Raw genomic sequence first — 144,179 nt, 5'->3', positions numbered from 1 at the left:
AGATCACTCTCCCTGGACGCTGGGACCTCTGTGAATCCTATCCCTGGTACTACAATCAGCATTAGTTGGACCTGGAACCTGTAGTTCTCCAGGGGTTCCGGTGGTTCCTACTGGGTATAAGGAGTCCCTGTAGACGCGGACCCGGTGTCCGGTATATAAATCGGGGTGAGCTTACTACGCTCCTCTGCCCCCTTAGCTCCACTCTCCTTTTCCTCTCGCCATCGACCACACTCGGGGCCTTCACTACTTGGCAGCTGGCTTGCTGCGTCTTCACCGCTCTCTGAGCATTGGCACGCTCTCTGCTCACTCTGAGCTGTGTTCCTCTCTGAACACTGAACTGAAACTGAACTCTCTGTAGACTCAACTCTCACTGAGCTGCCTAGCTCCACCTTCCCTATATATGTCCCTAACGGGCTCCCTCTGCTGGTCTGAGGTGGAAGGTGGAGGTGTATGAATGTAGTGAGGGCCTCTTGTGGAGAAGTCCATCCATGCACCCTTCTGGGTTCTGTGGCACCAATGCGCAGCAGGGCGCCACAATCATCAGTTCTTCTTGAGACTTGTCACTTAAACACAAATTTTGAAGAAACTCAGCAGGAGGTTGTTCCAAACATCTTGGAGAACTGACCTCAGATCTTCTGTGTATGAGATTTGTGCAGATCCTGCTGTCTCTTGATGTAATCCCAGACTGGATAATATGAGACCACCAACTATGTCCTTATGGACCTCGTGCACTGGGCACAGTCATGGGGAACAGAAAAGGGCCTTTCCCAAACTGTTCCCACAAAGTTGGAAGCTACAATTGTCCACAATGTCTTGTGCTGAAGAATTTAGATTTCCCTTCACTGGAACTAATGGGCCAAGGCCTGATAACAGCTGATAGCATTATCCTCCTCCATCAAACTGTACAATGCATATCCTCCTGGAATCATCAAACCCAGGCTCCTCCACCATATGCCGCCAAATAGAGAAGTGCGATCCGTCACTGCACAGAACACGTCCTCCAGAGTCAAGGGGTGACAGCTTTACACCACTGCATCTGATGCTCAGCATTGTGCTTGGTGATGTACGGCTGCATACAGTTACTCGGCCATGAAGCTCCTGGCAGGGGCACAGTGTTTGTGCTGATACCAGAGGAGGTCTGGACTCTGCAGTTATAGAGTCAGCAAAGCATTGGTGACTTTCCTGCCGTCTGCTCCTCAGCACTCTCCCCCCCGCTCTGTAACGTTATGGGGCCTCCACTTCATGGCTGAGTTGCGGCGGATCCTTCCACTTATCAATATCATCACTCACAGGTGATGGGGGAAGATTTAGGAGGAAGAAATGTCATGAACGGACTTGTTACCCCGGTGGCTCCTATTACAGGACCGCGCTGGTATCAATGAGCTCAGCAACACCAGCCATTCTGTCACATGGTAGTAAGGGCAGATCTTATATACCGGGGTTGGGGGCTGGATGGTAAACACTGGGGGGTGAGGGCTAGATTTTATACACCGGGGTCAGGCAGCCAGTTGTTATACACTGGGGAGGTGAGGGGCTGGATGTTATACAGTGGGGGGTGAGGGCTGGATGTTATACACTGGGGGTGAGAGCTGGATGTTATACACTGGGGGTGAGGGCTGGATGTTATACACTGGGGGGTGAGGGCTGGATGTTATACACTAGGGGGTGAGGGCTGGATGTTATACAATGGGGGGGTGAGGGCTGGATGTTAAACACCGGGGGTGAAGGCTGGATGTTATACAATGGGGGGGTGAGGGCTGGATGTTAAACACCGGGGGTGAAGGCTGGATGTTATACACCGGGGGTGAAGGCTGGATGTTATACACTGGCGGTGAGGGCTGTATGTTATACACTTGGGGGTGAGAGCTGGATGTTATACACCGGGGGGTGAGAGCTGTATGTTATACACCGGGGGGTGAGGGTGGATGTTATACACTAGGGGGTGAGGGCTGGATGTTATACAGCTGGGGGTGAGGGCTGGATGTTATACACTGGGGGTTAATGGTTGGATGTTATACAATGGGGGGGTGAGGGCTGGATGTTAAACACCGGGGGTGAAGGCTGGATGTTATACACCGGGGGTGAAGGCTGGATGTTATACACTGGCGGTGAGGGCTGTATGTTATACACTGGGGGGTGAGAGCTGGATGTTATACACCGGGGGGTGAGAGCTGTATGTTATACACTGGGGGGTGAGGGCTGGATGTTATACACTGGGGGAGAGGGCTGTATGTTATACACCGAGGGGTGAGGGCTGGATGTTACACACTAGGGGGTGAGGACTGGATGTTATACAGCGGGGAGTGAGGGCTGGATGTGACGCATCCCCTGGGGCCGTGGGGTACTCGGTGTGCTGGGCCGGTCGGTGCTAGGGATGTCACGGTGGCAGTGACCTGGTCCGTGGCCCCGTGCGGTCAAATAATTAAAGAAAAAGTAAAAGGGGAATAAAGTTTTTAGAGAAAATGTTCGTGACGCCACCCGTGGTATGCAGCTATATGGGGCCACCGCTGCGGTGCAGATCCACTGGAGCTGATGATGACGGAGCAGAGTTGGTTCAGCTCTCCACAGGCAGAGTTAAGCTCCAGGGCAGTATATGATGAATTGTGGAAGTAGATGTTGTTGATGTGGTGTAATGCAGGTGATGGCGCAGCAATTATTCAAGGACACAGTGGGGTGCAGTCCTCAGGTTTTACTCACAGTTGTTAAGTTCTTCAGGTTTACAGTCACCGGTGTGAAACCGCCCACGTTGTCCTGTGTCCTCCGGGGTAGTGATCCAGCAAACTCTCAGGTATTTCAGGAGCACTTGGATGGGACCCCGTTCTGTGTACCTTTCCAGGTTGTCTCACTGCGCTGGCTCTCACCCTCCTGCCCCGCGCCTCACACCCAGTGTCCCAAGCCAGTGGCCGCGGGCCTTGTCGGGCGACGTCCTCTGAGTCCCCTGGGTCCTCTATGGCCACCTTTTCGGCGATTAGGTGTGGAGTGTGACTGTAGCACCTGAAATGCTGCAGCCTCCGGTTTGCTAGCTGAGACTTGAAGTACTCTACTAGTTTGCGGCTGGTCCCCTACTGCGGCCTGATCCCTCCACGTCAGCGTAAATTCGGGCACAAGGGTGGCATCCTGCACTCGCCGTGGCCCTGGGATCCCTTCTATCTCTGGAGCCTTTCCCACTGCTCCTGTCTTCCCTCCTTACTCTCCTCCTGGGCCTCTCTCACTAGGCCCGACTCCTCTCTCTCTTTCCTTGCTCTCCTGAGCGGAGCTCCTTCTGAGCTCCCAACTCCCAACTGCTTCTCCTGTGAACAACCACCTCTCAACCGCTTCTTGAAGGTTCCCCTTCTTCTTATACACCTACCCTCTGTGTTCAACTGATCTTCTTCCTCCACCCACCTCCTCTACCTAGTTCCACCCTCCAGCTAGGGACCAGGGACTGTGCTCTCCCTTAGGAGCAATCTCGCCCTTCCCTACTGAAGTGGAGTGTATTGGATGTGGGTGTGTGGGTCCCAGGTAGTACTCCGTCCTTACCTAAGAGTGGGGTACCACACCTCTGGATGAGATGCAGTACCTCTGTGGCAACTGGACCCGCAGGGGCGCCACAGATGTTATACACCCTCTGAGTGAGGGCTGTATGTTATACACTGGGGGGTGAGGGCTGTATGTTATACACTGGGGGGTGAGGGCTGTATGTTATACACTGGGGGGTGACGGCTGGATATTATACACTGGGGCGTGAGGGCTGTATGTTATACACTGGGGGGTGAGGGCTGGATGTTATACACCGGGGGGGTGAGGGCTGGATGTTATACACAGGGGGGGTGAGGGCTGGATATTATACACCGGGGGGTGAGGGCTGGATGTTATACACCGCCGGGGGGTGAGGGCAGGATGTTACACACTAGGGGGTGAGGGCTGGATGTTATACACTGGGGGGTGAGGGCTGGATGTTATACACGGGGGGGTGAGGGCTGGATGTTATACACCGGGGGGTGAGGGCTGGATGTTATACACTGGCGGTGAGGGCTGGATGTTATACACCGGGGGGTGAGGGCTGGATGTTATACACCGCCGGGGGGTGAGGGCTGGATGTTATACACTGGGGGGTGAGGGCTGGATGTTATACACTGGGGGGTGAGGGCTGGATGCTATACACGGGGGGGTGAGGGCTGGATGTTATACACCGGGGGGTGAGGGCTGGATGTTATACACCGGGGGGTGAGGGCTGGATGTTATACACTGGGGGGTGAGGGCTGGATGTTATACACCGAGGGGTGAGGGCTGGATGTTATACACCGGGGGGTGAGGGTGGATGTTATACACTGGGGGCTGAGGGCTGGATGTTACACACTAGGGGGTGAGGGCTGGATGTTATACACTGGGGGATGAGGGCTGTATGTTATACACTGGGGGGTGAGGGCTGGATGTTATACACTGGGGGTGAGGGCTGGATGTTATACACCGGGGTCGGCCGGCCGGATGTTATATGTGGCGCCCCTGCAGGTTCAGTCGCCACAGAGGTACTGCATCTCACCCAGAGGTGTGGTATCCCACTCTCAGGTAAGGATAGAGTGCTGCCCGGGACCCTAACACCTGCATCCAACACATCCACTTCAGCAGGGCAGGGCGAGATTGCTCCTAAGGGAGAGCACAGTCCCTGGTCCCTGGCTGGAGTGGAGGGGAACCAAGTGAGGGGGAACCATGTAGTGGGTGTGGGTGGAGGATGTAGTTCAGGGGAGCACATGAAAGAAGTTGTATAAAAGAGGGAACCATTTTGGAAAGTGAGGAGTGTGAGAGAAGCCAGTCTGAGAGGAGGAGTGGAGGGAGCAGGTTCTCAGCATGAGCTCTGCTCCAGAGCGGGCCTAGCCAGAGAGGCCCAAGACTGGGGAGAGGAAGAAAGAGAGAGGAGCAGGAAGGAAGGCTCCAGGAGGAACGAGGGGATCCTAGGGGTACGGGCAGTGCTGGAGGCCACCCGTACGCCCGAATCTACCAGGTGTGGAAGGATCAAGCCGCAGAGGGGACCGGCCCCTAAACTAGTGGAGAACTACAAGGCTCAGCTAGGAACCAGAGGCTGCTGTACTTGCAAGGTGCAGTGGCCACAACCACAATTACATCGCCGAGAAGGTGGCCACAGGGGGTCCAGGGGACTGCAGGTCGCCCGACAAGATCCGAGGTTACCGGATTGGGACACTGATTGTGAGGTGCAGGGCATGAGGGCGAGAGCCAGTGCAGGAAGACGACTGAGGGAGGCACATAGAAAGGGGTCTGGTCAGGCACTCTTGAACTATCTGAGGGATTGCTGAACCCCTTGCCTGGTGAACACAGCACGACGTGGGAAATTACACCGGTACCTGTAACTTGGACTGCAATAACTATGAGTAAAGACCCTGAAGACTGCACCCCACTGTCTCTTTGATTATTATCTGCGCCATCACCCCTGCACTACAACGCCCAGCATCATCTACCTCAGTACAACATCTCTACACCGCCCTGGAGCTAAGCTCTACCTGTGGAGAGCTAAACCAACTCTGCTGCGTCACCATCCGCTCCAGAGGTTCTGCACAGCAGCGGCGGCTCCACACAGCCGCATACCACAGGTGGCGTCACGAACATTTCATAAAAACTATAAATCCCCTGTAAATATTCCCCTTTTGATTGACCGCCCTGGGTCATGGACCGGGTCACCGCCACTGTGACATCTCCCCTAGCAACGACCGGCCCGGCACCGAGTACCCCACGGCCCAGGGGGCGTGTCATACTTGGCGTCACGAACAGGATATGAACCCACCCATTATCACCGGGTATTGTGCGCCTAGAGACTGTGTTCTATACTGAATGTGGCGCTCGCCCCAGAAGAACGGGCACCATTATATACGTTATCAAGGACAACATAGAACCTCCCATCGTGGGCCGGATCCCGGAATGGCGCCAAAAGCGGAGCACGCCCCAAGCAGCAAGGACCATGTATGTAGATGTGTCCATCAAGATGGGGGGGCTGCCCTCAGGTGTGGCCGACAGCAAGCAGCCATGCGACCGCCCCAGAAAGGGGAGAGGAAAAAATAAGAAAACTGGGAGACAGGGTGTGGTCTTAAGCAGACCAGACAGACCACACCCGGCAGGCAAAATGGAGGGAGGTGAGCCTGGAACTCCAGCCTGCGGCCTGCAGCAAGTCGAGACACCTCTTACCCTGGGAGAGGTGATCTGTAAGCTGTCCCTGGAGGATGCGGAGTTCCTCCACGCCAAGATGTGCGAGCTAAGTCGGCGGGTGGGAGAGGCCCAGCAAACAGCCATCGCCGGCTAGAAGAGAGAGGTGCTGGAGAAGATGAGAACCAGACGGCAGCAAGCACCGGAGTCCACCGGCAGCGCCCCAGCCCCGGCGGAGCCTAACCAGGACCAGGAGGCAGAGAGCTGCACAGGAGCGGCCGTGGGAGAAGGTAGGAAGAGTTTCCCTGTCCCGGGCACAGACCGCGCTGACTTGCTCCTGGGCCCCCTGGCGGCGCCTCCATACCCGGGAGCGCGCGCTCCCGACCTGCCCCAAAGCCCAGAATCTTCTACACTGGGTGCTTGCTCCGCCGAACCGCTCCTCGATCCCCTGGCGGAATCTCTATACCTGGGCGCCTGCTCCGCCGACAAGATCCTTGATCCCCTGGCGGAATCCCCATACCCGGGCGCCTGCTCGGCTGACCTGCTCCTGGGCCCCCTGCCAGAGCCACCTGCTCCCGCACCTGAGTGGGCATATGGAGGCCCCACTTATGACTGGTCTGCCAGTAATGAAGACCAGCAGGGACTCCCTCTGACGCCCACGCCTGTGTGGCGCCCTGCTACGCACAGGTGCCACAGAACCCAGTAGGATGCATGGATGGACTTCTCCACAAGAGGCCCTCGCTACATTCACACACCTCCACCCTACCACCTCAGACCACCAGAGGGAGCCCGTTAGGGATATATATATGGAGGGTGGAGCCAAGCAGCTCAGTTTAGTTTAGTCTGTGAGTTGATAGTGTGCTGGCACTCAGACCAGTGAAGAGGCAGCACGCTGGCTGCTGTGCTTAGGCGAGCCAAGGCCTACAGCACGAGTTGAAGCCTAGTGAGGGCCCCGAGTGTGGCCGAAGGCAGAGGAGAGAGGAGTAGAAGGGGGCAGAGGAGCGTACCAGGCTCACCCCGAACTATACACCGGACACCGGGTCCGCGCCTACAGGGTCCCTTTATACCCAGTAGGGACCACCGGGTACCTGGAGGACTACAAGTCCCAGGTCGACCAACGCTGACTACTGAACCAGGGCTAGGAGTCACGGAGGCCCCAGTGTCCAGGGAGAGTGATCTCTAAGAGAAGGCCCTACCACCAGGTCAGCAGGTGCAAGAGAGAGAGACAGTAATTAAGCCAGGCCTAGCTCCAGGAAGGTCAGAAGCTTAGCAAGTGAAGACAAAGGATCAGGAGGCCCTATACCCGCTCACTGGGGAGAGTCCAGTGTGCACCCTCCGTACCGAGTACCCTGGACCATAACTGCAACTACACCAGTAAAGGTACCGAAGCGAACCCCCGTGTGAGTGTCTGTCATTTCTCCCTGAACCGTCCTGGCGGTCTCTCACCTGTACCACCATCCATTTCCCTACACTGCCTTGGAGCTCTTCTTGTGGAGAGCCACACCATCCCTGCTGCAGTAACATCAGCTTCAGAGGACTGCTCCGCAGCGGCGGCTCCCTTTAGCCGCATTCCACAGGTGGCGTCACGAACTGTACAAATCCCCTATAAATAATTCCCCTTTTTGTTGACCGCCCTGGGCCACGGACCGGGCCAGCCACCATGATATCCCCCACCAGCATCCATAGGCCCGGCTGCCGAGTACCCCAAGGCCCTGGGGGCGCGTCATCTCTGGCGTCACGAAAAGGATTGCGTGCCCGTTGCCACCACCACTTACTGTGGTGAAGGTTTCCCGCCATTATCCGCCATTTTCCTGTCGCCGCGCGGAAAGAAGAGGGGCGTAACCACGGGAACCCAAGAGGCGTGACTGTGAAAGCGCGCGAAGCCCAGGACAAGCCCCACCCTTGACGTCGAACCAGGAAGCGTCAGGTCCTGGAAGGAGGCCAGTGGATGCTCTAACGTCAGATGCGAGCGACGCAAGGTCCTGGAAGAAGACCGTCGCCCGCGGAGATGGGGCCTACCTGATAAAAAGTGAAGAAGGTAGGCTACGGTTTACTAGGGGGGCGCAACCATGGCAGACGACCAGCAAGCCGCCGGAGCACTGGTTAACGCTCCTGATGCCAAACTTGCGCCTGGTGCTGCACAGGCCGGAGTGGCCGCCCCACCAGCAGGGGTTGTGACTCCATTGATACCCTTGGCCCTGCCGTATATCCCTGGAGCGAAATGGCTTCCCCAGTATGATGGCAAACCAGACACCCTGTCTGGGTTCAAGAGAAAAATATGCGGTATACTGGACATGTATTCTATGACTGGTAAGCAGAGAGCCGCTGTTGTACTAGGACAATTGACTGGTGCCGCAGAGCGGGAAGTTGAAACCTGGCCAGCCGCAGACCAGGAATCAATATCCAGTATCTTTAAGAGACTGCAAACTGTGTTTGAAAACCGCACTGAGACAGATCTCCGGATGAGGTTCTACCACTGTGTCCAGAAACCTGAGGACAGTGTCCGGGACTACGCCTGGCGCTTACAGGAAGCCCTGCGGGCCCTGAAACAGGTTAGCCCAGCCAGCATACAAAATGAAAATAAAATGCTGATGGAACAGTTCATCCGGGGGTTGAGGTCCCAGGAGGAGAGCAGAACTGTACGGTGGTGGGCCTTAGATCATCCAGATGCCACTTTTGACACCCTCAAGGACATGGCTATTAAGGGTCTACAGCCCCTGGAAACCTCAGGGACTGCTATCCAGCGTTACCAGGGTGGGGCCACCCCAGTGGCCGCAGCACCCACTGCTCCTTCATTGACAGCTGAAACAAAGACGCAGACAGTGCCCCCTAGCGAGCTGGACAGCCTGGCTCTGAAGTGCGCCAGCTAAGTAAAACCCTGGCCACTGTCCTGAGCACCCTGTAGCTACAGACGGAGCCCGAGCCGGAAGGAAGGATCCTACTCGCCGACAGTCCTGAGGATGTCCCCTGGATGAGGAGAAGAAGGAGGACAACACCACCCCGTGGGAGGACCAACGGCCAACGTCGCCCTCCAGGAGGCTTCATCTGCTACCGTTGCCACAAGACCGGCCACACAGCGCGGAACTGTCCTTTAAACGAGCAAACCCTGGGGCCGAGGGCCGACACCCAGGAGTAGACCAACCAGGCCCATGAAACTGGTACCATCGGTTCGTGGGAGGAAGACCTTTCCTGTCCATTGTGCTGGATGGCATCGCGACACCTGCCCTGCTGGACACTGGATCTCAGGTAACCATCATGCCTGATGTCCTCTACAAAAGGTTCTGGTCCATAGACGAACTTCACCCACCAGATCCAAATCTTTCCGTGTATGCCTCCAATGGCCTCCCCCTTAACCTAGTCGGGGTTAAGGATGTGGCAGTAAAGGTGGGAAGAGTGGAACTGAAGGACCAGGGACTGATTGTAGTAGAGACTAATTCTGGTTATACAGACTTGTACATGGTACTTGGTACTAATGTTGTTGGTAACTGTTTGGGAGAAGTGTTATTCTTGCTCCAACAGATGGCTGACACTGCCAAGCCAGGGCAGAGGACTGAGCTGCAGAAAGAGATCTGAGCCCTTATGTACCAGCAACAGGTAAAGCTATCAGGTAATGAGATTGGTAATGTACGGGTGACAGACCCAATACCCATTGTGATTCCCCCAATGAGTGAAATGCTGATTTGGTGTACAGCAGCAATAGGTCTAAGAGGACAGAACTACCAGGCGGTAGTAGAGCCCATTAGCTCAGAGCACAGACCTACACTCTTAACTGCCAGAGGGGTAGTTGATGTATGCAATGGGAGGGTACCCGTCCGTCTCCTAAATTACGGGGAGGAAGAGGTTAAGCTGCCACGATACGCCACAGTTGCCAGATTGTATACTGTGGATAACAACGCCATACACACAGTAGAGTCCTTAACCTCATCAGACACAGTGGAGGGGTAATGACTCAGAAACCCAGGTGGGGGATTGGTGTCAACAGCTCCATGTTGGGACTGATGCCACTCCTGTCCATCGAAAACAAGGTGTACACCGGGTGGTCCAGGAATACGAACAGGTATTCAGCAAACACCCACTTGAATTTGGGAGGATTAAAGGGGCACAACACCATATACCCACAGGTGACCATCCACCCATCAAAGAACGTTACAGGCCCATACCACCAGCACACTACCAGAAAGCGTAGGAAATGTTGCATGATATGAAGAGAGCAGGGGTAATAAGAGATAGCTGTAGTCCCTGGGCAGCTCCCCTGGTCCTGGTCAGGAAAAAGGATTGAAGCATGAGGATGTGTGTAGATTACAGATAGGTAAATCGCATAACACATAAAGATGCATACCCTTTGCCCCGTATAGAGGAATCCCTGGCTGCACTAAAGTCTGCAAATTACTTCTCTACCCTTGACCTCACTAGAGGGTACTGGCAAGTAGCAGTTGCTGAGGAGGACCGGGAGAAGATGGCCTTCACTACCCCGATGGGACTCTGCAAGTTCAATAGTATGCCGTTCGGACTCTGCAACGCCCCTGGAACGTTCCAGAGATTGATGGAGTGCTGTTTGGGGCACCGTAACTTCGAGACCATGCTGCTATACCTGGATGACGTGATAGTGTACTCCAAGACGTATGAGGACCATTTGAAGCACCTGGCGGAGGTATTTGAGTCATTGCCCCGGTATGGGATGAAATTGAAGCCTTCCAAGTGCCACCTGTTCAAACAGAAGGTTCAGTACCTGGGGCACATCATCAGTCCAAAAGGAGTAGCACCAGACCCGGAGAAGGTCACCGCCATCCAGAAATGGCCGGAACCGAAGAATCTCAAGGAGGTACGTCAGTTCCTGGGACTGGTCGGGTATTACCGGAGATTTGTAAAGGACTACACCAAGAAGGCTGCGCCTTTGCAAGATCTCCTGGTAGGACAGTCCAACAGAGGCAACCCCCCCCCTTCCAGTGGGGTAAAGAACAGGCTGAGTGCTTTGCAGTGATGAAAGAGATCCTGACTGGCGAAGAGATCCTGGCCTACCCTGACTACAGCCAAACTTTCCTGCTGTACACCGATGCCAGCAACGAGGGACTAGGAGCTGTGTTAAGCCAGAAGCAGTATGGCAAAGAGAAGGTGATTGCCTATGCTAGCTGGAAGCTTCGTCCTACCAAGAGGAATCCAGAAAACTATAGCTCCTTCAAGTTGGAGTTCCTGGCCTTGGTCTGGGCCATCACTGAACGATTCAAGCACTACCTGGCCTCCAGTAAGTTCACGGCTTATACTGACAACAACCCCTTGACACATCTAGAGACTGCCAAGTTGGGAGCCATGGAACAGCGTTGGATGGCCCGACTGTCAAACTATCAGTTCACCATCAAGTACCGGGCAGGCCACAAGAACGCCAATGCCGATGCCCTATCCAGAATGCCTCACCAGTCAGATACTGAAGAAGTGGATGACCTGGAGGAGATTGAGCTACCTGCCTTCCATAGAAATGGGATGGTCCACGAGCAGAGTACCTCCAGGAGGTATCGTGTTAAGACACTAAACCCTTTACCTCATCACAGTTGGAAGGAGACTGAGGACAGCGACCCGGTTGTCAGCCGCATCAAAGGACTGATAACCCAGGAAGGTTCCTCCCTGGAGAAGGACGCTCCTCCACAAGCCAAGCAACAGTGGAATGAGAGAAGCCGGCTGTTCATCTATAGAGAGAAGCTGTGCCGAAGGTATGTCAACCCTAGGACCCATGAGATGGTATGGCAGATCGTAGTGCCCAGGACAGACATCCAGATGGTGTTGGAGGCCTACCACGATCAAGCAGGGCACTTTGGCTGGAAGAAGCTGGAAACCCTCCTGAAGAGTCGGTTTTATTGGGTTGGAATGTGGAGTTCCATAGAGAGGTGGTGCCGGGATTGTGGACCCTGTAGTCTCAGAAGAAAAGACTACAGCAGCCAGAAAGCACTCTGGATCACGTCAAGCTGTCACCCAGCAGGTCAGGCTACTCCTATGCCTTGACCATGGTGGATCACTACTCCCGGTTCCTGGTGGTAGCCCCCGTCAAGTATCTGACGGCAGAAACTGCAGCAAGGAGGTTTCAAGCATACTTCTGCAGGCCCCATGGATTCCCGGATAAGGTGCTGACGGATCAAGGCCCTGCCTTCGAAGCCGAGCTGTTCAAAGAGTTTTGCCATCTGTACGGGTGTAAGAAGATTCAGACTACGCCGTACCACCCTCAAACCAATGGTCTATGTGAAAAGATGAACAATATCGTCATAGACCTGCTGAAGACCTTACCTCTAGAGGAAAGGAATCAGTGGCCAGACAAACTACCAATTGTACTCCAGCGTACCTCATGAGAGCAAGACCCGGAAAGTTGCCCATGGACCTGGAGCTTGGAGTAGTAGAGCCAGAAGCAGATATGTCCACTGAAGACTGGGATACGACTCAACAGGAGCAGTACAAGAGAGTACAGGCCTGTGTCGAAGATAGTCTAAATAGGGTGAGAGATAAGCAGGAAGCGCAGTACAACAAGAGTGCACCAGCAGAACCCTTAACACCTGGAGAAGTTGTGCTGAAGCGAAAGAGAAGAAACCACAAGCTTGACGACCAGTGGGAAAGAGAACCTTACACTGTGTTGGATTCCAGGTTGGACAATAGAAAAACCTGTCTAATCAGTAAAGATGGAGGTAAGACAACTGCCACAGTCTCAAGAGACCATTTGAAGTTGTGCCCAGGTCTGTTGAAGCCACAGGAAGAAGTACCTCTTATAGTGACTGAAGAACCCAAAGAAGATGTACTCCATACTGTCTTAGGAGATTTCCCGGCAGATTGGCCTCAACTGGATGGAGCTGTAATAATACCTGTGATCCACTTCTACCAACAGCCAGAAGACCCTCCACTGCAAGTAAGACCTGTAAGTGCCCCAGAAGAGCCTGCTCAGGAAGAATCCCTGGAAGAAGGATCACCGGTAGAAGCAGAGCCAGAAGGCCCAGTAAACAGTGTACTTGCCAGTCCCATAGAGAGGTTAAAACAGTTCTACAATTTGTCCACACGTAGATCTGACAGGGTAGCAGACAGTGCAAACACGGATATCAACAACACCCCAGTACTACGTAGGTCAACACGCAGTACACAAGGCCAGGTCCCTGTCAGGTATAAGGAACAAGTTAGAAATACCTGCAGTGTAAATAGTTACCCAGTTGGGTATTCTCTACTATTGTTTATTATATAAATTGCAAATAATATGTGCCTTTAGTTACCCGTCAGGGTACAGAGACTTGTAGGCTGAGGACTGTGAGCAGCCCAAAAACTGTCCTGTAAATAGTTGCACTCCCTGGAGTGCCCCTTCAGTGACCACAGAACAAAAACCCGCTTGGCGTGGCCGAAGACGTGGTCCTGCACCTGGAGCACTTATGCCCTGCAGCCACGCCCAGGGCCTACGTTGAGGGTTTTCGGATGGGTCCCTCATGCTGCTCATCTTCACCAGTGAGATGGATACCAGTTAATGGATCTCACTGAGACTTTAAGAAGAGTGTTTTGTATAAGAAAATGTATTGATGTTATTATTGTTGTTATTGTTGTTACCTGTTTTGAAGAAAAAAAATGCTTCAGTCCAGGAGTACTGAATTGTACTAGGGGGGAATGTGGTGCCCTTCTACGCACAGGTGCCACAGAACCCAGTAGGGTGCATGGATGGACTTCTCCACAAGAGGCCCTCGCTACATTCACACACCTCCACCCTACCACCTCAGACCACCAGAGGGAGCCCGTTAGGGATATATATATGGAGGGTGGAGCCAGGCAGCTCAGTTTAGTTTAGTCTGTGAGTTGATAGTGTGCTGGCACTCAGACCAGTGAAGAGGCAGCACGCTGGCTGCTGTGCTTAGGCGAGCCAAGGCCTACAGCACGAGTTGAAGCCTAGTGAGGGCCCCGAGTGTGGCCGAAGGCAGAGGAGAGAGGAGTAGAAGGGGGAAGAGCAGCGTACCAGGCTCACCCCGAACTATACACCGGACACCGGGTCCACACCTACAGGGTCCCTTTATACCCAGTAGGGACCACCGGATACCTGGAGGACTACAAGTCTCAGGTCGACCAACGCTGACTACTGTACCAGGGCTAGGAGTCACGGAGGCCCCAGCGTCCAGGGAGACTGATCTCCAAGAGAAGGCCCTACCACCAGGTCAGCAGGTGCAAGAGAGAGAGAGAGACAGTAATTAAGCCAGGCCTAGCTCCAGGCAGGTCAGAAGCTTAGTAAGTGAAGGCAATGGATCAGGAGGACCTATACCCGCTCACTGGGGAGAGTCCAGAAGTGCACCCTCCGTACCGAGTACCCTGGACCATACCTGCAACTACACCAGTAAAGGTACCGAAGGGAACCCCCGTGTGAGTGTCTGTCATTTCTCCCTGAACCGTCCTGCCGTCTCTCACCTGTACCACCATCCATTTCCCTACACTGCCCTGGAGCTGGCTCTTCCTGTGGAGAGCCACACCATCCCTGCTGCAGTAACATCAGCTTCAGAGGACTGCTCCGCAACGGAGGCTCCCTTTAGCCGCATTCCACAGGTGGTGTCACGAACTGTACTAATCCCCTATAAATAATTCCCCTTTTTGTTGACCGCCCTGGGCCACGGACCGGGCCAGCCACCGTGATATCCCCCACCAGCATCCATAGGCCCGGCTGCCGAGTACCCCACGGCCCTGGGGGCGCGTCATCTCCACCCCCGGTTACCTGCCCAGGAGGAGAGGAGTTCCGATGGGATAACCGGGAAGGGGACCTCATGGGGTTCCCGAGGGAGACGCAGGCCCAGGCTCTCCGGAGTGAAGAGCACTGCAAGAGGGAGCTCCTGCAGTTGGAAAAGGAGAGATATAACCGGCAGGTGCGGTGGGAGCACATGGAGGCCCGAAACATGGCGGCCAAGGCCCGGGCCCGCCAGGCAGAGGTCACCACACCCAGTCCCCGCCTGGAGGGGATAGTGGTCAAATTTTACTTGGACGCTGGGTGGGGCTTTGTAAGGGAGCCCCACACTGATAGGGACAAGCTCGTCAACCGGCGGGATGTAGAACCCCACCTCCAACAGGGGCATCCTAGCCGGGACCTATACCCCTGCGACCATGTCACGTTTATGCGACACCCCAGGGGTCTGGTTGCCGCAGTAATAGAGATATTATGTCTGAGAGCAAGTGGGAGGTTTCTCTGGTCAGGATTCCTAAACATGCAACACGGCCCACCCAGACCTGGGAGGGGAGGAATCTGCCCTTATAAACTGGGTCTGGGGCGGGATTAGTGAGTGAAGCTGCAGACAGAGTCAGAGTCTGGAGAGGGAAAGTGAGATCAGGAGCTCTGGAGGAGCAGTAGCTGAAGTCCAGGGGCTGGAGCTGAGCAGAGCTCGCCCTGGACGAAGACACTAAAACCGGACACAGGAGTCCGAGGCTGTGGGGACTGATATACACCCAGCAGCAGAAACCAACCGGCAGGGGATTCCAGGTCCTCTGGCCATAGAAGCCCGGAGGCTCAGTCACAAAGAAGGGACCAGCGCCGCCATCCAGGAGCGGAGGCTAACAGAAGGCCCCAAGTCACCAGCCATACGGGTGAGCACCACACGGTATACTCAGGGACGTGGGCTACTTGTAACCGCTGACAGCAAGGTAGCCAGGAAGAGTGCAGATTAACGGGGAGGCCTACAACTCCACCTGGCCAGGGGAACTCCTGCTTGCTCGCAGACTGACCAGGCCCCTTATACTAGCCAGTACTCCCGGGAGGGTCTGTCCTGTACCATCAGTAAAGACCCTGAACTGCACCTCACGTCTCTGTGATTCCTTGCCGCTCCAGCACCATTAGCACTGGGACCCTCACACCATCACTCCCATCATCTTCCACATTAGCTGCCCTGAGGCAATACTTCTCCCGTGGGGAGTCATCCCATACTCAGCTGCGCAAACAACATCAGCCTCAGCGGTCTGCAGCGCAGCGGCGGTCCCCACTGACCGCAATCCACGGGTGGCGTAGTCGGACACTTATTACAACATTTAGACTGCCACTGGTTTGACCACCCTGGGCACGGACCGGGTCACCGCCACGGAGAACTACAACCCCCAGTGATCCGGTTCCGGGTTCCCCTGCACAGCACAGGCCCAGGGGGCGCGTCAACTTTGGCGTAGTCGGCAGGATTTCGTGCCCGCAACCACCGGGTACTGCGTGCCTGAAAAAGAGACTTTTATACTTACCTGTGGTGAAGTTTCCTGCCGTCCGGAGTCGTTTCCCGCCATCCGGAGCCGATTCCCGCCATCAGACGCCATCTTGGACCGTTTCCCGCCGTCTTCTGCCTTCTTCCCGCCATCCGCAGCTGCTTCCCGCCTTCGGACGCCATCTTCGGGACGCCGCACGGGAAGAAGAGGGGCGTGGACGCCGAAAGCGCGCGAGATCCGAAGCTCCGCCCCACGCTCCGCCCCACGCTCTGACGCTGCGCAAGGTCCTGGAAGGGAGGAAGAGCGACGCTGACATCATCGGAGTGCGACGCCAGGTCCTCAACCCCGACGATCGACTGCGGAGCCGCGGCCTACGGAAGAAGAGCATCGCAAGGTAGGCCACGGTCCACTAGGGGGGAAGAGGATGCCGGATACCGAGGGGAGCTCCACTGCCACAGCCACCGCAACAGTCATGCCATTCACCATGCCCTATATCCCGGGGGCAGCCTGGCTACCCCAGTACTCAGGGGAGTCACATACTCTAAATGACTTTAGAGAAAGACTGGATAGCCTCTTCCAGGTGTACCCCCTCACAGAAGAGCAAAAAGTGAGCATCCTGGTGGCCCAATTAATCGGGGCAGCCCAAAGGGAGGTAAAGCCCTGGCCACCTGGGAGGAAGAGGACTGTCAGAGACATACTAACCCGGCTGAAAGACATTTGACACCCGCACCTCAGCCGAAATAAAGCTCAGATTTTACCGGTGCAAACAGCGAGCACATGAGAGTATAAGAGACTATGCTTTAAACTTACAAGAGGCCCTGAGAGCCATTAAGCAGGCAGACCCTGACAGCGTGGGAAATGAAGATAAGCTGTTGACTGAACAATTTATTGAGGGTCTACTGTGCAATGCCCACCGAACCCAGTTACGGGCAATGGCCTTACAGGACCCTGACCTGGACTTTGCACAGTTCAAGGACAGAGCCATCCGGGTGCTCCGAGAACCGGCACCAGGTGGCGCTGTCACCCACAGGCGCCCTGCTATCACTTACCACCAGGAGACGGCGCCCTTGTCTGCAGGGCCTGTGGGAGCTGATGCGCAGGCTTTGAACAATGACCCGGCAACAGACCTGCACCATCAGGTCCAAGAGCTGACTAAGAGTGTTGCCGCGCTAACCAGAACTGTGCAGTCTTTACAGGTCTCTTCTCCAGGAAAGATCCAGCTGGCATCCGGACCGGAGGACGTCCCGTGGCGCCGACTGAGGAGGACCCCACCGGCCAGAGGAAGACCCAGCGACAGATACAACGAGGACGGACGACCCATCTGCCGCCGCTGCAATCAACCCGGACATGTGGCAAGGTACTGTCATTTAAACGGGCACAACCTGGGGTAGAGGGCCAACCCCCAGGCATAAGACCATCAGGCCCATCAAACTGGCGTGATAAATACGTAGGGGGACGTCCAATCTTGCCTGTGGTACTGGATGGCATTCCTATGAGTGCCCTACTAGACACCGGGTCACAGGTCACCACCATCCCGTACGTGCTCTTCAAGCAGTACTGGAATGACTCGGACATAACCCGCTACCCAGATGACGACCTGAGTATCATCGCCAGCAATGGTCAGCCCGTGCCGCAGGTGGGATTCAAGGAGGTGACCATTAAGATCGGTAAAGTCGAACTGGCGGCACAAGGACTGATTATAGTGGACATAGACCGTCATGAGAGTCACCCTAGAATAACCTTGGGAACTAATGTGATTGAAAATTGTCTTGCAGAGGTGATTCTCATTTTACAGCAGGTTGCCAAGAACGCCAGTTCCGGCCAGCAGCGTGTGCTCCAAAAAGAAATCCGGGCACTGATGAAGCGGCAACAGGTGGAACTATCTGGTGGTGAGATAGGTAGCGTGAGAATGTGTGACCCGTTCCCTATTGCCATGCCCCCAAAAAGTGAGATGATGATTTGGTACCGGGCAGCTATTGGTCTAAGAGGTAGAGACTACCAAGCAATGGTAGAACCCGTCTACTCAGACAGTAGGCCCACCATTTTGACAGCACGGGGGGTGGTCGATGTACGCCATGGGAGGGTGCCCGTTCGCATCATAAATATCGGGGAGAGAGAAGTACACCTGCCCCGGTATGCCACGCTAGCCAAATTGTTCACCATAAACCAGAATTCTGTACAGGCCGTGGAACCCTTGCCTCCATCTCAACCAGAGGAAGGTAACGGCTCTAAGAAACCAATGGAGAACTGGTGTCAGCAACTGCATTTGGGTACTGACTCCACTCCCTCACACCAGAAACAGGGAGTCTATCGGGTGGTTCGAGAGTACGAGAGAGTGTTTAGTAAACACCCGCTAGACTTCGGGCGAGTAAAGGGGGTAGAACACCACATCCCCACGGGAGACCATCCTCCCATAAAGGAGAGATACCGACCCGTACCCCCGGCACACTACCAACACGCCAAGGGGATGCTTAGAGACATGAAGGAGGCTGGGGTAATCAGGGACAGCTGTAGCCCCTGGGCAGCTCCACTAGTCTTGGTGAAAAAGAAAGACAACACCATGAGAATGTGTGTAGACTACAGGAAGGTCAACCGTATCACACACAAAGATGCGTACCCGTTACCAAGGATAGAAGAGTCCTTAGCTGCATTAAAATCTGCTAACTTCTTCTCTACTTTGGATCTCACTAGCGGGTACTGGCAGGTTCCTGTAGCAGAGGCGGACCGGGAGAAGACCGCATTCACCACCCCGATGGGTCTCAGCGAATTTAACTGTATGCCGTTCGGGCTCTGCAACGCACCAGGAACCTTCCAACGGTTGATGGAATGCTGTCTGGGACACCGGAACTTCGAGACGGTCCTGTTATACCTGGACGATGTCATCGTCTATTCCAAGACCTACGAGGACCACCTGAAACACCTGGCAGAAGTGTTTGAAGCTCTGGCAAACTACGGCCTAAAGGTGAAACCCTCCAAGTGTCACCTCCTGAAACCAAAGGTGCAGTACCTGGGACACGTGGTGAGTGCTGACGGAGTGGCTCCCGACCCTGATAAGATCACCGTGATTAAGGACTGGCCAAGACCCTCCAGCATAAAGGAAGTGCGGCAGTTCCTCGGGTTGGTAGGCTACTACCGAAGATTCATTCCCGGTTTCACCAAAATGGCAGCCCCTATGCAGGACCTCCTGATAGGTCAATCTCGGAAAGCCAAAAACCAGAAGCCGCCCTTCAGGTGGGAAAAGCTAGAAGAGGAGTCCTTCTGCCAGCTGAAGATGGCCCTCACGGGGGATGAAATCCTGGCATATCCAGACTACAGCCAGCCCTTTATCCTCCACACGGACGCAAGCAACATCGGGCTAGGAGCCGTACTGTCCCAGATCCAGCAAGGGAAAGAACGGGTGATCGCTTACGCCAGCCGAAAGCTACGGCCCACGGAGAGGAACCCTGAGAATTATAGCTCATTCAAGCTGGAGTTCCTGGCAGTAGTGTGGGCAGTGACCGAACGTTTCAAGCATTACCTTGCCTCCTCCAAATTCACCGTGTACACGGATAACAACCCGTTGACACACCTGGACACTGCAAGGCTCGGTGCCCTGGAACAGAGATGGATGGCCCGCCTGTCCAACTTTGAATTCACCATCAAATACCGGGCAGGGCGCTCGAATGCCAACGCGGATGCCCTGTGGGGGAAGATCCAGAAGATCTGGAAGAAGTTGAGCTCCCTGCGTTCCACCGTCATGGGATTACCCTGTATTCCCACCGTGTGAAGGACCGGCGCTCCGTGACATTCAATCCCTTGCCCCACTACAACTGGGCTGAAACGCAAGACAGTGATCCCGCAGTTCGTCTGGTGAAGGAAATGCTGACCCAAGCCGATGCCAGTCTTTACCCAGACGCTCCGGAGGAGACCAAGCAACTGTGGAAGGAGAAGAGTAAGCTGTTTCTCTACAGGGAGAAGTTGTGCCGGAGAATGGTTAACTCTCGAACACATGAGTTGACCTGGCAGGTAGTGGTCCCAAGACGAGACGCGGCTATGATCCTGGAGGCGTACCACAACGGAGCAGGGCATTTCGGATGGAAGAAGCTGGAGTTCTTGTTGCGTGAACGGTTCTACTGGGTAGGCATGAGAGGAGCCATCGAGAGGTGGTGCAGAGACTGTGGACCGTGCCACCTGAGAAGAAAAGACCGTGCCAGCCAGAAGACTCCCCTGCAGCCCATCATCACCAGGCAGCCACTGGAACTGGTAGCCCTGGACCATGTGAAACTGGCTCCAAGCAGATCTGGGTATGTCTACGCCCTCACAATCGTAGATCATTACTCCCGGTTCCTGGTGGTGGTCCCGGTCAAGGACTTAACGGCTCAAACAGCAGCTAGAGCCTTCCAGCAGCACTTCTGCCGTCCACACGGGTACCCGGACCAAGTGCTGACAGACCAAGGACCAGCCTTTGAAGCGGAGGTCTTCCAGGAGTTCTGCAACCTGTATGGCTGCAAGAAGATAAGAACAACGCCCTATCACCCTCAAACCAATGGACTCTGCGAGAAGATGAACCAGGTGGTGATAGATCTGCTAAAAACATTGCCCCTGGAAGAACGCAGTCTGTGGCCTGAGAAACTGACCGATCTGGTGGACCTGTATAACCACATCCCTGTAGGTTCCACCAACTGTACCCCGGCTTACCTAATGAGAGCAAGACCTGGTAAGCTGCCTATTGACCTGGATATGGGAGTCCTGACGCCTGAGGACACCTCGCCAGAGGCAGACTGGGATACAGAACGGCAGCAGCAGTATCGGAAAGTACAGGAGAGCGTCGAGCGAAGTCTGTCTCAAGCTAGAGAAAGGCAAGAGAAGGCTTATAACCAGTATGCTCCCGCTGTTCCCCTGGTACCTGGAGAGCAGGTCTTGAAGAGGAAGAGGCGGCTCCACAAGTTGGACGACCAGTGGGAGAAGGACCCGTACACCGTACTGCCATCAAGCTATGAGAACCCAAAAATCTGCGTAATCAGTAAGGATGGAGGAGAAACCACAGCCATTGTCTCCAGAGACCACCTGAAGAAGTGTCCCGAGCAGCTGCAAAGCCCTGAAGAAGATCAAGAAAAACCCTCAACCCGCAGAGGAAAGGGAAGAAATGATCAGTACCGTACTCGGAGACTTCCCCCGGTCTTGGACACAAGTAAACGGCGCTGTCGTAGTACCCGTCCTCACCTTTCTCCAGCCAGCCCCGCAAGTGCCTACAGAGGAACCAGTAGAGCTGGAAGAGCAGCCGGCCCAAGAGGCAGAAGAGTCCACACCAGCAGTACAGGAGGATCAACCCTCTGCTAGTAGTGAGCCTGCCGTGCCCCTAGTGAGCCAAAGAGTGCGCAGAAAGCTGCCCAGCTTGCCCATAACACCTCCTACACCCTGTAGTGCAGAACCAGTTAGTGAGCTCCGTAGGTCCACTAGAGTCACTAGAGGTCAGATGCCCGCTCGCTGGAGAATCTAAACCAATGCACTGTAAAGTTGACTGTTTATTGAAAAATGTTTATGGTTTATGTTTGTTGCCTGTTACTAATTATGTTTCTCAGTTACCCTGCAGATTTATTTGGACTAACAGGTTATGGACGCTGGATAACCGGAACAGTTTTGTAGATAGTTGCACCTTGGTGCCTCTTGTGAAGACGGCCGCGGAAGAGAAAACCTGTCTGGCGTGGCCTCCTTGCGGCCCAAAGTAGTTAGTATACCCTTGCAGCCACGCCCAAGGACAACGCAAGGGGTTTGCTTTGGACAGGTCCCCTATTCTGTTTCATAAACTTCACCTTGGGTGATATGGACACCCGGTCACGGAAACGCCGTGACCTCTACAGACTAAAGCTTCTTGTAAATATGTTGTCTTGTTATTGTTATACCTTGTATTTATGTTTCTTTAAAAATGTGTTTAGTCCCGGAGTACTAAAATTTACTAGGGGAGAATGCGACACCCCAGGGGTCTGGTTGCCGCAGTAATAGAGATATTATGTCTGAGAGCAAGTGGGAGGTTTCTCTGGTCAGGATTCCTAAACATGCAACACGGCCCACCCAGACCTGGGAGGGGAGGAATCTGCCCTTATAAACTGGGTCTGGGGCGGGATTAGTGAGTGAAGCTGCAGACAGAGTCAGAGTCTGGAGAGGGAAAGTGAGATCTGCCCTTATAAACTGGGTCTGGGGCGGGATTAGTGAGTGAAGCTGCAGACAGAGTCAGAGTCTGGAGAGGGAAAGTGAGATCAGGAGCTCTGGAGGAGCAGTAGCTGAAGTCCAGGGGCTGGAGCTGAGCAGAGCTCGCCCTGGACGAAGACACTAAAACCGGACACAGGAGTCCGAGGCTGTGGGGACTGATATACACCCAGCAGCAGAAACCAACCGGCAGGGGATTCCAGGTCCTCTGGCCATAGAAGCCCGGAGGCTCAGTCACAAAGAAGGGACCAGCGCCGCCATCCAGGAGCGGAGGCTAACAGAAGGCCCCAAGTCACCAGCCATACGGGTGAGCACCACACGGTATACTCAGGGACGTGGGCTACTTGTAACCGCTGACAGCAAGGTAGCCAGGAAGAGTGCAGATTAACGGGGAGGCCTACAACTCCACCTGGCCAGGGGAACTCCTGCTTGCTCGCAGACTGACCAGGCCCCTTATACTAGCCAGTACTCTCGGGAGGGTCTGTCTTGTACCATCAGTAAAGACCCTGAACTGCACCTCACGTCTCTGTGATTCCTTGCCGCTCCAGCACCATTAGCACTGGGACCCTCACACCATCACTCCCATCATCTTCCACATTAGCTGCCCTGAGGCAATACTTCTCCCGTGGGGAGTCATCCCATACTCAGCTGCGCAAACAACATCAGCCTCAGCGGTCTGCAGCGCAGCGGCGGTCCCCACTGACCGCAATCCACGGGTGGCGTAGTCGGACACTTATTACAACATTTAGACTGCCACTGGTTTGACCACCCTGGGCACGGACCGGGTCACCGCTACGGAGAACTACAACCCCCAGCGATCCGGTTCCGGGTTCCCCTGCACAGCACAGGCCCAGGGGGCGCGTCATTTACACGCCACAAGGGCGAGCGCGTGTGGTATGCCCTCCAGGTGTACCGGGTGGCAAGAAGAAGGGACATGCCCCCACAGCCCCAGGATGAAAACCCGGCTGGGTCAGCCTGTAAAAACCAGGAGTTTCCTCCCCGGAGGGAGCCCCGTTGTTAAACTGTCTCAATCACAGAAACTGTATATAGTTACCCAGTAAGGTACAGAAAGTTTGTGTTCATTTAGTTACCCGGTAAGGGTATAAAGACACTAAGGTTATGGACGGTGAATAACCAAGGAACTTGCCGTTGTAAATAGTTTCACTTCTTAAAGTGTCCCTTATTGGTTTTATATATACAAAGCTGACCTCAGAACAAAAACCCGTTTGGCGTGGCCGAAGACGTGGTCCAACACCTGGATCACCTATGCCCTGCAGCCACGCCCAGGGCCTACGTTGAGCGTTTTCGGGCGGGTCCCTCATGTTCACTGAATAGCACCTTGTTAAAGAGAATGGACACCCGGTTGCTGATCATACTGTAACCTGCTAAAAATGTTTTATGTGAGAAATGTTTTATATGTATGAAGAAAAATGTTCTTTAAAAAGTCTTATAATGTTTTGATAAAAATGTAACCAGTAACGTTCAAAGAAAAGTGCCTCCCATAAAGGGAAGAAATGTTATGTTTATGATCTTATATGTGATGCATCTAAAAATTTGCATGTCTGTAACATACCCTGTTTTTACTCTGTTCCAGCCCGCGGACGTGCTGTGTTTTTCCAAGGGGGAATGTGGCGCCCCTGCGGGTTCAGTCGCCACAGAGGTACTGCATCTCACCCAGAGGTGTGGTATCCCACTCTCAGGTAAGGATAGAGTGCTGCCCGGGACCCTAATACCTGCATCCAACACATCCACTTCAGCAGGGCAGGGCGAGATTGCTCCAAAGGGAGAGCACAGTCCCTGGTCCCTGGCTGGAGTGGAGGGGAACCAAGTGAGGGGGAACCATGTAGTGGGTGTGGGTGGAGGACGTAGTTCAGGGGAGCACATGAAAGAAGTTGTATAAAAGAGGGAACCATTTTGGAAAGTGAGGAGTGTGAGAGAAGCCAGTCTGAGAGGAGGAGTGGCGGGAGCAGGTTCTCTGCATGAGCTCTGCTCCAGAGCGGGCCTAGCCAGAGAGGCCCAAGACTGGGGAGAGGAAGAAAGAGAGAGGAGCAGGAAGGAAGGCTCCAGGAGGAACGAGGGGATCCTAGGGGTACGGGCAGTGCTGGAGGCCACCCGTACACCCGAATCTACCAGGTGTGGAAGGATCAAGCCGCAGAGGGGACCGGCCCCTAAACTAGTGGAGAACTAGAAGGCTCAGCTAGGAACCGGAGGCTGCTGTACTTGCAAGGTGCAGTGGCCACAACCACAATTACATCGCCGAGAAGGTGGCCACAGAGGGTCCAGGGGACTGCAAGTCGCCCGACAAGACCCGAGGTTACCGGATTGCGAGGGTCAGGGCAGGAGGGCGAGAGCCAGCGCAGGAAGACGACTGAGGGAGGCACATAGAAAGGGGTCTGGTCAGGCACTCTTGAACTATCTGAGGGATTGCTGAACCCCTTGCCTGGTGAACACAGCACGACGTGGGAAATTACACCGGTACCTGTAACTTGGACTGCAATAACTATGAGTAAAGACCCTGAAGACTGCACCCCACTGTCTCTGTGATTATTATCTGCGCCATCACCCCTGCACTACAACGCCAAGCATCATCTACCTCACTACAAAATTTCTACACCGCCCTGGAGCTAAGCTCTACCTGTGGAGAGCTAAACCAACTCTGCTGCGTCACCATCCGCTCCAGAGGTTCTGAACAGCAGCGGCGGCTCAACACAGCCGCATACCACAGGTGGCGTCACAAACATTTCATAAAAACTATAAATCCCCTGTAAATATTCCCTTTTTGATTGACCGCCCTGGGTCACTGAAAGGGTCACCGCCACTGTGACATCTCACCTAGCAACGACCGGCCCGGCACGGAGTAGCCCAGGGGGAGCGTCATACTCACCGGCGGGTGAGGACTGGATGTTATACACCGTGGGCAAGACACCGGATTGTTATACATTGGGGGCATGGCACTGGATGTTATACACCGGGGGCGGGGCGAGGGGCCAGAGGTTATACACGTGGGGTGAGGGGCCGGATGTTATACAAAGAGGGTGGCAAGGTGAATTTTATACATGGGGGCATTGGGACTGAATGAGAAACCTGAATTAAATTATTGAGATGTGTGTCACAATACTTTTTTCCTTATAGTGTACTTGTAAAGGGAAGAAGTCCTGTAGATGGAGTGAGAGGTTGTGGTGCTATAACATAATAGGCCGACACATAGAAATGAGCGATTGTGTTTATGGTTAAGCATCCCATTGTGCAAGTGCAGCACGGGAGAAGTCTTTGAGATGGTTGTGACTTTTACAAGCAGTAACTTACGCTTGCTCAGTTATTAATCTTTTAATAATAATAACTTGTTCCCGCAGCGCCGGCGCAGTATGTGCACAGACAATGTTTGTCCTTTGTACTGCCATATGCACTAAGAAATAACAGAAGTTGGTGGTAATGCGAGGAAGATGGAATAGGTTATGTTGAGAAACGCAGGGAGGAGTCTCCTATGAAACATATACATTATATTTTGTGGATCCAGGACCCCGCTGCACTCCAGGTACAGTTATAGATTTGCCTGTTTATGAGACGTGGAATTTCTGGCAGTATCGAATATACTTCAGATATTTGCAGCTAAAAAAAATGTTCATAGATTGAAAAATTTTTTGTCACACAAGACCTACTTCCTCTACAAAACCCACACAGGAAATCTGACGAGCTGAGCAAACCATCAGACACTCCAAACTCAAGAAGTGCAAACCTGGACCACAAGTCAGGGAGCGTCCGAGACAGGAGGGCTGCAATGAGTCTCTAGAAGCCCTGGCACCGACAACGACTGGCAGTCCTGCCAGTTTGGGATGAGCCCGTCATTCAAGTCCAAATGAAGACCAAGAGGTGGTGGTGATGAGGCTGTAGGATTCAGAGGACGAGAGTAGCCTGTGCAGAACCACCATGGGGTCCCGCATTAAGTAAGAAACCGATATTATATCTATAATTCAGGCCATGTTTAGTAACTCATCATCTTCCTCTTTCGTCCATGTCTTTCTAGTAAGAACCCTCAAAAGTCATAATCAACAGGAGCAGTATTTAGTGTCTTTAATCCCAAAGTTCTGTCAAATTCTGAAAAAAAGTCACATGCCAAAGTAACAGCAAATATCATCCATGTGCAAGAATATCACTACTATAATACTTCCCCTATGTACAAGAATATAACTACTATAATACTGCTCCTATGTACAAGAATATAACTACTATAATACTGCCCCCTATGTACAAGAATATAACTACTATAATACCGCTCCTATGTACAAGAATATAACTACTATAATACTGCCTCTATGTACAAGAATATAACTACTATAATACTGCCCCCTATGTACAAGAGTATAACTACTATAATACTGCCCCTATGTACAAGAATATAACTACTATAATACTGCCCACTATGTACAAGAATATAACTACTATAATACTGCTCCTATATACAAGAATATAACTACTATAATACTGCTCCAATGTGCAAGAATATACAGTAACTACTATAATGCTGACCCCTATGTACAAGAATATAACTACTATAATACTGCCCCTATGTGCAAGAATATAACTACTATAATAGTGCCCCTATGTACAAGAATATAACTATTATAATACAGCTCCCTATGTACAATAATATAACTATTATAATGCTGCCCCCTATGTAGAAGAATATAACTACTATAATACTGCCCCTATGTACAATAATATAACTACTATAATACTGCCCCCTATGTACAAGAATATAACTACTATAATACTGCCCCTATGTACAAGAATATAACTACTATAATACAGCCCCCTATGTACAAGAATGTAACTACTATAATACTGCCCCTATGTATAAGAATATAACTACTATAATATTGCTCCTATGTACAAGAATATCACTACTATAATATTGCTCCTATGTACAAGAATATAACTACTATAATACTGCCCCTATGTACAAGAATATAACTACTATAATACTGCTCCTATGTACAAGAATATAACTACTATAATACTGCCCCCTATGTACAAGAATATAACTACTATAATACTGCCCCCTATGTACAAGAATATAACTACTATAATACTGCTATGTACAAGAATATAACTATTATAATACTGCCTCCTATGTACAAGAATATAACTACTATAATACTGCTCCTATGTACAAGAATATAACTACTATAATACTGCCTCCTATGTACAAGAATATAACTACTATAATACTGCCCCCTATGTACATGAATATAACTACTATAATACTGCCCCCTATGTACATGAATATAACTACTATAATACTGCTCCTATGTACAAGAATATAACTACTATAATACTGCTCCTATGTACAAGAATATAACTACTATAATACTGCCCCTATGTACAAGAATATAACTATTATTATACTTCTCCTATGTACAAGAATATAACTACTATAATACTGCTCCAATGTACAAGAATATAACTACTATAATACTGCTCCTATGTACAAGAATATAACTACTATAATACTGCTCCTATGTACAAGAATATAACTATTATTATACTTCTATGTACAAGAATATAACTACTATAATACTGCTCCAATGTACAAGAATATAACTACTATAATACTGCTCCCTATGTACAAGAATATAACTACTATAATACTGCCCCTATGTACAAGAATATAACTATTATTATACTTCTCCTATGTACAAGAATATAACTACTATAATACTGCCCCCTATGTACAAGAGTATAACTACTATAATACTGCCCCTATGTACAAGAATATAACTATTATTATACTTCTCCTATGTACAAGAATATAACTACTATAATACTGCTCCAATGTACAAGAATATAACTACTATAATACTGCTCCCTATGTACAAGAATATAACTACTATAATACTGCTCCTATGTACAAGAATATAACTACTATAATACTGCTCGTATGTACAGTAATATAACTACTATAATACTGCTCCCTATGTAGAAGAATATAACTACTATAATACTGCCTCCTATTTAGAAGAATATAACTACTATAATACTGCCCCTATGTACAAGAATATAACTACTATAATACTGCCCCTATGTACAAGAATATAACTACTATAATACTGCCCCCTATGTACAAGAATACAACTATTATAATGCTGCCCCCTATTTAGAAGAATATGTATCATATTTTCTCTGTGCTCTGATCATGTTATTCATTTCCATGACGTAGGACATGTAATATAGGGATGTTAGAATTAGATTTGATCCACCTTTATGCTGGATGATAACTTCTGTGCATCTTTACACACTTTTGTTTAGCTTTTTGCTGCTCCTCTTTGTAAATTCTTGCATTAAATCTGCTATAACACAGAAATACAATCTGTAACTAGTAAACTCTTGGAGCCAACAGCACGGTGCTGGGTGAGTAGTATATGAGAGGTTGGTTCACCAGATGGCAGCACAGCACATGGAATACACAGACATATGTGAAGCCCAGCTGTGCTTGGTATCACAAATCCTAGAAGGGTATATTGAAGGATTCCTCCACAAGAGGCCCCCATAACCATTCACACATCTCCACCTTCCACCTCAGACCACCAGAGGGAGCCCGTTAGGGATAGATAAATAGGGAAGGTGGAGCTAGGCAGCTGAGTTCCTCTGAAGAGTTCAGCAAGTACAAACCTGAATGCAGAGTCGAGCTCAGTTAGTCTAGACTGGAGTCGACAGAAAGCAAACCTGTTGAGAGAGTTCCTGCAGTGCAAAAGCCTGAGAGAGGTTAGTCTGCGGTGGAGCACAGTCGAGACTCCGTGTAGCTCAGAGAGGTGAGCTTTAGGTGTGCTGGCGCCATAAGATCAGTGAAGCGCGGCAAGCTGCTGTTAGTGTGAGTAGCCTAGAGAGGGCCCGAGTAGGCTGAAGGCGAGTAGAGAGAGTTAGTTCATAGGGGGGCAGAGGAGCTTAACTAGCTCACCCCGAAGAAGCAGTTACCGGACACCGGGTCCGAAGCTTACCGGGATCTCCATGACCCAGTAAAATAAAACCGGAATCCCTGGAGGACTACAAGTCCCAGGATCGCTAAAGTGCTGATACGTATCAGAGCCAGGAGGCACATAGGCCCCGTAAGTCGGGAGCGTGTAATCCAACAGAAGGCCCTACCACAAGGTCAGCCAGCGCAGGACAGAGACAAAGTTAGGTCTAGCTCCAGGCAGGTCCGAAACTTACTACGCAGAGTCAAGAAACAGGAGGCCCAAAACCCGCTCATTGGGGGGATCCGGACATACACCCTTCACCCTACAGTGCTCTGGGGAGTGCCTGAATTTCCATCAGTAAAAGGTACTGAAGTGACTATCGTGTCTGTCCCTGTTCTTGCTCTGACCCGGCGGGGTCTCTTCGCCCTGCTTTCCCCGTTCATACACTGCCCTGAGGCCTAGCTCCACCTGTGGGGAGCGATACCATCCAGCTGCCTTACCACCAGCCTCAGTGGACTGTGCAGCGCTGGTGATCATCACCAGAAGCCACAGGTGGCATCACGAACTCTTTTATAAACTTAACAAATCACCAACCCCTTTTTAAAGGAGAAGCCCAGGGTACGGGCCCGGGAGCCGACCACCGCGACTTCCCTAAAGGCCAGGCTAAAGGCCCGGGTACCGAGTCATCCCCATCTCCCCCTGGGCTAGTCACATACATGTGAGATTCTTTGTGATGGACATGGAGAGGTAGTGATCGGCCTTTTGTTATTGCGCTTCTAGTCTTAGGGTAAAAACATAATAGAAAGCGACACCAGCCCCTGTTATAAGGCTCTGAGGAGATGAGTATAGCAGCCATCAGATCAGTGTCGGCACCGTATGTCCGGTTTTCTGTCTCCTCCTTTCTCCTTATATTGCTTCTCCATCTATGTTTTTCTTCTCTCTATTTTTCCCTCCTGACAATATGGATCCGATATTTATCAATGATTTTCTTTTGCAGAGAAAATCCAGACAGAATATTTGAAGGATTCTTTGAAGTTTTGTGCCCGACAACTCAGGATAAAGGTGAGGAGTAATATAGAAGTTATTAAAGGGGTTGTCCAGACTTTGGGTAGTAGTCTGCTTTATGTGAGTGTAGACCTGTGAATCTTCACAGGGCGCACACTACACACTGTCAGGATTCTCCAGTGCCGGCTCCAGGAGTGGACAGGCGCGTTACCACAAGTATGTGATTTTTAAAAGATGCGGTCACATTCCAACTAGACGTGTGCAGATTGGAAATGTCTAGTCTGAATGCGTCCAGAAGTACGTAAAGCAGAGAATCCTGATAGTGTGCAGTGTGCGCGCTGGTCTGCTGCTTCATAGAGTTACTGCAGACTTGAACCCCAAGCCTGGACAACGCCTTTAATGCCTGTCTTATTTTAATAGACATTCTGTGGCAGCTAGACAGATTCACGCAGGATACAAACTGCAGCTGCCGCAGAAGCTCTTTGAGAAACCTTTATTTTAACCTTTTGGCATCAATGACAAGTTATGTCTTTCTTTATTGTCACATTCAGGAGCCAAAACGTTTCATACATTTGGTGATGTAGTCATAGTAGGGCTTGGTTTCAGGATGAGCTGTATTTCTCATTGGCATCATTTTGGGGGACATGTAACTTATTAACAAAACTTTTATTTACTCTTTATGGGATTTTTTTTACTGTGCAAATAAAGTATAGTCTTCATTAAGTGGGTCATTGGCTGCAGAACCTCATAAGGCACACCTCAGCTGCTGCAGAACCTCATAATACACCTCAGCTGCTGCAGAACCTCATAATACACACATCAGCTGCTGCAGAACCTCATAATACACCTCACCTGCTACTGCAGAACCTCATAATACACCTCACCTGCTACTGCAGAACCTCATAATACACACCTCAGCTGCTGCAGAACCTCATAATACACCTCAGTTGCTCCAGAGCTTCATAACACACCTCAGTTGCTGCAGAGCTTCATAACACACCTCAGCTGCTGCAGAGCTTCATAATACACCTCACCTGCTACTGCAGAACCTCATAATACACCTCACCAGCTACTGCAGAACCTCATAATACACACCTCAGCTGCTGCAGAGCCTCATAATACACCTCAGTTGCTGCAGAGCTTCATAACACACCTCAGCTGCTGCAGAGCATCATAATACACCTCAGCTGCTGCAGAACCTCATAATACACCTCCGCCGCTGCAGAACCTCATAATACACCTTAGCTGCTGCAGAACATCATAATACATCTCAGCTGCTGCTGAACCTCATAATACACCCCAGCTGCTGCAGAGCCTCATAATACACCTCAGCTGCTGCAGAACCTCATAATACACCTCAGCCGCTGCAGAGCCTCATAATACACCTGAGCTGCTGCAGAACATCATAATACATCTCAGCTGCTGCTGAACCTCATAATACACCTCAGCTACTGCTGAGCCTCATAATACACCTCAGCTGCTGCAGAACCTCATAATACACCTCAGCTGCTGCTGAGCCTCATAATACACCTCAGCTGCTGCAGAACTTCATAATACACCTCAGCCGCTGCAGAGCCTCACAATACACCTCAGCTGCTGCAGAACCTCATAATACACCTCAGCCGCTGCAGAGCCTCATAATACACCTGAGCTGCTGCAGAACCTCATAATACACCTCAGCTGCTGCAGAGCCTCATAATACACCTCAGCTGCTGCAGAACCTCATAATACACCTCAGCTACTGCAGAACCGGGTAACACACCTCAGCTGATGCAGAACCTCATAGTACACCTCAGCTGCTGCAGAGCCTCATAATACACCTCAGCAATGCAGAACCTCATAATACGCCTCAGCTGCTGCAGAACCTCATAATACACCTCAGCTGCTGCAGTATCTCATAATATACACCTCAGCTGATGCAGAACCTCATAATACACCTCAGCTGCTGCAGAACCTCATAATACATTTCAGCTGCTGCAGAACCTCATAATACACACCTCAGCTGATACAGAACCTCATAATATACCTCAGCTGTTGCAGAACCTTATAATACACAACTCAGCTGCTGCAGAACCTCATAATACACCTCAGCTGCTGCAGGACCTCATAATACACCTCAGCTGCTGCAGAATCTCATAATACACCTCAGCTGCTGCAGTATCTCATAATACACCTCAGCTGCTGCAGAGCCTGATAATACACTTCAGCTGCTGCAGAACCTCATAATACACACCTCAGCTGATGCAGAACCTCATAATACACCTCAGCTGCTGCAGAACCTCATAATACACACCTCAGCTGATACAGAACCTCATAATATACCTCAGCTGTTGCAGAACCTTATAATACACAACTCAGCTGCTGCAGAACCTCATAATACACCTCAGCTGATGCAGAACCTCATAATACACCTCAGCTGCTGAAGAATCTCATAATACACCTCAGCTGCTGCAGTATCTCATAATACACCTCAGCTGCTGCAGAACCTCATAATACACTTCAGCTGCTGCAGAACCTCATAATACACACCTCAGCTGATGCAGAACCTCATAATACACCTCAGCTGCTGCAGAATCTCATAATACACATCAGCTGCTGCAGAACCTCATAATACACCTCAGCTGCTGCAGAACCTCATAGTACACCTCAGCTGATGCAGAACCTCATAATACACCTCAGCTGCTGCAGAATCTCATAATACACATCAGCTGCTGCAGAACCTCATAATACACCTCAGCTGCTGTAGTATCTCATAATACACCTCAGCTGCTGTAGTATCTCATAATACACCTCAGCTGCTGCAGAACCTCATAATACACCTCAGCTGCTGCAGAACCTCATAATACACGATGTAGAACCTCATAATACACGCCTCAGCTGATGCAGAACCTCATAATACACCTCAGCTGCTGCAGTATCTCATAATACACCTCAGCTGCTGCAGTATCTCATAATACACACCTCAGCTGATGCAGAACCTCATAATACACCTCAGCTGCTGCAGAATCTCATAATACACCTCAGCTGCTGCAGTATCTCATAATACACACCTCAGCTGCTGCAGAACCTCATAATTAGTGTTGAGCCACCCCCGTAGTGTTCGAGTTCGGTTCGGTTCGTCGAACACCCGTGTGTTCGCCGAACTGTTCGTCGAACTGTTCGTCGAACACCTTCGAACACCGTTAAAACCAATGGCAGGCAAACAAAAACACATAGAAACACATAGAAAACACCTTCAAAGGCGTCCAAAAGCTGACAAACTGCTCAGAAGACACAACTAACACATGGAAAAGTGACAAGTACATATAGTCATGCGAAAAGAAAAGAGGTGGAGGAGTAAAAGGAGGGGGAGACACAGATATAGGCATGTCATGCCCTTCTAAAATCCAAAAAGTGAGAAGCCGAGACGGCCAGTCCGCTCCTGCCCGTGCCACCTCCGTGTCGCCGGGTTTGTGCCAGAGCCGCGGTGAACCCTGACGGCCAGCCCCCCTCTCCCAATACTGGTGCCTGTCCGCTGGTGGGTCGAGAGAGCCCCCCTGTGGTGGAGGCAGCTCTAAGCTTTTTAATTTAAATTGTCCCTCTAATTTAAATGAATACACTTTAAATCCATTTACAAGGATCTATTGGAGGGCAAGTCTCATGCCAGCAGCCGCGTAATTCCAGCTCCAGTAGCGTCCACTAAAGCTGCTGCAGTTAAAAAGCTTTTATAAGGATCGAGCTCGGCTGTCCACCGCAAGGCATCCTAGTGCCAGTCCCAGCCCCTATGCCTTGGGGTGCCTCCTGATGCTCTTCACTAAGTATCCCGTGGTCCCGAAGCATTTCCTTTGAAAAAATTAAGTGTCCAAACTACAGGTGGTGTAGCTTGCTTAACAGCCGGGATAATCCGCTGACTAGCAGACACTGCTACTAGGCACAAAGTATTTCCTGGGCTAGATGCAGTTAAAAATTTGTAAGTAGATACTCTCGTTGGATGCTGAGAAAGCATTCCATAGAGTCTCCTGGCACACCATATATGATTCTCTTAAAAAGCTTGGGGTAGGGGTCTAGGGGACCCTTTTATAGCCAAAATCACGGCCCTGTATCACAATACGTCACCTAGGCTGAAGATAAATGGAACTGTAGCACCGAGGGCTCGGTTGCTACAGACGTATTGCACCTCACCCAGAGGTGTGATATCTCACTCTCAGATAAGGATGGAGTGTGGATCAGGACCCGACACCTGCATGCATTACACCACATTGCCGTGGGGCAGGGCGACCAATATGCCCCTGAGATGGGCACGAAAGTCCCTGTCCCTGGCTGGAGTGGGGGGAGGGAACACTGAGGAAGGGGAACCCTGCAGTGCAGGAGCAGGGAGGAAGCAGTTCCTGGGTGCATTGAGAAGGGAGTATAAAAGGTGGGCACCATCTTAGTTCAGTGCAGAGAAGTCTGAGCAGAAGTGGCAGGGAGCAGGGGCTCTGCATGAGCTCTGCTCCGGAGGCGGGCCTAGTAACAGAGGCCCAGGCCTGCAAGAGGGAGAAGGAAGGAAGAGGAGCGGAGAAGGCTCCAGGAACGAGGAATGAAGGGATCCCAGGGGTGCGGACGGGCGAGTCGCCACCGCACGCCCGAATCCACCTGCGTGGAGGGGTCAGGCCAAAGGGGGAGACCGGTCCCCGAACTAGTGGAGGCAGGAAACGACCCTCAGCTAGAAACCGGAGGCTCTGACATTTTATGTGGCGCAGCCCCTTGCTCCACCCGCTAGGAAGGCACCACATAGGGTCAGGGAAACTGGCGCCAAGTTTACCAAGAGGAGGCCCGAGGCAGCCGGACAGAAGTGTTGGTAAGAAAGGCCAGACAAAGGACACACAAAGGGGGTCCTGTGAAGCGCTCCAAAGTTATCTGGGAGTTGTCTGAGCCCCTCACCTGGTGAGCACAGTACGACGTGGGCAGCCGTTACCTGCAGACGTGGTCTGGATAATAAGAACTGTGAGTAAAGGCCCTGAACTGCATCACTGACTCCGTGTCGTTACTGCTGCTGCCCTGCACCATCACCCCCATCCTCCGCATACACTGCCCTGAGGCTATACTCCTCCCGTGGGGAGTTATGCTACGCTCTGCTGCACCCACAACACCAGCCTTAGCGGTCTGCCCTGTAGCGGCGGTTCACTCTGACCGCAATCCACGGGTGGCGTAGTCAGACATTTAAACATCAAAACCACATAAATAGTTCCGCCACTGGTTTGACCGCCCTGAGCCACGGAACCGGATCGCCGCCACGAAGACTACAACCACCAGCATCCACCAAAAAGGGTCCGGCTCCGGGTGTCCCAAGGCCCAGGGGGTGCGTCAGAACATTTTCATCACCTTTCACAATCACCAATGGGACAAGGCAGGGATGTCCTCTGTCCCCTCTCTTATACATCCTAGTGACGGAGCACCTGCTCTCATCAATTCGCCATAACCCCAATATTAGGTGGATTGAGGTGGGAGGCACCGAGTACAAGTGCTCTCTATTTGCTGATGATGTCCTAGTATATATCACTCAATCACATATATCCATCCCTGCTGTTATGGCTGAAATAGATCACTTTGTTACATGGTCAAATTTTAAAATCAATGCAGCGAAGTCTGAGGCCCTCGATGTCTCCCTCCCTAAATCCATATAGGATTCCATCCAGTCCAACTTTCCCTTTGCCTGGCCCTCACAGGGTATCAAATACTTAGGAATTCCTATTCATAGAGACCTCTCCCGTCTATGTTATCTTAATTTTGGGCCCTTTATTGAACAACTCCATACAGACCACGGTTGGCAAGTTAGAACTGTAAGATTCACTACGTGAACCACTGGTGTTTTGTGGAAAAGCACATGTACACCGCGTTCCAAATTATTATGCAAAAAGTGTTTAGGAGTGATAAGGGAAGAATTTGTTTGTTTGTCAGTTAAACTCATTGATGGTGATGTGTGTCAGGGCTCTTTATATCACTGTAAGCAATTGCAGACACCTGTGCTAATTAGTTTGGCAGGTGTGTCCAATGAAAGGCAAGACTACTTAAGAAGGCTCTCTCACATTATTAAGCAGCCTACATTTTCTGCCAAAATGGGAAAGAAAAAGGATGTGTAACATACCTGGCGGCGTCCTTGCATAGTGGTCCATCTCCCACTGTGCAAGAGCGCGCACTTGATCTCCTGTCCAGAATGTCTCTCTGGCTTCCCTCCATGCTGTCTGTTTGTGTCTGTTTCTGCTGCTTAAGGGCGGCGCCCGATCACTTCCTGCTTTTTGTACCTGCTGTGGGTCACACCTCTTGTGCGTCCTCAGCCTATTGCTGTCTGTCACCTGGTATATAGCTCAGCTGCGCCCATCTATCCCTGCCTGAGCATAGTGTTTCTTTCAGTGTGTGCTTGCACTCTGAAGGTGCCAGGTCCCGTTCTGTGTTCTCTTGTCTGCCTATCCTGGAGGCTGTATTTCCAGGCCTGTCTGAACACGCTCCTAGCCTGTTCCTCCTGCCTTCTAGGGGCCGATTACCTAGACCTGTTCCTGTATCTTGTCTGACCTGTCTGAACACGCTCCTAGCCTGTTCCTCCTGCCTTCTAGGGGCCGATTACCTAGACCTGTTCCTGTATCTTGTCTGACCTGTCTGAACACGCTCCTAGCCTGTTCCTCTCGCCTTCTAGGGGCTGATTACCTAGACCCGCTCCTGTATCTTGTCTGTCCTGTCTGAACACGCTCCTTGCCTGTTCGTCCTGCCTCTCTGGGGGCCGTATTCCCAGACCCGCTCCTGTATCCCGCTGCAGTGTCGGTCTCCTCCGTACACTCAGTTCCAGTCTGAACTCTCTCCTATCCTTTACCTGTTTTGCCTCTATGTCCGTTCCCTTCCTTTTTCTGCAGAGTCTGAACTCGTACCTAACTCCTGCTTGTTGTCTCTGTACTCCCGTTTGTGAGTTTGTGGTCCACTCGCTACTTCACTGCAAGTACCCTGTGGGTGTCTGGCTCTGCCTTTCCCTTCCTGTCTGTTCCGTGTGAACAGAGCCCTGTCCCCCCTACTCAGCCTAGCCTGCTCTGACTCCTTTGCTCACCGCTCCGGCGGTTCTAGCCTGCTCTGACTCCTTTGCTCACCGCTCCGGCGGTTCTAGCTTGCTCTGACTCCTTTGCTCACCGCTCCGGCGGTTCTAGTCTGCTCTGACTCCTTTGCTTACCGCTCCGGCGGTTCTAGCCTGCTCTGACGCTTCTGCCCGCTGCTCCGGCAGTCCTGTCCTGCCCTGCTTCTGCCCGCTGCTCCGGCAGTCCTGTCCTGCCCTGCTTCTGCCCGCTGCTCCGGCAGTCCTGTCCTGCCCTGCTTCTGCCCGCTGCTCCGGCAGTCCTGTCCTGCCCTGCTTCTGCCCGCTGCTCCGGCAGTCCTGTCCTGCCCTGCTTCTGCCCGCTGCTCCGGCAGTCCTGTCCTGCCCTGCTTCTGCCCGCTGCTCCGGCAGTCCTGTCCTGCCCTGCTTCTGCCCGCTGCTCCGGCAGTCCTGTCCTGCCCTGCTTCTGCCCGCTGCTCCGGCAGTCCTGTCCTGCCCTGCTTCTGCCCGCTGCTCCGGCAGTCCTGTCCTGCCCTGCTTCTGCCCGCTGCTCCGGCAGTCCTGTCCTGCCCTGCTTGTGCTCGCTGCTCCTGCAGCCCTGTCCTGCTCTGTTCTTGCCCACCGCTTCGGGCGTTCCCTCTCTGCTGTGGTTGTCTACCGCATCTGCGGTTCTGTGACCCAGTCTGTACTGGGTCTTAACCTTTCTGTGCTCCAGCCCGTCCTTTCGGCCAGTACCTCCCTGCCTGCATACTCGCCTGTATCCACCCATCTGCATACCTGCCGTGTTTGCTTATATCCACCAGTCTGTGCCAGCCTAACCTGCCTGTTCCTGAGTCCCAGTGTGTACTGGGTCCTATCCCGCCTGTGTTCCTACCTGCTAGTGCCTCCCTGTCTGCACTCTAGCTGCGCTTGCCTTTACCCGCCTGCCTGCATACCAGTCGTGCCTGCCTATACCCTCCAGTCTGTGCGCCAGCCTAACCAGCCTGATCCAGTAATCCCTGTGTGGGTCAACCCCCGTGTCCGGAGTTTGACCTGGAGTAGCACCTGGTCCCTCTGCCCGGTTTCTCCCTGGTGCACTGGCGTCGTATGCCGTCGTGCCATCTTGGTCGGATCGGCCAGATACTTAGTCACGCCCCTCCAGGCACTCTCCGGTTCATGGTCCAGTGGAATCACTACAATCACACGCACACGCCGCTCAGCCCGGGCGTGTGCATAACAGCATGCTCAGGCCATGGTTCCCGTTGAGCCCCACGGCCTTCGCTCTCTGAGAAGTTTTCTAGCGAATACATGCATTAAAATAAATAAATAAATATTTTTTTTTTCCTTTAGCTGAGTTCCAGGCGAATTACGCACCCGTCCAGATGGATCTATCTGCTCTCGTTCCCGCGGATCCGCTACGTTATTATGGGGATCCTAGACAAAGTCGTGCATTTGTGGAGCAATGCATGCTACACTTCAAGTTCTACCCTCTATGTTTTCCCACCGATCGGGTTAAGGTGGCATTCATTATGTCTTACCTGGCGGGTGATGCCTTGGAATGGATCAACCCCCTATATGAAACACAGGATCCGATCCTCCTGGACCTAATGGCCTTCCTGGTGGCCTTTCTAATGGTCTTCGATGATCCTAACCCGGAGGCTCCTGCTGAAGCTTCACTTCCCAATATCCCGGAGCAGCCCCAATGGGTAATGTGTGTGGGTAGCGCAATAGTCCTCCAGCCCAATGAGACTACTGCCCACCCAGAATCCTCACAGGGTGACTACGCTTTCCGGAATACTTCTCCCAACCTCAAGAGGCAGTCCAGACGTGCTAGACGTAGAGGCAAGCCGTCACGCCAGGGTCTGTCCTCCCTGAGACCTCCTGACCCCAACCTTGAAGTCCCTACTGAAGCTTCATCTCCCTGTATCCCGGAGAAGCCCCAACGGGTAATGTGCGTGGGTAGTGCACCAGTTCTCCTGCCCGAAGAGACTTCTGCCCATCCAGACTCCACACAGGAGAACTTCCTGCACCCGGCATCAGATGCTTCACCCACTTTAACCGGTGTGCATGTCCAAGGATGCTCCAAAGCTGTGGTTACCTCAGAGTCTGTGCACCTCTACTACCTGGCGGAGGACCCCCTGTTGCCTCCTGAATCCTCCGGGATACCACTCGATGACAAATGGAGAGAGAATTCTCTACACCCGGTACTCGATACTTTGTCCGCTTCGTCCTGTGAGCCTGACAATGGGTACCCCAAAGTGGTAGTTACCCCCGAGTCTCTACACCCCTCCGACCAGGCGGAGGACCTCCAGTTGTCTCCTGAACCCTTCGGGGTGCTACCTGGTAGCGAAAGGACAGAGACTCTCCTATACTCTGTACCTGATACCTCGCTCGCTTCGTCCAGTGAGTCCAACCTAGTGTACTCCGAAGCAGAGATTACTCCCGAGTCTCTACACCCCTCCGACCAGGCGGAGGACCTCCAGTTGTCTCCTGAACCCTTCGGGGTGCTACCTGGTAGCGAAAGGACAGAGACTCTCCTATACTCTGTACCTGATACCTCGCTCGCTTCGTCCAGTGAGTCCAACCTAGTGTACTCTGAAGCAGTGGTTACTCCCGAGTCTCTACACTCCTCTGACCAGGCGGAGGACCTCCAGTTGTCTCCAGAACCCTTCGGGGTGCCACCTGGTGGTAAATGGACAGAGACTTTCCTATATCCTGGATCTGATACCTCGCTTGCTTCGTCCAGTGAGTCCGACCTAGTGTACTCTGAAGCAGAGGTTACCCGTGAGTCTCTACACCCCTCTGACCAGGCGGAGGACCGCCAGTTGTCTCCAGAACCCTTCGGGGTGCCACCTGGTGGAGAATGGACAGAGACTTTCCTATACTCGGTACCCGATACCTCGCCTGCTTCGTCCAGTGAGTCCGACCTAGTGTACTCTGAAGCAGATGTTTTCTCTGAGCCTCTGCACTCTTCTGACCCGGCGGAGGACCTCCAGTTGTTTCCTGAATCCTCCGGGGTACCACCAGATAACAAAGAGACAATGACTTTTCCTCATTATGTACCTGATAACCCGTCTATTTCTTCCTGTGAGCTTGACAAGATGTACCTCGAAGCAGAGATTACCCCCAAGTCTCTGTCCCCCTCCAACCCGGTGGAGGACTTCCAGTTGTCTCCTGTACCCTCTGGGGTGCCACCTGAAAATATGTGGCGAGAGACTTCCTTGTGTGCTGTTCCTGGTACTCCACCCGTTTCGTCTGTTGCTAAGGGTGGCTGGATGGGAGGTAGCATCCTAGCTACCCAGAGGAGACCAGTTTTTCCGGTGGACAGTGGAAGTGATCTCTTCGAAGTGAAGAATTGGCCCTCGAATTCCCTGCGGAAGATTCTGGCAGGCCTGAAGAAGAGGGGGCGTAAGGGGGGGGGTACTGTAACATACCTGGCGGCGTCCTTGCATAGTGGTCCATCTCCCACTGTGCAAGAGCGCCCACTTGATCTCCTGTCCAGAATGTCTCTCTGGCTTCCCTCCATGCTGTCTGTTTGTGTCTGTTTCTGCTGCTTAAGGGCGGCGCCCGATCACTTCCTGCTTTTTGTACCTGCTGTGGGTCACACCTCTTGTGCGTCCTCAGCCTATTGCTGTCTGTCACCTGGTATATAGCTCAGCTGCGCCCATCTATCCCTGCCTGAGCATAGTGTTTCTTTCAGTGTGTGCTTGCACTCTGAAGGTGCCAGGTCCCGTTCTGTGTTCTCTTGTCTGCCTATCCTGGAGGCTGTATTTCCAGGCCTGTCTGAACACGCTCCTAGCCTGTTCCTCCTGCCTTCTAGGGGCCGATTACCTAGACCTGTTCCTGTATCTTGTCTGACCTGTCTGAACACGCTCCTAGCCTGTTCCTCCTGCCTTCTAGGGGCCGATTACCTAGACCTGTTCCTGTATCTTGTCTGACCTGTCTGAACACGCTCCTAGCCTGTTCCTCTCGCCTTCTAGGGGCTGATTACCTAGACCCGCTCCTGTATCTTGTCTGTCCTGTCTGAACACGCTCCTTGCCTGTTCGTCCTGCCTCTCTGGGGGCCGTATTCCCAGACCCGCTCCTGTATCCCGCTGCAGTGTCGGTCTCCTCCGTACACTCAGTTCCAGTCTGAACTCTCTCCTATCCTTTACCTGTTTTGCCTCTATGTCCGTTCCCTTCCTTTTTCTGCAGAGTCTGAACTCGTACCTAACTCCTGCTTGTTGTCTCTGTACTCCCGTTTGTGAGTTTGTGGTCCACTCGCTACTTCACTGCAAGTACCCTGTGGGTGTCTGGCTCTGCCTTTCCCTTCCTGTCTGTTCCGTGTGAACAGAGCCCTGTCCCCCCTACTCAGCCTAGCCTGCTCTGACTCCTTTGCTCACCGCTCCGGCGGTTCTAGCCTGCTCTGACTCCTTTGCTCACCGCTCCGGCGGTTCTAGCTTGCTCTGACTCCTTTGCTCACCGCTCCGGCGGTTCTAGTCTGCTCTGACTCCTTTGCTTACCGCTCCGGCGGTTCTAGCCTGCTCTGACGCTTCTGCCCGCTGCTCCGGCAGTCCTGTCCTGCCCTGCTTCTGCCCGCTGCTCCGGCAGTCCTGTCCTGCCCTGCTTCTGCCCGCTGCTCCGGCAGTCCTGTCCTGCCCTGCTTCTGCCCGCTGCTCCGGCAGTCCTGTCCTGCCCTGCTTCTGCCCGCTGCTCCGGCAGTCCTGTCCTGCCCTGCTTCTGCCCGCTGCTCCGGCAGTCCTGTCCTGCCCTGCTTCTGCCCGCTGCTCCGGCAGTCCTGTCCTGCCCTGCTTCTGCCCGCTGCTCCGGCAGTCCTGTCCTGCCCTGCTTCTGCCCGCTGCTCCGGCAGTCCTGTCCTGCCCTGCTTGTGCTCGCTGCTCCTGCAGCCCTGTCCTGCTCTGTTCTTGCCCACCGCTTCGGGCGTTCCCTCTCTGCTGTGGTTGTCTACCGCATCTGCGGTTCTGTGACCCAGTCTGTACTGGGTCTTAACCTTTCTGTGCTCCAGCCCGTCCTTTCGGCCAGTACCTCCCTGCCTGCATACTCGCCTGTATCCACCCATCTGCATACCTGCCGTGTTTGCTTATATCCACCAGTCTGTGCCAGCCTAACCTGCCTGTTCCTGAGTCCCAGTGTGTACTGGGTCCTATCCCGCCTGTGTTCCTACCTGCTAGTGCCTCCCTGTCTGCACTCTAGCTGCGCTTGCCTTTACCCGCCTGCCTGCATACCAGTCGTGCCTGCCTATACCCTCCAGTCTGTGCGCCAGCCTAACCAGCCTGATCCAGTAATCCCTGTGTGGGTCAACCCCCGTGTCCGGAGTTTGACCTGGAGTAGCACCTGGTCCCTCTGCCCGGTTTCTCCCTGGTGCACTGGCGTCGTATGCCGTCGTGCCATCTTGGTCGGATCGGCCAGATACTTAGTCACGCCCCTCCAGGCACTCTCCGGTTCATGGTCCAGTGGAATCACTACAATCACACGCACACGCCGCTCAGCCCGGGCGTGTGCATAACAGGATGTGTCGGCTGCTGAGAAGCAACAAATTGTGGAGTGTTTAGGTCAAGGCATGACTACAATCAACATTGTGCGATGATCAGGATGAAGTGTCTTGGCAATCAAGAAGTATGTAGCTGATTCACAGTACACACGTGTGCGTGCTGATAAGGGCAAATTGAGGACTCTTTCCTACAGGCAATTACGTCAGGTTGAAACAGCAGCGGCAAAAAAGCCTTGTCATAGCAGCAGACAAGTTTTTGAAGCTGCTTGTGCCTCCAACGTCCCCCGAACAACAAGATGCAGGGTCCTTCAGAGGTTTGCAGCTGTGCATATGCCATCCTGTCGACCTCCTCTATCCACTTCACACAAGCAGAAACGGCTCCAGTGGGCCAAACATTACATGAAGACTGATTTCAAAACTGTTTTGTTCACGGATGAGTGCCGTGCAGCGCTCGATGGTCCAGATGAATGGAGTGGAGGATGGCTGGTTGATGGACACCCCACGCAAACACGGCTACAGCGCCAACAAGGAGGAGGTGGAGTAATGTTTTGGGCTGGAATCATGGGGAGAGAGATTGTCGGCCCCTTTAGGATCCCTGAAGGCGCTAAAGATGAACTCCATAATGTATGTGGATTTTCTCAAACAGCACTTCCTGCCATGGTTCAAGAAGAAGAACCGTGTATTTCACAGCAAGATCATTTTTCTGCATGATAATGCACCATCTCATGCTGCACATAAAACATCTGCATCTCTGGCTGATATGGGCATAAAAGGGGACAAACTTATGGTGTGACCCCCATGCTCCCCTGACCTCTACCCCATTCAGAACCTTTGGAGCATCATTAAAAGGAGTGTCTATGATGGCGGGAGGCAGTTCACATCTAAGCAACAGCTCTGGGAGGGTATTCTGTCCTCATGCAAAACAATTGAAGCAGAAACCATCCAAAACCTGACAAATTCAATGGACGAGAGAGTTCAGAAGCTCCTTTCGAACAAGGGGTCCTATGTGAAAATGTAACATCACCTAGAATAAAGTTTTGAGTTGAAAACTGTTTGATTTCAGTTTCTAACAACCTGCTAATGCTTATAATTTCAAAAATGACCATTTTTTTGGTCTTTATTAAAATGAAAAGGTTGATCGAAAAGTTTGGGGGATCTAAGAGTGTGGCAACCCAGTAGTCATGATTACTTCGAATTCTGACAATATGAGGGTCATGCTGCAGGTAGTGCAGCAAGAAGGCACTTATGTGTCTTGCGCATCTCGGAGCCCCAAAATTATTTTCCGGGCTAGATGCAGCTAAAAATTATTTTTAATTTTAAATCTGGTGAAGCTTATTATAGATGGCCTAATAGGATCAGTGCTGCACACTGCTACAAAGCCCAAATTATTTTCCAGTCAAGATACAGATAAACATGATTAGTAATTTGAAAGCTTAAAACGGTTGGTAGGGTGATTTTAACCAATCATCAAGCTTTTACTCTCCCCAGGATGACACAGGGGTAGAAAAGTCGTTTCGGATCCATGATTTGTTCATCTTTATGAACGTGAGTCTGTCTACATTATCAGTGGAGAGCCGCGTGCGCTTATCTGTCAGCACACCACCAGCAGCGCTGAACACACGTTCAGACAGAACGCTGGCTGCGGGGCATGACAAGATCTCCAAGGCGTAAGTGGCTAGCTCCGGCCATTTATCCAGATTGGAAGCCCAAAAAGAGCAAGGGTCCAGTGACACAGTCGTGGCTTCAATGTTTACTTGGAGATACTCCTGTACCATCGTCTCTAGGCGTTGACTATGTGTCAGACTTCTTGTCTCCTGTGGCCTTGCAAAGGATGGGCTAAAAAAGTGGTGAAATGATTCCGCAAAATTGATGTTACCATCAGATACTGTGGTTCTGTTACGGTTTGAGTGCTGAACACTTGACGGTCCCACGGTTGGCAAGTTGGAACTGTGAGATTCACTACGTGCACCACTGGTATTTTGTGGAAAAGCACATGTAAGATTCTGCAACAGTCTCTGCTGATACTCCTGCATGCGTGCATCCCTTTCTATGGCAGGAATAATTTCTGCAAATTTACTTTTGTACCGGGGATCTAACAGTGTGGCAACCCAGTAGTCAGGATTATTTCTAATTCTCACAATTCGAGGGTCATGTTGCAGGTAGTGCAGCAAGAAGGCACTCATGTGTGTTGCGCATCCAGGAGCACCAAGTCCCTGTTGTGTTGGTGGCGAGGTAGCAATCATGCTTCCTTCCTCTGTCCTCTCCCCCCAACCTCGCACAACAGAAATGTGATCAAGGTCTCCCTCATCTGATGAGTCTTCCATCAGTTCGTCCTCCACTTCTTCCTGGGCTCCTGCACCTTCCTCACTAGTTTGGCTGCTACCATGCGCCCTGGTAAAATCATCTCCCCCACCCTCACATGCCTGCCGCCTTGGTGCTGCCGACCGTCTGGACCTTGCAGATGTTAGCCCTTCCGCATACAACTCCTCCTCCTCTACTTCCTCCACCTCCTCTTGTGCCACCACCTGACTCCGAATTCTGTTTAACATGTGCTCCAGCATGTAAATCACCGGAATAGTCATGCTGATAATGGCATCGTCAGCACTAAACATCTTCGTCGCCATTTCAAAACTGTGCAGAAGGGTGCATAGGTCCCTGATCTGAGACCACTCCTCCAGCGTGATTTGCCCCACCTCTGAATCTCGTTGGCCCAGGCTATACGTCAGAACGTATTGCACCAGGGCTTGTCGGTGCTGCCACAGTCGCTGCAACATGTGCAGAGTTGAATTCCACCGGGTAGGCACATCGCATTTTAGCCGGTGAAGTGGCAGGCCCAACGACTTCTGTAGAGATGTAAGTCGCTGAGCTGCGGGATGCGAACGGCGGAAGTGAGCACACAGCGACCGTGCCCTCTGCAGAAGGCCATCTAGTCTGGGATAGTGGGCTAAAAATTGCTGGACAACCAGGTTCAACACGTGAGCCATACAAGGCACGTGTGTGACATTGCCCCGGCGAAGGGCCGCACCCAGGTTTGCAGCATTGTCGCACACGGCCTTCCCTGGTTTCAGGTCCAGTGGAGACAACCATTCATGAAACTGGTTCTCCAGAGCTGACCACAACTCCTCAGCTGTGTGACTCACATTTCCCAGACATTTCAATGTAAAAACCGCCTGATGACGTTGAGCCCTACTGCCAGCATAGTAAGGAGGTGTGTAGGATCCCTTCTGCGCAGTTAGAAAGCTTGTGGCATGACCAGACAGGCTTTGGGTGCAGGTGGAAGACCGAGAGGAGGTTGAGGAGGCAGAAGCAGTGGAGGAAAAATGACATAAAGAGGATTGACGCACAACTCGTGGGGACGGCAAGACTTGGACAGCAGCCCCTTGTCCTGCTGTCACCATAGTTACCCAGTGCCCAGTCAGCGACATGTAACGCCCCTGTCCATGCCTACTCGTCCAAGTGTCTGTGGTGAAATGCACCCTGTCACACACAGAGTTTCTCAAAGAAGCGGTGATGTTGTGTGCGACATGCTGGTGGAGCGCAGGCACACCTTTCTTTGAGAAGTAGTGCCGACTGGGCATCTGGTACTGGGGCACTGCGACGGACATAAGGTCTCGAAAATCCTCTGTGTTCACCAGGCGGAAAGGCAGCATTTCTGTAGCCAAGAGCTTGCAGATGGTGAAATTCAACCTCTTAGCTTTCTCATGGCTAGGAGGAAATGGTCTTTTACTTGTCCACATCTGAGGGACCGAGGGCTGGCTATTGTGCTTAGACGGGGTTGATAAGGGTGTCCCCGGCAAACTGCCGGTCTGTGAGGAAGATGCAGGCGGACATGTTAGGTTGCCTTGATCCAAAGGTGGTGCTATCGATGTCGGACAGCGCTCAAGACCAGCTGGTGTTACCACCTCCAAAGAAAATGATGACCTGCCAATCACGCTGGCTGTTGCGGGTAAAGAGGTGGCAGGTCTGCGCCCCAAAACAGGTGTGACTGCTGTCCCCCCAGTCACAGAGGATGAAGAGGCCGCGGATGCACAAGATATGGCAGACGGTGGTTGGCCCGGCCGGCTAGACCGCATTGTAGCACACTGAGCTTCCCACTGCAACTTATGCTTCATGTCCATGTGCCGGTTCATGCATGAAGTACTCAAACTATGTATTTTTTGGCCTCTACTTAGCTTTTGCTGACAAATGTTACAGATAACACGAGTTGGGTCATCTTTATCGATCTGAAAAAATGCCCAGGCTATGCAAGGCTTAGCACCCATGCGACCTGAAGAGCCACCACGACTTGTGGTGAGAGGCAGAGTTGTGTTTGAGGATGCAGTTGTTGACGTGCTTCCAGTACTACGTCTCTGTCCAGGAAGGCGCAACCTGACCTCGTCGTCACTAGCATCTTCCTCCACCTCCTCTGCTGACCTCATCTCTTGGCTGACTGTGGGTTGACAGTAAGTGGGATCTCCGACCTCATCATCATCACCCTGTGCGTTATCACACCCGTCGTCCTCAGAGCCAACCTGTTCCTGCCCTGACAAAAAACTAAAGTTGTCGCTCCAATCAGGTATTTGAGTCTTATCATCGTCTTCCTCATTGTCTCCACCAACAGGAGTTACAGTTTGGGAATGAGGGTCTACATTATGGTCAGAACCTTCTGCGTCTGGTCCTGGATCCGACTCATAAAGATTCTGGGCATCAGTGCAGATCATTTCCTCGTCTGGATTCACAGAAGCGCTGGAGTCGACCTCTGATTCCCAGGCTATAGTATGAGTAAACAGCTCTGCAGACTCAACCATCTGTTCTACCTCATACTCAGACGGGCAGCTGGAGATTTGGGAGCTGTGAGGAAGCAAGTGCGATTTGGGTGACACCTTTGAGGACTGGAGTATTTGTGATGTTGAAGTTGATGTGGAGGAGAGCCCACTTAAAGGAGCACTTGATATCCGTTGAAGCACCTGCTGTTTTTGTGCCTCATCTGGAATTTGTAGCGATTGGCGTGGCCGTAAGAAAGGGATCTTATCACATTGTCCGCTAAAAGAAGTAGACATTTTAGTTTGGCTGGAAGATGGTCTTTCTTCTGCACCTACCCCACGGACACAACCTTTTTTCCCCTTCCCAACACGCCTATTCCCCTTTCCACCAGCAGCAGGCCTTTTTCCACTCATTTTGGTGGTTAACTAATTCACAACTCTGGAGTTGTTTGCACAAAAAAACAATGGATGGTAACCGAGCAGAGCTGAGTGGCCAAACTGTGGTATTAGGCCAAAACTATTGGCTGGGTTAGATGCAGAAAAAAATTATTTTTAATTTGCAACCTGATGGAGGTCAGTATAGATGGACTAATAGACCAAGTCCCACACACCGCTAGAAGCCCAAATATTTTTTCAGAGCTAGATGCAGAAATTTTTTTTATTCAATTTGCAACCTGATGGAGGTCAGTATAGATGGACTAATAGACCAAGTCCCACACACTGCTAGAAGCCCAAATATTTTTTCAGAGCTAGATGCAGAAAAAAATTATTTTTAATTTGCAACCTGATGGAGGTCAGTATAGATGGACTAATAGACCAAGTCCCACACACCGCTAGAAGCCCAAATATTTTTTCAGAGCTAGATGCAGAAATTTTTTTTATTCAATTTGCAACCTGATGGAGGTCAGTATAGATGGACTAATAGACCAAGTCCCACACACTGCTAGAAGCCCAAATATTTTTTCAGAGCTAGATGCAGAAAAAAATTATTTTTAATTTGCAACCTGATGGAGGTCAGTATAGATGGACTAATAGACCAAGTCCCACACACTGCTAGAAGCCCAAATATTTTTTCAGAGCTAGATGCAGAAAAAAATTATTTTTAATTTGCAACCTGATGGAGGTCAGTATAGATGGACTAATAGACCAAGTCCCACACACCGCTAGAAGCCCAAATATTTTTTCAGAGCTAGATGCAGAAAATTTTTTTATTCAATTTGCAACCTGATGGAGGTCAGTATAGATGGACTAATAGACCAAGTCCCACACACTGCTAGAAGCCCAAATATTTTTTCAGAGCTAGATGCAGAAAAAAATTATTTTTAATTTGCAACCTGATGGAGGTTAGTATAGATGGACTAATAGAACAAGTCCCACACGCTGCTAGAAGCCCAAATATTTTTTCAGAGATAAATGAAGAAAAAAATTATTTTTAATTTGCAACCTGATGGAGGTCAGTGTAACGGGTCCGGGAGGTGGAACCTCTGAGCTACTATACAAGGGGGCGGCCCTTGTAAGGGAGCGGGTGGCAGTCTCTGGATGAACGGACAGGGAGATACGGCAAGTGATCAGGGCAGTCTCTGGGTGAACGGACAGGGAGATACGGCAAGTGATCAGGGCAGTCTCTGGGTAAGGGGTAGGTACGACCTGTGATGGCAGAGCCTCCGGGTAGGCTAGCAGGCAGATGGTAGATTGGTGCTCCCAGGTGAGCAAGCGAGAGTCTCTGGAATAGCAGGTGGTCACGGCACGTGACGGCGGAGCCTCCGGGCTGGCAGGCAGGCAGGTAACGGAGAAGCGCTCCCAGGTGAGCGGGCAAGAGTCTCTGGAATAGCTGGTGGTCACCGCACGTGACAACGGGACCTCCGGGCTGGCAAGCAGGCAGGTAACGGAGATGCGCTCCCAGGTGAGCGGGCAAGAGTCTCTGAGATAGCTGGTGGTCACAGCACGTGACAACGGAGCCTCCGGGCTGGCAAGCAGGCAGGTAACGGAGAAGCGCTCCCAGGTGAGCGGGCAAGCTGGTCCATAGACAGACTGACCGGAGTAGTAAGGCAGACCGTCGGACCTCAGGCAAGCAGGCAGGTAGCTGATATGCGCTCCCAGGTGAGCGGGCAGGCTGGTCCTTAGACAGACTGACAGGAGTAGTAAGGCAGACCGTCGGACCTCAGACTGGCAGACAGGTAACAAGTATTCAGGCAGGAATCAGGCAGGTAACTGGCAGGAAACAGGCAAGTAACTGGCAGGTAACTGGCAACGGGACCTGAGGGCTGAAGCACAGGTGAGACACAGGTGCAAACAACATTGCTCGGGCACCTCCATTTTGGAGGAGGTGCCTTTTATATGATGAAGTCCTCCGGCCATTGGCCGGGGACTCTTTAGGGCGGCGCGCGCGGCCCCTTTAAGAGGAGGGGAGCGCGCGCGCGCGCGCCCTAAGCACAGGGGCCGGGAAGGAGCGCGCGCCGAGAGCAGAGCAGGAGGAGGACGCCGGGACGGAGCGCGCGCTGACAGCAGAGCGGGGAGAGGACGCCGGGCAGGAGCGCGCGCTGACAGCAGAGCGGGGAGAGGACGCCGGGCACGGAGCAGAGCGGTGAGGGGAGCAGCGTCCCTGCCTAGCAGAGGGCAGGGACGCCAGCGCTACAGTCAGTATAGATGGACTAATAGACCAAGTCCCACACACTGCTAGAAGCCCAAATATTTTTTCAGAGCTAGATGCAGAAAAAAAATATTTTTAATTTGCAACCTGATGGAGGTCAGTATAGATGGACTAATAGAACAAGTCCCACACGCTGCTAGAAGCCCAAATATTTTTTCAGAGATAAATGAAGAAAAAAATTATTTTTAATTTGCAACCTGATGGAGGTCAGTATAGATGGACTAATAGACCAAGTCCCACACACTGCTAGAAGCCCAAATATTTTTTCAGAGCTAGATGCAGAAAAAAATTATTTTTAATTTGTAACCTGATGGAGGTCAGTATAGATGGACTAATAGACCAAGTCCCACACACCGCTAGAAGCCCAAATATTTTTTCAGAGCTAGATGCAGAAAAAAATTATATTCAATTTGCAACCTGCTGGAGGTCAGTATAGAAGGACTAATAGAACAAGTCCCACACACTGCTAGAAGCCCAAATATTTTTTCAGAGCTAAATGAAGAAAAAAATTATTTTTAATTTGCAACCTGATGGAGGTCAGTATAGATGGACTAATAGACCAAGTCCCACACACCGCTAGAAGCCCAAATATTTTTTCAGAGCTAGATGCAGAAAAAAATTATATTCAGTTTGCAACCTGATGGAGGTCAGTATAGATGGACTAATAGAATGATGCTATGTCCAAAAGATTTTACTTCACTAGGTGCAGTAAAAAAATTGGTATTCTATACACAGGTGGTATATCTTGCAACACAGATAGGCTACTCCACTGACTAACACACTCTGCAATAGGCCAAAAAGGATTAGCTTTGCTAGATTCAGCCAAATGCTGTGAAAAAAACTTGCACAGCACTGGCACAGACCTGCCTGGCAAAAACTGATAGGAACTGATGTAACCTAGTCCTGAAAAGGACTCCAATTACAATTAGTCTTTACTCCCACAATCTATCTATTTAAGAGCACAGACCTGCCTGATAAAAGTCGTAGGAAATGCTGTAACCTAGTCCTTAAAAGGACTGCAATCACAACTATTCCCTACTCCCAAGCTATCTGTAGATTTGTGCGAAAATTGGCTTGAAATTAACAAGGTATAGCGCACACAGCAACAGCGGTGCCGTCTAACACGCAGCTGCAGCAGTGAGAAAATGGTGGCGACGGGGAAAATGGCTTGGTCTTATAGGGCAAGGACATGTGACATACACTGCCAATCACACATGCCCTTGCTTGTGTGAAAAAAAGCACTTCGCTCCGTGTGTGCGCTGCTGATAGGCTGACAGATTGCACCTCCCCACTGCAAATGCGGGAAAGAGAAAAAAAAATGGAGATCTTCATTGTTCCTGCAGAGATCCATCCCCTGCCCCTCCCCCCGCCCCGCTGTACACTCAAACTGCGTATTAACATTAATTTTCATCATTACTGAGAAAAAATCCAGTTATGATTTTGGTGCACGAACAGTTATCGAACATAACCTCGAACAGCCGGATTTTTCTCAAATTGTTCGTGTTCACCGATCGGCTCGAACACCGCCCAAAACAGCTCGAATTTGAGATTGGCGAACAGTTCGAGTAGAACAACGCTCATCTCTACTCATAATACACACTTCAGCTGCTGCAGAACCTCATAATACACACCTCAGCTGCTGCAGAACCTCATAATACACCTCAGCTGCTGCAGAACCTCATAGTACACCTCAGCTGATGCAGAACCTCATAATACACACCTCAGCTGCTGCAGAACCTCATAATACACACCTCAGCTGCTGCAGAACATCATAATACACCTCAGCTGCTGCAGAACCTCATAGTACACCTCAGCAGCTGCAGTATCAAATAATACACCTCAGCTGCTGACGTATCTCATAATACACCTCAGCTGCTGCAGTATCTCATAATACACCTCAGCTGCTGCAGAACCTCATAATACACACCTCAGCTGCTGCAGAACCTCATAATACACACCTCAGCTGCTGCAGAACCTCATAATACACACTTCAGCTGCTTCAGAACCTCATAATACACACCTCAGCTGCTGCAGAACCTCATAATACACACCTCAGCTGCAGCAGAGCCTCATAATACACCTCAGCTGCTGCAGAACCTCATAATACACCTCAGCTGCTGCAGAACCTCACAGTACACCTCAGCTGATGCAGAAACTCATAATACACACCTCAGCTGCTGCAGAACCTCATAATACACACCTCAGCTGCTGGAGAACGTCATAATACACACCCCAGCTGCTGCAGAACATCATAATACACCTCAGCTGCTGCAGAACCTCATAGTACACCTCAGCAGCTGCAGTATCTCATAATACACCTCAGCTGCTGCAGAACCTCATAATTCACCTCAGCTGCTGCCGAACTTTTTAGTACACCTCAGCTGCTGCAGAATCTCATAATACACCTCAGCTGCTGCAGTATCTGATAATACACCTCAGCTGCTGCAGAACCTCATAATACACACCTCAGCTGCTGCAGAACCTCATAATACACACCTCAGCTGATGCTGAACCTCATAATACACCTCAGCTGCTGCAGAATCTCATAATACACCTCAGCTGCTGCAGTATCTCATAATACACCTAAGCTGCTGCAGAACCTCATAATACACACCTCAGCTGCTGCAGAACCTCATAATACACCTCAGCTGCTGCAGAACCTCATAGTAGACCTCAGCTGATGCAGAACCTCATAATACACCTCAGCTGCTGCAGAAACTCATCACACACACCTCAGCTGCTGCAGAACCTCATAATACACACCTCAGCCGCTGCAGAACCTCATAATACACTTCAGCTGCTGCAGAACCTCATAATACACCTCAGCTGCTGCAGAACCTCATAATACACCTCAGCTGCTGCAGAGCCTCATAATACACCTCAGCTGCTGCAGAACCTCATAGTACACCTCAGCTGCTGCAGAACCTCATAATACACCTCAGCTGCTGCAGAAACTCATAACACACACCTCAGCTGCTGCAGAACCTCATAATACACACCTCAGCTGCTGCAGAACCTCATAATACACTTCAGCTGCTGCAGAACCTCATAATACACCTCAGCTGCTGCAGAACCTCATAATACACCTCAGCTGCTGCAGAGCCTCATAATACACCTCAGCTGCTGCAGAACCTCATAATACACCTCAGCTGCTGCTGAACTTTTTAGTACACCTCAGCTGCAGCAGAACCTTATAATACACCTCAGTTGCTGCAGAGCCTCATAATACACTTCAGCTGCTGCAGAACCTCATAATACACCTCAGCTGCTGCAGAACCTCATAATACACCTCAGCTACTGCAGAAGCTCATAATACACCTCAGCTGCTGCAGTGCCTCATAATACACCTCAGCTGCTGCAGAACCTCATAATACACCTCAGCTACTGCAGAAGCTCATAATACACCTCAGCTGCTGCAGAACCTCATAATACACCTCAGCTGCTGCAGAACATCATAATACACCTCAGCTGATGCAGAACCTGGTAACACACCTCAGCTGCTGCAGAACCTCATAATACACCTCAGCAGATGTACAACCTCATAATACACCTCAGCTGCTGCAGAACCTCCTAATACTCAGCTGCTGCAGAACCTCATAATACCAGCTCAGCTTCTGAAGAACCTCATAATACACCTCAGCTGATGCAGAACCTCATAATACACCTCAGCTACTGCAGAACCTCATAATACACCTCAGCTGCTGCAGAACCTCATAGTACACCTCAGCTGCTGCAGTATCTCATAATACACCTCAGCTGCTGCAGAACCTCATAATACAGCTCAGCTGCTGCAGAACCTCATGGTACACCTCAACTGCTGCAGAACCTCATAATACTCACCTCAGCTGCTGCAGAACCTCATAATACACACCTCAGCTGCTACAGAACCTCATAATACACCTCAGCTGATGCAGAACCTCATAATACACCTCAGCTGAAGTAGAACCTCATAATACACCTCAGCTGCTACAGAACCTCATAATACACCTCAGCTGATGCAGAACCTCATAATACACCTCAGCTGCTGCAGAACCTCATACTACACCTCAGCTGCTGCAGAACCTCATAATACACACCTCAGCTGCTGCAGAGCCTCATAATACACCTCAGTTGCTGCAGAGCTTCATAACACACCTCAGCTGCTGCAGAACCTCATAATACACCTCAATTGCTGCAGAACCTCATAATACACACCTCAGCTGCTGCAGAGCCTCATAATACACCTCAGTTGCTGCAGAGCTTCATAACACACCTCAGCTGCTGCAGAACCTCATAATACACCTCAGCTGCTGCAGAACCTCATAATACACCTCAGCTGCTGCTGAACCTCATAATACACCTCAGCTGCTGCAGAGCTTCATAATACACCTCAGCTGCTGCAGAACCTCATAATACACCTCAGCTGCTGCAGAACCTCATAATACACTTCAGCTGCTGCAAAACCTCATAATACACCTCAGCTGCTGCAGTACCTCATAATACACCTCAGCTGCTGCAGAACCTCATAATACACCTCAGCTGCTGCAGTACCTCATAATACACTTCAGCTGCTGCAGAACCTCATAATACACCTCAGTTGCTGCAGAACATAATACATCTCAGCTGCTGCACAACCTCATAATACACCTCAGCTGCTGCAGAGCCTCATAATACACCTCAGCTGCTGCAGAACCTCATAATGCACCTCAGCTGATGCAGAACCTCATAGTACACCTCAGCTGCTGCAGAACCTCATAATACACCTCAGCTGCTGCAGAACCTCATAATACACCTCAGCTGCTGCAGAACCTCATAATACACCTCAGTTGCTGCAGAGCCTCATAATATACCTCAGTTGCTGCAGAGCGTCATAATACACCTCAGCTGCTGCAGAACCTCATAATACACCTCAGCTGCTGCAGAACCTCATAATATACCTCAGTTGCTGCAGAGCCTCATAATACACCTCAGTTGCTGTAGAACATAATACATCTCAGCTGCTGCACAACCTCATAATACACCTCAGCTGCTGCAGAACCTCATAATACATCTCAGCTGCTGCACAACCTCATAATACACCTCAGCTGCTGCAGAGCCTCATAATACACCTCAGCTGCTGCAGAACCTCATAATACAGCTCAGCTGCTGCAGAGCGTCATAATACACCTCAGCTGCTGCAGAACCTCATAATACACCTCAGCTGCTGCAGAACCTCATAATATACCTCAGTTGCTGCAGAGCCTCATAATACACCTCAGTTGCTGTAGAACATAATACATCTCAGCTGCTGCACAACCTCATAATACACCTCAGCTGCTGCAGAACCTCATCATACACCTCAGCTGCTGCAGAGCCTCATTATACATCTCAGCTGCTGCAGAACCTCATAATACACCTCAGCTGCTGCAGAACCTCATAATACACCTCAGCTGCTGCAGAACCTCATAATACACCTCAGCTGCTGCAGAGCCTCATTATACACACCTCAGCTGCTGCAGAACCTCATAATACACCTCAGCTACTGCAGAACCTCATAATACACCTCAGCTGATGCAGAATCTCATAATTCACATCAGCTGCTGCAGAGCCTCATAATACACACTTCAGCTGATGCAGAGCCTCATAATACACCTCAGCTGCTGCAGAATCTCATAATACACCTCAGCTGATGCAGAGCCTCATAATACACACTTCAGCTGATGCAGAGCCTCATAATACACCTCAGCTGCTGCAGAATCTCATAATTCACATCAGCTGCTGCAGAGCCTCATAATACACACTTCAGCTGATGCAGAGCCTCATAATACACCTCAGCTGCTGCAGAATCTCATCATACACCTCAGCTGCTGCAGAACCTCATAATACACTTCAGCTGCTGCAGAATCTCATAATACACATCAGCTGCTGCAGAGCCTCATAATACACACTTCAGCTGATGCAGAGCCTCATAATACACCTCAGCTGCTGCAGAGCCTCATTATACACACCTCAGCTGCTGCAGAACCTCATAATACACCTCAGCTACTGCAGAACCTCATAATACACCTCAGCTGATGCAGAATCTCATAATACACATCAGCTGCTGCAGAACCTCATAATACACACTTCAGCTGCTGCAGAACCTCATAATACACCTCAGCTGCTGCAGAATCTCATAATACACCTCAGCTGATGCAGAGCCTCATAATACACCTCAGCTGCTGCAGAGCCTCATTATACACACCTCAGCTGCTGCAGAACCTCATAATACACCTCAGCTGCTGCAGAATCTCATAATACACCTCAGCTGCTGCAGAATCTCATAATACACCTCAGCTGCTGCAGAACCTCATAATACACCTCAGCTGCTGCAGAGCCTCATAATACACCTCAGCTGATGCAGAACCTCATAATACACCTCAGCTGCTGCAGAGCCTCATAATACACCTCAGCTGCTGCAGAACCTCATAATACACCTCAGCTGATGCAGAACCTCATAATACACCTCAGCTGCTGCAGAGCCTCATAATACACTTCAGCTGCTGCAGAGCCTCATAATACACACTTCAGCTGATGCAGAGCCTCATAATACACTTCAGCTGCTGCAGAACCTCATAATACACCACAGCTATAGCTCTCAATCGTCCCATTTTTGGCGGGACTGTCCCGCTTTGAGGGCTCAGTCCCCCTCCCGTCACATCTCAGCTGTTCTCCTGGCTGTGGAGAGTGGTGGGGGGGTCGCAGCGGTGGAGCAGTGTACACAGGTAGTAGCCGGCAACTGCAGCTACGACATGTGCCTGCTGCTAAAGAAAATTAATATTCACTCTCCTTAATAGCTCACACTGTCAATCACAGCCACCGGTTTCCTGCTGCTGCTCAGCGATCCTATGTGCCCGCTATTAGAGAGAATGAATATTTACTCTTAAAATAAACGAGATCTACTGCGCTGGTACACTCACTTTAAATGACACGAGAGGTTAAGAAGATAAAAGGAAAAATTTTTTTATTTTTATTTATACAAAACTGGTTAAAATAAGGATAAAATATGAGGCTAAAATTCCCAGAAGAAGCGAGGTTCCGTGGAGGAATATGAACGAAATATCAGTGGATTATTCTCGGTATATCCAGGACGTACAGGTACCTGTGAAGGGTATATATACTATGATAAGTATAGGAATAGTTGGCGAATTATCTTATTAATATATAGAGATTTTAGTTACCTGAAAGGTAATTAGATGGTGGAAGAATAATCACATATGGATGCCTCTGGCTAGTTCTCTTGAACCTGTCAGCTGTGAGTAAAAGAAGGGGGGCTAATTATTAAGAGACAGGGTATTACCACGTTTAGAGTTTGAGTTGGGTATTTTACCTGTATAGTAGAAATCTTAAATAAGTGGAAAGGTCTGTATATATCTGGTAGGATTAGGGGGTTACTCCCGTGGGTTATTGCAGAGACTATAGGGTACTAGAAAGTGGGAATAGAAAATTAAAACGTTAAAACGTATATAGGTCTAGGTAGCACACTTTTCACAGTTTGTCTTACCCGTAGGGAAGTAGTTTTGTGGATCTAGAGGGTAGTAGTTGTCTAATGGTGGTGGATGTAGTCACAGTATAGTCATCCAGACTAGTGTAGTCATCGAGATTAGTTATACCACCTAGGGGAGCTATGTGTCAATGATGGTTATTATAAATAATAATTATTATAAATACAGTACTCATAGGTAAAAAGAAGGGTAAGATGATCTCTTATATATATATATATATAGAGTTACGTACTGCTGCAATAGAATGAGAAGTCTTACCACTAGTGGCTCTGTGTGATGGAAAAAGAATCAGCTGTGGAGTAGGTTGAGCTGTATAGAAAAAATCCTGGTTCGTAGCAATAGATAGAGAGCGCTGGTACGTGCTTTGTAGCTGTTTCTTTCGACGGTGGTGGTGGTAAGTATTTCTTGGGGCGGTGGAGTCTGTCGTGCATGCACGTGTAGTCCCGGATGGGTACGTGTTGCTGGAGTTGTTACCTTTGTCGGCGTCCTGGTTAGAAGGCTTGCTTCGTGGGGACGGGACTGCTGGATGTCAGGGCTGAGGGCGTCGGAGTCCCGGCCGGAGACTCCGGCACCTGCGTGCAGCACCCGAGGAAAGAAAGATGATGATCTCAGTAGGACCTGCGTTGCGTAAGGTCCTACTAGTCACGTGACTGGGAGACGGAGAGCAGGAGAGGCCACACTTCCTACGCGTTTCGGATACTACGGTATCCTTCGTCAGGGATGGTCATGATTCTCACTGCTCTCATTATATACCCGCCAGAGCTTCTGGGAGGTGTTTGTAGTTAATTATCATTAAAAGCAAAAAGTTCAATTCCGGTGTTTAGGCCCCTTGGCCTCAAAGAGTCCATCTTAAATATCCATTCTGTTTCCTTTTTAGACATTTGTTTAATGTAATTGCCATTCCTCCAGTTTTTTTGGATAATCTGTATCCCTGTAATTTCCATGTCTTTTATGGATCCTTTGTGCTTATCTTTAAAATGCTTGGATAGGGGATGTCCCTCAAATTTATTTTTGATATTTCTAACGTGTTCACTGATCCTTTTATTGAGAGCCCGTATGGTCCGCCCAACATATAATTTTTTACATGGACACTTTAACCCATATATCACACCTTTAGTGGTGCACGTGATCTGGTCTTTTATGGGGAATTTTATAAGTCCATGAGAGATGTGGCTTTGTTTTTTTGTGTGTAGAGCTTTACATATTTTACAGTCTCTACATGGAAAGAAGCCCACAGTATCTGTTGGGTGGAGGGGCTGTGGATTTTTGATTGTCGGTGCCACTTTCATGCCAATGTTTTTAGCTTTCTTAAAAATAAATTGGGGGTATGGAGGTATCAAATCCCCAATTATCTTATCATCCTTTAAAGTGTCCCAGTGTTTTTGGATGATAGTTTTAAGTATATTAGAGTTGGAGTTGTAGGTGGTGATAATGGGCACTTCAAGTGTGGGTTCCATACGTATGGGGCGGTTCGTATTCTTGGAGTTATTAGTTGTTAATAATTGGCCGCGTGGAATTGTTTTAATCTGATTTTTGGTTTTTAGTAGAAAGTCTTGTTGGTACCCTTTGACAGTAAATTTATCTGTGAGGAGATTCGCCTCTTCGTTAAAATCTGATGTTTTTGAGCAATTCCTGCGTAATCTTACATATTGGCTCTTTGGTACATTTAGGAGCCATCTGGGTAGATGACAACTATCTAAATGGATATATCCATTTGTATCCGTGGGTTTAAAAAAGGTGTTAGTACATAGTTGTTCATTATCAATGAAGATGTTTAAGTCCAGAAAGTTGACTTGTTCTTTGCTAATGGAGGCAGTAAATTTCAAGAAGTATTCATTTTGATTAATATCCTCTAAAAATTGGTCTAGGGCTGGTGGGCTGCCTGACCAGATGAAGAGGATATCATCTATAAACCGACGCCATAAGACTAGGTTAGAACGTAGGTGTCCTTCTGGGTAAATGTTAGAATGTTCCCACATACCCACATATAGATTTGCATAACTAGGTGCAAATCTCGTGCCCATAGCGGTACCCCACCTCTGGGTATAGTAGTTCTTACCATATTTGAAAGAGTTGTGATTCAAGATGAAGTACATACATTCCTCTATGAAGTGAATTTGTGTGTCTGGTATATTACTTAGCTTTTTTAGAAAGAACGTAGTGGCTTCACAGCCTTTGTGATGCTGAATCACCGTGTAAAGGGAGGTAATGTCCAATGTACCTAGGATATAATGTTTTTGCCATTGAATTTGGCTTAGCAATTGAAGAGCATGTTTTGTGTCCTTCAGGTGGGCAGGTAATTGTGGTACTAAAGATTGAATATGGCGATCCACATATCTTGAAAGATTGGAGGTGAGGCTCTGGATACCGGATATAATAGGTCTACCTGGGGGGTTCACTAGGGATTTGTGTATTTTAGGGAGGTGATAGAAGATTGGTGTTCTGGGGTGGAGGGTCTGTATATAATCAAACTCATTTTTGTTGAGGCCTTTTTCAAGGAGAACTTTCATTTCTCTTAGATGTTCTCTAGTAGGGTCCTCTTTTAGTAGTTCGTATGTACGGGTGTCGTTAAGAAGTCGCATAGCTTCCGCATGATATTGAGAGTAGTCCAGAATTACTATGCCTCCTCCTTTGTCCGCTGGGCGTATGGCGATATTTTCGTTATTAGCCAAACTATGCATTGCTGTGCGTTCCTTGTTGCTGAGGTTATTTTTAAACCTCATGCATTTTTTCTCACTGATTCTTCTAATATCATCCACGACATTTTTTTGGAAGGTTTCCATTGATTCTGAATATTCATGGATAGGGTGAAAATTGGATTTTTTCTTTAGATCTGTGTGTATGAACATAGAATCTGCAGATGTAGAAAACGTAGTTGGACATGTTTTTTTCTTGAGAAAATGTTTTTTAAGAGCTAGATTACGCATGAATTTTTTTACTCCTATGAAGGCATCAAATTTATTGAATTTTGTGGATGGGGCATATTTTAACCCCTTATTTAATAGTTGTATTTCATTTGGTTGGAGAATGTATTGACTTAAATTGAAAATTGATGTAGTTTTTGTTGTGTTTAATTCCTGAGATTGTATCTTTTTCTTTTTGGCGAATTTCCTCCCCCTACAGCCCCTCTGACGTTTCCTCGATTGGCCACACGAAAAAAATCCGTGGTAGTCGGTCTTTTTCTAACTTGTGGATGTTGGGGATTTCTATCTTTGGGTCTGGTATCGGTATTTATATGATTGATAGTATTCTGAGAGGGCAAGTGGGTAGATGTAGAGGGTAAGGAGAGAAGGGGGGGAGGGGGAGGAGGAGAGGGAGAGGGAGGGGAAGAGAGGAGGGGGAGAGGAGGTGATTCTCCTATGTTATGTAGTGCCCTGTATCTATTGTGAATAGAAATGGGGGTCCCGATATTATTTAGATCTGGTTCCTGGTTATTAGGTGTTTCTCTATTCCTTGGGGTGGTGTTGCGTTGGTTGTCATCTTCAGGAGTTGGATGTATACAGAAGTCTTCTGAGTTGGTTATAGGGCTAGTTGGACTGGCATCTATTTGGTCAATGATCTTGTAACCATTCTCTGTAATTAATTCACTTAGAGTGGGTTCAGGGATGCAGTCCCTGCCAAATTTTTTGCGTTTCTTTTCAATGATTTCTTGTTCTTTATTATCTATTCTAATTATAATATTTTTAGATAATTTGATAATAGCTGGGTGGTTCTGGTGGGGTTTAATGGTTCGAAATAGTTTAGAGATTTTACTCTTACTTTCCATAAGTTGCTGTTTCCTTTTCTCTATAATGAATATTACAGCTTGTTTAGAGAAAGATTTAAACATGTCTTCCCACTCAGTTAAGGTTGTTGGATCACCTATGTCTTTCTCTAAACAAGCTGTAATATTCATTATAGAGAAAAGGAAACAGCAACTTATGGAAAGTAAGAGTAAAATCTCTAAACTATTTCGAACCATTAAACCCCACCAGAACCACCCAGCTATTATCAAATTATCTAAAAATATTATAATTAGAATAGATAATAAAGAACAAGAAATCATTGAAAAGAAACGCAAAAAATTTGGCAGGGACTGCATCCCTGAACCCACTCTAAGTGAATTAATTACAGAGAATGGTTACAAGATCATTGACCAAATAGATGCCAGTCCAACTAGCCCTATAACCAACTCAGAAGACTTCTGTATACATCCAACTCCTGAAGATGACAACCAACGCAACACCACCCCAAGGAATAGAGAAACACCTAATAACCAGGAACCAGATCTAAATAATATCGGGACCCCCATTTCTATTCACAATAGATACAGGGCACTACATAACATAGGAGAATCACCTCCTCTCCCCCTCCTCTCTTCCCCTCCCTCTCCCTCTCCTCCTCCCCCTCCCCCCCTTCTCTCCTTACCCTCTACATCTACCCACTTGCCCTCTCAGAATACTATCAATCATATAAATACCGATACCAGACCCAAAGATAGAAATCCCCAACATCCACAAGTTAGAAAAAGACCGACTACCACGGATTTTTTTCGTGTGGCCAATCGAGGAAACGTCAGAGGGGCTGTAGGGGGAGGAAATTCGCCAAAAAGAAAAAGATACAATCTCAGGAATTAAACACAACAAAAACTACATCAATTTTCAATTTAAGTCAATACATTCTCCAACCAAATGAAATACAACTATTAAATAAGGGGTTAAAATATGCCCCATCCACAAAATTCAATAAATTTGATGCCTTCATAGGAGTAAAAAAATTCATGCGTAATCTAGCTCTTAAAAAACATTTTCTCAAGAAAAAAACATGTCCAACTACGTTTTCTACATCTGCAGATTCTATGTTCATACACACAGATCTAAAGAAAAAATCCAATTTTCACCCTATCCATGAATATTCAGAATCAATGGAAACCTTCCAAAAAAATGTCGTGGATGATATTAGAAGAATCAGTGAGAAAAAATGCATGAGGTTTAAAAATAACCTCAGCAACAAGGAACGCACAGCAATGCATAGTTTGGCTAATAACGAAAATATCGCCATACGCCCAGCGGACAAAGGAGGAGGCATAGTAATTCTGGACTACTCTCAATATCATGCGGAAGCTATGCGACTTCTTAACGACACCCGTACATACGAACTACTAAAAGAGGACCCTACTAGAGAACATCTAAGAGAAATGAAAGTTCTCCTTGAAAAAGGCCTCAATGAAGGTTTCCTAAACAAAAATGAGTTTGATTATATACAGACCCTCCACCCCAGAACACCAATCTTCTATCACCTCCCTAAAATACACAAATCCCTAGTGAACCCCCCAGGTAGACCTATTATATCCGGTATCCAGAGCCTCACCTCCAATCTTTCAAGATATGTGGATCGCCATATTCAATCTTTAGTACCACAATTACCTGCCCACCTGAAGGACACAAAACATGCTCTTCAATTGCTAAGCCAAATTCAATGGCAAAAACATTATATCCTAGGTACATTGGACATTACCTCCCTTTACACGGTGATTCAGCATCACAAAGGCTGTGAAGCCACTACATTCTTTCTAAAAAAGCTAAGTAATATACCAGACACACAAATTCACTTCATAGAGGAATGTATGTACTTCATCTTGAATCACAACTCTTTCAAATATGGTAAGAACTACTATACCCAGAGGTGGGGTACCGCTATGGGCACGAGATTTGCACCTAGTTATGCAAATCTATATGTGGGTATGTGGGAACATTCTAACATTTACCCAGAAGGACACCTACGTTCTAACCTAGTCTTATGGCGTCGGTTTATAGATGATATCCTCTTCATCTGGTCAGGCAGCCCACCAGCCCTAGACCAATTTTTAGAGGATATTAATCAAAATGAATACTTCTTGAAATTTACTGCCTCCATTAGCAAAGAACAAGTCAACTTTCTGGACTTAAACATCTTCATTGATAATGAACAACTATGTACTAACACCTTTTTTAAACCCACGGATACAAATGGATATATCCATTTAGATAGTTGTCATCTACCCAGATGGCTCCTAAATGTACCAAAGAGCCAATATGTAAGATTACGCAGGAATTGCTCAAAAACATCAGATTTTAACGAAGAGGCGAATCTCCTCACAGATAAATTTACTGTCAAAGGGTACCAACAAGACTTTCTACTAAAAACCAAAAATCAGATTAAAACAATTCCACGCGGCCAATTATTAACAACTAATAACTCCAAGAATACGAACCGCCCCATACGTATGGAACCCACACTTGAAGTGCCCATTATCACCACCTACAACTCCAACTCTAATATACTTAAAACTATCATCCAAAAACACTGGGACACTTTAAAGGATGATAAGATAATTGGGGATTTGATACCTCCATACCCCCAATTTATTTTTAAGAAAGCTAAAAACATTGGCATGAAAGTGGCACCGACAATCAAAAATCCACAGCCCCTCCACCCAACAGATACTGTGGGCTTCTTTCCATGTAGAGACTGTAAAATATGTAAAGCTCTACACACAAAAAAACAAAGCCACATCTCTCATGGACTTATAAAATTCCCCATAAAAGACCAGATCACGTGCACCACTAAAGGTGTGATATATGGGTTAAAGTGTCCATGTAAAAAATTATATGTTGGGCGGACCATACGGGCTCTCAATAAAAGGATCAGTGAACACGTTAGAAATATCAAAAATAAATTTGAGGGACATCCCCTATCCAAGCATTTTAAAGATAAGCACAAAGGATCCATAAAAGACATGGAAATTACAGGGATACAGATTATCCAAAAAAACTGGAGGAATGGCAATTACATTAAACAAATGTCTAAAAAGGAAACAGAATGGATATTTAAGATGGACTCTTTGAGGCCAAGGGGCCTAAACACCGGAATTGAACTTTTTGCTTTTAATGATAATTAACTACAAACACCTCCCAGAAGCTCTGGCGGGTATATAATGAGAGCAGTGAGAATCATGACCATCCCTGACGAAGGATACCGTAGTATCCGAAACGCGTAGGAAGTGTGGCCTCTCCTGCTCTCCGTCTCCCAGTCACGTGACTAGTAGGACCTTACGCAACGCAGGTCCTACTGAGATCATCATCTTTCTTTCCTCGGGTGCTGCACGCAGGTGCCGGAGTCTCCGGCCGGGACTCCGACGCCCTCAGCCCTGACATCCAGCAGTCCCGTCCCCACGAAGCAAGCCTTCTAACCAGGACGCCGACAAAGGTAACAACTCCAGCAACACGTACCCATCCGGGACTACACATGCATGCACGACAGACTCCACCGCCCCAAGAAATACTTACCACCACCACCGTCGAAAGAAACAGCTACAAAGCACGTACCAGCGCTCTCTATCTATTGCTACGAACCAGGATTTTTTCTATACAGCTCAACCTACTCCACAGCTGATTCTTTTTCCATCACACAGAGCCACTAGTGGTAAGACTTCTCATTCTATTGCAGCAGTACGTAACTCTATATATATATATATAAGAGATCATCTTACCCTTCTTTTTACCTATGAGTACTGTATTTATAATAATTATTATTTATAATAACCATCATTGACACATAGCTCCCCTAGGTGGTATAACTAATCTCGATGACTACACTAGTCTGGATGACTATACTGTGACTACATCCACCACCATTAGACAACTACTACCCTCTAGATCCACAAAACTACTTCCCTACGGGTAAGACAAACTGTGAAAAGTGTGCTACCTAGACCTATATACGTTTTAACGTTTTAATTTTCTATTCCCACTTTCTAGTACCCTATAGTCTCTGCAATAACCCACGGGAGTAACCCCCTAATCCTACCAGATATATACAGACCTTTCCACTTATTTAAGATTTCTACTATACAGGTAAAATACCCAACTCAAACTCTAAACGTGGTAATACCCTGTCTCTTAATAATTAGCCCCCCTTCTTTTACTCACAGCAGACAGGTTCAAGAGAACTAGCCAGAGGCATCCATATGTGATTATTCTTCCACCATCTAATTACCTTTCAGGTAACTAAAATCTCTATATATTAATAAGATAATTCGCCAACTATTCCTATACTTATCATAGTATATATACCCTTCACAGGTACCTGTACGTCCTGGATATACCGAGAATAATCCACTGATATTTCGTTCATATTCCTCCACGGAACCTCGCTTCTTCTGGGAATTTTAGCCTCATATTTTATCCTTATTTTAACCAGTTTTGTATAAATAAAAATAAAAAAATTTTTCCTTTTATCTTCTTAACCTCTCTTGTCATTTAAAGTGAGTGTACCAGCGCAGTAGATCTCGTTTATTTTAGGTTTTATGCTTATGTGGTATATGGTGCCCCTTACTACGTGCTGCAGGTTAACTTAATTATACCCACCAGCGCCCTTAAGAACTCTTGAATATTTACTCTTCTCCACTCCCATGGGCGTGGAGAAGAGTGAATATTCACTCTCTTTAGTAGCGGGTACAGAGGATCGCGGAGCCGCAGCATGAGCTGCGGCCGTGCTGACAGTGCGCGCTATTAAGGAGAGTGACTATTCACTCCTCTCCACGCCCATAGTCCCGGCATGGAGAGGAGTGAATATCCACGCAGCTCACCTCGTTATCTAAGGGCGCATGGCTGTGATGTCATGCGCTGCTCAGATGCTGAGATCAGCAACTGACAGACAGGACGCAGCGCTGGAGCAGAGGGGAGGAAGGAAGGTGAGTAGAAGTGTTTATTTTTTTCATGTGTGCAGTGATGGGAGGTCATGAATACCAGGGTAGGGGGCCATGCATACCTGGATTGGGGATGAGGGGGCCATGCATATCAGGATTGGGGATGAGGGGGCCATGCATACCTGGATTGGGGATGAGGTGGCCATGCATATCATTATTGGGGATGAGGGGGCCATGCATACCTGGATTGGGTCTGAGGGGGCCATGCATATCAGAATTGAGTCTGAGGGGGGCATGCATACCAATGCGCTGCATGATCTGTCCCTCTTTCTCTTCTTCAAAAGTTGGGAGGTGTGCCTCAGCTGCCACAGAAATGGAGATTATCATGTCACTCTTTATCCCCTTCCCACACATTGATGTAACTGTACGTGCAGATTGCAGGTAGTTTGCCCCATTCTGCCGTACAGTTACATCTCCGGCATAGCCGCGGCACAGGAGTTGTTCCGCACCATCCACATTTTTTCTTTTACTTAGTCACAATATCGGACTTTTAACTTTTACTTGCCTGATCACTGATCTAATATCCGGTTACACTTCTTCTTCGCCTGCTAGACCCTGATTATTGCAGAGCCTTACAGGCCACCGTAGCTGGATGATCCAAAGGCCATTACTTGCCGTGGAAACTACAGGCACCCTGTGATTGCTTAAAGGGGTTGTCCTCTGCTCCGACAGTGGCCTGTTATATCGTTAGCACCACACTTTTGCGTTAATTCCTGTGAAGAACCTGAAGGGTTAATAAACTTCCTGACAGCGGGAAGTTCGAACAGTTTTGAATATGCCGAGGGGTGCGGTGTTTTAAAATGGCTTAATTTTTTTATTTTTTTCCAATATATAGGCCCCTCAAAGTCACTTCAAACATGAATAGGTTCTTGAAAAATAAAAAAAAATTAAAAATTCCTGCTAAACTTTTCACCCTTCTTACAAAATAAACCGATGTTTCAAAAAATGATTCTGTCATAAAATACAGACATGTGGGAAATTATCTGGTTTCAGGGTCTAAAAATTAAAAGCTTGAAAATTGCTAATTTTTTTTAAATATTTTGTCAAATTTCTGATATTTTCATCAATAAACTTAAAACATATTGAGCTAAATTTACCACTAATATAAAGTACAACGTGTCACAAAATATATAAAAAATCTTGGAATCACGGAGATATGTTAAGACATTTCAGACTTATTATCATGTAAACTGATGCGAGTCACTAAGAGGTTAAAAGGTTCTGTATTACCTAGGGTGTGGATTATGAGGTTCTGCAGCAGCTGGGGTATTAGGGATAATGTATCCCTCAATGTTAAAGTCGTCACTAATTCAGGAATCCTGTTTGCTGTCAGTGAATGGAAAGAAAAACCCCTGTTCTGACCTACTGAGAATTTGTTAGGACATGTTCACACTTAGCATTTTTGCTGATTTTTATTTCTATGAGTATTTTTGTACAGAAAGAAATCTAGAATTTTAAAGTAGTAGCAAAATATATTAGATTTTTTAAATCTCATTCACAGGGTGCGTTTTTTTTCCTTTGGTTTTTTGAGCTGCGGTGTGGTGTTTTGCTTTTTTTTTTAAATAAAAAATGTCAATTTTTTCAGCATTTTTGCTACTTTTTTACCCATTCATTGACTGTATTAAAAAAGAGTGTCATGCACTGTGTGAAGATACCCAACGGCCTGAATGCCAGACTGATACATTGTACCTGCATTGATACATTGTAACACAGAGATAGATACAGCAGAAAAAAAATAGTTTAACCCTAGAGGACAGAGTAGCCAAAATTGTAAGATTTCGTGTCTCTGCTCCACGGGTTGCGGTAATGTCTATGTGGAGCAGATGTGGAGGACATGACCTTACCAAAAACTCCACACACATATATATATTATATATATATATATATATATATATATATATATATATATATATATAGTATATGAATTAGAGAACCGTCTCTAATCGGAGGAAGCGTTCCTCTACAATCTGAGGATATCTATCTGACCTACCTTACTGTTTCCTCTCCTACTTTCGGTATTTTAATAGATCTGAGCACAAATAGAGAAAGAGGAACCTACCGCCTCCTGTCCTAAATTCTGTACGTGATAGTCTGCATTGCTTTCAGCCGCTGTATCTAAGCCGTGACTGAGAGAATGTGTATAAAGTCATCATGGGCCCTAACTACTAGTACAGGACCCAGAGGTCTAGGAGGCTACATATGTGCAGCCATTAAAGAGTAACCGTCATTCTAATTTTTACTTTGTTAAATATCTTATCCAAGAAATCTGTATCTTTCACTCTCAATTCATGGGAAAAATCAGTATTCACTGAAGATTTTCCCATTACTGAGATAGGAGATGACAGTTGGTACGCATGACATTCTATGGAGAGGGGAGGAGCTGGGGACAGACATAGACATTCTGCTGCTAGTTCCATAGAACTTTATGAGCACCAACGGTCATCTCCTATCTCAGTAATGGGAAAATCTATATTTGCTGAAGGCAAATTTTACCCAAGAATTGAGAATTTTTAAAATGAAAGATCAGTCCAGGGGGAGTCAGAAGAAGATTTCTCTAATAAAGTATATTACAAAGTTTCTTATTTTCATTTGTACAATTGATTTCTGAAAAAATAAAAAATAAAATGAAGGTTATTCTTTACGTTAAAGGCTATGGACATATTTTACATGGAAAAATTATTTTTACATAATGTGTGTTAGTGGTAATTTTTGTTTAATACTTTTGCACTGTTTCTGGCAGCCGCCATTCATTCCTTCATTCATTTTCAGCAGTTTGCAGCCTGGTTCAAGTTTCTGATTTTCTTTTGTAGGACTGTCCCTCCCTGTAATACAGGCTGGATGTGAGCTCTTTGTGTATCTAGGGGCTGCTGTCTTCACTTGTTTTCTTGTATCAGCAAATCTCCAACACTAAACTTATTTCCTCTCCATCTCGTTTCCTCCTTGCCTCTTTTCTCTGCCCTGAGACTGTACATGCTTTTGCTCCCTCTCCACTGCAGATCTATGTACAATTTCCTCCACCTTGCTATCTCTAACACTGAGAGAAGGAAAGGGGACCAGCAAGAGCCATCAGAAACAGGAGCAGAAGCTTTGATGGAAAAGCATTCGGCTAGATAAAAGATTTACAGATACTCTGTAGGAGGAAAATAGTAGAAATGTTTTAATGAACACTATATAGAAAGTGGTTTAACTTTGCATTTAAGAAAAAAAATCTCCCCCGTCTCCTGGCTTTCTCTTCTTGCAAGGGGATCATCAGCAACCACTGTAGCCAATCAGTGTCCGCTAATTGGCTGCAGTGGTGACCTAATGCCACATGACGGAAGAAGAAGCCAGGAGACTGACTAGCTAACAAGCTAGATAACTGCACAAAGCCTGTAACCACTCCATTATTCTAAAGCTGCCCATACACTTTTAATAACTGAGCTTTGGGCTCACAGCTATTCCTCCTGACTCCCCTAATACACATGACTGCTCTGTTCAGATGAGCGTACATGCGCATTCAATACTAAGCTGCTGCCAGACACCTCTAACAGCGACTTATCTTCCTTAAGAACAAATAACATCATGCCCCCGACAACAGCTGTCATTGGAGAGACACAAGTTGTCAGGTCCTGCTAAAATCTTTGCATTAGGGCTTTTTCACACGTCCGTGTCTCCAGTACGTGTGGTGGTGACAGTTTCCACATGTACCGAAGACACTGACACACGTAGACCCATTCAAATCAATGAGTCTGCGCACATGTCAGTGTGTCTCCACAGACCATGTGTACGTGTGATCCACACGCTGACATGTCCATTTTTTTACGGATGCACTGTCCGCAAAAGTGTCTCACGCTGAACACACACAGATGACATCTATGTGTCATCAGTGTGACCTGGACCGGAGCCTGGGAATCAGTGTACAGTCAGCACTGTTCCCAAGCGCCGGTGCTGAACACTGCCCTCATCATGGTTCCTTGCTCGTGCTGCGATCAGCACCAGCAGGGACAATGATGAGGGTAGTAGTGTCTGCTCCCGCTGTGTCCCTGTGTAAAAATAAGATTAAAATAATAAAATCCATATACTCACCTGTGCTAAGTGTCCCCCGCTGTAATCCATGCGACCTCTCACACCAAGGAGCCTGGGAGAATGAGCCGCAGGCCCCGGAGCTGAGTTCAGGAGCGGTGTCCAGTTACTCACTGAGTGCAGCTCGGGAGCAGCTCGCTGCAGCAGCTCATTCTCCCCGGCTCCTATGCTGATCAGTCGCATGGATTACATGGATCACAGCGCCGGCTGGAACCATGATGAGGGCAGTGTTCAGCACCCGGCGCTTGGGAACAGGGCTAACTGTAGCGCTGATTCCCAGGCGCCGTTCTGTGTGATCCTGATGCGGCATACGGTTGCCACACGTGTGACACACACAGACACACGGGACATGGATATCTCGGGTACCGGTTTTTCCTGTACCGGAAATATACGGATGTGTGAAACCAGCCTTAATGTGTATGAAAACCATAAACCACTTTGAATTTTTAGTATAAAATTTTAATCCACCCTGGACCTACAAGAACATGAGAAATGAATGGACACACCTCTTCTTGCAATGGTTTTCCTTGTTCTTATTGGAATGTGCACATTGCAGATTCAGACTGAAGGCAGCAAAACACATATGGAAACAAGGAGTAGAGAAACTGTGAAACAAACCAGGATATATGTTATCCCTTAGATTCCTTTTAGTCACACTCTTTTCCTCTGACCACAGCTTTACACCTTCTTGCCTCTCAGCTGCTTCATTAGGCCGTCACCTGGAATGGCTTCCTACAGACATGAAGGAGTCACTAAAGGTGATGATCACTTGTCAGTGGCTTTTCCTTCACTCTGAGTCCAACTCATCCTAAACCATCTCCATTGTGTTGAGGTTGGTGATTGTAGAGGCCAAGTCATCTAGCACAGCCTCCATCCTGCTCCTGTAGGGTGGCTCTATCAGTGGTCGCCTGGAAGCTCGAAAATGGCTACCACTAACAGGCTTGGCGCAAGCTACTCTGTTTCTCAGAGTCCTGGGGTTGCCCTGGCCTTCACCCTTTAACCCCTAAAAGGGATCTGGACTTACACAGTTGTCCCTGGGCAAGGGCCACAGAGTCAGCTGCTGTTCGGTGGCGCAAGCTGGAAGAAGGATTAAAAAATCGTCAGGCAGGAGAAGCGTCAATAACAAACCGAGGTCAAAACAGGAAAGCACAAATGCATCACAGGAAAAGGTACCACAGACCTAAACCAGGGAAGCACACAGAGATGTCTGGCAGCTTCCAGCAGTAAGCTGGGAGGCTAAGTAGAGTGTGGTGCTCTCCAAATAACTGGAGCGGGTAGCTGATAACTCCAATTCAACAGCACATGACCCATACTGCCAGACTGGACGTCACTGGAGGTCCTAGTCACCCAAATCTAAGTGGCCTGTGTCATCCAGAGCTTCTGGTTCCAATGTCTCTTCTATCACCAGCGCCACCCACAGAATGAATATGGTAGTGCCTGGCGAGAGGAGCAGATGTCGCAGGAGCAGATACTGGTGGAGATGTGACATCTGCTTCTTGGTCACATAGCCCCTACATTGCCTAGAAGCGTTTTGGGTTATTGTTCTGTTGCAACACAAATGATGGTCCCACTAAGTGCAAACCAGATGGGATGATGGTCGCTGCAGGATGCTGTGGTCGCCATGTTGAGTGATGTGCCTGAAATTTGTAATAAGTCACCCACAGCACAGTGTCACCAGCAAAGCCCCCCACACCATCACACCTCCCCCTCCATGCTTCACAGTGGGCACCACACATGTAGAAACCATCCACTCACCTACTGGACACAACCACAAACACATAGTGGTTGGTACCAAAAACCTCAAATGTGGACTCATCAGAGCACAGCACAGATTTCCTCTGGTCTAATGTCCAGTCCTTGCGTTTATTGGAACAAACAAGTCTCTTCTTATTTCCTATTCTCAGTAGTGACTTATTTGCAGTAATATGACTATAAAGACCTGATTCTCACAGTCTCCTCTGGACAGTTGATATTGAGATGTGTCTGCTACTTCATGTCTGTGCATTATTTATGGCTGTTATCTGAGTTGCAGACAATTTGCGGTTTCTGAAGCAGGTAACTTTGATGAACTTATCCTCTGTAAGAGAGGTAATTCTTGGTCTTCCTTTCTTGGGGCGGTCCTCATAAGAGTCAGTTTTGTCACAGCTATTGATGGTTTTTATGACTTCACTTGAGGATATCTTCAAGGTTCTAGCAATTTTCCAGATTGACTGACCTTTATGTCTTAAAGTAATAACAGACTATCTTTTCTTTTTACTTCCTTGAGTGGTTTTTGCTATATTCTGGCAAGTTGTGGTATAGGCTCAGCACAGTGAATCCAGAAATTAACTCTTGACAAGCCATGTCCTGATGAAGCTGCTTAAGAGAATGCCAAGGGGGTGTAAAGCTGTCGTCAGAGAAAAAGGGGGTTAATCAGGTACCACAGGTGTTTCTTTACTCCCTGTTTCCATATGTGTTCCTTCCTAGTTTTGATTCCTTCAGACTAAAAATATACAATGTGCTCATTCCAATAAGAACACAGGAAAATGTTTGCATGACAAGGGGTGTCCAAATCCCTTAACCTTTTGGACCACTAGGAATATTATCAGTAATTCCTAAAATTCCCTGTGCTATATGTGATAAAGTTAGTGAAGATAATAAAAGTTTTTCTCTGGGCAGAAGATCTGAAATTTGAGAGGTAAACGTCATTCAGGTCCTGTGTGCGTTACTACAGTTCACTTTACTGCCGTGGTCGCTTCAGAAACCCAGTATTTCTTTCACAAGCCTAAAATCTGGGCTCTTACTTATTCATGTCTATGCTCCATTTCAGATCCAGAGCTAAAAAGACAATTCCCAGAACATTTTGATGACCAGGTGAGAAAGAAGCCACTATGTGTGGTGGATCTCAGATGAGTGAGTATGCCACATGTAGTCTGTACATAGAATGAACCCTCCTGGTTTCGTCCCTTTTCTTAAATAGGACCTTTCACAGTTTTTTTTAACCTTCTGGAACAGTTTTTCTTTTCCTTCTGTGCCCCTCCGTTCCAAAGTTATACCCCCTGGTAATAAAGATGCAAATTTTCCCTTCAACCAACCGGTTGTGTACCACAGAAGTTCTTCGAGGGCGTTTGCTTTTTCTCCTCTGACACTGGCCAATCAAAACATGGCCGCACCCACAGAGAAGTTCTGTGGTATACGCCCAGTTGATTGAAAAGAGAATGTGCATCTTTATTACCAGGGGTATAACTTTGGAATGTAGGGGCACAGAAGAAAAAGAAAAACTGTTCTAGAATCATTGGAGTAGTGGCAACAGTAAATGGACCTCGTTAAGTAGACAATTAATGCCTTAGTATATTTATTGGGTGTGATAGAAAGCCAGGGTTCTCACACAAAGTAAAGTGGAATAAACAAACTCCAAGGACAACAGTGCTGAAGAGTATCAATGGCGGCCACTGAGCTTATTATCTCTTCTTATTTGTGTCCTAGGACTCTGTGATGACTCTGACAAAGTTCTGCTTCCCCTTCCATGTGGAGAGGTGAATATCCCATTATGTCCCCTCATTTCTTCCCCAGCACCTCACGCTTTTCTCTGATTACTCGTAATACCTTTGCCCCTATAATCCAGATGGCAGAACTCATCCGTCCAGCACTTCAGTTTTACGCTCACCGATCTTCAAGGTTACCAGCGTTTTGGGTTTTGCCGCCTGTCTGTAAACGCCATAAACTGCACTTGCATCCTCAGGTAAGTGACTCAAGGTGACACCTATGAAGCCCATAGGTGTCACTGGTAACACAATGAGATATGTGGGAGCCATCCATTGATGGACAGAAGGCTTAAACGTGATGTGAACAGAGCCTTCACCAGTCCAGGGCACATTTCATCTGACATTGACCAGGACTCTCTCCTTTCAGCTGTCTGCCATGGTTTGAACTCTTCTACAAATTCCTCAATAACATCGCAGAGCACTTAGTGAAGGATCAGGTACTGGATATGTCTCCATGTGTTTCTGACCACAGCTCCACTCCACCTCTTATACTATGTCTTCCCCTACAGGTCACTGAGGTCATGGACCTCCTACAGGTTCTGTATCACCACGAAATACCCGAGGTGAACAAACCTCTGAACATTGACATGGTAAGTAAGTCCCCAATCTGGTAGGAATGCTGGCTGATCATATATAGACAATATTTGATAACCAGGAAAATTTATGGAAGGAAGAAGAGAAGGAAATGGGAAGGAAAGTGTCATGCCAGGTGTGGGAAAGACTAGTGCAACACAAAGGGAAGAGGGAAAGGGAGCCCAGACACTAGGGAAAAGGGAGAAGTGGAGACCTCCTAGTCTGGTCTAGTATCAACCTGTCTCAACTACCGTCCCTATATTGCCTCTTCAGCAATCCCCGTGTCTTTCCCTGGCATATGGCTAAGACTAGGGATAGGAGGAGATGAGCACTAGTCGATCTCCACTAAACTCTATAGACAACAATGTTAGACAAACGGGGAGATTGCTTAGCTTTAAACTACTCCAAATGTGCACTCGGCCTCAAGCTCCAGAGAGGACAAAATGCTGTTCTTGCTTAGCCTTCACAAGTAGAAATGACTATAGCCGGCACCTCCCTCTCAGACACACCAGGTATATATACACCCAGGCCTAATGAGCTAATTAGCCAGAGGGAGGTAGCCGCTGGGTCCTAAAGATAGCCTGTCATCTAAGAAGATGTCTGTAATGCCAAACGCAGAGATCTCCTGCAACCAACTGCAGGGCGACTGTCTGTCACTTCTGACATACCCGAGACAGAAAGTGAGAGGGAAGGAAGAAAAGAGAGAGGGAAGGAATGAGGGAGAGAAGGAAAGGGGAGTAAGGAAAAGGAATGAAGGAGTAAGGAAGGAAGGAATGAGAAAGAGGGAGTAAATGAAGAAAGAAGTTAGTGAAAGAGGAGTGAGGAAGGTAAGAAATGAGGGAAAAGAGGGAAGGAAGAGAAGAAATGAAGAAAATGGAAGGAGAGAGAATGAAAGGGAAGAAGGGATGGAAAGAGGGACGAAAGTTAAGAGGGAAGGAAAGGGAAGGAGAGACAGAAGAAAGGAAAGGGCAGGAGGGAATGAAGGGTTAGGAGGGAGGTAAGGAAAAAAAGAGTGGGGAATGAAGAAAGGAAGGAGGGAAAGGGAGTGAAGAAAAAAGAAGGAAGGAAAGGGAAGAAGGAAGGGAAAGGGAGGAAAGGAGGGATGGATGGAAGTAAAAGGAAGGAAGTGGAGAAGAAAGGAAGCAAAGGGCAGGAGGAAAGCAAGAAATGAAAGAAGGAAAGGAAGAATTGGGAAGGAGGGAGAGACAGAAAGGGAAAGGGAGGGAAGGAATTAAGGTAGAGAAAGAGGAAGGGAGGGAGGAATGGGAAGGGAAGGGAAGGGAATTCAAGTTTTATGGACTAAAATGTCCTAATTTTTGCATTCATTAGAATTTTTGGAGTTCTGCCTTCGTTATTTTTTGTATTTTAGAGGTTTTTATATACATAGTCAAAGAATATAATTATCTATCTATCCGCAGTTTTCATATTTTGTTGTTCCGGATCCTACAAAACTTCCATCAATACCAGAAAACGTGAGTTACTTTAGTATTGTATTGTCGTGCCCACCCCCGGCCTCCTCGTTCACTTGTCATCAGATGGGACAAATTTCATAAACTAATGAAAAATATATGTGACATGCAGAAGTAGTGCTGTTGCAGAGTGTGACATGCAGAAGTAGCGCTGTTTCTTTAAAAGAATTCAGCAACTATTAGAAGTAACACAAGCACAGGAGACAGGAAGTGTTGTGCTCCAGAAGCATCCAGCAACTAGAGGGGTTAACACAGTCACAGGAGAAGGGGAGTGTTTTAGCAGAGCCCCAGGGGGATTGTGGGGAAGTTGTTTACTGTCTGGCTGGAGCTGAAGAGAAAAGGTGGTGTGTGTGTTCTGTATCTCACAGAAGCGCCCCTGCAAGTGAAAAGGATTCAAGTCAGGAGTGAAGCTAAGCACAGGTCAGGTAGAGTTCTTGAACTAGCAGTGCAGAGTATTGTCAAGCAGAAAGATAAGGACTGTAAGAAATGTTGTCACAGGGATCATCTCCCTCAGCAAACCCTACCCCCCTTCTCCATCTCACTGTGCTGTAAAGAATGCTGTGTTCATTGATGTGCCTTTGCATTAGAACTGTGCTGTCCTGTGCTACTGGGAAGACTGTGAACTGCTGTGCTGCTAAGGAAACTATACTGTTTGTCATTGGAGCCTGATGCTCATAACATGAATTAACTTGCATTGGCTGTGCGGCTTCTTATTAAATACTACTGTTCTACTGTTTATGAGGACTCTTGTCAAGTGAAAACATCTACGTGTCTGTGCCTGAGGGTCAATACCCCTGTGTGCCTGAAAGAAGCTGCAGCACATGGTCTATAGTCGCCCTGAGTAACGGTTCCCCCAGGATTCCAAAGAATTCATGTAACCTGCCTCGCCCCTATCTGAACCTAGTGGCGTGCGTGTAACATATACATATTATTCTTTTACCCCAATATTGGAATTTCTTCTGTTAAATCTTCCATCTTGTGTCATGTCCTTCCAGAGAAACCTCACAGAGTTCCTGGTGGCGGTGCAGGTGGACACGATGCTGCAGATGTTCTCCAGCTTGTTGTGTGAGAGACGGATCCTCATCACATCTAGTAAGCTCAGTACGGTGAGCATCGGACACCTGTCATGGCCTCCTTTAATATTTCGAGGAAAAACTTTTAAAAAAAATATCTGATCTTTTGCTTTTTTTATTGCACATATATTATTGTGGACCTTCCCCCTGTGCTGCGGCAGCTCACAGCCTGCGTCCACGCCTCCGCGGGTCTCCTGTATCCCATGTACTGGCAGCACATCTACATCCCTACCCTGCCGCCTCACCTCCTGGATTACTGTGGGTCTGTCAGCCATTCAGTACTTTGCCTGTCTGTATTGCCACTTATCCATCTACCTAAATCTAACCCCATGCCCATGTTTCTCCGCAGTGCCCCCATGCCCTTCCTGATAGGGGTCCACAGCAGTTTGATGGAGGTAAGTCGTCCTGGTGCCACTAACATTAGTCACAAGTTCCTAAATGTAGATTTTATCATTTTCTTACTGCTTCCTCCACTACAGCAAGTGAACCCCGGAGTCCTGGAAGACGTCGTAGTGTTTAACATGGACACCAACAACTTGGAGACGCCATTTCAGGACCTGGATAATCTTCCTCCACATGTGGTAAGACCTGTATACGGTATATAACATGCCTCATAGTATATCCGCATCAATGTCACTGGCAACAGGAGCCCTGGAGAGGAACAGTGAGACACCCCCAAAAGAAACGGGGCAGGTGGTGGCCACAGACCATTCCTCTCTCCTTCTCCTCCCTGGCTGGTTCTTCTCTAGTTTTGCCTTTCCCTCATATCCTGGTCATTACTGGTAACATGAAGTGGTAGTTGCAGCCCACTCAGGTTGTACAGGTGGTCCGGCTCCTCCAGGGTGGTACATCCATATGTGCCATCACAAGAAGGTTTCCATCATCTCCCAGCACAGTCTGCAGAGCACAGAGCAGACACCAGGACACGGGTCATTACACGGGGAGAGATGGACCGGGCCATAGAGGAGCATCAGCCCCGTGGTAGGACCAGTGTCTGCTCCTTTGTGCGAGGAGGGACAGGAGACCGGGCACCATCCACCAACTCACCAATATGTCCAGACGTGGTCAGGAGGGCACACATACAGACTACTGACCATATTAGGATCATTATGGGATGTCAGGAGCACATACAGACTCGTGGGACCATACACACTACTGATCACATTGTGGGATGTCAGGAGTACATGCAGACACATGGGGGCCATACACACTACTGATCACATTATGGGATGTCAGGAGTACATACAGACACGTGGGGGCCATACACACTACTGATCACATTATGGGATGTCAGGAGTACATACAGACACATGGGGCCATACACACTACTGACCACATTATGGGATGTCAGGAGTGCATACAGACACATGGGGCCATACACACTACTGATGACATTATGGGATGTCAGGAGTACATACAGACATGTTGGGAGCCATTCACACTACTGATCACATTATGGGATGTCAGGAGTACATACAGACACGTGGGGGCCATACACACTACTGATCACATTATGGGATGTCAGGAGTACATACAGACACATGGGGCCATACACACTACTGATGACATTATGGGATGTCAGGAGTACATACAGACTCGTGGGACCATACACACTACTGATCACATTATGGGATGTCAGGAGTACATGCAGACACATGGGGGCCATACACACTACTGATCACATTATGGGATGTCAGGAGTACATGCAGACACATGGGGGCCATACACACTACTGATCACATTATGGGATGTCAGGAGCACATACAGACTCGTGGGACCATACACACTACTGATCACATTATGGGATGTCAGGAGTACATACAGACATGTGGGGGCCATACATACTACTGATCACATTATGGGATGTCAGGAGTACATGCAGACACATGGGAGCCATTCACACTACTGATCACATTATGGGATGTCAGGAGCACATACAGACTCGTGGGACCATACACACTACTGATCACATTATGGGATGTCAAGAGCACATACAGACACGTGAGGGCCATACACACTACTGATCACATTATGGGATGTCAGGAGTACATGCAGACACATGGGAGCCATTCACACTACTGATCATATTATGGGATGCCAGGAGTACATACAGACACATGGGGCCATACACACTACTGATCACATTATGGGATGTCAGGAGTGCATACAGACACGTGAGGGCCATACACACTACTGATCACATTATGGGATGTCAGGAGTACATGCAGACACATGGGAGCCATTCACACTACTGATCATATTATGGGATGTCAGGAGTACATACAGACACATGGGGCCATACACACTACTGATCACATTATGGGATGTCAGGAGTACATACAGACACGTGGGGGCCATACACACTACTGATCATATTATGGGATGTCAGGAGTACATACAGACACATGGGGCCATACACACTACTGATCACATTATGGGATGTCAGGAGTACATACAGACATGTGAGGGCCATACACACTACTGATCACATTATGGGATGTCAGGAGTACATACAGACATGTGAGGGCCATACACACTACTGATCACATTATGGGATGTCAGGAGCACATACAGAAACATGGAGGCTATACACACTACTGATCACATTATGGGATGTCAGGAGTACATACAGACACGTGGTGCCATATACACTACTGATCACATTATGGGATGTCGGAAGCACATACAGGCACATGGGGGTCATAATCACTACTGATCACATTATGGGATATCAGGAGTACATACAGAAACGTGGAGGCCATACACACTACTGATCACATTATGGGATGTCAGGAGTACATACAGACACGTGGGGGCCATACACACTACTGATGACATTATGGGATGGCAGGAGTACATACAGACACGTGGGGGCCATACACACTACTGATCACATTATGGGATGTCAGGAGTACATACAGACTTGTGAGGGCCATACATACTACTGACCACATTATGGGATGTCAGGAGTACATACAGACACATGGGGGCCATATACACTACTGATCACATTATGGGATGTCGGAAGCACATACAGGCACATGGGGGTCATAATCACTACTGATCACATTATGGGATATCAGGAGTACATACAGACACGTGGGGGCCATACACACTACTGATCACATTATGGGATGTCAGGAGTACATACAGACACGTGGTGCCATATACACTACTGATCACATTATGGGATGTCAGGAGTACATACAGACTCATGGGGCCATACACACTACTGATCACATTATGGGATGTCAGGAGCACACACAGAAATGTGGAGGCCATACACACTACTGATCACATTATGGGATGTCAGGAGTACATACAGACACATGGGGGCCATACACACTACTGATGACATTATGGGATGTCAGGAGTACATACAGACACGTGGGGGCCATACACACTACTGATCACATTATGGGATGTCAGGAGCACATACAGAAATGTGGAGGCCATACACACTACTGATCACATTATGGGATGTCAGGAGTACATACAGACTTGTGAGGGCCATACACACTACTGACCACATTATGGGATGTCAGGAGTACATACAGACACATGGGGGCCATACACACTACTGATGACATTATGGGATGTCAGGAGTACATACAGACACGTGGGGGCCATACTCACTACTGACCACATTATGGGATGTCAGGAGTACATACAGATATGTGAGGGCCATACATACTACTGACCACATTATGGGATGTCAGGAGTACATACAGACACATGGGGGCCATACACACTACTGATGACATTATGGGATGTCAGGAGTACATACAGACACATGGGGGCCATACACACTACTGATGACATTATGGGATGTCAGGAGTACATACAGACACATGGGGGCCATACATACTACTGATGACATTATGGGATGTCAGGAGTACATACAGACACGTGGGGGCCATACACACTACTGACCACATTATGGGATGTCAGGAGTACATACAGACTTGTGAGGGCCATACATACTACTGACCACATTATGGGATGTCAGGAGTACATACAGACACATGGGGGCCATACACACTACTGATGACATTATGGGATGTCAGGAGTACATACAGACACGTGGGGGCCATACACACTACTGATGACATTATGGGATGTCAGGAGTACATACAGACACGTGGGGGCCATACTCACTACTGACCACATTATGGGATGTCAGGAGTACATACAGATATGTGAGGGCCATACATACTACTGACCACATTATGGGATGTCAGGAGTATATACAGATATGTGAGGGCGATACATACTACTGATCACATTATGGGATGTCAGGAGTACATACAGACATGTGGGGGCCATACACACTACTGATCACATTATGGGATGTCAGGAGTACATACAGACATGTGGGGGCCATACACACTACTGATCACATTATGGGATGTCAGGAGTACATACAGATATGTGAGGGCCATACACACTACTGATCACATTATGGGATGTCAGGAGTATATACAGACACATGGGGGCCATACACACTACTGGCCACATTTTGGGATGTCAGGAGTACATACAGACACATGGGGCCATACACACTACTGATCACATTATGGGATGTCAGGAGTACATACAGACACATGGGGCCATACACACTACTGATCACATTATGGGATGTCAGGAGTACATACAGACACGTGGGGGCCATACACACTACTGATGACATTATGGGATGTCTGGAGTACATACAGACACATGGGGCCATACACACTACTGATCACATTATGGGATGTCAGGAGTACATACAGACACATGGGGGCCATACACACTACTGATCACATTATGGGATGTCTGGAGTACATACAGACACATGGGGCCATACACACTGCTGATCACATTATGGGATGTCAGGAGTATATACAGACACGTGAGGGCCATACACACTACTGATCACATTATGGGATGTCAGGAGTACATACAGACACATGGGGGCCATACACACTACTGATCACATTATGGGATGTCAGGAGTATATACAGACACGTGAGGGCCATACACACTACTGATCACATTATGGGATGTCAGGAGTACATACAGACACATGGGGCCATACACACTGCTGATCACATTATGGGATGTCAGGAGTACATACAGACATGTGGGGCCATACACACTACTGATCACATTATGGGATGTCAGGAGTACATACAGACACGTGGGGGCCATACACACTACTGATCACATTATGGGATGTCAGGAGTACATACAGACATGTGGGGCCATACACACTACTGATCACATTATGGGATGTCAGGAGTACATACAGACACATGGGGGCCATACACACTACTGATCACATTATGGGATGTCAGGAGTACATACAGACACATGGGGCCATACACACTACTGATCACATTATGGGATGTCAGGAGTACATACAGACACATGGGGGCCATACTCACTACTGATCACATTATGGGATGTCAGGAGTACATACAGACACATGGGGCCATACACACTACTGATCACATTATGGGATGTCAGGAATACATACAGACACGTGGGGCCATACACACTACTGATCACATTATGGGATGTCAGGAGTACATACAGACACATGGGGCCATACACACTACTGATGACATTATGGGATGTCAGGAGTACATACAGACATGTGAGGGCCATACACACTACTGATGACATTATGGGATGTCTGGAGTACATACAGACACATGGGGCCATACACACTGCTGATCACATTATGGGATGTCAGGAGTATATACAGACACGTGAGGGCGATACACACTACTGATGACATTATGGGATGTCTGGAGTACATACAGACACATGGGGCCATACACACTGCTGATCACATTATGGGATGTCAGGAGTATATACAGACACGTGAGGGCCATACACACTACTGATCACATTATGGGATGTCAGGAGTACATACAGACATGTGGGGCCATACACACTACTGATCACATTATGGGATGTCAGGAGTACATACAGACACATGGGGGCCATACACACTACTGATCACATTATGGGATGTCAGGAGTACATACAGACATGTCTGTACCTCTGCCGATAATGCGACACGCCCTATATCGTACCCTAATGTGCACCATGACAAATCTTTTCTGTCGCCTCCACAGATCTCGCTGCTGAAACTTCGTCTGACGAAACAGTCGTCGTTGATGGGTGATGGGGTGTCCCGTGCATTCCTGGGAGCCCAGGCTCTTCTGTTTGGCAGTTACAGGGAGGCGCTCATCTGTACCCCGGTATGTGCTGCCATTGGTGGCCTTGACATTTCACAAGTCCTGCCATAGTCTGCGGCCTCCAGGAGTCAGGCTACAGATGAGGGCATTAAAGGCATAGAGATACTGATGTGATGCCTGTAGTATATGGGGTCAGTACATGACCAATGCTGTGCCCCCCCATGTTGTGTGTAAGCCCCTGTGTCAGGCACCCCGGATAACCTCCAGCACTAATTGCCGCAGCATAAGCCTCTGTAATGGAGGTCGGGGACGTGTACCCATCTGTGCGCACCATTGGGAGCTACCGAGCACTTTACTTATTTATCATGTATGTGTATAATTCCGCCACATCATGAATTATTAACACCACCTCCGATCATATTAGGCGTGATCATTGCTCCTTAAAGCCGCAGTAATTCTCACAGCATATTTCCCAAAATGGAAATATTATGTTATATTACTGTATATTTTCTTTTTTCTATAATTCTGGTTTCACCATAAATATATAAATACAGTAGTCCACAATGGATTATGGCAATAAACTGTCAATGTCTGGCAGTATTATGTCAGCTCAGTATGGAGGTAATATATGGGTACTGCCATCTTACGTTATGTAAGCACTATATAGTGCTACCAAATGCCCGACAGTAATATGTGGGTTTTGTTTGGCAGCACTTTCTGAGCACTACTTTCCGGTATTATTTTGACAACATATGGCGGTATATCTAATTTGAACTTCTGGTTTTCTCCAGTAATGGCTCCATTCGCCATCTATTTCTCTTCCATTTAGGAGCAGCCAATTTCTTTCTGCCAGGACACATTTCTGAACCACAAGTGCAGTACCATGCGGACCTTCCTGCAGAACGCCGTTCACCTGCAGCTCTTCACACAGGTCTGGTGGATGTTACATAAATTTACCAAGGCGCCATATTATATTACCCTGGTGATGATTGCATAGTGTATAGTTAACCTGCTGATCAATCGCACAAGGCTGCCATCTCTGACTACATGTTTCAACTGCTACCTCCCTCAATAAGGAGCAAAAAGGAGAAAAATGGTCCCCGCCCAGCGGCCCGCTGCTTGCCACCATCTTCTTATTTTTGGGTAGCTTTGCACACTGTGGAACACAGCTGCCATGCCACCTGAAGAAAAAAAAACACTTTCAGATTCCTGCATCTTTTGTAAAAAATTGAAAACTTTTCAGGGCTGATTTTTTTTTATAAGATTGAGTTTTTGATTTTTTTTACACATTTTAAAAAAAAGAAAAATTGTGCCACAAATCACTGCAAAAATCACACCAAAATTGGCATTTTAACATAACACTTTTTGTGAAAAATATTCAAGATAATCCCATGTTAAACATTGTGACCTGTTTGGCGGTGACTATAGAGAACTTCAATGTACAGTATAATTCGACACTCCTGCAAGGGAAGGGGCCGAGAGGCAAGGAGTGACATACCTCACAGCAGCTATGAGCTGCACAGGACGACCCCCTGCAGACTCCAAGCCATGCGGCCTTTTGTGTAAATTATTATAATTCAACACCGAGTTATGGGAATATGATATGTCCCAGTGATAAACCAAATAGATTTTTGGAAACCCAACAGAAGGGGGATTGTCACCCTGGCTTTCAGCACAGTCCAGCACGTAGGGAAAGGGAGATACATGGCGCAGCCTTGCGGGGGCCCTTAGGGCCCCGGTGCTTGGTATCCACACGTAGCAGGGGTCCGGCTGGATCCGATGACAGCAGAACAAGTTCCCTAGGACTGTCCATTAAGGAGGTATAGCCCATTTTAGTTTTTGGGAGTTTTTAGCTGAGAGAGACCAGGAATGGAGACTTAGGCTCAACCAGGGGGCAGTAAGGGGAGTGACCCATTTTAGTTTTTGGGAGTTTTTAGCTCAGAGAGAACAGGGGTGGAGACTTAGGCTCAACCAGGGGGCAGTAAGGGGAGTGACCCAGAGAGGCTGCCCCTGCAGCTAGAGTCCAGTGTCTTTTTCCTTGGGAGGTCTTGACGTCACGTCGTGTGGGAGAAGTCCTGCATCGAAGAGAGAGGGCCCCACAAGCCTCCCATGTGGCAGCCCTTCCTCCGAAAACCAGGTCGTCCATCTGACTGGTAACTGACTCTTAATAACTGCTTTATATCTTTTGTACCCCTACTATTGTGTTTGCAACTCTGACCTTTGTGTATGTATAACCCCTATGTATATAGTGTACTGTCTAGTGTGCCCCTAAGGCGATTAAATATATAATTTAACCTTAGGCTGCTCTTTTATCTCGATCCATGAACTCTCACATCCGTTGTTCAGTCCAACGAACACGCTACCGGGCTGGTTTCTAGCTTGATATAATTCAGTTATATCTAAAAGAAACTTGTGGCAGCTCTCCTAGGCCGACAAGGTTCTGTTTCACTGGAGCTAGTGAAGCAGCCTCACAAGCCTGTCAGGGATGTGAGCGAGTGTGATGCCACGTCAGTGACTGAGTGGGCCACCTCTTCTCACTCCCTGGTGCCTTCCTGTACCCATGTGGAAAGGGGGTGTCTGTGTAGAACTGTACCAATCTGACCTTACGCGTCCTCGAGGGGGTGCGGAACATCACATTGGTGCAAAGGGCAGATCCGTATCACATGATCCGTCTGACGTAATAGTGACGCGTGGCGGGGTGTGGATTCATTACATTGCTGGCAGCGGTGGGATTCTGCGGGGTCTCTCTGCTGCCATTTCTTCACACGTTTGTTTTCATTTTGGTGTTTTTTTGCTGCATTTTATTTTAAATATCATCACTATCTTTATAATTATTTAATATAGTAGTTATTATTATTATTATTATTGATATAATTGTTATTTTTATTATTATTTATTATTGTCATAGTTGTTATTATTAATATTATTATTTCTTATTTTTAGTCATATTATTGTCACTATTATTATTAATTATTATTCATATTATTGTCATTATTATTATTATTATTGGTATTATTATTACTATTATTATTATTGGTAATTATTTATTATTCATATTATTGTCATTATTATTATTATTACTATTTTAATATGTGATTTGCATTGAATATATACCGTATCTGACACCAAAATGCTATTTTACTATGACTTTCTACTGTTCATTAGAGAATCATATGATAACTATATGCTGCTCTATGTGACCTCTAGTAAATTAGAATACAGCCGTCCTGAATTTAAGGGTAGTATATCATTGGGGAAAATTATTTTTCCTTACTTAAATCCACATATTTGGGGCTAAACATCATTGGGTTTCATTAATAATTTTGCACCGCTTGCCTTCTATAGTCTCTGTGTTGCACTTTCTATTGCTGGCTGCAGAATGAGTTAACTGAGACCCCCATCAGTGAGCCCACTATGACCAATCTGATGGATAGTTTGTAGCTTTTTATCTGTATTTTTCTGAGCTCCTCTCAGCTGATTTATGACCACTGATCACATCAAAGTCGAATGTACAGAAAAATAAAGAGATTCTAATAGCCAAAAGGTGCAACATTTTTTATGAAACTTAATTGCAAAAAATAATCCTAGCCTCAAATTCATGCAAAAGAAAAGAAAAATATCCCTAAAGGTGAACAACCCCGAAACACCTACTAATGAATATTCAGGAGGAGCTTAGACTACTGTTCAGTCAGCTGATTGGTTGATGGTGTTATTTCTCACGCTATGCTGGATCTGATTGGTTAGATCCCTAAGTATATATTCAAAACTTGTTTACTTGAAAAAAAAAAAACCCTGAAAATGATTCCCTTTAACCTTCTCCTCTCAGTTCATTGACAGTCGGCTGGAGAAGTTGAATTCTGGAGAAACATTTACAGACGTGTTTGAGCAGGAAGTTACCAACTGCGGCCTGTCAGGTATTGTAACCTGAACTATAGAGGTCCCTTGTCTTTCCGTAGGAGCCTATGGGCAACATACGCTTCTGGCTGGCATATACAGTATGTCTGAGCCATCCACCAGAGATACAGAAATCTGGAAATCATCCCAATATACACAGGAGTCTCTGCAGTGAGACCCCCCATCCCGCCGCCGTAGCGAGCAGCTCAGTGTTTGCTCCTAATTAGTTTTATATTCATTTCCAGGAGCTTCCAGATCTTATCAGATGTGGCTGGAAAATCTCAAGGTAAAACTAAACATGTCACAGTAATGGCAAGGAGATGTGTTATATTAAACAGGGGTAATCTGACTTCTAACAAAAATATATCAATGTCAGTTAGTGTGATTAAGGTTTGATTAGTGATGACTATTAAGATGAGTTCCCATTTACGAAGGCAAGACTACAGTTATCATTTTGATTCACAGTAACACAAATCTTGGTGCTATATCACACACATAAAATAGTGTAGCCATACTTTACACATATATTATACTGCTATATCACACATAAATAATACTATTATACTGTACACAAAGATAATAGTGCTATGACATGCACATAAATAGTGCTGCTATACCGTACACATAAATAGTGCTGCTATACAATACATACATAGAAATAGTACTGCTATACTTTACACATAAATTGTGCTGCAACACCATACACATAAATAGTAATGCTATACCATATACATAAATAATAAGGCTATACCATACATATTGTAACATCCCTGGCGGCTTGCTGGCATGGCTTACCATCTCCCACCATGCAAGACCGCCAACTTACCTACCAGTCCAGGCTGCGCACTATGCTCCTCTACTTGCTGTGTGCTTATCTCTTGTCTGCTGGGTTAGGGCGGCGGCGCTGGAACGTCCTGATTCTTAAAGTTACAGTGTGCGCAGTCCTAATGCATCCCCAGCCTACTGCTGTGAGTCACTGGATACTTAAACCTCCTCCACCCAGTGGGAGGGGCCTGAGCAACACTTTCTTACAGTGTGTTCTTTGCAACTGTGAGTTGCCAGGTCCTGTCCTGAATCTTGCCTGTTTCTGCCACCATGGGGGCTGAGTACCCAGGCCCGTTACCTGTATCTGTGACTTCTAGTCTGTTTCCGCCACCCTGGGGGCTGAGTACCCAGGCCCATTACCTGTATCTGTGACTTTTAGTCTATTTCTGCCTCCCTGGGGGCTGAGTACCCAGGCCCGTTACCTGTATCTGTGACTTCTAGTCTGTTTCCGCCACCCTGGGGGCTGAGTACCCAGGCCCGTTACCTGTATCTGTGACTTCTAGTCTATTTCTGCCACTCTGGGGGCTGAGTACCCAGGCCCGTTACCTGTATTTGTGACTTCTAGTCTGTTTCCGCCACCCTGGGGGCTGAGTACCCAGGCCCGTTACCTGTATCTGTGACTTCTAGTCTATTTCTGCCACCCTGGGGGCTGAGTACCCAGGGCCGCTACCTGTATCTCTGACTTCTAGTCTGTTTCTGCCACCCTAGGGGCTGAGTGCCCAGGCCTGTTACCTGTATCTGTGACTTCTAGTCTATTTCTGCCACCCTGGGGGCTGAGTAGCCAGGCCTGTTACCTGTATCTGTGACTTCTAGTCTATTTCTGCCACTCTGGGGGCTGAGTACCCAGGCCCGTTACCTGTATCTGTGACTTCTAGTCTGTTTCCGCCACCCTGGGGGCTGAGTACCCAGGCCCATTACCTGTATCTGTGACTTCTAGTCTATTTCTGCCACCCTGGGGGCTGAGTACCCAGGCCCGTTAACTGTATCTGTGACTTCTAGTCTGTTTCCGCCACCCTGGGGGCTGAGTACCCAGGCCTGTTACCTGTATCTGTGACTTCTAGTCTATTTCTGCCACTCTGGGGGCTGAGTACCCAGGCCCGTTACCTGTATCTGTGACTTCTAGTCTGTTTCCGCCACCCTGGGGGCTGAGTACCCAGGCCCATTACCTGTATCTGTGACTTCTAGTCTATTTCTGCCACCCTGGGGGCAGAGTACCCAGGGCCGCTACCTGTATCTCTGACTTCTAGTCTGTTTCCGCCACCTTGGGGGCTGAGTGCCCAGGCCTGTTACCTGTATCTGTGACTTCTAGTCTATTTCTGCCACCCTGGGGGCTGAGTACCCAGGCCCGTTACCTGTATCTGTGACTTCTAGTCTGTTTCCGCCACCCTGGGGGCTGAGTACCCAGGCCCGTTACCTGTATCTGTGACTTCTAGTCTATTTCTGCCACTCTGGGGGCTGAGTACCCAGGCCCGTTACCTGTATCTGTGACTTCTATTCTGTTTCCGCCACCCTGGGGGCTGAGTACCCAGGCCCGTTACCTGTATCTGTGACTTCTAGTCTATTTCTGCCACCCTGGGGGCTGAGTACCCAGGGCCGCTACCTGTATCTCTGACTTCTAGTCTGTTTCCGCCACCCTGGGGGCTGAGTGCCCAGGCCTGTTACCTGTATCTGTGACTTCTAGTCTATTTCTGCCACCCTGGGGGCTGAGTACTCAGGCCCGTTACCTGTGTCTGTGACTTCTAGTCTATTTTCGCCACCCTGGGGGCTGAATGCCCAGGCTCATTCCTGTATCTCGTTCCTGTGTCATTTCCTGTCTGAACTGTGTCCTAGCCCGTTACCTGTTTGTCTCTATGTCCGATCCTTCCCTTTTCCTGCAGTGTCTGAACCAGTACTTAACTCCTACTCGTCTCTGTACTTCTGTTTGTGCGTTTTGTGTCCACTCGCTACTTCATAGCAAGTACCTTGTGTGTATCTGGTTCTGCTTGTCCCGTTTCCCTGCCTCCATATCTACCTCCTGTGTTCTAGCTATCTTCCCGTGTTTCCCTGTTCCTGTCTGTTACATGTGAACAGAGCCCTGTCCTGTCTGTCCGCTCCTGCGGCACTTCTCTGCTCTGCTTCCCCTCCGCACCTGCATCTCTGCTCTGCTCTGCCCTGCTCCGCTTCCCCTGCGGCTTTGCTCTGCCCTGCTCCGTTTCCCCTCCGCACCTGCGGCTCTGCTCTGCTCCACTTCCCCTCCGCACCTGCAGCTCTGCTCTGCTCCGCTTCCCCACCACACCTGCGGCTCTGCTCTGCTCCGCTTCCCCTCCGCATCTGCGGCTCTGCTCTGCTTTGCTTCCCCTCCACACCTGCTGCTCTGCTCTGCCCTGCTCCACTTCCCCTCCGCACCTGCGGCTCTGCTTTGCTCTGCCCTGCTCCGCTTCCCCTCCGCACCTGCGGCTTTGCTCTGCTCTGTCCTGCTCCGCTTCCCCTCCGCACCTGCAGATCTCCTCTGCTCCGCTTTTCCTCCGCACCTGCGGCTCTGCTCTGCCCTGCCCCGCTTCCCCTCTGCACCCGCGGATCTGCTCTGCTCTGCCCTGCTCCGCTTCCCCTCCACACCTGCGGCTCTGCTCTGCCCTGCCCCGCTTCCCCTCCGCACCTGCGGATCTGCTCTTCTCTGCTCTGCTCTGCTTCCCCTCCGCACCTGCAGCTCTGCCCTGCTCCGCTTCCCCTCCGCACCTGCGACTCTGTTCCTGTATCCCAGTCTGTACTGGTCCCTATCCAGCCTGTTTACCTACCTGCCAGTACCCGCCTGTCTGTATACTGTCCGTGCTTGCCAGTACCCGCCTGTCTGTATACCAGCCGTGCCTGCCAGTACCCGCCTGTCTGAATACCAGCCGTGCCTGCCAGTACCTGCCTGTCTGCATACCAGCCAAACCTGCCCATTCCTGCATTCCCCGGTGTGGGTCAACAGCTGTGTGACCGGGGTCTGACCTGGAGTAGCATTTGGGCCACCTCCCACGTTCCTCCTCGAACCACTGACTCGATTAAGCCGCCATGCGTCCGTGGACGGATCTGGCGAGGCCCCTAGTCACGCCCCTCCAGGCACTCCTCGGTTTGGGGCCCAGTGGGACCACTAACCACGCTCTCGCCAAACTGTCCAGGCGTGACTGTAACACACATAAATAGTGCTGCTATACCATACACATAAATAGTAAGGCTATACCATACACATAAACAGTGCTGCTATACCATACACATAAATAATAAGGGTATACTATACACATACACTACCTTTCAAAAGTTTGGGGTCATTTAGAAATTTCATTATTTTTGAAAGAAAAGCACATTTTTTTTCAATGAAGCTAACATTAAATGAATCAGAAATACACTCTATACATTGTTAATGTGGTAAATGACTATTCTAGCTGCAAACGTCTTGTTTTTATTGCAATATCTACATAGGTGTATAGAGGCCCATTTCCAACAGCCACCACCCCAGTGTTTTCATGGTACATTGTGTTTGCTAACAGTGTAAGAAGCGAATGGATGTTTAGAAAACCCTTACACAAGTATGTTAGCCCAGCTGAAAACGGTTTGGCTGATTTGAGAAGCTATAAGATTGACCTTCCTTTGAGCTAGTTGAGAATCTGGAGCATTATATTTGTTTGTTCTATGAAACTCTCAAAATGGCCAGAAAAAGAGAACTTTCATGTGAAACTCGACAGTCTATTCTTGTTCTTAGAAATGAAGGCTATTCCATGCGAGAAATTGCCAAGAAACTAAAGATTTCCTACAACGGTGTGTACTACTCCCTTCAGAGGAGAGCACAAACAGGCTCTAACCAGAGAAGAAAGAGAAATGATAATTGTAGCAAAAAGAATGAAAAATGAATAAAGCTAGTAACTTTGAGATGTTAAACTAGCGTCACAGCATGTTGGAAAGTGATACATTGCCTACAAAGTGAAACAAAAGTATTATGACAGGATGACAGGAAAAGATTAATATGGGCAAAAGAACACAGACATTGGACAGAGGAAGATTGGAAAAAAGTTTTATGGACAGACGAATCAAAGTTTGAGGTGTTTGGATCACACAGAAGAACATTTGTGAGACGCAGAACAACTGAAAAGATGCTGGAAGAGTGCCTGACGCCATCTGTCAAGCATGGTGGAGGTAATAGGTAATGTGATGGTCTGGGGTTGCTTTGGTGCTGGTAAAGTGGGAGATTTGTACAAGGTAAATGGGATTTTGAATAAGGAAGGCTATCACTCCATTTTGCAACGCCATGCCATATCCTGTGGACAGCGCTTGATTGGAGCCAATTTCATCCTACAACAGGACACTGACCGAAAGCACACCTCCAAATTATGCATGAACTATTTAGGGAAGAAGCAGGCAGCTGGTATTCTATCTGTAATGGAGTGGCCAGCGCCGTCACCAGATCTCAACCCCATTGATCTGTTGTGGGAGCAGCTTGACCTTATGGTACGCAAAAAGTGCCCATCAAGCCAATCCAACATGTGGGAGGGGCTTCAGGAAGCATGGGGGGAAAATTCTCAAGATTACCTCAGCAAATTAACAGCTAGAAAAAGGTCTGCAATGCTGGAATTGCTGCAAAGGAGCATTCTGTGACGAAAGCAAAGTTTGAAGGAGAAAATTATTCTTTCTAATAAAAATCATTATTTCTAACCTTGTCAATGTCTGGACTTTATTTTCTAATCATTTTGCAACTCATTTGATAAATAAATGTATGAGTTTTCATGGAAAACACAAAATTGTCTGGGTGACCCCAAACTTTTGAACGGTAGTGTAAATAGTGCTGCTATACCATACACATAAATAATAAGGCTATACCATACACATAAACAGTGCTGCTATACCATACACATAAATAGTGTTGCTATATCATACACATAAATAATAAGGCTATACCATACACATAAATAGTAAGGCTATACCATACACATAAATAGTGCTGCTATATCATACACATAAATAGTAAAGCAATACCATACACATAAATAGGAAGGCTATACCATACACATAAATAGGAAGGCTATACCAGACACATAAATAGTAAGGCTATGCCATGCACATAAATAGTACTGCTATATTTTACACATAAATAGTACAGCAATATAATAACACATAAATTGTAGTGCTATATTATACACATAAATAGTACTGCTATACTGTACACATAAATGGTTTGGCTATACCATACACAAATAGTACTGCCATACTATACACATAAATAATATTCCTGTACCATACACTAATAATACTGCTATACCATTCACATATAAATACACAAATAATACTGCTATACCATACACATAGTTAGTATTACTATAACATACAAATAAATAACACTGCTATACCACACACATAAACACTACTATACCGTTCACATGTAAATACACAAATATTGCTATACCATAAACATAAATAACACTGCTGTACTATACATATAAAAGCCTATACACACACATTACACACAAATATATTTACACATGTTACGCACACATATTCATATACTTATCTGTCCTGCAGATCTGTCACATCCCAGCAGTGGAGAGAGGGAGATATGGTGAGCAGAGAAAGATCTCCTCTGCTCTTTCTGAGGTACAGGCTCCCTCGCCCTTTCCATCTTGTCCTGCCCCAACTCATGTATCAGATTACAACAGCAAGAAACTCGAGCTGTTGTAACTGAATGCAGTATGGACAGGAGAGGGAGAGGGAAGCAGGATCTCTTCTCACAGCCCGCGCCTCATGCTCTTCCTTCCTTAACTGAGCCCGGGGCAGGTTGGTGGGCACCTTTACTTATTGTCAATGTCAGAATTCAAAACCCCAAAAAAGGCTCTGATTCACCTCCTCCCTGACTGACAATTACATTTACATGAATTGCTTTTCTTGTCAATCTCCCCGATGTAAATTATTGGATCATTGAATCGATTTTTGTCTTTTTGTCTATATTTCCTGCCCAGAAAGGAGGAGGCACATTGATCAATAACATGAAGAATCGCACTCAACCCACCGTTAGGAACATGCTGAAATACGTACGTCATTGGCTCTTGGAGTGCCATGGCTAGTGACTTCTTTTTCTTATCTTTATAGTGTTTTTATTCTATATTTTAGGCCAAAGGACAAGCCAGGACAGGACTCCAGGGAATGAAGCGGCGCATCATACACAAGGTGAGCACTTCAGTCATCACTTTTCTTTTCTTTTCGCATTCATTGTGGGGGTTTTTGTGCCAAATTTTTCCATGAATTTTGGTTCATAAATTTTATACCAAATTAAAAATGTTCTTTATTTTTCTTTGAGTCCATCTTTCACACAAAAAAAATAATACATTTTAACCCCTTAAAAGAAGACAGCTGGCTGCCATTTTGCTATATTGGGTAGAGTCACATCACAAAATTTGGACTCTACAGAATCCAAAATTTTGGGGAACTTTGTAACAAATTTCATTGGTTATGAATCAATTCATCTTGACTTGTGCTCCACATCAGGATCATCAGATGCATCGTGTGGGTTCGTTCAAAGGGGACGGGTCCCCAACCCTGAACCACGAGAAGCTGCAGAACCGGCTGCCCATTACACAGCACTTTGGACAGGTACGTGGCTGACGGCAGGCACCAAGACTTAACCTCAATAATAGGTATGCTCATTTTGGAGCTTCAAGATCCTGAACTAGCAGAATTTTTGGACTATAGGATTCCAGATTAAAGGGATTTTGCTGTGTATGTGTGTACATGTGCTGTATGATCAGACTTACGCTTCATTCAGGCATTTGTAATGTGGCTGCTTGACACTAGGATCGTAGGGATCTATGATGCTGGTAGTTCAGGTAATGGGGCCAGTAGTCGGATCAGGGCTTTCACCCTCGATGTGCTAATAGTAAGCGGTTTGCGAAAGTATTCACTCCCTTGGGTTTTTTTTTTACTATTTTATTACATTACAACCTATTTTTTTACAAATATTTCTGTTACCTGATTTGTGTATGATACATCAACACTAAATAGTCTAAGTTGGTGAAGTGAGAAACATATAGGCAGAAATGAAATTTATATGATCAAATAACTAAAAATTGGCATGTGCATTTGTATTCATCCCTTTTGCTATGAAGCCCCTAAAAAATTCTGGTGCAAGCAATTACCTTCATAAGTCCCAGGCTTAATGAAAGGAAGTCCACCTGTGTGCAATATAAGTGTCACATGTCTGTCAGTATATACACTTTACCTTTTCTGAAAGGCCACAAAGGCTGCAACACCATTAAGCAAGAGGCTCCACTAACCAAACACCATGAAGACAAAGGAGATCTCCAAACAACACCATGAAGACCAAGGAGATCTCCAAACAACACCATGAAGACCAAGGAGATCTCCAAACAACACCATGAAGACCAAGGAGATCTCCAAACAACACCATGAAGACCAAGGAGATCTCCAAACAACACCATGAAGACCAAGGAGATCTCCATACACGTCAGGCACAAAGTTGACGAGAAGTACAAGTCAGGGTTGGGTTATAAAAAAATATCCCAATTTCTGATGATCCGCAGGAGCACCGTCAAATCCATTATCATCAAATGGAAAGAACGTGTTACGACACCAAACCTGTCAAGAGAGGGCCACCCACCCAAACTCTCAGCCCGGGCAAAGAGGGCATTAATCAGAGAGGCAGCACAGAGACCAAAGGTAATCCTGAAGGAGCTGCAGAGTTCCCAAGCAGATACTGAAGTATCAGTCCATACGACCACAATAAGCCGTACACTCCATAAAGGTGGCCTTTATGGAAGAGTGGGCAGAAAAAAGCCTTTACTTACACAAAAAAATTGTAAGACTCATTTGGAGTTTGCCAAAAGACATGTGGGAGACTGCTCAAATGTATGGAGGGAGGTGATGTGGTCAGATGAGACCAAAATTGAACTTTTTGGCCACCAAGGTAAACGCTATGTCTGGTGCCAAACCAACACAGCACATCACCCCAAGAACACCATCCCGACAGTGAAACATAATGGGGGCAGCATCATGCTGTTTGGATGTTTTTTGGCAGCAGGGACAGGTCCTAGACAAGTGGAAGATGGATGCTGTGAAATACAGGGATATTCTTGAGCAAAACCTGTTTCAGTCTGTCAGTGATTTGAGACTGGGACGGAGGTTCCCCTTCCAACAAGATAATGACCCAAAGCATACTGCTAAAGCAACACTCGAGTGGTTTAAAGGGAAATGTTTAAATGTTTTGGAGTGGCCTAGTCAAAGCTCAGACCTTAATCCAATGGAGAATCTGTGGTCAGACTTGAAGATTGCTGTTCACCAGAGGGAATCATCTAACTTGAAGGAGCTGGAGCAGTTTTGCCTTGAAGAATGGGCAAAAATCCCAGTGGCCAGATGTGGATGGTGTAGTGCCGGCGTCCCTGCCCTCTGCTAGACAGGGACGCTGTTCCCCTCACCGCTCTGCTCTGTGCCCGGCGTCCCTCTCCCGCTCTGCTGGCAGCGCGCGCTCCTTCCCGGCCACTGTGCTTAGGGCGCGCGCGCGCGCCCTCCCTCCCTCTTAAAGGGGCCGCGCGCGCCGTCCTATGGAGTCCCCGGCCAATGGCCGGAGGACTTTACCATATATAAGGCACCTCCTCCAAAATGGAGTTGCCCGAGCAATGTTGTTGCACCGTTCTACTCTGCTTCAGCCCTACCTGCCTGCTTGCCTGCCCGGAGGCTCCGCTGTCACGTGCTGTGACCACCAGCTATTCCAGACTCTTGCCCGCTCACCTGGGAGCGCTTCTCCGCTACCTGCCTGCTTGCCAGCCCGGAGGCTCCGCTGTCACGTGCTGTGACCACCAGCTATTCCAGACTCTTGCCCGCTCACCTGGGAGCGCTTCTCCGCTACCTGCCTGCTTGCCTACCTGGAGGCTCCGCCGTCACGTGCTGTGACCACCTGCTATTCCAGAGACTCTCGCTTGCTCACCTGGGAGCACACATCCTCCATCTGCCTTGCTAGCCTACCTGGAGGTTCAGCCATCACAGGTCGTACCTACCCTTTACCTAGAGACTGCCCCGGTCACTTGCCGTGACCTCCAGCCCGTTCTTCCAGAGACTGCCCCGGTCACTTGCCGTGACCTCCAGCCCGTTCTTCCAGAGACTGCCCTGATCACTTGCCGTGACCTCCTGCCCGTACACCCAGAGACTGTCCCGGTCACCTGCTGTGACTGCCTGCCTGGTCGCCACCCGCTCCCTTACAAGGACCGCTCCCTTGTATAGTAGCCCAGAGGTTCCGCCTCCCAGACCCGTTACAGATGGCTCATAGAAACTTATCCAAAGTGACTTGCAGCAGTAATTGCTGCAAAAGAAGGCTCTACAAAGTACTGAATTTAGGGGTGGTGAATAGTTATGCACACTGAAGTTTTCAGTTATTTTGTTCTATATGTTGTTTGCTTCACAATAAAAAGAAAACCAAATGTTCACAGTTGTAGTCATGTTCTTTACATGAATTGATGCAAACCCTCAAAAAAAAAAAACAGTCAAATTCCAGGTTGGGAGGTAGCAAAATATGAAAAATGCCAAGGGGGGTGAATACTTACGCAAGCCACTGTATGGCCTCAATATAGCCGTCTGAATGGGGTTGTGTTGTATGTCTGCTCACTATATTTCCTATTCTCACATTTTTTTGCAGTCTCGTCCTAGGAGACCGGGAAGGAAGTTCACAGAAGAAGATAACTGGGAAAGCCAAACGTGAGTGAATCGTCCTGAAATCTAGTAAACGAGACGATGGATCCATAAATCACACTGAGTGCTATAATCCAGGGCACGTGTAATACTCCAGTATTGTATCAGTATGTCAGTAGTACAGTCACCTGCCATCAGAGAAGAGACCATTTATATTTCTTTTGGTCGCAGTATAACTCTATTCTGCCAATTTTTGTTTTTGCACTTTAGTTTTTTTGTTGTTTTTGAGGGACATCAGTCATTTTACGTATAATGCACTGAAATACGGAGAATAAAGTCCGAGTGGGGTGAAATTGTGAAAAAACGTGCAACTCTGCTATTGTTTTTCTTTGTTTTGTTCTTACGGTGTTCATTGTGCTGTACAAATGACCTGACAACATGGCTCTCCAGGTTAGTACTAGAGATGAGCAAATCGATTTGTCGGACCCTAGTCCAGCGACAATGTCAGTAGTCAGGGACCGTCAGACGGGAGCCCTGTGAACCTCCTGCTACCTGCCGGCTGACCTGCCGACATCCCTGGTGCCTCTTCGGATTAGTAGACCATCTGCCAGCCACGGTCTGTTGATGGAGCTGAGTGGAGGCTTGTTTTTTTTTCGTGGCAAGCTGACATTTTTATTGATACCAGTTTGTGGTACATATGATGTTTTGATTGCATTTTATAACATTTTTTAGGAAGGTGTGATGATGACCCAAAATAATGCAATTCTGGAATTTCAATTTTGTTTTCTCTTTACGGTATTTACTGTAGAGGTTGTTCAGTTTTATATTTTGATAGATCAGACTTTTATGGAGGTGGCAAAAAGTAATATACTTTTTTATGTATTATCAAAACTTAACTTTTTTTTTACTTTATTTTTTAGTCCCCCTAGGGGACTTGAACCTGCGATCACTTGTTCTACAGTCATGGCCAAAAGTATTGAGAATGAGACAAATAGTAATTTTTCCAAAGTTTACTGCTTCATTTTTTGTAATGGCAATTTGCATATACTCCTGAATGTCAAAGAGTGATCAGCTTAACAGCAATTACTGTACTTACAAAGTCAATATTTGCCCAGAAAATTAACTTTAACCCCCAAAACACATTTCAACATCATTGCAGTCCTGCCTTAAAAGGAGCAGCTAACACCGTTTTAGTGATTGATCCATTAACACAGGTGTGGGTGTTGATGAGGACAGGGCTGGCGATCAATCAGTCATGATTAAGTAAGAATGACATCACTGGACACTTTAAAAGGAGGCTGGTTCTTGGTATCATTGTTTCTCTTCAGTTAACCATGGTTATCTCTAAAGAAACACGTGCAGCCATCATTGCACTGCACAAAAATGGCCTAACAGGGAAGAGTATCGCAGCTACAAAGATTGCACCTCAGTCAACAATCTATCGCATCATCAAGAACTTCAAGGAGAGAGCTTCCATTGTTGTCAAAAAGGCTCCAGGGCGCCCAAGAAAGACCAGCAAGCGCCAGGACCGTATCTTAAAACTGTTTCAGCTGCGGGATCGGACTACCAGCAGTGCCGAGCTTGCTCAGGAATGGCAGCAGGCTGGTGTGAGTGCTTCTGCACGCACTGTGAGGCGGAGACTCTTTGAGCAAGGGCTGGTTTCAAGGAGGGCAGCAAAGAAGCCACTTCTCTCCAGAAAAAACATCAGGGACCGACTGATATTCTGCAAAAGGTACAGGGAGTGGACTGCTGAGGACTGGGGCAAAGTCATTTTCTCTGATGAATCCCCTTTTCGATTGTTTGGGACATCTGGAAAACAGCTTATTCGGAGAAGAAGAGGTGAGCGCTACCACCAGTCTTGTCTCATGCCAACTGTAAAGCATCCTGAAACCATTCATGTGTGGGGTTGCTTCTCAGCCAAGGGAATCTGTTATGTTCTGCTACCAGAGCTAAGGAAAGAGAGGAGATCTGTCCCTACTATAGGACTCAGCTGAATCCCTACGATGTAACAGGGAACCTGATCCTGCGATCAGACCTGCTAAAGTCCTAATCTAGTCTGTACGGAGACCTATAGATGTGGGGAGGGAATCCCTACAAGTACTAAGGACTGGGAGGAATATGGGACACCTCCTAACAGAAATAGTAGCAGACAGACGAACAAACAAAATAGATAGAACATAGAGGTCCGTAGACCAAGCAAACTAACAGAGTTAGATACAGAGCACAGGCTAGCTAGAAAGTAGATATACAATGAAGTCCAGCAAAGCCAGAAGGGCGGAGCAGGATTAAATAGGCCAACAAGGTCATGTGACCAGCAAAGGAAAAAAACCCTAACAGCAAGGTTCTAACAGTAGCCCCCCTTCTAAGAGGATCCTCCGGATCCCCTAGGACCAGGCTTATCAGGAAATCTCCTGTGAAACGCTCTGATAAGTTTGGACGCGGAAACATCATCTGACCTCACCCAAGAGTTATCCTCGGGTCCGAAACCTTTCCAGGCCACAAGATACTGCAAACTACCTCTATACCGTCTAGAGTCAAGGATGCGAGAAATTTCATATTCCCCGTCCTCCACCACCGGAGGAACAGAGGCAGAGGCGTCACCATCCGACACAACAGCTTTTTTTAACAGAGAGACATGAAAGACCGGATTAATTCTCCAGGAGGTAGGAACCTCCAACCTAACAGCAGATTGGTTGACAACCTGAAGCACCTTAAAGGGCCCTACAAACTTGGGACCCAATTTCTTAGAAGGAATCCTCAACCGCAGATTCCTAGAGGACAACCAAACCATGTCACCAACAGCGAACAAAACCTCCTGTCGTTTCCTATCAAAGTAGTCTTTAGATTTTCTGTTGGCCTCCTGAAGATTACCACGCACATCCGTCCAAACTCTTTCCAAATCACCGGAAAAATTCTCCTCCTCAGGCACAGCAGATCCCAACTTGGAGAACGACCCAAACGACGGATGTCTCCCAGAACAACAAAAAAAAGGCGAACAACCAGCAGAAGAAGATGTATGATTGTTCAGAGCAAATTCGGCAAGTGGCAGAAACTCAGACCACCCCTCTTGATTGTCTGCCACAAAACAACGCAAGAACTGCTCAACATCCTGGTTTTTCCTTTCTGTCTGGCCATTAGATTCAGGATGATATCTGGACGAAAACGACAAATGAATTCCCAACCTGTCACAAAAGGCACGCCAAAAACGAGCCACGAACTGAGGACCCCTATCAGAAACAATGTCAGTAGGAACGCCATGAAGTCTGACAATTTCCTTGACAAAGGCCTTAGCGAGAGTTTTAGCGCAGGGCAGTTTGACGAAGGGAACCAAGTGACACATCTTGCTAAAACGGTCCACGACCACCCAGATGACAGTAAAACCCTCAGAGGGGGGAAGGTCAGTTATAAAGTCCATAGCCAAATGTGTCCAAGGAGCACTGGGGACCTCCAAAGGACAAAGCAACCCCGCAGCAGGAGTATGTGAGGACTTAGATCTAGCACATATAGTACATTGGCGCACCCACTTAATGACTTCCTTCTGCCATCCAGGCCACCAAAAACTGCGACCCACCAGTCTCTTGGTCTCAGAGATTCCGGGATGACCTGCCAACCGAGATTCGTGACACTCAACAAACAAATCTCTCCTAAAGGTCCCAGGCACAAACAACCTCCCATGAGGAGTGTTAGATGGGGCATTCTCCTGAGCTTTAAGAATCTCATCTTCCAAAACGGAGTCTAAAGCAGCTATCACAACACCTTCTTGTAAAATGTTTTCCTCTTTCTCAGCACCGACTATGGGAGAAAAACTGCGAGACAAGGCATCCGCCTTAACATTCTTAGTACCAGGGATGTAAGTAACGGAGAAATTAAACCGCGAGAAAAACAGTGCCCACCTAGCCTGACGGGCATTCAGGCGCTTGGCAGCATCAAGATATATCAGATTTTTATGATCCGTAAGAACCTGAACGGGAAATTCCGCACCTTCCAAGAAGTGGCGCCAGTGTTCAAATGCGAGTTTAATAGCCAATAATTCCCGATTACCAATATCGTAATTCAATTCAGTCTCCGAAAATTTTTTTGAAAAAAAAGGCACAGGGATGTAATCCATCCCCGTTATCCTGAGACAATACTGCGCCAACCCCCACAGAGGAAGCATCAACCTCAACCAAAAACGGCCTAGTAACATCAGGCTGCATAAGGATGGGAGCAGAGGTGAACCTCTCTTTGAGATACACAAAAGCTTCAATGGCCTCAGAAGACCACTGAACCGCATCAGCACCTTTCCTGGTGAGATCAGTCAGAGGTTTGACAATACTAGAAAAATTTTTTATGAATTTTCTATAGTAATTGGCGAAACCCAAAAACCTCTGTATCGATTTCAAACCAATAGGCCTAGGCCATTCCTGCACAGCCTGAACCTTAACCGGATCCATCTCAAAACCTTTGCTGGAGATAATGTAGCCCAAAAAACTAATTCTCTGTACAGCGAACTCACATTTCTCCAGCTTAGCAAAAAGCGAATTGTCCATTAATAACTGTAATACCTCACGCACGCTCCGCCAATGAGACTCCAGATCTGGCGAATAAATCAAAATGTCATCCAAATACACAACCACATTTTTACCGATCAAAGGTCTAAGGATGTCATTAATCAGATTCTGAAAAAATGCAGGAGCATTAGTAAGACCAAAAGGCATAACCAGATTCTCAAAATGACCCACAGGAGTGTTAAAAGCAGTCTTCCATTCATCACCCTCCTTCATGCGCAACAGATTGTATGCCCCCTTAAGGTCAATTTTAGAGAACCACTTGGCCCCCAATAACTGGTTAAACAGATCAGGAATCAATGGCAGTGGGTAAGGATTGCGTACCGTAATTTTGTTAATCTCACGAAAATCCAGACAAGGACGTAAACCGCCGTCCTTTTTTTTTACAAAAAAAAATCCAACCGCCACAGGAGACTTAGAGGGCCTAATGTGACCGGCGGCCAAACTTGTCTGTATGTATTCCTCCAAAGCCTTCCTCTCAGGAATAGTAAGGTTAAATAAACGACTCTTAGGAAGAGTCGCTCCAGGGACAAATTCAATAGAACAATCATAGTCTCTATGGGGAGGCAAAACCTGCGATTCTTTCTCAGAAAAAACTCTCCAAAAATCCTGAATAGGAACAGGCAATTCTCCCCTATCCAAAGCTACAATACGCCCGTTACAACACTTGTCATAACATTTATGGCTCCAGGATTTAATTTCACTGGTAGACCAATCCAGTACAGGATTGTGAAATTTTAACCAGGGCAAACCCAATATTACTGGAGAAGGCAAGTTATTCAACACTACCAAATCCAATTTCTCATGGTGAACACCATTAATAGTGAGAGGAAATTCACTGACCTTGAGAGTAATATTCTTCAAAGGGGAACCATCCACAGAAACCACAGCAATGGGGGATGATAAAGGTTCAGGTTTTAAATTGAGTTTTTCCACGAATCCCCCATCAATTACATTCAGTGTAGACCCGCAATCAACAAACACCCGAAATTCCATTAATTTTTCCTGAGCAATCGTGGAAGCAGCTAAAAATATACCCTTGGAATTTAAACAGGCAATACGGGCGTGACTGACCATTTTTTTTTCTTTCTTCATACGAAGCTCACAGCCTTTAATCAAATGACCAGATTTTCCGCAATAGAAACACAAGCCTTCCGAAAAACGACGGTCTTTTTCTTGAGAGCGAGGTGCCACCGATCCAATCTCCATCGGTTCACCACTGTTAGTACACACATTATCATAACCAGAAACTGACATAGCAGAGGATTTGCTCTCATTAACCCTAGCACGCAGTCTTCTATCCACCCGTATAGCTAATTGCATAGCCTGTTGCAAATCCTCAGGTGTAGGATAAGCAATTAGCAGGTCTTTAACCCTTTCACTGAGCCCAGCAAGAAATAGACTTTTCAGAGCAGAATCGTTCCACCATGTTTGAGTGGACCAACGACGAAAATGTGTACAATATTTTTCCACATTACCTGATCCTTGTTTTAAACGTCTCAACTCAGTCTCAGCTGATGCGACACGGTCAGGATCATCATATAATAGTCCCAAAGCAGAAAAAAAACTATCCACTGATCTGAAGCATGAATCACTAGATTGCAAAGAAAAGGCCCACTCCTGAGGCTCCTTGCGCAAAAGTGACATTATGAACCCTACGCGCTGGGATTCATCCCCAGAGGACTTAGGTCTCAAACGAAAATACAATAAGCAAGCATTTTTAAATGAAAAAAATTCTCGGTGTTCACCAAAAAATAAATCCGGCAAACATACCTTAGGCTCCAAGAAATGTGCTCCAGGACAGTTACTCACGTGCTGACGGAGCTCGGCCACCTCCAGAGAGAGTCCCTGCAGGCGATGAGCCAAATCCTGAACCGACACCATGATGGAACAGAAAAATCTTTCCTTAGAGAATTTGCTGGCTGGACTTACAGTTATGTTCTGCTACCAGAGCTAAGGAAAGAGAGGAGATCTGTCCCTACTATAGGACTCAGCTGAATCCCTACGATGTAACAGGGAACCTGATCCTGCGATCAGATCTGCTAAAGTCCTAATCTAGTCTGTACGGAGACCTATAGATGTGGGGAGGGAATCCCTACAAGTACTAAGGACTGGGAGGAATATGGGACACCTCCTAACAGAAATAGTAGCAGACAGACGAACAAACAAAATAGATAGAACATAGAGGTCCGTAGACCAAGCAAACTAACAGAGTTAGATACAGAGCACAGGCTAGCTAGAAAGTAGATATACAATGAAGTCCAGCAAAGCCAGAAGGGCGGAGCAGGATTAAATAGGCCAACAAGGTCATGTGACCAGCAAAGGAAAAAAAACCTAACAGCAAGGTTCTAACAGAATCGTCTCACTCACAGTCTTGCCTAAAAACACAGCCATGAATAAAGAATGGTACCAGAATGTCCTTCAAGAGCAACTTCTCCCAACCGTCCAAGAGCAGTTTGGCGCCCAACAATGCCTTTTCCAGCATGATGGAGCACCTTGCCATAAAGCAAAGGTGATAACTAAATGGCTCATGGAACAAAACATAGAGATTTTGGGTCCATGGCCTGGAAACTCCCCAGATCTTAATCCCATTGAGAACTTGTGGTCAATCATCAAGAGACGGATGGACAAACAAAAACCAACAAATTCTGGCAAAATGCAAGCATTGATTATGCAAGAATGGACTGCTATCAGTCAGGATTTGGTCCAAAAGTTGATTGAGAGCATGCCAGGGAGAATTACAGAGGTCTTGAAGAAGAAGGGGCAACACTGCAAATATTGACTTGCTGCATTAACTCATTCTGTCAATATAACCTATTGGTACTCATAATATGATTGCAATTATATTTCTGTATGTGATATAAACATCAGACAAACACTAAAAAACCAGAGGCCAGCAGATCATGTGAAAATATAATTTTGGTGTCATTCTCAAAACTTTTGGCCATGACTGTATATATTGCAGTATGTATTGCAGTATATAGAGAAAATGACAAGCTGGACTTCACTAAGATAGCGGCCATTGGAGCCTTCAGAAGCCACATTGCAGAGGGTGGGGAGGGGGCAATGGAAGCCAGTGATTGATAGTGACATATTAATGGTTAAACAACATCGGACAGAGAAAGCTCCAGTCACTGCTGTTACAAGCAGGTGCCGTCTGTGTAACACAACTGGCATCTCCCAGGTATGGTGCAGACTTAGCTCCTATGCCAATACCATATCGGCAATGGGATAAGTGGAGGTCATTCTCATTATTCTCATTGTTCACCTATCCCCCTCTGCTGCAGTCAATAGCAATTTTGCACACTTAAAGTCACATGCCAACAAGCTGCTCATGATAATTTAATGTTCAGTGAAAAACTACAGCCCCTGCTTCATTGGGAGAAGCATGAAGAGAGGACAGTCGGCCACATGATGACTGCTGGAACTACCAAGAAGAACTGAATCCTGATAGTGAGCATATTACACACTATTAGGATTGGGCGTGCTGCATTTCTTAAATATATAAATAGTGATGTATATCTGGATGTGTATTCCTGTACTGGTGGTGGTTATAGTGTTGTATTCTTGTGCTGTTATTGGTTTTGATCCTGTACATATGTAACAATGCATAATTTGTAAGATTACATGGCCATGTTAATAAAGTATTGTGCAGCCTGACAAGTTAAGTGTTACCACATTTGTATTTATGTTAGGAGCATTAAATGGGTTGTCCAGGTTTGTAGTGAAAGTCTGCAGTCAATATACAGTATAGTATAGTACAATCAGTACAATAATACAGAACCCCCATCAGTACAGAAATACAGCACCATAACCCCCATCAGTACAGAAATGCAGCACCAGAATGACCATCAGTACAGGAATACATCACTAGACCCCCATCAGTACAGAAATATAGTATCACAACCCCATCAGTACAGAAATACATCACCAGAACCACCATCAAAACAGAAATACATCACCATAACCACCAATAATACAGAAATACATCACAAGAACCACCATCAGTACAAAAATACATTACCAGAACCACCATTAGTACTGAAATACATCACCAGAACCACCATCAGTACAGAAATACATTGCCAGAACCACCACCAGCTTGACAGCCGGCTCAGACAACGTCCAAATCCCATTCCGGAGGCGGCAAAATGCAGCCGCCCGGATGACACCTCAGACCACTGCATTAGGCGGCCCGACAGTGTCCCCTTGGCAGCTATGCCCTGGGAAAATGCCCCGCCTGCACCCTCTCTAGATACACCTCTTAGAGGATTGTGAATGTTTACTGTCCATTGAAGTGAATAGGAGCTGACCTGCAGTACCTGAGAATGGCCAATACATGGTGTATGGAGTAGTACATACTTTGTTTACGTCAGCTGCTGGCAGCCTGCAAACAGTTGCTCCTGGTGGTGCCATGTGTTGCACCCCCACTGATTTAATTTTGATGGCCTAACCTAAGGACAAATCAATCTAAGTAATGTACAACCCCTTTAAATCTAATTTACTCCCAGGTATGATCAAGAAGAAAAAGAGGAAGATCCTGGACCTAATGAGGACGACTTCCCTCTTCTGGAGGAAGGGATGGATCTGCTGAATGAAATTTTTGAAACGTTAAATACCAGAGCTCCGGATGAGGGACGGGCGTTATACGGGGCACACAGCTTGGACTGCTTCAATCTAGATGACAGTCGATATTTCACACGGGTGAGTTAGTAATGGCGTATACAATAGTAAAGGTGAACCTCAACAATTTACGTTCTGTGATACAAGTAATGATGCACATGTGATTTGTCTGCCCCGTAGTTCCAGTCCTTGTGTGTCCCTAGTGATGAGGACCTCCAGCTGAGTCTCAGTCAGCCTAGAACTTCCAATCTCTGGTATTTACAGGAAGTAGATGAGGGATCGCTAGACTACAAAGAACCTGAAGTTCCTTCACCGACATCTGAGAGCATGACCAATATCTCAGAGAACATGGAAGTCACATCTCCAATTCAAGAAGCCATTCCAGAATCAACGCATGACGCTGAACTGTCCTCAATATCGACAACTGTCCACGATCCTGAGGTGTTTTCTACCATTTCTGAGACCACTACAGAGTCTTCAGAGGTTACACCATTAGTTCTGGAAGAGAGTTTGGTCAAATCAGAGCAAGAAGTGATTCCTCCAGCTCCAGAGTCTGACTTCATCTTAAATGAAGAGTCCAAAGAGCAGAAAGATGTGTTACCTGTAGAGCCATGTAAGGCCATTCAGGTAACAAGCATTAGAACAACCCCATGTAGGACTCCCCTCATTGTATCTGGACCAAGTGTCCGCTCAGCCATCTCGCGTTTTCAGGCTTGTCCCATTGACCCAAGGTTGGTTTGGACTGGGACTAAAAAGGAATCAGTGGAAGGCCAAAGAGTAGGTGGTCATGCTTGGTCAATTAACACAAGACCCATCTCCCAAGTTTACTGTAGTCCAAAGCCATGCACCTCCACCTATAATATTCGTCCTGTTTTCCAAAGGACTCAGAGCACACCAAAGCTAACTGTACCCAACAGCCCCACATCAAATATCCCTAAACCCATCCCTCAATTACATAGCGAGGCGGGAGAGGAACCAACAAGCAAAGCTCTGCCTCCACAACCCATCGACTTGACCGCGTCCTGCCCCAAAGTTTCAGAGTTGAAGAAAAAGTTTGAAACATAAAGCCGCTCTCCCAAGGACAACGATTCTTCACTGTGAAGCCATCCGACGATCTGCTGGTCGCCATGAGTCCGGTTTCACTTCCATGGAGTTGAGCTGTTATACCAGACACAACCCAATGTCAGGTGTAGCGCTGTTTCTGGGGAAAAAGGCAGCCATGTTTATTCTAATTGCTTGAATTTTACCAAAGTCTTGTTCAGGAAGTCACATCTGAGGTGAATTTTTAATAAAATTTTGTAATGAGAAGTAAAAATGTTTGTTGTGTATGTTATTCAGAGCTTGGAAGATGATGATAAAAAAGCCAATGGCCTTGATTAAAAAACATCCAAAATGTAATAGTCTTGACAGACAGACTGGAAAAAGACGCTCTAATAGATAGATCGCACTGGATGCCCATAGCAAACAATGTTCTGAAAAAATGAAAGCTGTGATTGGTTGCTATGGGCAACGAGGCCTACATAGGCAAAGGAAGCCATTTCAACGTTATAATCTTCATTATATCTTTATGCAGAGTATACAATATATAGATTTTTTTGAGGAATAGAGACCAAGTAAAGATTAGAGGCCACACATTTCATGTAATAGCCGCTTTAGTCCAGCAGATTGCGACGGTAAAATGGGAGTGGCTTTTAACGGGTATGGCTTCAATAAAGGGGTGTGGTTAGCAAGTAGCCGTAGGCGTTACGACTTCCACTGTTGTGCCGCTATTGGAAGAGCAGGGAAAGTGAAGGAAAAAAATAAATACAACTGACACGTGTGTGGTCCCTTGGTCAAAAACTGGGTGACCCACCTGTGCGGTTTGGCTACAGCAGTGATGTCCTATCACACATCACCGCTGTAGCCAAAACACCCAGATCGGAGCAGCAGCGGAGAGTCGGCACAGCAGCAGGTGTGTACCAAGCGGCTTTGTTATTTTACGTGGGGTCCACTTTGCTGAAAGTTGAAAACCCCCTTTAACTTCGTTCTTGGAACTAAAGGACGGGATTTTAGTTTGGACTCCCATACTTGATAGAGCAAAAAAGGGTTATGGAACATCCACATAAATCCATAAAATATCAATTTTATTTTGAATTCACTAAAAATGGCGCATACTCGCAATAAGTCGCCCAGGGCTACGACTAAGGGCACAAGTACGGCAGAAACGCGTCAGTCTTTTTACAAAGGTTTCAGCGGTGCCTAGGAAAGATCCCCTGAGGGTCCAGGGGGTCTCACATTTTCTCGAGAGAGTTGACGTTATTCAACTGTAAACTAAAAATATGTATAGCCGGTACAATACAGATGCCCCGAAACATAGTTTTCAGACATGAATAGGTCTTGATTCCTGTACATGTAAGTTGGTGATTTTTGTATAGGCAGTTACATGAACCTCTTCCCGACATAGCTATTTTACGTTTTTGTTTTTTTCTTCCCCTTCTTCCAAGGGGAGGAAGACTTTTTTATTTTTCCCATCCATATAGCCATATGATGTCTTGGTTTTTGCAGGAACGAGTTGTATTCTTGAATGACACTGTTCATTTTATCATGTGATGCCCTGGAAAGCAGGAAAAAAAATTCCAAGTGCGGTGAAATTGTGAAATAAGAGCAATTCCACAATTGTGTTTTTGTTTTTTTTACTTATCATTTTCACTATACAGTAAAAATGACCAGACAAGCATATGATTCTCCAGATCAGTGTGATTACGCAGATACCTAACATGTATAGTTTCTTTTTTTTTTTTTTCCAAGTGGCGAAAAAAATTCAGAAATCAGTAAAAAAAAAAAAAAATTCTTGTGTCACCATTTTCCAAGACCCATAAAATTTTCAATGTTTAGTCGATGGGGCCGGGTGAGTGCTTATTTTTTTTTACACCCTGAGCTGACGTTTTTATTGATACCATTTTGGTGTAGGTACAATGTTTCGATCGCCAGCTATCGCATTGTTGCGACAGCTAAAAAAAAGGAATTCTAGCGGTTAGGTTTTTTTTTCTCACTACGCCATTTACCGATCGTGTCAATTCATTTTATATTTTGATAGTTCGGACTATTACGGATGTAACGACACAACGTGTATTTCTTATTTCTTTATTTTTAATGGGGAAAGATGTGGGTGATTCGAACGTATATCTTTTTTTATATTAACTTTTCACTGTATTTGTTCGTCCCCTTAGTGGATCATCCGATCACTTGTGTATAATATATATGTTATATATAGCAATATCACGTCATCGGGGCACCAATAGTTGCATAGAATGCCGCGCCGCCCTGCCAGTGAGCTGTAAATGCCTCTGTCTGACGTTAACTGTCATTTAACAGGTTAACAGCATCGGGTGGAGCGGAGCTGTTAGAGGCAGATGATATCTGAATATCACAGCCATCATCAGCTGGTAAAGATATGGGCTGAGGAACTGAGCCCGCATCAATGTCAGGGCGCCAGCAAACTCAATGTCCCATGTCAGTAACGAGTTAAAGGGTAACCATACTTTCAAGTAACTTTTCAGAAATATCTTTGCCTATTATATGACTAATATCCATTTTACCCATCTTCCCCCTCTGCACACTCTCACTCTTAAGTTTGCAATTGACTCTGAGCGGGTGAGAGAAGACAAGCTGATCTGATGTCTCCCATACACAACACAGAGGGATTCCTGATCTTCATTCCTTAGGTCGCACACAGACTGCAGTAGCATGGTGGACCGTATACAGCAGTACTGAACTGTGTGGCTGTGACTCCAGTTCTGAGGTTAGGTAAAGGACTTGTTAGAAAGCTCAGCACAATATTTCTGTGTCTCCCTCTGCTCTTCACTTTTCCTCCCCTCTCCATAGAGTAAAATAGGAGGTGCAATTTCCCACCACAATGAGCTGGAAGTCCTTGTTTTGAGCAGTGCGTATGATTAGTTAGGAGGCAGGGTAAGCATAAGAAACGGCTCATAAGTGGAGAAAAAAGCCGAATTCTCTGATAAGATATAGCCAAAAGATTTCGTATTATTTACTTCTACTACTGATTTATGAAATGTTTGTTGAAAGTACATTTCCCATTTAGGCACATTATTTAGCAGAGTACTTTCATGAAAGCATTCCCAACACATGAGGAGCTTATAATAGTTGAAGTACTAAATAACATTCCTCAGTTATAAGTTTACTATTATTAGCAAGTCCTCTACTTTACCCAACTCTGACACTATAGGGCGAAAACAGGCATTCACACAGCATCAACACTAAAATTCTAGCTCCATAACTATCGGACATATATAGATGATCAAATATAACAAAACATAATCCCAATTTCAAATAATACAGAGGAATCAGCCAATGAAAAGGTTGAATTAATTCATATTCTTCAGTTGTAGTTTTGAATCTCCAGTTCAGAAGGTTTTTGTGAAGAAAAATTTTTTTTTCTGAAACTTTTGTAATTTTCACATTGGCCACTAGATGTCATAATACTTTTGTTTCACTTTGTAGGCAATGTATCACTTTCCAGCATGCTGTGACGCTAGTTTAACATCTCAAAGTTATTAGCTTTATTCATTTTTCATCCTTTTTGCTACAATTATCATTAGTCTAATATAATGGCAGTTAATTGAAGAAAAAAATAATATGAAATTCATGATAAAATACTTTCATTTTATTTACATCTAAAATGTGTAGAAAAAAACAATCACAGGATCAGTACAAAACAGGATATTCAAAATATTCTGAGAACAGTGGTAAGGAAACAATTTTATTTGGCGTAACAGGGCGAGGGGAGGAAGAATTTTCAGTATGGGGTGGGTAAGGCACATGAGGTTGAGCAGCACTCTGTGGACCCCGACCTATGAATAGTATCCTTACCTACCATATACTGGGGGAAGGCAGACATTTTACATACCTTGTACCTAAGACATGTCACTAGTTCTTAGTATGTATTTACTCTATCTCCATTATGTGTATGGATACAATTTATTAAGGAGGGCACCGATAACTTGTATTATGTGACAATGCTTGTACTTTATGTACACCCAGAGCTGCACTCATAATTCTACTAATGACCTCTTAGAATCTGCTGGCTAAAATGCTTATGATTTAGGCCGGGTTCACATGTTACATATTTGGTGAGGAATTTATGCGCAGAACTCTAAAATCAGAAATCTGCAGAATTTCTGCATCTAAAATCCAGGCGTATTTTCAGCACTTATTAGTAAGTTTCTATATATGTAAACACACAAAGAAAACAATGTCAGGCCAGCTGTTTGACTCCTAGATTTAGGATCCCTATGGAAATGGAACAGGGAAAATCTGCATTAATAAGGTGCATTTCTGCAACAGAAAACAACATGATGCTACAAAAGCCAAATTTCTGTGCAGATTCCACAAGAAAAAAAAAAAAAAAGCCGTTCAGAATAAGTTAAAAATCATCCGCTTTGCTGGTATTGTAAAATATTGTGGATTTTACATGCATAAAATATGCCACATGTGAACATAGCATTAAAGGGTAAATCTCGAGTGATCTCTTGAGCAGCTCACAGCTTTCCAGTCTCCTTACTTCCTGGTTTCTGGCAGGACGGGCTCTCCTCCTTGAGTGACAGCATTAGGCCTCATTCACACATTTCTACGCCAAAACCAGAAGCGCCTTCAAAACACAAAAGAGGTGTCAATCTTTCAATTATAGTTTTTCACTGTAAGTTCCACTCCTGGCTTTGACATAAGTCAGTATTTTTGCATCAGTGTGTGTGTGAATGAGGCCTTAGTAAAACTATAAAGCTCAGCACACGGTCCCATACACAGGAGCAGTCGCTAGTTCTCCATGAGAAGGCCACTGATTGACACATCAGGACAGCCACTTATCTCAGGAAGAACAATTCAACTGGCAGTTCAATACCGGACATGTGTGATCAACAGCTCTCCCGGCCACCAGTCAGCCGGCGCCACATGCACATTAGACAGTTAATATCGGCAGGTTCAGCCGACATTTGTCTAATCATGTGTATGAGGGCCTAAAGAGAGCCGTTCTGATATTTTGCAAGATTTACAACAGCAGCTTATCAGGAGCTGAGAGGGAGGAGAAGGCAAGGTGAGGAGATGGCAAGGTGAGGAGATGGCAAGGTGAGGAGATGGCAAGGTGAGGAGATGGCAAGGTGAGGAGATGGCAAGGTGAGGAGAAGGCAAGGTGAGGAGAAGGCAAGGTGAGGAGAAGGCAAGGTGAGGAGATGGCAAGGTGAGGAGATAACTAATGTAAACAAGTCAATGGGCAGAAGAGAAGCGACTGGTATGCTAGGAGTTAATCCCTATCCTGGAATGCAACTACTACGCACACTCTGGTGGCCGAGCTCCATGGAAACAGCTGTACACTACGAAAGATAAAAGCTTTCATTGCAAGAGAATGATAGCAGATAGAAAAAAATCATGCTGTCTCACCAAAGCAATTTAATAACCTGATAATACCGCTTTAACGCCAGGGCTACACGGCAACTTTGGCCACGTAATCTGTGTCTTGGCCTAAGTTGCCATCTAATCCCAGTCTAAGCCAACAATTAGACTAGCGAGAGCGATGCTAGGTCCTGCAGCTCACAGAAAATCAGAATACAGCTCTGGATAAAACGGATGTCTGATCAAACAATTTTCCCACTGGTCGATCTGACAAGATGGTAAACCTTCACCAGTGATGGTCAGGTCTACAATTAGTTGTGTATGGTCACATGATTTGCCAGTATGGTGTGCAAATCCGCCATGGCCACCAGCGGCCCTGATCAGCCACCCCTGGGTGCAGGGTGGGGTAACATCTCAGGGTCGGAGGCTTCCTTATTGTCTACCCACCGGAGCAGTGAATGTTCCTGTCGCTGGAGTGTCCCCTTCACCTCACATTATTACACGTGTGGATTAAAAAATATATTTATTAATGAATTAAATAGACATCTCTTAATATGTTATCACCGTCCTGATTTCCTGGGTGCATAAATACAAAAATAATTAAGCCATCTACAAAATGTGTTAAAAGACAGATTAAAATGAGAAAAAAAAAAAAATCAGGCCATATATTCTAACCCTGCAGCCATTTTTTTTTCAACTTTTTAATTTTCTCTTTTAAATTATCTAATACTGTTTTATGAGACTAGATGTGGGAATGAGGAGCAATTATGCAGAGCTCCGTTTTTTTTCCCGAACGATCAAGTATTGAAAGTGGATGCTAGTTTAAAAAAAAAAAAAAAAAGTTAAAGTATGGTGGACGTGACCTATTATAACTCAAGGGGCAAGAAGCAAATATGACACGAGGTATGGTGGAGAGAAGCGCTGAACAGGTCTTCGTAGTGGATGCGCTCCTGTGTCACGCTGTAACAAGGGTCTACTCCACCTGCGGCAAAGCAGCACTTTCCCCTTGCTCCAGGGTTTAGACTGGCCTCAGTAGTCGGTGGACGTTCAGGCTCTCGGTGGGAGTCTCTGGGATTCGGAGTGCCTTCTTATATCAGCCGCTCTTCTGGAGGAAGCTTCAAGGCAGCGTTGTTCTCCACTCGAGATCCGGCCTGCTCCTCGTTGCTGGGCCGATACGTCCCCTCCGTCTGACGCTTCTCTTTCACTTTGACTACGAAGAACGCAATGATGCCGATTAAAATAATACCGCCAACTACGGACGGGACTATTATGGCAGCCAGACGCTCGGATTCCTGGAACAGGAGAGAAGAGAATGGTTGGATTGTCAGTAGGTCCAGTGAAGGACCATGACTGGTTACTCGGCACCAGCTGGATGAAGTGGTTATAACCTGAAGACACTACCAGAAATCTCTGATGCTGAAGGAATTATCCAAAGACTAAACCCATGAAAATCAATTCCCTATTATAATTAATACAAAGCCTCAGAGATCATTAATAGTTGCCTGCCAGATTTATCTGCAGTGTGGCTTTTCCTCCTGTTCTTCTCCCAATAAAATTGTTCAAGGTCAAGTTGGTGCATAATACGCGATACAACTTCATCCCAAAAAGCCCTATATCACTCACCGTGAGTCTGCCTGGGGACGGCGTGGTGGCTGTGTCATTTGTGGCTAAAGAAGGAAGAGAAACAAAAATGTATAGTTAACAAAGCACTGCCCCCCCCTATGGACAAGAATACATCTACTGCAATACCGCCCCCCCTATGGACAAGAATACATCTACTGCAATACCGCCCCCCCTATGGACAAGAATACATCTACTGCAATGCCGCCCCCCCTATGGACAAGAATACATCTACTGCAATACCGCCCCCCCTATGGACAAGAATACATCTACTGCAATACCGCCCCCCCTATGGACAAGAATACATCTACTGCAATACCGCCCCCCCTATGGACAAGAATACATCTACTGCAATACCGCCCCCCCTATGGACAAGAATACATCTACTGCAATACCGCCCCCCCTATGGACAAGAATACATCTACTGCAATACCGCGCCCCTATGGACAAGAATACATCAACTGCAATACCGCGCCCCTATGGACAAGAATACATCAACTGCAATACCGCGCCCCTATGGACAAGAATACATCAACTGCAATACCGCGCCCCTATGGACAAGAATACATCTACTGCAATACCGCGCCCCTATGGACAAGAATACATCAACTGCAATACCGCGCCCCTATGGACAAGAATACATCAACTGCAATACCGCGCCCCTATGGACAAGAATACATCAACTGCAATACCGCGCCCCTATGGACAAGAATACATCAACTGCAACACCGCGCCCCTATGGACAAGAATACATCAACTGCAATACCGCGCCCCTATGGACAAGAATACATCTACTGCAATACCGCGCCCCTATGGACAAGAATACATCTACTGCAATACCGCGCCCCTATGGACAAGAATACATCAACTGCAATACCGCGCCCCTATGGACAAGAATACATCAACTGCAATACCGCGCCCCTATGGACAAGAATACATCTACTGCAATACCGCGCCCCTATGGACAAGAATACATCTACTGCAATACCGCGCCCCTATGGACAAGAATACATCTACTGCAATACCGCGCCCCTATGGACAAGAATACATCAACTGCAATACCGCGCCCCTATGGACAAGAATACATCAACTGCAATACCGCGCCCCTATGGACAAGAATACATCAACTGCAATACCGCGCCCCTATGGACAAGAATACATCAACTGCAATACCGCGCCCCTATGGACAAGAATACATCAACTGCAATACCGCGCCCCTATGGACAAGAATACATCAACTGCAATACCGCGCCCCTATGGACAAGAATACATCAACTGCAATACCGCACCCCTATGGACAAGAATACATCAACTGCAATACCGCGCCCCTATGGACAAGAATACATCTACTGCAATACCGCGCCCCTATGGACAAGAATACATCTACTGCAATACCGCGCCCCTATGGACAAGAATACATCAACTGCAATACCGCGCCCCTATGGACAAGAATACATCAACTGCAATACCGCGCCCCTATGGACAAGAATACATCAACTGCAATACCGCGCCCCTATGGACAAGAATACATCAACTGCAATACCGCGCCCCTATGGACAAGAATACATCAACTGCAATACCGCGCCCCTATGGACAAGAATACATCAACTGCAATACCGCGCCCCTATGGACAAGAATACATCTACTGCAATACCGCGCCCCTATGGACAAGAATACATCAACTGCAATACCGCGCCCCTATGGACAAGAATACATCTACTGCAATACCGCGCCCCTATGGACAAGAATACATCTACTGCAATACCGCGCCCCTATGGACAAGAATACATCTACTGCAATACCGCGCCCCTATGGACAAGAATACATCTACTGCAATACCGCGCCCCTATGGACAAGAATACATCTACTGTAATACTGCGCCCCTATGGACAAGAATACAACTACTGTAATACTGCGCCCCTATGGACAAGAATACAACTACTATAATACCGCCCCCTTATGTACAAGAACATATCTACTATAATACTGCCCCCTTATGTACAAGAATATATCTACTATAATACTGCCCCCTATGTACAAGAATATAACTACCATAATACTGCCCCCTATGTACAAGAATATAACTACTATAATACTGCTCTTATGTACAAGAATATAACTACTATAATACTGCCCACTATGTACAAGAATATAACTACTATAATACTGCTCTTATGTACAAGAATATAACTACTATAATACTGCCTCCTATGTACAAGAATGTAACTACTATAATACTGCCCCCTATGTACAAGAATATAACTACTATAATACTGCTCCTATATACAAGAATATAACTACTATAATACTGCTCCTATATACAAGAATATAACTACTATAATACTGCTCCAATGTACAAGAATATAACTACTATAATACTGCCCCCTATGTACAAGAATATAACTACTATAATACTGCCCCCTATGTACAAGAATATAACTACTATAATACTGCTCTTATGTACAAGAATATAACTACTATAATACTGCTCCTATGTACAAGAATATAACTACTATAATACTGTGCCCTATGTACAAGAATATAACTACTATAATACTGCCCCCTATGTACAAGAATATAACTACTATAATACTGCCCCTATGTACAAGAATATAACTACTATAATACTGCTCCTATGTACAAGAATATAACTACTATAATACTGTGCCCTATGTACAAGAATATAACTACTATAATACTGCCCCCTATGTACAAGAATATAACTACTATAATACTGCCCCTATGTACAAGAATATAACTACTATAATACTGCTCCTATGTACAAGAATATAACTACTATAATACTGCCCACTATGTACAAGAATATAACTACTATAATACTGCCTCCTATGTACAAGAATATAACTACTATAATACTGCCTCCTATGTACAAGAATGTAACTACTATAATACTGCCCCCTATGCACAAGAATATAACTACTATAATACTGCCCCCTATGCACAAGAATATAACTACTATAATACTGCATCTATGTGCAAGAATATAACTACTATAATACTGCTCCTATGTACAAGAATATAACTACTATAATACTGCCTCCTATGTACAAGAATGTAACTACTATAATACTGCCCCCTATGCACAAGAATATAACTACTATAATACTGCCCCTATGTACAAGAATATAACTACTATAATACTGTCCGTATGTATAGGAATATCACTATTACAGTAGTGACTGTGGCTTTGTCAGTATATTATCACAATCTTTTACTTTCCCACAATCTAGCAGAGCGCTGCTTGGATAAAGATGGCCACTTACACGCCCAGGCGGCATACTTGGCACATACAAATTCCAAGTCGCGGGCATGTAGGAGCAGAGAACACTTCTTCCCGGCAGGTAATGTTTGTGTAATAATCATCCATCAGGGAATATAATGGTTGGCGTTCGGGGGGGAGCGGGGCCATGTGAGTGAGAACACTGTGCTTTCGGCACTTACTTATTAACTTTGATAATATGCCAGACTCGCACTAAGGTTAAATATTACAGGGCTCCTCGGTGCGGACGGACGGGGTTTATTATGAAACTTCTTGAGCTGAGGTTCAAGCAAAACTTCAAGAATCTGCATTACGTGGGGAGATGAAGGGTTACACAATTATAATGGGCCGAATGCCCAGATCCAGAAGAGATCCCAGACTCAGATCCCATAAATCACGTGGCACCAGCTGTAGGAACGTGGCCCCGCTGTCAGTCTATTCTGGCTTGTACAAGGTGCTGCCGACATGTCAGCTTCCTGCCATGGGCAAGTTCAGTCACTACCCCGGCCTGAGCCAGCGAGCAGGGCACAGCCCTCTTACCCAGGTACGGGAAATGGAGATGTAGCCTCCTGAATACTACATCTCCTAGAGGGGCTCTACACCTCGATGAGCGTACAGTATGGCAGCATAAAGCCCCCCTAAAATAGATGTAGGCAGAAAAGTTCCTCCAGCCGGCAGCCATCTCCCCCGACTCCCCCATACACAGGAACATCCAGCTCAGCCGAGTGCACCTGTGAGGTACGATGACGGGGCCCTCATATTCCCGAAAACTAAATGATTGGCTGTTGGAGATTTGACGTGCTGGATCCTTCTCTCCCCTGATCTTATCTGTGGAGGGAGAAGGAGTTGGGAGACCCCCATACACATTGGATTGTTGGCTGAACTCGCCCATATTACAACTTTAGCCTTATGTGTAAGGAGACCTTATAGCTATTTTCACATCTGCGATGGAGGCTCCAGCAGAGATCAAAGTAAGCTGGCGAAAAACAAAGCACACAGTCAAGATTCACCAATCTGCCGTCACTCATGTCTGGAAACCCCTTTAAAGCACCGACCAATTAATCTTTTCTACACTTCATTTTTCTCCTCCCCTTCTGCCACGAGCCATAACTTTTTAACTTTTTTCGACCACATAGATGTATGAGGGCTTATTTTTTTGCAGAAGTTGCAGTTTAGAATTTCACCATGAAATGTACAAAAAAAAAAAAATTGTATACTTTAGCAGTCAAAGATTATTATTTTTTGTTCGTTTTTTTAAGTAAACTCCGACGCTCCCTTCCTCCTCCTCTCTTGTATTTTCAAGCGAACTGATGTCATATTATTACTGCCGCCTTGTCTGATCTGTTATCCATTTTATAGTACTTATATTGGATTTACAGTACAGACCAAAAGTTTGGACACACCTTCTCATTTAAAGATTTTTCTGTATTTTCATAACTATGAAAATTGTACATTCACACTGAAGGCATCAAAACTATGAATTAACACATGTGGAATTATATACTTAACAAAAAAGTGTGAAACAACTGAAAATATGTCTTATATTCTAGGTTCTTCAAAGTAGCCACCTTTTGCTTTGATGACTGCTTTGCACACTCTTGGCATTCTCTTGAAAGGTGGCTACTTTGAAGAACCTAGAATATAAGACATTTTCAGTTGTTTCACACTTTTTTGTTAAGTATATAATTCCACATGTGGTAATTCATAGTTTTGATGCCTTCAGTGTGAATGTACAATTTTCATAGTCATGAAAATACAGAAAAATCTTTAAATGAGAAGGTGTGTCCAAACTTTTGGTCTATACTGTATCTTAGTTCCCCTTAAACCTGTAATTGTCTTTACAAGACACTGCAGTACTGTAGTATTGCAGTCTATTGTATAATTACAATATGAAGCCATATTGGAGGAGTAATACCATGGCAGATATGGAGGCTTTCGGGAAACCCTCCCCAGCTGGAGGCCGATCCATGGGCACCTCACAATGGCGTTACATGGGGTGGCCAATGGCCTTTGAAGTGAAGGTCTTATAAATGCTACTGTCACACTTGATAGTGGCATTTAAAGGGCCAACCTGCTGAAATCTGAGCTGGCTCCAGGCTCAGACTGGCCCATAGGAGGAAAGGTGAATCCCCCAGGGGGGGGGGGCCTCTACTCACGTGGTCAAAATTGTTGGTACTCCTCGTTTAATGAAAGAAAAACCCACAATGGTCACAGAAATAACTTGAATCTGACAAAAGTAATAAATTAAAAATCTATGAAAATGAACAAATGAACGTCAGACATTGCTTTTCTGCTTCCACAGAATTTTTAAAAAAAATTAAACTCATGAAATCGGCCTGGACAGAAATGATGGGACCCCTGAAAATAATGTGACAAAAGGGACATGCTAAATCAAGTTGTGTCCACTAATTAGCATCACAGGTGTCTACAATCTTGTAATCAGTCAGCGGGCCTGTATATAGGGCTACAGACACTCACTGTGAGGTTTGGTGACATGGTGTGTACCACACTCAACATGGACCAGAGGAAGCAAAGGAAAGAGTTGTCTCAGGAGATTAGAAAGAAAATTTATAGACAAGCATGTTAAAGGTAAAGGTTATAAGACCATCTCCAAGCAGCTTGATGTTCCTGTGACTACAGTTGCACATATTATTCAGAAATTTAAGATCCATGGGACTGTAGCCAACCTCCCTGGACGTGGCCGCAGGAGGAAAATTGATGACAAATCAAAGAGACGTATAATACGAATGGTAACAAAAGAGCCCAGGATAACTTCTAAAGAGATTAAAGGTGAACTTCAAGCTCAAGGAACATCAGTGTCAGATCACACCATCCATCATTGTTTCATCCAAAGTGGACTTCATGGGAGACGACCAAGGAGAACACCATTGTTGAAAAAAAAAAAAATAAAAAAAAAAAAGCCAGACTGGAATTTGCCAAACTACATGTTGACAAGCCACAAAGCTTCTGGGAGAATGTCCTATGGACAGATGAGACAAAAATGGAAGTTTTTGGCAAGGCACATCAGCTCTATATTCACAGATGGAAAAATGAAGCATATCAAGAAAAGAACACTGTCCCTACTGTGAAACATGGTGGAGGCTCTGTTATGTTCTGGAGCTGCTTTGCTGCATCTGGCACAGGGTGTCTTGAATCTGTGCAGGTACAATGAGATCTCAAGACTATTAAGGGATTCTAGAGAGAAATGTGTTGCCCAGTGTCAGAAAGCTTGGTCTCAGTCGCAGGACATGGGTCTTGCAACAGGATAATGACCCAAAACACACAGCTAAAAACACCCAAGAATGGCTAAGAGGAAAACATTGGACTATTCTGAAGTGGCCTTCTATGAACCCTGACCTAAATCCTATTGAGCATCTTTGGAAAGAGCTGAAACATGTCGTCTGGAGAAGGCGACCTTCAAACACGAGACAACTGGAGCAGTTTGCTCATGAGGAGTGGCCAAAATACCTGTCGAGAGGTGCAGAAGTCTCATTGACAGCTACAGGAATCGTTTGATTGCAGTGATTGCCTCAAAAGGTTCAACAAAATATTAAGCTAAGAAGAAGAAGCATCATTTCTGTCCAGGCCGATTTCATGAGTGTAATTTTTTTTTAATTCTGTGGAAGCAGAAAAGCAATGTCTGACTTTCATTTGTTTATTTTCATAGATTTTTAATTTATTACTTTTGTCAGATTCAAGTTATTTCTGTGACCATTGTGGGTTTTTCCCTTCATTAAACGAGGGGTACTAACAATTCTGACCGTGTGTGTATATGAACAGCAGCTGGCACAATACACTTGATTCACTGTGTATATAGGCAGCATGTCTATTCGTGTCAATGTTACAGGTGGGGCCTTGGATAGTGGTGGTCACCTATCCCATCAGTTACTCTAGAGAGTCAGCTATGTAATACAGCCGGCACCAGCACTGTATGGAGCGGCTCAGTCATCAAGGACTAAAACAGATCCCGTTTTTCCATTCTGATCGTAGATTTTCTGGTTATGATTACGGGGCGGCTGTTAACAGCATTTACAGGTTTGCTTTACAGCAGCCTCAGGGACCACAATAGACAGAATCTGACTGAATTCTATAGGAGAGTGTAGTGGGCATGACTTGTGCAGGTGGGAGAAGGAAGGGAGCTGTGACCATCACAGTATTGTGGGCATGCTTTGCTAATTGTTCAGAAATAATGAAATCATTGAAAAGGGGTGGCGGGGGGTGAGCTGTGATATCTATTGTGAAAGGTAGATCGTATAGTTTATAGAAGTGTTATCAGTCATTGTACAGGAGGAGGAGGTGAGCTGTGACATCTATTGTGAATGGTGGATCCTGTGTTATCTACTGTATATAGAGATGTAATCAGTCATTGTACAGGAGGAGGAGGAGGTGAGCTGTGACATCTCCTATTGTGAATGGTGGATCCTGTGTTATCTACTGTATATAGAGGGGTCCCTGTGGTAATGTGATGGCAGACAAGTGCTCCCTACTGAACGGGAAGCATCAGCATCTTATGATAATCGATGGTCAGGATGAAAACCACAGGATTTAAAGCACTTTTTACTTATACATAGGAACAATAAAATGATATATATTATAGAAGTGTAATATAAAAACTTGATTTTCCTTACAAAATCCCGCATGTGGGTCAGCTGATGCCTTTTCCCTCGTCCCAGCACCTTACACCTTGCTCATGTGTGGACGGCCATGTCCGGTATAGCTGCAGCGAGACCCTTCATGTTTATTCAGCATATGGACCTGTGAGCTACAGGGCACCGGCAGGGCGACGGAGGAAGCCTCATACGGCACACACCTTAGGGGCGGCGGTTAGTAAGGGGTTAAACAGGCTGCCCGGTTACTGCCTGTACATTACAGCGCACACCGCTTCTGATGGATCAGGTGTCTCCTGGGCCTGTATCATCCCTGCACCGTACAGCAGAGCGGTGACGCCCATGGCACCTACTGCACGGCGTGGGAAGGGGCATTCAGCATGGGATGAGCCTGCTATGTATAACACCCTCAGGGCAAATCAAGGGGCTGAAATATAGCCCGTCACACAAACCCTCTGCCGAAGGGGGAACGGGGGGCGTCCCTTTAAGAAGACTTTTTGCAGCCGTTTACTTCCCCTTTAAGATGAGCCAATAATAAACCAAAATTTAACCCATTGCAGAACCTTGTAAAACGTCTCACCGCCCGGAGAAGAACAGGTTCTCCAACATATAGAAGCATGGCCGAATGTATGGGAACAGGCGCTGAAATACAACAGCTGGGGAGACAGAAAATGACGGACGGTGGGGGGTGTAATACTGTGCGGCTCCATGACAGGCTTGAATGCAGCAGCTCGGTATCACGGGACAGGTTTAGATACAGTGTTGCTGAGTAAATGCAAACACTACGGGGCCATGTCCACTCCGCTTATTCTGCGTCAAAATCTGCCATGAAAATCTGCCCAGATTATTGCGTTTTGCTGCTTTTTTTTTTTTTTGTGCAGATTTGAAGCAGCATTTTTATTTTTTTTTAGTACAGAAATGCTGTACTAAAAGAACTGCATTTTTTATTTCAGGATTTCTATAAAAGTCCTTTAAGAAAAACAAAAAAAAAAAAACACAGTAGGTAGGAGTTAATTTAAAAAAAAAATGCAGCATTGATGCTCTGTGTGAACACGGCCTCACCAGGTGCAGTAAAAAAGTATCACAGAGGAAAGGCTTAGATACTCTGACTCCGTAAACAGTGTAAGGCCCCATTCAGGCGTCTAATTTTTGAGGATAAAACATGTTTCACATGTAAAGCGCCATAGAATAAATGTCGCTATAATTATAAATAAATAATAATAATGTACTTCTTACAGTCTATGGGGCTGTTCACACATCTATGGTATATTTATATAAAAAAAAAAAATAAAAAAAATAAAAAATAAATGGTGACGTCCATTTCTAAATGTTAGCCACAGATCAAACTTGTCCATTCAAATGAAGGGATCCCTGGGAAAAAAAAAATGTAAAAAATAAAGAGGACAACAAACGGACGTTGTGCATTTGTCATCTCCGTTTTTTTATGTGTAATGGGTGGGATGAGCTCAGATTTTTTTTTTTTTATGAAAACAATGGATAAAACAAGGAAGGGGAGGGGGGGGTGCGCACTTTTATTTTCCGGTACTTCACCCATTATCTGGTTTCACCCGATGTTTCTTCAGCAAAAATACAAAGCAACAATAGAAAATTAGGGGGGGGGGGGGGTTGTAATTATTCCTCACCAGGTCGTTACCTGTGACGCATCGTTATGAGGATGAGGACAGGTACAAGGGATCCGACAGCAGAGAAGCGATTGCACAACATGTTGTGGTAAGTCATCGGGGTGTGGCGGTGACGGGACACACGATGCTCGCCCCTACCTAAAGTATCAGGAGCAGACATGGAGGAAGAGCTGAACCCAGAGCAGCTAGTCACTGCTGAACCGCACTCATCCCTTTCATATATGGCAGACATGCGCACTTTCTGTATAGTGCCTGCTCAGGACCTGAGCCCGCACAATACAGAGAGGATGCTGGCTGTGTTACACAGAGGGCACCGAGAGGAGCTGATGGGGTCAGATCCAGCTCTGATCTGAACAGTTTAAGTGTAAAAGCTGCATTTTTCAACAAAGCGGCTGTCAATTCTGATGATGATGTGATAATGAGGAGCCATACATGTACAGGCGACCAAGCGATCACGGGTACAAGACACACAAGTGATAGGATAACCCTACAGACGTCTTACAAGATGATGACAGATCACCTCCATATCAGAAGCAATATGTTGTCTTAATACTGCACTCCCTTCGCCCCCCCGGTCTGTTCCTCCGCCATATACCTGCCCGGTCTCCAGACAGACATACAGCAGGGATAGTTGATGGCGCGGCTACAAAGGCTGCACACGAGGCACGTGGACACTTGGCAGCTGCTCCCGGACAGGACGTGTCTGCAGGGCTCATCAATAATAAACCACCTGACACTTGTGGAGACATTTCCCCGACGTTCCCTCCATATATATGTGTCCGCGCAGGGGGGGGGGGGGGGGTCACATACTTATACACCAGCTCCACACTGACTCACAACCTAATGACACTGCAGGATTTACATGAGGCAGAAACTGGAGGAGGAAGGATGGCAGAGAGCAATGAGGTCACAGACGATGAGAGTTGTGGTGACACAAGATGGGAGTCAGGATATTTTTGCTTTGTTTGGTTTTGCATAACCTGCAACACGACGGTGCTGTGTGAACACGCCCTAGATCACCAATAATCCGACGTGCGGAGAACCGTGCTGGATTATCAAAGTTTAGGATGGTCCAGTAACCGGGGCCCCAGGGGCCACACCAACCTCCCACTGTCACAGCAGTGCTGGGGTCTGGAGCAGGAATCCAAGGATCACCCCCAACAGGGTTCATGTGCGGATCCCCGTCAGGAAGCAGCAGGTCACTTACTCCCCCCACAATGTGGATTTCACATCAGTACCCAAGGACTCGTTCACACGAGCAGATACTAACTCCGGCCCTGTGCGCCACAAGACGATGGTCTACATTGGAAATAAATCGTTTTACAGACCAGAATAATGCACGCGATATAAAAACGGCTCCGGCAGCCACCGGACGAGCACACGGGGCTAGTCATCTGCGGAATTCACGGTCACAACTGGGATGATTTCCAATATGGCCGAGTGATCCCGGCATAATAAGGCGGATTGTACAAGGATCTCAGCACAGGGTTTATTCATAGAGCAAATGTGTGATACCGCCTAATGGAGTATCCGCGCTCCGCAGACTTCAACTGGCGGTGCGCTCCGCAGCCGGGTCATCTGAGGATGGGGTGAAGGGGGGAGAAGGTGGTCGCGCTCCGCAGCCGGAACCTCTGGGTGGAGGAGGGCGCGCTCCGCAGATCTTATATGTTTATTTTATTCCACAACCTGTAATGTTAGGGGCTCATGTGGCAAACACTGAGGCTGGGGTCTGCATTAAGAAGTTTGCTATAGGGCCCAGTCTTCCCTAGTTACACCCCTCTGAGCAACTTTTAGGGCTCATTCACATTAGCACATTTTTGGTTTGCATGCACAACAGAGAGAACACGGACCAAACCCAGCCATTGTGGAGATGGGAGACCAGCAGCGGCCTGACCACACACACACACACACACACACACACACACACACACACACACGTGCACTATAGGGACCCCAGCTGCAGGGCAGGAGCAGCACCGCCCGTTATCATTTCCCCTGCACTCACCCAGCACCAGGCACAGGCTGCACAGCCACGCGAGGAGCCGCAGAGGAGACACCACCGGATCCATCAGTCCAGGAGTTGCAGGTCCTAAGAGGAAAAGGTGCATTAAACATCATTATATCATTACTTATAACACAGAAGAGCTACAAGTCCCAGCACTCACTGGCTGTGTGTGTGTGGGGGGGGGGGCTACACGTCCCAGCGCTCACTGGCTGGGGGGGGGGGGGGGTGACGGCTACACGTCCCGGCGCTCACTGGCTGGGGGGGGGGGGGCGACGACTACACGTCCCGGCGCTCACTGGCTGGGAGGGGGGGCTACAAGTCCCGGCGCTCACTGGCTGGGAGGGGGGGCTACAAGTCCCGGCGCTCACTGGCTGGGAGGGGGGGCTACAAGTCCCGGCGCTCACTGGCTGGGAGGGGGGGCTACAAGTCCCGGCACTCACTGGCTGGGAGGGGGGGCTACAAGTCCCGGCACTCACTGGCTGGGAGGGGGGGCTACAAGTCCCGGCGCTCACTGGCTGGGAGGGGGGGCTACAAGTCCCGGCGCTCACTGGCTGGGAGGGGGGGCTACAAGTCCCGGCGCTCACTGGCTGGGAGGGGGGGCTACAAGTCCCGGCGCTCACTGGCTGGGAGGGGGTAGGGGGACTACAAGTCCCGGCGCTCACTGGCTGGGGGGGGGGGGGGAGGGGGACTACAAGTCCCGGCACTCACTGGCTGGGGGAGGGGGGAGGGGGACTACAAGTCCCGGCACTCACTGGCTGGGGGGGGGGGGGGAGGGGGACTACAAGTCCCGGCACTCACTGGCTGGGGGGGGGGGGGAGGGGGACTACAAGTCCCGGCACTCACTGGCTGGGGGGGGGGGGGGGAGGGGGACTACAAGTCCCGGCACTCACTGGCTGGGGGGGGGGGGGGGGGAGGGGGACTACAAGTCCCGGCACTCACTGGCTGGGGGGGGGGGGGGGGAGGGGGACTACAAGTCCCGGCACTCACTGGCTGGGGGGGGGGGGGGGGAGGGGGACTACAAGTCCCGGCACTCACTGGCTGGGGGGGGAGGGGGAGGGGGACTACAAGTCCCGGCACTCACTGGCTGGGGGGGGGGGGGGGGAGGGGGACTACAAGTCCCGGCACTCACTGGCTGGGGGGGGGGGAGAGGGGGACTACAAGTCCCGGCACTCACTGGCTGGGGGGGGGGGAGGGGGACTACAAGTCCCGGCACTCACTGGCTGGGGGGGGGGAGGGGGACTACAAGTCCCGGCACTCACTGGCTGGGGGGGGGGGGAGGGGGACTACAAGTCCCGGCACTCACTGGCTGGGGGGGGGGGGAGGGGGACTACAAGTCCCGGCACTCACTGGCTGGGGGGGGGGGGGGGGGGACTACTAGTCCCGGCACTCACTGGCTGGGGGGGGGGGGGGGAGGGAGGGGGACTACTAGTCCCGGCACTCACTGGCTGGGGGGGGGGGGGGAGGGAGGGGGACTACTAGTCCCGGCACTCACTGGCTGGGGGGGGGGGGAGGGGGACTACAAGTCCCGGCACTCACTGGCTGGGGGGGGGGGGGGGGGAGGGGGACTACAAGCACTCACTGGCTGGGGGGGGGGGGAGGGGGACTACAAGTCCCGGCACTCACTGGCTGGGGGGGGGGGGGGGAGGGGGACTACAAGTCCCGGCACTCACTGGCTGGGGGGGGGGGGGGGGAGGGGGACTACAAGTCCCGGCACTCACTGGCTGGGGGGGGGGGGGGGGGGGGGACTACAAGTCCCGGCACTCACTGGCTGGGGGGGGGGGGGAGGGGGACTACAAGTCCCGGCACTCACTGGCTGGGGGGGGGGGAGGGGGACTACAAGTCCCGGCACTCACTGGCTGGGGGGGGGGGGGGGAGGGGGACTACAAGTCCCGGCACTCACTGGCTGGGGGGGGGGGGGGGAGGGGGACTACAAGTCCCGGCACTCACTGGCTGGGGGGGGGGGAGGGGGACTACAAGTCCCGGCACTCACTGGCTGGGGGGGGGGGGGGAGGGGGACTACAAGTCCCGGCACTCACTGGCTGGGGGGGGGGGGGGGGGGAGGGGGACTACAAGTCCCGGCACTCACTGGCTGGGGGGGGGGGGGGGAGGGGGACTACAAGTCCCGGCACTCACTGGCTGGGGGAGGGGGACTACAAGTCCCGGCACTCACTGGCTGGGGGGGGGGGGGGGAGGGGGACTACAAGTCCCGGCACTCACTGGCTGGGGGGGGGGGGGGAGGGGGACTACAAGTCCCGGCACTCACTGGCTGGGGGGGGGGGGGGAGGGGGACTACAAGTCCCGGCACTCACTGGCTGGGGGGGGGGAGGGGGACTACAAGTCCCGGCACTCACTGGCTGGGGGGGGACTACAAGTCCCGGCACTCACTGGCTGGGGGGGGGGGGGGGACTACAAGTCCCGGCACTCACTGGCTGGGGGGGGGGGGGGGGGGGGACTACAAGTCCCGGCACTCACTGGCTGGGGGGGGGGGACTACAAGTCCCAGCACTCACTGGCTGGGGGGGGGGGGACTACAAGTCCCGGCACTCACTGGCTGGGGGGGGGGGACTACAAGTCCCGGCACTCACTGGCTGGGGGGGGGGGGGGGACTACAAGTCCCAGCACTCACTGGCTGGGGGGGGGGGGGGACTACAAGTCCCAGCACTCACTGGCTGGGGTGGATTCACACCCAGTGGGCACAGTCACAATCATACAATCATCCTGAAACTTAGAAAAGCAGAAGACCTTACAATTTTCACAAATGCAGGAGGAGGTACTACAAGTCTCAGCGGTGACAGTGGGGGGGGGGGGGGATACTACAATTCCCATAATGCAAAGAAAGCAATAAAGTAATGAACAAGAATCCATAGCTACCACTGGGAGAACTACATGTACCAGCATGCACAGACAAGTCGCACCCGGATGACTGGAGGTCTCTGGGTGACTGTGCTGGGAATGGCTGCACCTGTTTCCGGCCCCGAGCGCCGCCCGCACACCTGTCACTCCGCGGTCACCGCACAGTCCTCATCTATAGATGACCAATATACAGGACGCGGCTCACCTGCCCGAAACTCGCAGACTCCGCCCACACGGCTCTGCACGTGATCCCGCCCTTACACCTGAGAAACTTCCGGGAACACCCGAGCCTACACCGGCCGTCATATCCGGAGTCACCTGTACACCACGGAAAGCATTTCCGGGAGCTCACCTGTACGGACTTCCGGGAGCTCACCTATACGGACTTCCGGGAGCTCACCTGTACGGACTTCCGGGAGCTCACCTGTACGGACTTCCGGGAGCTCACCTGTACGGACTAAGTGATGTGCGCTTGCGTACTTCCGGGAGCTCACCTGTGTGCGAGCATGAGCAGGTGTATAGGAATAGTGTGTGCTAAGGACAGCGGAGACACTGCGCTGTGTATAAGGACAGCGGAGACACTGCGCTGTGTATAAGGACAGCGGAGACACTGCGCTGTGTATAAGGACAGCAGAGACTGCACTGTGTATAAGGACAGCAGAGACACTGCACTGTGTATAAGGACAGCAGAGACACTGCGCTGTGTATAAGGACAGCGGAGACACTGCACTGTGTATAAGGACAGCGGAGACACTGCGCTGTGTATAAGGACAGCGGAGACACTGCGCTGTGTATAAGGACAGCAGAGACACTGCGCTGTGTATAAGGACAGCAGAGACACTGCGCTGTGTATAAGGACAGCGGAGACACTGCGCTGTGTATAAGGACAGCGGAGACACTGCGCTGTGTATAAGGACAGCGGAGACACTGCGCTGTGTATAAGGACAGCAGAGACTGCACTGTGTATAAGGACAGCAGAGACACTGCACTGTGTATAAGGACAGCGGAGACACTGCGCTGTGTATAAGGACAGCAGAGACACTGCACTGTGTATAAGGACAGCAGAGACACTGCACTGTGTATAAGGACAGCAGAGACACTGCGCTGTGTATAAGGACAGCAGAGACACTGCGCTGTGTATAAGGACAGCAGAGACACTGCGCTGTGTATAAGGACAGCGGAGACACTGCGCTGTGTATAAGGACAGCAGAGACACTGCGCTGTGTATAAGGACAGCAGAGACACTGCGCTGTGTATAAGGACAGCAGAGACACTGCGCTGTGTATAAGGACAGCAGAGACACTGCGCTGTGTATAAGGACAGCAGAGACACTGCACTGTGTATAAGGACAGCAGAGACACTGCGCTGTGTATAAGGACAGCAGAGACACTGCGCTGTGTATAAGGACAGCAGAGACACTGCGCTGTGTATAAGGACAGCGGAGACACTGCGCTGTGTATAAGGACAGCGGAGACACTGCGCTGTGTATAAGGACAGCGGAGACACTGCGCTGTGTATAAGGACAGCAGAGACACTGCGCTGTGTATAAGGACAGCAGAGACACTGCGCTGTGTATAAGGACAGCAGAGACACTGCACTGTGTATAAGGACAGCAGAGACACTGCGCTGTGTATAAGGACAGCGGAGACACTGCGCTGTGTATAAGGACAGCGGAGACACTGCGCTGTGTATAAGGACAGCAGAGACACTGCGCTGTGTATAAGGACAGCAGAGACACTGCGCTGTGTATAAGGACAGCAGAGACACTGCGCTGTGTATAAGGACAGCGGAGACACTGCGCTGTGTATAAGGACAGCGGAGACACTGCAGCTGTGTATAAGGACAGCAGGAGACACTGCGCTGTGTATAAGGACAGCAGAGACCACTGCACTGTGTATAAGGACAGCGGAGACACTGCGCTGTGTATAAGGACAGCAGAGACACTGCGCTGTGTATAAGGACAGCAGAGACACTGCACTGTGTATAAGGACAGCAGAGACACTGCACTGTGTAACAGCAGAGACACTGCACTGTGTATAAGGACAGCAGAGACACTGCACTGTGTATAAGGACAGCAGAGACACTGCGCTGTGTATAAGGACAGCGGAGACACTGCACTGTGTATAAGGACAGCGGAGACACTGCACTGTGTATAAGGACAGCGGAGACACTGCACTGTGTATAAGGACAGCGGAGACACTGCGCTGTGTATAAGGACAGCGGAGACACTGCGCTGTGTATAAGGACAGCGGAGACACTGCGCTGTGTATAAGGACAGCAGAGACTGCACTGTGTATAAGGACAGCAGAGACACTGCACTGTGTATAAGGACAGCAGAGACACTGCGCTGTGTATAAGGACAGCAGAGACACTGCACTGTGTATAAGGACAGCGGAGACACTGCGCTGTGTATAAGGACAGCAGAGACTGCGCTGTGTATAAGGACAGCAGAGACTGCGCTGTGTATAAGGACAGCAGAGACACTGCAATGTGTATAAGGACAGCAGAGACTGCACTGTGTATAAGGACAGCGGAGACACTGCGCTGTGTATAAGGACAGCAGAGACACTGCGCTGTGTATAAGGACAGCAGAGACACTGCACTGTGTATAAGGACAGCAGAGACACTGCACTGTGTATAAGGACAGCAGAGACACTGCACTGTGTATAAGGACAGCAGAGACACTGCGCTGTGTATAAGGACAGCGGAGACACTGCGCTGTGTATAAGGACAGCGGAGACACTGCGCTGTGTATAAGGACAGCAGAGACACTGCACTGTGTATAAGGACAGCAGAGACTGCACTGTGTATAAGGACAGCAGAGACACTGCACTGTGTATAAGGACAGCAGAGACACTGCGCTGTGTATAAGGACAGCAGAGACACTGCACTGTGTATAAGGACAGCGGAGACACTGCGCTGTGTATAAGGACAGCAGAGACTGCGCTGTGTATAAGGACAGCAGAGACACTGCAATGTGTATAAGGACAGCAGAGACACTGCACTGTGTATAAGGACAGCAGAGACACTGCACTGTGTATAAGGACAGCAGAGACACTGCACTGTGTATAAGGACAGCAGAGACACTGCACTGTGTATAAGGACAGCGGAGTCACTGCACTGTGTATAAGGACAGCGGAGACACTGCACTGAGTATAAGGACAGCAGAGTCACTGCACTGCGTATAAGGACAGCAGAGACACTGCACTGTGTATAAGGACAGCAGAGACACTGCACTGTGTATAAGGACAGCAGAGACACTGCACTGTGTATAAGGACAGCGGAGACACTGCACTGTGTATAAGGACAGCGGAGACACTGCACTGTGTATAAGGACAGCGGAGACACTGCGCTATGTATAAGGACAGCAGAGACTGCACTGTGTATAAGGACAGCAGAAACACTGCACTGTGTATAAGGACAGCGGAGACACTGCACTGTGTATAAGGACAGCGGAGACACTGCGCTATGTATAAGGACAGCAGAGACTGCACTGTGTATAAGGACAGCAGAGACACTGCACTGTGTATAAGGACAGCGGAGACACTGCACTGTGTATAAGGACAGCGGAGACACTGCACTGTGTATAAGGACAGCGGAGACACTGCACTGTGTATAAGGACAGCAGAGACACTGCGCTGTGTATAAGGACAGCAGAGACACTGCGCTGTGTATGAGGACAGCAGAGACTGCACTGTGTATAAGGACAGCAGAGACACTGCACTGTGTATAAGGACAGCAGAGACACTGCACTGTGTATAAGGACAGCGGAGACACTGCACTGTGTATAAGGACAGCGGAGACACTGCACTGTGTATAAGGACAGCGGAGACACTGCGCTGTGTATAAGGACAGCAGAGACACTGCGCTGTGTATAAGGACAGCAGAGACACTGCGCTGTGTATAAGGACAGCAGAGACACTGCGCTGTGTATAAGGACAGCAGAGACACTGCGCTGTGTATAAGGACAGCGGAGACACTGCGCTGTGTATAAGGACAGCGGAGACACTGCACTGTGTATAAGGACAGCAGAGACACTGCACTGTGTATAAGGACAGCAGAGACACTGCACTGTGTATAAGGACAGCAGAGACTGCACTGTGTATAAGGACAGCGGAGACACTGCGCTGTGTATAAGGACAGCAGAGACACTGCACTGTGTATAAGGACAGCGGAGACACTGCACTGTGTATAAGGACAGCAGAGACACTGCACTGTGTATAAGGACAGCAGAGACACTGCGCTGTGTATAAGGACAGCGGAGACACTGCACTGTGTATAAGGACAGCGGAGACACTGCACTGTGTATAAGGACAGCGGAGACACTGCGCTGTGTATAAGGACAGCAGAGACACTGCACTGTGTATAAGGACAGCAGAGACTGCACTGTGTATAAGGACAGCAGAGACACTGCACTGTGTATAAGGACAGCAGAGACACTGCGCTGTGTATAAGGACAGCAGAGACACTGCACTGTGTATAAGGACAGCGGAGACACTGCGCTGTGTATAAGGACAGCGGAGACACTGCGCTGTGTATAAGGACAGCAGAGACTGCACTGTGTATAAGGACAGCAGAGACACTGCACTGTGTATAAGGACAGCAGAGACACTGCGCTGTGTATAAGGACAGCGGAGACACTGCGCTGTGTATAAGGACAGCAGAGACACTGCGCTGTGTATAAGGACAGCGGAGACACTGCGCTGTGTATAAGGACAGCGGAGACACTGCGCTGTGTATAAGGACAGCGGAGACACTGCGCTGTGTATAAGGACAGCAGAGACTGCACTGTGTATAAGGACAGCAGAGACACTGCACTGTGTATAAGGACAGCAGAGACACTGCGCTGTGTATAAGGACAGCAGAGACACTGCGCTGTGTATAAGGACAGCAGAGACACTGCGCTGTGTATAAGGACAGCAGAGACACTGCGCTGTGTATAAGGACAGCAGAGACACTGCGCTGTGTATAAGGACAGCGGAGACACTGCGCTGTGTATAAGGACAGCAGAGACACTGCGCTGTGTATAAGGACAGCAGAGACACTGCACTGTGTATAAGGACAGCAGAGACACTGCACTGTGTATAAGGACAGCAAAGACACTGCGCTGTGTATAAGGACAGCAGAGACACTGCGCTGTGTATAAGGACAGCAGAGACACTGCGCTGTGTATAAGGACAGCGGAGACACTGCGCTGTGTATAAGGACAGCAGAGACACTGCGCTGTGTATAAGGACAGCAGAGACACTGCGCTGTGTATAAGGACAGCAGAGACACTGCGCTGTGTATAAGGACAGCAGAGACACTGCGCTGTGTATAAGGACAGCAGAGACACTGCGCTGTGTATAAGGACAGCAGAGACACTGCGCTGTGTATAAGGACAGCAGAGACACTGCGCTGTGTATAAGGACAGCGGAGACACTGCGCTGTGTATAAGGACAGCGGAGACACTGCGCTGTGTATAAGGACAGCGGAGACACTGCGCTGTGTATAAGGACAGCGGAGACACTGCGCTGTGTATAAGGACAGCGGAGACACTGCACTGTGTATAAGGACAGCGGAGACACTGCGCTGTGTATAAGGACAGCAGAGACACTGCGCTGTGTATAAGGACAGCAGAGACACTGCGCTGTGTATAAGGACAGCAGAGACACTGCGCTGTGTATAAGGACAGCAGAGACACTGCACTGTGTATAAGGACAGCAGAGACACTGCACTGTGTATAAGGACAGCAGAGACACTGCGCTGTGTATAAGGACAGCGGAGACACTGCGCTGTGTATAAGGACAGCAGAGACACTGCGCTGTGTATAAGGACAGCAGAGACACTGCGCTGTGTATAAGGACAGCAGAGACACTGCGCTGTGTATAAGGACAGCAGAGACACTGCGCTGTGTATAAGGACAGCGGAGACACTGCGCTGTGTATAAGGACAGCAGAGACACTGCACTGTGTATAAGGACAGCAGAGACTGCACTGTGTATAAGGACAGCGGAGACACTGCGCTGTGTATAAGGACAGCAGAGACACTGCGCTGTGTATAAGGACAGCAGAGACACTGCACTGTGTATAAGGACAGCAGAGACACTGCACTGTGTATAAGGACAGCAGAGACACTGCACTGTGTATAAGGACAGCAGAGACACTGCGCTGTGTATAAGGACAGCGGAGACACTGCACTGTGTATAAGGACAGCGGAGACACTGCACTGTGTATAAGGACAGCGGAGACACTGCACTGTGTATAAGGACAGCGGAGACACTGCGCTGTGTATAAGGACAGCGGAGACACTGCGCTGTGTATAAGGACAGCGGAGACACTGCGCTGTGTATAAGGACAGCGGAGACTGCACTGTGTATAAGGACAGCAGAGACACTGCACTGTGTATAAGGACAGCAGAGACACTGCGCTGTGTATAAGGACAGCAGAGACACTGCACTGTGTATAAGGACAGCGGAGACACTGCGCTGTGTATAAGGACAGCAGAGACTGCGCTGTGTATAAGGACAGCAGAGACTGCGCTGTGTATAAGGACAGCAGAGACACTGCAATGTGTATAAGGACAGCAGAGACTGCACTGTGTATAAGGACAGCGGAGACACTGCGCTGTGTATAAGGACAGCAGAGACACTGCGCTGTGTATAAGGACAGCAGAGACACTGCACTGTGTATAAGGACAGCAGAGACACTGCACTGTGTATAAGGACAGCAGAGACACTGCACTGTGTATAAGGACAGCAGAGACACTGCGCTGTGTATAAGGACAGCGGAGACACTGCGCTGTGTATAAGGACAGCGGAGACACTGCGCTGTGTATAAGGACAGCAGAGACACTGCACTGTGTATAAGGACAGCAGAGACTGCACTGTGTATAAGGACAGCAGAGACACTGCACTGTGTATAAGGACAGCAGAGACACTGCGCTGTGTATAAGGACAGCAGAGACACTGCACTGTGTATAAGGACAGCGGAGACACTGCGCTGTGTATAAGGACAGCAGAGACTGCGCTGTGTATAAGGACAGCAGAGACACTGCAATGTGTATAAGGACAGCAGAGACACTGCACTGTGTATAAGGACAGCAGAGACACTGCACTGTGTATAAGGACAGCAGAGACACTGCACTGTGTATAAGGACAGCAGAGTCACTGCACTGTGTATAAGGACAGCGGAGACACTGCACTGAGTATAAGGACAGCAGAGTCACTGCACTGCGTATAAGGACAGCAGAGACACTGCACTGTGTATAAGGACAGCAGAGACACTGCACTGTGTATAAGGACAGCGGAGACACTGCACTGTGTATAAGGACAGCGGAGACACTGCACTGTGTATAAGGACAGCGGAGACACTGCGCTATGTATAAGGACAGCAGAGACTGCACTGTGTATAAGGACAGCAGAAACACTGCACTGTGTATAAGGACAGCGGAGACACTGCACTGTGTATAAGGACAGCGGAGACACTGCGCTATGTATAAGGACAGCAGAGACTGCACTGTGTATAAGGACAGCAGAGACACTGCACTGTGTATAAGGACAGCGGAGACACTGCACTGTGTATAAGGACAGCGGAGACACTGCACTGTGTATAAGGACAGCAGAGACACTGCGCTGTGTATAAGGACAGCAGAGACACTGCGCTGTGTATGAGGACAGCAGAGACTGCACTGTGTATAAGGACAGCAGAGACACTGCACTGTGTATAAGGACAGCAGAGACACTGCACTGTGTATAAGGACAGCGGAGACACTGCACTGTGTATAAGGACAGCGGAGACACTGCACTGTGTATAAGGACAGCGGAGACACTGCGCTGTGTATAAGGACAGCAGAGACACTGCGCTGTGTATAAGGACAGCAGAGACACTGCGCTGTGTATAAGGACAGCAGAGACACTGCGCTGTGTATAAGGACAGCGGAGACACTGCGCTGTGTATAAGGACAGCGGAGACACTGCACTGTGTATAAGGACAGCAGAGACACTGCACTGTGTATAAGGACAGCAGAGACTGCACTGTGTATAAGGACAGCGGAGACACTGCGCTGTGTATAAGGACAGCAGAGACACTGCACTGTGTATAAGGACAGCAGAGACACTGCACTGTGTATAAGGACAGCAGAGACACTGCACTGTGTATAAGGACAGCAGAGACACTGCGCTGTGTATAAGGACAGCGGAGACACTGCACTGTGTATAAGGACAGCGGAGACACTGCACTGTGTATAAGGACAGCGGAGACACTGCGCTGTGTATAAGGACAGCAGAGACACTGCACTGTGTATAAGGACAGCAGAGACTGCACTGTGTATAAGGACAGCAGAGACACTGCACTGTGTATAAGGACAGCAGAGACACTGCGCTGTGTATAAGGACAGCAGAGACACTGCACTGTGTATAAGGACAGCGGAGACACTGCGCTGTGTATAAGGACAGCAGAGACTGCGCTGTGTATAAGGACAGCAGAGACTGCGCTGTGTATAAGGACAGCAGAGACACTGCAATGTGTATAAGGACAGCAGAGACACTGCACTGTGTATAAGGACAGCAGAGACACTGCACTGTGTATAAGGACAGCGGAGACACTGCACTGAGTATAAGGACAGCAGAGTCACTGCACTGCGTATAAGGACAGCAGAGACACTGCACTGTGTATAAGGACAGCAGAGACACTGCACTGTGTATAAGGACAGCGGAGACACTGCACTGTGTATAAGGACAGCGGAGACACTGCACTGTGTATAAGGACAGCAGAGACACTGCACTGTGTATAAGGACAGCAGAGACACTGCACTGTGTATAAGGACAGCAGAGACACTGCACTGTGTATAAGGACAGCGGAGACACTGCACTGTGTATAAGGACAGCAGAGACTGCACTGTGTATAAGGACAGCAGAAACACTGCACTGTGTATAAGGACAGCGGAGACACTGCACTGTGTATAAGGACAGCGGAGACACTGCGCTATGTATAAGGACAGCAGAGACTGCACTGTGTATAAGGACAGCAGAGACACTGCACTGTGTATAAGGACAGCGGAGACACTGCACTGTGTATAAGGACAGCGGAGACACTGCACTGTGTATAAGGACAGCAGAGACACTGCGCTGTGTATAAGGACAGCAGAGACACTGCGCTGTGTATGAGGACAGCAGAGACTGCACTGTGTATAAGGACAGCAGAGACACTGCACTGTGTATAAGGACAGCAGAGACACTGCACTGTGTATAAGGACAGCGGAGACACTGCACTGTGTATAAGGACAGCAGAGACACTGCGCTGTGTATAAGGACAGCAGAGACACTGCGCTGTGTATAAGGACAGCAGAGACTGCACTGTGTATAAGGACAGCAGAGACACTGCACTGTGTATAAGGACAGCAGAGACACTGCACTGTGTATAAGGACAGCAGAGACACTGCGCTGTGTATAAGGACAGCAGAGACTGCACTGTGTATAAGGACAGCAGAGACACTGCGCTGTGTATAAGGACAGCAGAGACACTGCGCTGTGTATAAGGACATTAGAGACACTGCACTGTGTATAAGGACAGCAGAGACACTGCACTGTGTATAAGGACAGCAGAAACACTGCACTGTGTATAAGGACAGCGGAGACACTGCACTGTGTATAAGGACAGCGGAGACACTGCACTGTGTATAAGGACAGCAGAGACTGCACTGTGTATAAGGACAGCAGAGACACTGCACTGTGTATAAGGACAGCGGAGACACTGCACTGTGTATAAGGACAGCGGAGACACTGCACTGTGTATAAGGACAGCAGAGACACTGCACTGTGTATAAGGACAGCAGAGACACTGCGCTGTGTATAAGGACAGCAGAGACACTGCACTGTGTATAAGGACAGCGGAGACACTGCGCTGTGTATAAGGACAGCAGAGACACTGCGCTGTGTATAAGGACAGCAGAGACACTGCACTGTGTATAAGGACAGCGGAGACACTGCGCTGTGTATAAGGACAGCAGAGACACTGCGCTGTGTATAAGGACAGCAGAGACACTGCGCTGTGTATAAGGACAGCAGAGACACTGCACTGTGTATAAGGACAGCAGAGACACTGCACTGTGTATAAGGACAGCAGAGACACTGCACTGTGTATAAGGACAGCAGAGACACTGCACTGTGTATAAGGACAGCAGAGACACTGCACTGTGTATAAGGACAGCGGAGACACTGCACTGTGTAAGGACAGCAGAGACACTGCACTGTGTATAAGGACAGCAGAGACACTGCACTGTGTATAAGGACAGCGGAGACACTGCACTGTGTATAAGGACAGCGGAGACACTGCGCTGTGTATAAGGACAGCGGATACACTGCGCTGTGTATAAGGACAGCAGAGACACTGCACTGTGTATAAGGACAGCAGAGACACTGCACTGTGTATAAGGACAGCGGAGACACTGCACTGTGTATAAGGACAGCAGAGACACTGCACTGTGTATAAGGACAGCAGAGACACTACGCTGTGTATAAGGACAGCAGAGACACTGCGCTGTGTATAAGGACAGCGGAGACACTGCACTGTGTATAAGGACAGCAGAGACACTGCACTGTGTATAAGGACAGCAGAGACACTGCGCTGTGTATAAGGACAGCAGAGACACTGCACTGTGTATAAGGACAGCAGAGACACTGCACTGTGTATAAGGACAGCAGAGACACTGCACTGTGTATAAGGACAGCGGAGACACTGCACTGTGTATAAGGACAGCAGAGACACTGCACTGTGTATAAGGACAGCAGAGACACTGCACTGTGTATAAGGACAGCAGAGACACTGCACTGTGTATAAGGACAGCAGAGACACTGCACTGTGTATAAGGACAGCAGAGACACTGCACTGTGTATAAGGACAGCAGAGACACTGCACTGTGTATAAGGACAGCAGAGACACTGCACTGTGTATAAGGACAGCGGAGACACTGCGCTGTGTATAAGGACAGCAGAGACACTGCGCTGTGTATAAGGACAGCGGAGACACTGCGCTGTGTATAAGGACAGCGGAGACACTGCACTGTGTATAAGGACAGCGGATGCACTGTATATAAGGACAGCGGATACACTGCACTGTATATAAGGACAGCGGATACACTGACTGCACTGTAGATAAGGACAGCAGAGACACTGCACTGTGTATAAGGACAGCAGAGACACTGCGCTGTGTATAAGGACAGCAGAGACACTGCGCTGTGTATAAGGACAGCAGAGACACTGCGCTGTGTATAAGGACAGCAGAGACACTGCACTGTGTATAAGGACAGCAGAGACACTGCAATGTGTATAAGGACAGCAGAGACACTGCACTGTGTATAAGGACAGCAGAGACACTGCGCTGTGTATAAGGACAGCAGAGACACTGCGCTGTGTATAAGGACAGCAGAGACACTGCGCTGTGTATAAGGACAGCAGAGACACTGCACTGTGTATAAGGACAGCAGAGACACTGCACTGTGTATAAGGACAGCAGAGACACTGCACTGTGTATAAGGACAGCAGAGACTGCACTGTGTATAAGGACTGCAGAGACACTGCGCTGTGTATAAGGACAACAGAGACTACACTGTGTATAAGGACAGCAGAGACTACACTGTGTATAAGGACAGCAGAGACACTGCGCTGTGTATAAGGACAGCAGAGACACTGCACTGTGTATAAGGACAGCGGAGACACTGCGCTGTGTATAAGGACAGCAGAGACACTGCGCTGTGTATAAGGACAGCGGAGACACTGCACTGTGTATAAGGACAGCGGAGACACTGCACTGTGTATAAGGACAGCAGAGACACTGCGCTGTGTATAAGGACAGCGGAGACACTGCGCTGTGTATAAGGACAGCGGAGACACTGCGCTGTGTATAAGGACAGCATAGACACTGCGCTGTGTATAAGTACAGCAGAGACACTGCGCTGTGTATAAGGACAGCGGAGACACTGCGCTGTGTATAAGGACAGCAGAGACACTGCACTGTGTATAAGGACAGCGGAGACACTGCGCTGTGTATAAGGACAGCGGAGACACTGCACTGTGTATAAGGACAGCAGAGACACTGCACTGTGTATAAGGACAGCGGAGACACTGCACTGTGTATAAGGACAGCGGAGACACTGCGCTGTGTATAAGGACAGCGGAGACACTGCTCTGTGTATAAGGACAGCGGAGACACTGCACTGTGTATAAGGACAGCAGAGACACTGCGCTGTGTATAAGGACAGCGGAGACACTGCGCTGTGTATAAGGACAGCGGAGACACTGCACTGTGTATAAGGACAGCAGAGACACTGCGCTGTGTATAAGGACAGCAGAGACACTGCGCTGTGTATAAGGAGAGCAGAGACACTGCACTGTGTATAAGGACAGCGGAGACACTGCACTGTGTATAAGGACAGCAGAGACACTGCGCTGTGTATAAGGACAGCGGAGACACTGCACTGTGTATAAGGACAGCAGAGACACTGCGCTGTGTATAAGGACAGCACAGACACTGCGCTGTGTATAAGGACAGCAGAGACTGCACTGTGTATAAGGACAGCAGAGACACTGCACTGTGTATAAGGACAGCGGAGACACTGCACTGTGTATAAGGACAGCGGAGACACTGCGCTGTGTATAAGGACAGCGGAGACACTGCGCTGTGTATAAGGACAGCAGAGACACTGCACTGTGTATAAGGACAGCAGAGACACTGCACTGTGTATAAGGACAGCAGAGACACTGCGCTGTGTATAAGGACAGCAGAGACACTGCGCTGTGTATAAGGACAGCAGAGACTGCACTGTGTATAAGGACAGCAGAGACACTGCGCTGTGTATAAGGACAGCGGAGACACTGCGCTGTGTATAAGGACAGCGGAGACACTGCACTGTGTATAAGGACAGCGGAGACACTGCACTGTGTATAAGGACAGCGGAGACACTGCACTGTGTATAAGGACAGCGGAGACACTGCACTGTGTATAAGGACAGCGGAGACACTGCACTGTGTATAAGGACAGCGGAGACACTGCACTGTGTATAAGGACAGCGGAGACACTGCACTGTGTATAAGGACAGCAGAGACACTGCGCTGTGTATAAGGACAGCAGAGACACTGCGCTGTGTATAAGGACAGCGGAGACACTGCGCTGTGTATAAGGACAGCAGAGACACTGCACTGTGTATAAGGACAGCGGAGACACTGCGCTGTGTATAAGGACAGCGGAGACACTGCGCTGTGTATAAGGACAGCAGAGACACTCCGCTGTGTATAAGGACAGCAGAGACACTGCACTGTGTATAAGGACAGCAGAGACACTGCGCTGTGTATAAGGACAGCAGAGACACTGCGCTGTGTATAAGGACAGCGGAGACACTGCACTGTGTATAAGGACAGCAGAGTCACTGCACTGCGTATAAGGACAGCAGAGACACTGCACTGTGTATAAGGACAGCAGAGACACTGCACTGTGTATAAGGACAGCGGATACACTGCACTGTATATAAGGACAGCAGAGACTGTGCTGTGTATAAGGACAGCAGAGACACTCCACTGTGTATAAGGACAGCAGAGACACTGCACTGTGTATAAGGACAGCGGAGACACTGCACTGAGTATAAGGACAGCAGAGTCACTGCACTGCGTATAAGGACAGCGGAGACACTGCTCTGTGTATAAGGACAGCAGAGACACTGCACTGTGTATAAGGACAGCAGAGACACTGCACTGTGTATAACGACAGCAGAGGCACTGCACTGTGTATAAGGACAGCAGAGACACTGCGCTGTGTATAAGGACAGCAGAGACTGCACTGTGTATAAGGACAGCAGAGACACTGCGCTGTGTATAAGGACAGCAGAGACACTGCACTGTGTATAAGGACAGCAGAGACACTGCACTGTGTATAAGGACAGCAGAGACACTGCACTGTGTATAAGGACAGCAGAAACACTGCACTGTGTATAAGGACAGCGGAGACACTGCACTGTGTATAAGGACAGCGGAGACACTGCGCTATGTATAAGGACAGCAGAGACTGCACTGTGTATAAGGACAGCAGAGACACTGCACTGTGTATAAGGACAGCGGAGACACTGCACTGTGTATAAGGACAGCGGAGACACTGCACTGTGTATAAGGACAGCAGAGACACTGCGCTGTGTATAAGGACAGCAGAGACACTGCGCTATGTATAAGGACAGCAGAGACTGCACTGTGTATAAGGACAGCAGAGACACTGCACTGTGTATAAGGACAGCAGAGACACTGCACTGTGTATAAGGACAGCGGAGACACTGCACTGTGTATAAGGACAGCAGAGACACTGCGCTGTGTATAAGGACAGCAGAGACACTGCGCTGTGTATAAGGACAGCAGAGACACTGCGCTGTGTACAGTCATGGCCAAAAGTTTTGAGAATGACACCAAAATTATATTTTCACATGATCTGCTGGCCTCTGGTTTTTATTAGTGTTTGTCTGAAGTTTATATCACATACAGAAATATAATTGCAATCATATTATGAGTACCAATAGGTTATATTGACAGTTAGAATGAGTTAATGCAGCAAGTCAATATTTGCAGTGTTGCCCCTTCTTCTTCAAGACCTCTGTAATTCTCCCTGGCATGCTCTCAATCAACTTTTGGACCAAATCCTTGACTGATAGCAGTCCATTCTTGCATAATCAATGCTTGCATTTTGCCAGAATTTGTTGGTTTTTGTTTGTCCACCCGTCTCTTGATGATTGACCAAGAGTTCTCAATGGGATTAAGATCTGGGGAGTTTCCAGGCCATGGACCCAA

At 47.9% G+C, this 144,179-nt stretch overlaps 2 protein-coding genes and 1 long non-coding RNA gene across 9 annotated transcripts; 1 reads left to right on the top strand and 2 right to left on the bottom strand.

The window, feature by feature from the left end:
- Positions 1-25,892: 25,892 nt before the first annotated feature.
- On the top strand, positions 25,893-108,303 carry DENND1C (DENN domain containing 1C). Of its 2 annotated transcripts, XM_073654373.1 has the most exons (23): positions 25,896-26,017; positions 26,164-26,426; positions 30,433-30,497; positions 73,440-73,483; positions 74,096-74,145; positions 74,235-74,351; positions 74,522-74,591; positions 74,664-74,744; positions 76,146-76,199; positions 77,192-77,302; positions 77,431-77,531; positions 77,619-77,664; positions 77,749-77,850; positions 83,395-83,520; positions 84,287-84,388; positions 87,284-87,371; positions 87,597-87,637; positions 94,143-94,214; positions 94,294-94,350; positions 94,669-94,773; positions 97,826-97,884; positions 106,877-107,069; positions 107,169-108,303. In XM_073654373.1, the coding sequence occupies exons 2-23, from the start codon at positions 26,410-26,412 to the stop codon at positions 108,051-108,053; spliced, it is 2,586 nt and encodes an 861-aa protein (XP_073510474.1). In that variant the 5' UTR covers positions 25,896-26,017; positions 26,164-26,409; the 3' UTR covers positions 108,054-108,303. The 2 variants fall into 2 exon arrangements, with proteins under 2 accessions (XP_073510475.1, XP_073510474.1); XM_073654374.1 differs by lacking the exon at positions 94,143-94,214 and having other exon boundaries at positions 25,893-26,017.
- Positions 57,696-58,972, bottom strand: LOC141165375 (uncharacterized). Its single transcript, XR_012251150.1, has 3 exons — positions 58,099-58,972; positions 57,840-57,951; positions 57,696-57,761 (listed from the first exon to the last, which is right to left on the bottom strand). It is a non-coding gene; the product is annotated as an uncharacterized lncRNA (long non-coding RNA).
- A 3,326-nt stretch (positions 108,304-111,629) lies between the features above and the next one.
- Positions 111,630-129,723, bottom strand: CRB3 (crumbs cell polarity complex component 3). 6 transcript variants are annotated; one of them, XM_073654367.1, is made up of 4 exons: positions 129,585-129,723; positions 126,528-126,611; positions 114,996-115,039; positions 111,630-114,664 (listed from the first exon to the last, which is right to left on the bottom strand). In XM_073654367.1, the coding sequence occupies exons 2-4, from the start codon at positions 126,589-126,591 to the stop codon at positions 114,461-114,463; spliced, it is 312 nt and encodes a 103-aa protein (XP_073510468.1). In that variant the 5' UTR covers positions 126,592-126,611; positions 129,585-129,723; the 3' UTR covers positions 111,630-114,460. The 6 variants fall into 6 exon arrangements, with proteins under 6 accessions (XP_073510468.1, XP_073510469.1, XP_073510473.1 ...); XM_073654368.1 differs by having other exon boundaries at positions 129,520-129,672; XM_073654372.1 differs by having other exon boundaries at positions 129,489-129,625.
- Positions 129,724-144,179: the final 14,456 nt, after the last annotated feature.

Source organism: Phyllobates terribilis, unplaced genomic scaffold (assembly GCF_046119375.1).
Source record: "Phyllobates terribilis strain yellow unplaced genomic scaffold, ASM4611937v1 Scaffold_11__3_contigs__length_659146591, whole genome shotgun sequence".
Classification (NCBI taxonomy): Eukaryota; Metazoa; Chordata; class Amphibia; order Anura; family Dendrobatidae; genus Phyllobates; species Phyllobates terribilis.
The sequence above is the reverse complement of the archived record's forward strand: the minus strand, read 5'-3'. Positions and strand labels throughout refer to the sequence as shown.

Excerpts from the sequence above, each read along its gene's own strand:
- DENND1C (XM_073654373.1), top strand. Across the intron at positions 30,498-73,439 it reads CCCGACAACTCAGGATAAAG|ATCCAGAGCTAAAAAGACAA; the intron begins GTGAGGAGTAAT and ends GCTCCATTTCAG. Across the intron at positions 94,774-97,825 it reads TTACACAGCACTTTGGACAG|TCTCGTCCTAGGAGACCGGG; the intron begins GTACGTGGCTGA and ends ATTTTTTTGCAG.
- CRB3 (XM_073654367.1), bottom strand. The coding sequence starts at position 126,591 with ATGGATCCGGTGGTGTCTCCTCTGCGGCTCCTCGCGTGGCTGTGCAGC. Across the intron at positions 115,040-126,527 it reads CAGCCTGTGCCTGGTGCTGG|CCACAAATGACACAGCCACC; the intron begins GTGAGTGCAGGG and ends TTCCTTCTTTAG. Across the intron at positions 114,665-114,995 it reads CGTCCCCAGGCAGACTCACG|GAATCCGAGCGTCTGGCTGC; the intron begins GTGAGTGATATA and ends CTCCTGTTCCAG.